Source organism: Mixophyes fleayi, chromosome 4, assembly GCF_038048845.1.
Source record: "Mixophyes fleayi isolate aMixFle1 chromosome 4, aMixFle1.hap1, whole genome shotgun sequence".
Lineage (NCBI taxonomy): Eukaryota > Metazoa > Chordata > Amphibia > Anura > Limnodynastidae > Mixophyes > Mixophyes fleayi.
Window position 1 is genome coordinate 1,977,519 of NC_134405.1, and position 144,179 is coordinate 2,121,697.

Below are 144,179 nucleotides of genomic sequence, written 5' to 3' on the forward strand. Positions count from 1 at the left end.
ACTAGATGAAATCTAGATCTGATAGTTCACTAGGGCAGAATAAATAGGCAAAAGGCTCTCTATAAAAACACATACATTTTATTAAACCTAAACACTAATATTTAATGTAAAACGAAGCTCCTTTGGATTTCAGTATCATCCCTAAGCGGCTGATACACAGATTTGCCTATCCTCTCCTGATTTCTCACCATCTTTGTTGTTTACTGACGGTCTTTCTGCCATTTAATCTTGGATGTCTTCTCGCCAACTCAAACTCAATCTTTCAAAAACAGAATTAATAATATTCCCACCGAGCAATAGAAGTTTCCTGCCTGACATTTCTATTTCTGTTGACAACATGACCATAAATCCCACCACGCAAGCTCGCTGCCTAGGTGTGATCCTTGACTTGCAACTATCCTTTGTTCTTCACATCAATTCTATATTTACATCATGTTACATACATCTAAAAAACATTTCCAGTATACGTACAAACGTACATATCTCACACAAAACACTGCAAAACTTAATTAATTCACTCATTATTTCCTGCATCGACTATTGTAATTCCCTCCTTACTGGTCTTCCCAAAATCAGACTCGAGCCTCTACAGTCTATTTTGCAAGCAGTGGATAGATTGAGAAATCATTTTTCATCTGCTCAGTTACTCCGTCAGTCTCTGCATTTGTTGCCTGTTTTTCCACAAATCCAATATAAAGTTATTCTATAAAATTATTCTACTAACATACAAAGCAATCAACAAATTTGCACCAACATAAATCTTCTCACTTGTCTCAAAATATCTCCAATCTCAACACCTCCATTCTGCAAGAGATCTGTGTCTCTCTTCCACTCTCATCACTTCTTCCCATTCTCGGCTACAGGACTTTTTTTGGGCTGCACCCACCTTATGGAATTCACTACCTCACACCACAAGACTTCCCTCTAGTCTTCAAACCTTCAAGCTTTCTCTGAAAACCTACCTCATCAGACAAGCTTATAATATTCCTCTACCACCCTCTTAATCTCCCTAGGTTACCCTATTACCACAATACACACAAGACAACAACCCACACACCAATATCGCTGTGTAACTGGATCATATAGCATACAAATCCCTTTTTATACTTTGCAATCTGGCTGGAACAATATGGAGTATTTAGATTTAACCTCCTGTATCTGACTCGTATTGACCCATAGATTGTAAGCTGCGAGCAGGGCCCTCTTACCTCTTTGTCTGTTTTACCCAGTATTGTTTATTACTGCGTTTGTCCCCAATTGTAAAGCGCTACGGAATTTTCTGGCACTCTATAAATGTTGATGATGATGATGATGATCCCTCCAAAGCATAGGGTTGACCCTTAGGTCCCCACAAGAAGAGGCCACTTATGACCATATGCCGGTCCAGACGTCACATACTCAGAAGTGGCTGGTGCTCGGCTCTGCTGAATGCCCCTACCCAAGTATTGCTAAGGTTTAGGTAAGTAAAATCAGAGGGCTGTAGGTTCTTTAAGTAGGAGTCCTGATCACAAATGACATAGCTTTTTGTAATACCCAGAAGGAAGCAGGCTCCTCCTATTGTGACAGGAGGGGCGGATTTGGGATAAAGAAAGGGGGCGGTGGCAAACTAAGCCCAGCTGGTCCCCAGCAACAACAGGGATCAACAGGCTTTCCAGGAGGAGGTCATTATGTCCACAAGCGAAGTATTGGAGCCCGTCCTTGCCCTGAAATCTACGGCTGCCCAGCATGTTCACCCGGGGAAGGTCCCAGTTAGACTGGGTCTGTTCTTCACAGTTGATTCGGAGGTATGGCAATGCTGCCCCTGAGTCCCATTCTGTATGTGTTTGCCATTGACCCCTTCATCCGGAGGCTAGATGGAGCAACTGCAGAGGGGGTGCAACTGGGCCCGGGTTGTCCGTTGAGGGTCATGGCCTACGTCGATGATGTCACTGTTGTCTTGTCGAGTTCCACGGAGGCATTGGAGATGGCAACTCTAGCCGGGCTAGCCAAGAGATCAAATTCTTAGGCATCCGATTCGACCCTGGTGACTATGCCAGAAAAAATTGGAAAGCCAGACTGGTTGAAGCTGCCCTCAAAGTAGAGAGCCGGAAGAGGTGGAAGTTATCTCTGAGGAAAAGGGTAGATCTGATCAAATCCTTCCTTCTGACAGTTTTCTTATACTTTAGCTATGTGTGCTTCTTAACGTAATCTTTATGAGCTAAGGTTTATGCTGTGTTCTTCCAGCTTTTGTGGGGGAACTGGATGAAACCAATTAAGCGAACTTTGACTTATAAAGCGAGGAGGGAGGGTGGCCTGGGGATGGTAAACCCATTGCTCTTCTTTCTAAGCACCTTCCTCAAGTTACCTCTGGGGAGTCTCTTATTAGAGACCCCTCCTCGATGGGGATAGGGGTTTAGAGTCTGGGTGCATCCCTTCTTCAATGTCTGGATAGAGGGAGGTGCGGTAAAAAGTTTCTGGATCTGGCATGGATTACTCCCGGCCTACTTGACTCTTAGCTTGAAAGTGACAAGATGTTGGGGCCTAGAGGTGAGGGAAGTCAAAAACTTCTCTAGAAGAGTGTTGGAGAGAAGAATTTTGCACTCTCACTTCTCGGAACAGCTGTCACTTAAATACTGTCCTGGTAATGTGTGCTCGGAGGGACAAGCTCTAGTCAATTCACAAGGGTTCCTCCGAAGTAGTTGGACATTGCATGGCTCTTTTTCCAAGAGAGAATTTTCGTGAGGGAAAATTTGAAGTTTAGAAATGCCGATGATCGTGGCTGTCCACGGGAGGAAAGTCAGGGGAAGGTAGAGACCATGGACCATTTCTTGCTCGAATGTCCTTTCAACATAGAGGTATATAAGAGGGTTTCCAGAGCCTTGGGCATTCCCTGCGTTTCTGAGCTTAGTTACCCTTAGTGGGTGTATGGAGTGCTCAAGGGTATGTGTTGCAATATTAATTTGACCACCTATTTTCTATTTAGCTTAGCAGTCCAGTATTTTATGTGGAATGCACGGTGTCAAGTGTCCATCCGTCATAAGGTCCTTCCCTTCGAAGTGGTGGAGGGTGACATTCTTCACGAGGTGTGGAAAATTAGGGATATGGAGAGGTCCCGGATGGACAATGCAAGTTGGGTCAGACTGTAGCGGGGTCTGAGGCCTCCACCAGGTGGTCAAAGTCCGGGGGTCTCTCCATCTGCAGCTGTTCTGTCCTGCACCCCCCATATAATTTGTTCAATTAATTTATTTTATATACGGTTTGTGTACACTTAACAAAGCTCAGGTCAGTTTCTCCTTGCATATTGCAAAGATTGTTGTGTGCTGTGAAGGTGTTGTTTGATTTTCTGATCTTGGTGGATATTGAGTTGATGGTGCGGTCACCCTATGATTTTAAGTTTGTATTTTTGATAATTATTGGACTTTATGTTGGACTTTTATTTAGGGATACCACCCCTAATTTCCTCAATTGGTTTTTATCTGGGTATCACATCTTGTTTATGTTTGTTTGTACATTTGCTGCAATTGCTGAATAAAAACATATCCATTACATTCCCATTTTTGCTCACACAATGAACTTGGTGTTTCAGAGCGTTTTGAAAAAAATGACAGGGACATGCAGGAGATGGTGTCTGTGGCCCGAACAATTTTGGGATATTTTTGGTATTCAGCAACAGCTTGTAGGAGATTACAGCAGCTGTAAGAAGAATTTATTTTGTCCTGCCATGAACTGAAGCAAGATGTGGTAACAAGGAGGATTTCCACCCTTTATTGGCTTCAGAGGATGGAAGAACAGCAAAAAGCTATCCACTCTTACTGAACAAGCCATGACTTTGGGAAAGGAGAGCGAATGCACATTAGTCCAGCGCAGTGGAGAATACTTTCCGTGTTGTGAAAGGTGCTGAAACCATTCGACACATTCACGTACGAAGTGAGTTCAGACACTGCTAGTGTGAATCAAATGATTCCCCTAATTAGACTTTTGGAAAAGCAGCTCAAGAAATTGAAAGAGGAGATGAAATAAAGCAATTCCGCTAAGTATGTCAGACTTGTAAATCAAGTACTTTATTCGCTTTACCAGGATCGAAGAGTTATCAAATTTGAGTTGAAATTAAATCGCTATATTTTGGTGACTGTGCTTGATCCTAGGTTTAAGAGCTATGTCTTCTCTTTCTTTCTAACTGACCCAGATCTCAAGAGCTCCTGGTGAGCAAGTTGACAGTTCAAGTGGTACATGACACAACAACGTCTCCTCCTTCAGTTTCTCAGGCAACTGCTGTTAGAAAAAAAACTTAGCTTTCTCGAGAGACCCAGTGGTAATTCAGATGAGTCAGCACAACATTTTGACATCTGGTCTGGTCTAAAAGAATTGCCCAAATATCGTGACACCTCTGTATAATTACACTTGATCCTACTATCAACATCCAAAGAATGATTGAGCATTATTTTAATGACAGCGTACAGACACATCAGACAGTTCCTTTATATACTGGGATGAAAAAAGGCAATTTGGAAACTCTCTTTGCTATACCTAAGCTGCCCACCCTCCAGTGTGTACTCAGAAAGAGTTTTCATCACAGCCGGGAACCATTACAGCAATCGGCATAGGAGGCTACTTCGTAAAAATTTGGAAAAGATGATGCTCATCAAAATGAGTGACAAATTCCATGAGGAAGGCCTTTACTGGCAACTACATCAAAGTACAGAGACTTCTGTAATGGTGGATTCCAGCGGGGATGAATTAATATTGTGTGAGGATGATGTACAAACTGATGAGGATGAGGATGATGGTGAGGATGATGACAGTGTAGATTGCAGGTGGTGGGATCTAGCTGAGAGAAGGGAGCTAGCTGATGCTGGACTGCTTGTTGATATTTTATGTAGAATCAGAATGGCATGCTGGCAACATGTAAACTTTCCCTTAATTAGAAGTGTTTTTTTGTTTACCAATGTAAAGCTTGTTTTCTGGATGTTAGTTTCCCTGACTTAAACCCACTATGCCCTTGAGCATAGGCTTTAGTAGATGACGTAGAAGGACTAGTATCATCATCACTGGTGCCAGCAGCTGGTTGGTGGTCCTGCTCTTCTGTTGACTGTTCATGATCCATATTGATGAACACACACAATTAGTCCAAAAATTAGATATTTCTTTTAACACACCGCATGTCAGTGATTTATGTGTTGTGTACAGTATAGTGAAATTTGAGGGTGGCACTGGAGACTGGAGAGTGACAAGAACAATGCTACCCCTCCTATTTCTGTGTGAGCAATTGTGCCTGATCTCTTGGGGAGGGAGTTACTTATGGAATCCAAAACAGCCAACAGGTCCCAGTAAGCACTGAGAGAAATAAAACTGCCAAAAGAGCAATTGGATGAAGAGGGAAAAGAACAGAGCAGGTGGGAAAAAAAATAACAATGCAGAGAGCCAGGACAGGGCTGTGACATTGAGAAAAAGCATTGACAGAATCATAAATAACGCTCAACGACTCCAAATGAGAGAGTCACGACACAAAATATGCTACAACGTTTGGCAGATGTGGAAGCAACATCCCCTGCGGAAGCCCTTTTTCTGGACTTTGTTTGTGACGAGGGCTAGAATTAGGGACAGATAGAATTAGGGGAAGAGACTGTGCTAATTAAAGAGGACCCAGTTTACCTATATTGCTATCAGGAACCTGGGCTGAGCTACACCTAAGGGATGTTTCAGCTGTCAGTCAATAACATCATAGTATTGGAAAGTACCATAAAGAGTTTATGTGAAAAAAAATTGCACCTCAGAGAAAGCAAATAACGAACCACAGTTAAGACGAAAGTATTTTGGCTAGATATTGCTGAATTGAGCGAGGAGAGTATTGCTAAAGTGGCTGATATTAGTCTTCTGCAAACACCGGCTAATGTGAGTGATGTCATACTGCACAAACTGAACTTTACTACTGGATTTACAGATCAACGAACAAGAAGCTGGTGGCGCTATAACTAGGTGAAGGGCCCTCCATTGTTTAATTTTGCATCACCTAATGTTCGTATGTTGAACTGTTTATACATATATCTGATGTTGAAATGTAAATTGGAGAAGTTTAGATTAGCCAAAACTTTTGCATTGATGCATCTGTAATTGAGGTATTAAGCTAATATATAAGGTAACTGCTTCTTAGAGAGGAGAGACATATTATACGTATACTTCATTTTAATATTACTTTTACTTTTGTAATAAAAGTCAAACTTGACACAAAAAAAAGTTCTGAAGGTCTGCTCTAAACAATAAATGTGCCGGCGTGGATTTCAAAACCTACCATGTATTATTGCTATTGCTTTAATCGTGTGCTTGTGGAATTGAAGTAGGGGCAGGTGTGACAGGTTGGACCGCCTATGCCACCCTGTCTGTTGTTGCTGGGAGCCGGTGGATCTAATTTGCCACCGTCCCCATTCGTTATTCCGAACACGCCCCTCTTGTCGCAGTAGAAGGAACCTGCTGCCACCACTGGACTCCTTTATGGCATCCAGAACCACGTTCCTTCTGGGTAACTGTCTCTGTTAGTGTACTCCTGTACTGGTACACATGGGCTGGTACCTCTGACCACTAACTATGGATCAGGGTGCTGTGGATGGATTCCCCCTGTCCTATCACACTGACCTTAGCTGCTGGGTAGCAGGCAGAGTGCTGGTACTGGAGAGCTGGGTCCAAACTTCAGAACAGCTGGAGGACAGATTAGATTTAGGGTCTAATCTGTAGGTCACAGGACTGAAGCAATATTGAAGAAGTTGTCATGCAGGGTCTTGAAGCAGAGTGATGTTTATTTAGCTCAAGTGTCCTGAAAAGGACAGTTCCACTGATTAAAGGTATCAGTGGTCAGGTCAGATGTAACATCAGAATGATACATTTCAGTGTACAAGAGCTCTCTTTTATACAGTTTTAGAGACTAGTCTTGGCAGGGGGTCAGCCAGTCCCCTAATCAGAGAAGGCTCCGCACAGACTGCAATATTTCATTCAAACCTTAACATCAGGATGTACTCTAATCCTGCATCTAACACAATGTAACTTCCACATCAAACTGATTTCTTCAGATTTCCATCAGATCTCAGAATGTTCTTAGATTTTAAATGCAATTTATACTTAACAAAACTTACACTTCTCTGTGATATCCTTCATCATGTGATGTTTACAATATTCAGACAGGTTCTAACATCCTTAACAAAAGCCACTCAGGAACTTACAGTAACGACCTCCTGTGATGTGTTCAAGTGTTGGTCACTCACATTGAATAGACTTAATTAGCCTTAATGAGGACATCCTCTAGAAACTACGCACAGACTGCCTAAAATAAATGCTTATCAGAAATCAAACATATACCTCAGACATGAGTGCATTTCCTTAGCAATGTTAAAACAAACCAGTTTCTTCCCTGGTCTCCAAAATAAAGACTTCCCTTACCAAAATATACACAATAAGTGCGTTTGCAATTATATAAATAAGCGCCCTGCGCTATGTCTTGTAAATAAATTTATACCATAAGTTACTTATAAGTAATCCAGTCACAGCAGGGTTCCTTGGTCTCCCTCTGGTGTCACTGACAAAGGACATTACCTAATGAAGAGCCTACTAAATTTGCCCAAGGTGGAGGCACTGCACCCACTTGCTTGGGGACGGTGAGAAATAGGGGTTGAGGTTACCATAAGTTAATAAATGAGCAGACTAGATGATCTAATTGGTTCTTATCTACTGTCAAATTGAACGCTTCTATGCTACTAATCGTGCACTGACCACACACATTATTCTGTCACCAATAATGATGAAGTATCTGAGTACAGGGCATTAATAATAGAGTTCCAGAGTTAATGACATTACTGATGATAGTCCTGAGTAAACCGCATTAATGTTAGTGGTACTGAATGGTTGGCTTTAATGATGAAGGTCCTGAGTTGATACTATTAATGATAGAATTCCTGAATGGATGTTATTTGTGATGGAGATTTTAAAGATCCCGTTTCTCAGTTCTTGTTACCTGTAACTTACCTGTCTACCACCTGGTTTATACCTGGTCACTGGATTAATCCTCAGAGTTCAACCTCCAGCTCTCTCACTACTGCATTAACATGTGATGTGGATACATGTATTGACACCTAGACAAGTATATTTAAGGCAGGAAAACCTGGTATTTATTTAGATCAAACAAGATCACACAATAGCTTCAGTTTACACATATTGAACAGAGAGATACAAAGTGAAAAGTTACCCCAAGATCATCAGGGTTGTCTACTGTCTGATGCAGTCTTATTGCAGTAGACTTAACGGTAGTCTTCTACTGCATGCAGGTCAGGGACCGGTCTCCAATGTCACCCGGCTTCTGGTGGGCACTCAAAGCGTTACGATCCAAGGGACAATACTTCGACTTGACACTTTGTAGCAGTCCTCGCAGACCTTAAATGTAGTTACAGACTTTCCTCCATCAGAGGTCAGCCAGTCATTAGTGCAGTGGACCCACTGGGGTGAACGACTCCAACTATTCGGAATGTCGGCTTTTGGTATCAGAGAGAACCGCATTGCTCCTGGCTCTGGTAGATTAAAGTGAATAATGATGATAAGGGGGCTCTCTATATTTTTAACCACTTACATGATTTTGTTGGTCTCAGGAGCTGCAGAGGGCACCTTGCATCTGGTAATTGTTACTGAGTAGTCCAAGTGTTGCACCTCCATTGATCTCCATAGAATTATATCTGACAGTCCATCACCAACAGCATTCAACAATATAATAATAAGTGTACACATGTTTTAGGGGAATCAGGGGAAGTGTCATTGACATTCTTCATGATGAGAACGGAAGTCCCCTGCAGGATAACCTTTATTATAAGGTGCCAAATATCACAAAATCATCACACAGGTCCTGAACGGATGGAATTAAAGATGAAGATCCCGAGGGGATTGCATTAATCATCATCATCATCATCATTAATTTATATAGCGCCAACATATTCCGTAGCACTTTACAATTTGGGACAAACACAGTAAACTAATAAACAAACTGGGTAAAACAGACAAAGAGGTGAGAAGGCCGCTGCTTGCAAGCTTACAATCTATTAATGAAAGTGGTCCTGAGTGAATGGCAATAACAATAGAGTTCCTGAGTGGATGACATTAATAATGAAAGTCCAAAATGATTAGCATTAATGATGAAACTCCTGGGTGAATGGCAGTAATAATGAAGGTCCTACGTGGTTGGCATTAATGATTGAGGTCCTGGGTGAAAGCAACTAATGAGGAAAGTTCTGAGTGGACGGCATTATCGATAGAGGTTGTGAATGAACGGAATTAATGATAGAAGACCTGAGTTGATGGCTTTAATAATGAAGGAATGGAAGGCGTTTATAATGAAGGTCCTACATGGTTGACATTAATGATTTAGGTCCTGGGTGGATATTAATAATGATAGATGTCCTGAGTGGGTGGCATTACTGGTGGAGGTTCTGACCAGATGGAATTAATTATGAATGTATTAAGTGGGTGGCATTAATGATGAAGTTACTTTTTGGATGACAAAAAAGATAAAGGTTCTAAGAGTATGGCATTAAAGATAGAGGGTCTGGATGGATGCATTAAAGATAGAGGGTCTGGATGGATGGCATTAATGACAGAGTCCTGAGCAGATAGCATTAATGATAGAGGGTCTGGATGGACTCATTAAAGATAGAGGGTCTGGATGGATGGCATTAATGATAGAGGTCTGGAGTAGATGACGTTATTTATAGAGGTCCTGATTTAAAGAAATTAATGATGAGATACTAATTAAGGAAATAAAAATCATTAGCATATACGGATGCCAGCAGATCCTGGTTGTCTATGTACTGGTACAAATATAAAGACATTCTTGGCTATAAGAAATTTCACAAACTTTTCTTTTCACATATGTACTGAAATCTCCGAGAACAGTGGTCATCATTCCAAACGTAGCCAAATTTCATGTGAGCACAATCCTCACCTCCCCCAAAGCCATGACCATACCAATCATCCGGCTGGGTGTCCGCCCAGAACCTGTAATAAACAAGAAAGACTTTTTAAATTTCTAAGTTTATGTTCTCGCACTGACAGAACTGATCTGTGGAGAGAGTTGCCCCAAATTTTGCACCTCAACAGAAGTGAAAGCAAAGTAGAGGCAGCAATATGAATTCGACAGCTGAAGGTTCCAAGTAATTTACATTCAGAAACACTATTTTACAGATCTGCGACTCATCTACCTCATACTAACATCTAGTACTACTCCATTATCCTGCGTCATACTACACATTATATAATACTCCATTATCCTGCCTCATACTACACATTCTGTAATACTCCATTATCCTGCCTCATACTACACATTCTATAATACTCCATTATCCTGCCTCATACTACACATTCTATAATACTACATTATCCTGCTTCATACTACACATTCTATAATACTCCATTATCCTGCCTCAAACTACACATTCTCTAATACCCCATTATCCTGCTTCATACTACAAATTCTATAATACTCCATTATCCTGCCTCATACTACACATTCTATAATACTCCATTATCCTGCCTCATACTACACATTCTGTAATACTCCATTATCCTGCCTCATACTACACATTCTATAATACTACATTATCCTGCATCATACTATACATTTTATAATACTCCATTATCCTGCTTCATACTACACATTCTATAATACTCCATTATCCTGCCTCATACTACACATTCTCTAATACCCCATTATCCTGCTTCATACTACACATTCTATAATACTCCATTATCCTGCCTCATACTACACATTCTATAATACTCCATTATCCTGCCTCATACTACACATTCTGTAATACTCCATTATCCTGCCTCATACTACACATTCTATAATACTCCATTATCCTGCCTCATACTACACATTCTATAATACTCCATTATCCTGCCTCATACTACACATTTTATAATACTCCATTATCCTGCTTCATACTACACATTCTATAATACACCATTATCCTGCCTCATACTACACATTCTATAATACTCCATTATCCTGCCTCATACTACACATTCTATAATACTCCATTATCCTGCCTCATACTACACATTCTATAATACTCCATTATCCTGTCTCATATTACACATTCTATAATACTCCATTATCCTGCCTCATACTACACATTCTATAATACTTCATTATCCTGCCTCATATTACACATTCTATAATACTCCATTATCCTGCCTCATACTACACATTCTATAATACTGCATTATCCTGCCTCATACTACACATTCTATAATACCCCATTATCCTGCTTCATACTACACATTCTATAATACTCCATTATCCTGCTTCATACTACACATTCTACAATACTCCATTATCCTGCCTCATACTACACATTCTATAATACTCCATTATGCTGCCCCATACTACACATTCTATAATACTTCATTATCCTGCCTCATATTACACATTCTATAATACTCCATTATCCTGCCTCATACTACACATTCTATAATACTTCATTATCCTGCCTCATACTACACATTCTATAATACTCCATTATCCTGCCTCATAATACACATTCTATAATACTCCATTATCCTGTCTCATACTACACATTCTATAATACTCCATTATCCTGCCTCATACTACACATTCTATAATACTCCATTATCCTGCCTCATACTACACATTCTATAATACTCCATTATCCTGCCTCATACTACACATTCTATAATACCCCATTATCCTGCTTCATACTACACATTCTATAATACTCCATTATCCTGCCTCATACTACACATTCTATAATACTACATTATCCTGCCTCATACTACACATTCTATAATACTCCATTATCCTGCCTCATACTACACATTCTATAATACTCCATTATCCTGCCTCATACTCCACACTCTATAATACTCCATTATCCTGCCTCATACTACACATTCTATAATACCCCATTATCCTGCCTCATACTACACATTCAATAATACTCCATTATCCTGCCTCATACTGCACATTCTATAATACTCCATTATCCTGCCTCATACTACACATTCTATATTACTCCATTATCCTGCCTCATACTTCACATTCTATAATACTCCATTATCCTGCCTCATACTACACATTCAATAATACTCCATTATCCTGCCTCATACTACACATTCTATAATACTCCATTATCCTGCCTCATACTACACATTCTATAATACTCCATTATCCAGCCTCATACTACACATTCTATAATACACCATTATCCTGCCTCATACTCCACATTCTATAATACTCTATTATCCTGTCTCATACTACACATTCTATAATACTCCATTACCCTGCCTCATACTACACATTCTATAATACTCCATTATCCTGCCTCATACTACACATTCTATAATACACCATTATCCTGCCTCATACTACACATTCAATAATACTCCATTATCCTGCCTCATACTACACATTCTATAATACTCCATTATCCTGCCTCATACTACACATTCTATAATACTCCATTATCCAGCCTCATACTACACATTCTATAATACACCATTATCCTGCCTCATACTCCACATTCTATAATACTCTATTATCCTGTCTCATACTACACATTCTATAATACTCCATTACCCTGCCTCATACTACACATTCTATAATACTCCATTATCCTGCCTCATACTACACATTCTATAATACACCATTATCCTGCCTCATACTCCACATTCTATAATACTCTATTATCCTGTCTCATACTACACATTCTATAATACTCCATTACCCTGCCTCATACTACATATTCTATAATACCCCATTATCCTGCCTCATACTACACATTCTATAATACTACATTATCCTGCCTCATACTCCACATTCTATAATACTCTATTATCCTGCCTCATACTACACATTCTATAATACTACATTATCCTGCCTCATACTCCACATTCTATAATACTCCATTATCCTGCCTCATACTACACATTCTATTATACTCCATTATCCTGCCTCATACTACACATTCTATAATACTCCAATATCCTGCCTCATACTACACATTCTATAATACTCCATTATCCTGCCTCATACTACACATTCTATAATACTCCATTATCCTGCCTCATACTACACATTCTATAATACTCCAATATCCTGCCTCATACTACACATTCTATAATACTCCATTATCCTGCCTCATACTACACATTCTATAATACTCCATTATCCTGCCTCTTACTACATATTCTATAATACTCCATTATCCTGCCTCTTACTACATATTCTATAATACTCCATTATCCTGCCTCTTACTACATATTCTATAATACTCCATTATCCTGCCTCTTACTACATATTCTATAATACTCCATTATCCTGCCTCTTACTACATATTCTATAATACTCCATTATCCTGCCTCATACTACACATTCTATAATACTCCATTATCCTGCCTCATACTACACATTCTATAATACTCCATTATCCTGCCTCATACTACACATTCTATAATACTCCAATATCCTGCCTCATACTACACATTCTATAATACTCCATTATCCTGCCTCATACTACACATTCTATAATACTCCATTATCCTGCCTCATACTACACATTCTATAATACTCTATTATCCTGCCTCATACTACACATTCTATAATACTCCATTATCCTGCCTTGTACTACTCATTCTATAATACTCCATTATCCTGCCTCATACTACACATTATATAATACTCTATTATCCTGCCTCATACTACACATTCTATAATACCCCATTATCCTGCTTCATACTACACATTCTATAATACTCCATTACCCTGCCTCATACTACACATTCAATAATACTCCATACACCCTAGAATGCAGCAATGTTCAATTCACTTACTGCAGCTTAGGATTTCTGGGAGGGAATTGGGCAGAGAAGGGCTGTTAGTCACTGTACAGTTAGGTCGTGGAAAACTGGAGCACATGCAGCTACGTCCGATTCAAGCTTTGGGTATCTCATAGTTACTTGATTTACTGCCCTATCTCCTGCTCATGCGACAGGGCCAGTCTACGTCCTGATCAGCAGTGATGACAGTATATTATGCAGCTATAACGTGTTTGACATTATGAGCAACTGTAAATATGTATATTATGTTCAGTAAATATTACATAGTTGCCCTGCTCCCCCGGAATGTCCCGGAGACACACACAATTTTGTAGGTTCTGCAGGATGCCTGGGAGAGCAGGGCAACCTCCCGAATACTGCCCACTTTGTTGGTGAAGTGGGTTGGGGTGGTGCTATTCACTGCATTTTGGCCACACTCCCTGCTGTAATAGACCGAATTTGATTCATTTTAACAGAGAGACGCAGCCTAATGACGCAATTCACGTGGCCACGCCCCTAAGAGTATGGAGATCTCCCCTCCCAGGGGTGAGATCTCCAAAGTTGGTAAGTGTGAGATATTTACAGCATACTGATAAATGTATTTCATGGGAAAAAGGATATAAAAACGCTTCTATTTTTTTTAAAACCTTTTTTTTATCGTTTATTGAATAGGTTTTTTTCTGTATGTTCGTTTGTGAATTTATATTCCACATGGATATTAGACATATCCTGCAGTGACCTGTGTAGAAGAGCACAGCAGACTTACACCTGTACTCATCAGCGCACATATCTTCAGATCTGTACCTTGCAGAATTTGGGAGTACACAGACCCATTTTACGGGCGATTCTGCTCTCTGTATGCATGCCTTGGTGAATCAGGCCCTGTGACCCCGATTGGTCATATCTGTGCCCTTACCATTTGTTCCAGAGCTCCTCACAGTGACAGTGTTTGATCCTGGCTCTGTGTATATGCTATGCCCCTTATTGCATTCTTTACAAGAGCTCCTCACAGTGACAGTGTTAGGATCTGGCAGAGACGCAGGGCTGCATTATAATTCCAAGCTGCCGCAATGCATCTCAGTTGCATCAGCAATGTAACTTCAGATCGCCTCCTTGGTGATCAGGTAATATAATCTCTGGGAGCGGCCATGTTGGAATCAGCTATCTAACATGTTTAATCATTTGATCTGTCGCCCTCCTGGTCTACACCAACTATTTCTTGAACACGTCTCTGCATGGCTCCCTCACTTCTTATCCTCTGACATCCCCACCATCATCATGGGTGATTTCAACATCCCTATTTCTAATGCATTTTCCAATGTTGCTTCCAAATTACTCTCTCTAACCCCCTAACTTACCTCTCCCAGTGGATTGAATCCGCTACTCATCAGGATGGCCACTGTCTTGATCTTATTCTCCTTTCCCCCTCTCGGATTATCACCTTATTAGTAGGGATGTGCACCGGCGACTTTAGGTGTCTCGTGTTTTGTGTTTTGGATTCAGATTTTCGTGATGTTTTGGGTTCGGATTTGTTTTGCAAAACACCTGCCGAAAGGTTTTGGTTCGGATTTAAGGTTTTGGATTCAGATTTTTTTTGAAAAAAGCATAAAAAGTTCAAAAATCAAGTTTTTGGGCTTATTTTCACTCCTACGCTATTATTAACCTCAATAACATTCAATAACAATCATTTCCACTAATTTACCGTGTATTCTAAACACCTCACAATATAGTTATTAGTCCAAAACGTTGCAACGAGGTATCTTTCTGGACTGCGTAGAGGAGTGGTCCCCACAATATAAGAAAACCATCAACTGGTCTTAATCACACCAAAAAATGTACTTGGACTGCGTAGAGGAGTGTTCACCACAATATAAGAAAACCATCAACTGGTCTTAATCACACCAAAAAATGTACTTGGACTGCGTAGAGGAGTGTTCACCACAATATAATTTAAAAACCCTGAACTTGTATGATTCACACTAATAAATGTATCTGGACTGCGTAGAGGAGTGGTCACCACAATATAATCAGAAAACCATCAACTGGTCTTAATCGCACCAATAAATGTATCTGGACTGCGTAGAGGAGTGGATCACCACAATATAATAAGAAAACCATCAACTGGTCTGAATCGCACCGAATAATGTACCTGGACTGCGTAGAGGAGTGGTCACCACAATATATATAATAAGAAAACCATCAACTGGTATGAATCGCACCAAAAAATGTACCTGGACTGCGTAGAGGAGTCGTCACCACAATATAATTAATAAAAAACCCTCCACGGCTCTGAATTTCCCCAAAAAAAATTCTGGACTGTGTAGTGGGGTGGCCCCGGTACTAAATTTGATACCGGGGCCACAATATAATAAATAGTTACACCCTCAACTGGTCAGAATTCCACCAAACAAGTATCTGGACTGCGTAGTGGGGTGGCCCCGGTACTAAATTTGATACCGGGGCCACAATACCTCCTCCAAGTTCCAAGTGTAGTGTTTATAACTTATTAACACTACACTAATTCTAGCACGTCAATACCTCTTGTTTTAAATAATGACAGGGCATTTAACTTTTGATTTAATTTTTTGAATTTGTTGACATTTTCTTTTACTTTTTGAACATGGCAAACGACTGTTGAATGGTCACATAATGCCAAAAAAAGAGTTTCAAGATGGAATTGTCCTTGGGCCCTCACACCCACCCTTATGTTGTTGAAATAGGACATGCACACTTTAACAAACCAATCATTTCAGCGACAGGGCCTACCAAACAACTGTGGCTGAAATGATTGGTTTGTTTGGGCCCCCACACCAATAAAACAATTCATCTCTCCCTGTACAAACTAAACAGGCTCTACTGAGGAAAGATGTCGTCCTCATCCTCAACCTCTGATTCCTCTCCCCCTACAGTGTGTACTTCCTCCTCCTCACACATTATCAATTCATCCCCGCTGGACTCCACAACCACAGGTCCCTCTGTACTATCTGGAGGGCAGTGCTGTACTTCATTGAGGAATTGATTATTCATTTTTATAAACATCATTTTTTCAACGTTGTGAGGAAGCAACCTCCTTCGCCGCTCACTGACCAGGTTCCCCGCTGCACTAAAAACTCTTTCCGAGTACACGCTGGAGGGGGGACAACTCAGGTAAAATAGAGCCAGTTTGTACAGGGGCTTCCAAACTGCCTTTTGGAGTTCTACCACGTCACTACCTCTAGTTAATTTAGATTGCAAGGCTTGTAAATACTTTGAAGATAAAAAAAGCAGGCTGCACAGACTGTGGAGCTAGAAAGTGAAATTAAATGGACCACGTTACTTTGGTGGCTATCTTTGCCCTCCCCCCTCCCCCGCCCTACACTTGTAGTTGAATATAAAAAAAGCAGTTTGCATAGACTGTAGAACTAGAAATTCAAATATACAAAGAAATGGACAAAGGCAGTTTGGTATCTGTCTGCAACAGATCCACTCTCCACTAGGAGTAAAATAGAAAACCATTCAGCCGTTATATAATCTAGAATATAAATAGAAATTGAGAAAGGCAATTTTGTATCTGTCTGCATCATAATTATCAACATCCTCCTCAGCGCCAGCTACCTGATATTCTCCTCCCGGTGTACAACATTCACACGTTCATTAGCCAAATCTGTAACTGGACTGTGGGTGATCCTTTCAGCATATGCAGAGGGCGTGCTGCAAATGCTGGATGGAGTCACCTCTTCCCGTACAGTGATGGGAAGGTCAGGGTTCACAACCAACAACACCCTTGGACTCACCTTGGGGATTTGTGATGTCATCTGTTTAGAAGGCAGAGTTCTTTGCTGTTTTGTTGTTGTTGTTGCTGACAGCATAACTCTCTTAAATTTTTTGTAGGGGGGGAGGAGGAGGGCTTAGATCCTTGGGTGAAGCTGGACCACTAGTCATGAACACGGGCCAGGGCCTAAGCCGTTCCTTGCCACTACGTGTCGTAAATGGCATATTGCCAACTTTACGTTTCTCCTCAGATGATTTTAAGTTTCTCTTTTTGCTATTTTTTGAGAACTTGGGCTTTTTGGATTTTACATGCCCTGTACTAGGAGATTGGGCATCGGGCTTGCCAGACGACGTTGATGGCATTTCATCGTCTATGTCATGACTAGTGGCAGCAGCTTCAGCATTAGGAGGAAGTGGGTCTTGATCTTTCCCTACTTTATTCTCCAAATTTTGGTTTTCCATTTTATGTAGCACAAGACAGCGTACCCCTAAGCCACACACACTCGGCAAAGCCTTTAAAAATTATATGCGGCACAGGAGAGTACCACTGGACTTATACTGCTGAATCAGTGAACTTTGTAATATATCAGTACCACTGGACTTATACACTGCTAAATCAGTGAACTTTGTAATAGCAGTACCACTGGACTTATACTACTGAATCAGTGAACTTTGTAATATATCAGTACCACTGGACTTATACTGCTGAATCTGTGAACTTTGTAATAGCAGTACCACTGGACTTATACTGCTGAATGTGTGAACTTTGTAATATTGCAGTACCAATGGGCTTATACTGCAGGGTTGGTTTTGCAAATTTTGTTGTACTTAAAAACTTTTTTAATTAGTTTTTTGTATTTTTTTTTATAACTTTTTAAAAATTTTTTAAACACTTGGGAATATTGAGGAAATAAGAACTATGCCCTTAGAAGCACAGAGCACAGGACACAGGACCACTGGACCACTGGACTGAACAGGACACAGCACAGGACCCAGCAGCACCACTGAACTCAAAATTGACAGAGCACAGCACACAGCACCACTGGACTGATACTGCAGAACACAGCACAGCACAGCACAGCACAGAACTAAACAGCACACCACAGAACTAAACAGCACAGCACGAGATATAGCAGGACAGAGGACCACCTAACACACCCTCCCTCTGCCCTGATCAATGCCCGAGTGAAGATGGCGGCGACTAGCGGGGAATTTATAGGTTCCGAGTATCGCGAGATCCGACAGCGGGATTATGACTCCGAGCCTCGGTTTCAAGTTTTCATTTGGCGCCAATAACCGGATCTGTCTCGGATCCGACTCGGATCGGCAACGTTCGGGTGGGCTCGGATTCAGGAAATCCGAGTGCGCTCATCTCTACTTATTAGTTACTCGCTCACTCCCATTTCTTTAAACTCCCTGCTGTCAAATTCTTCCAATCCTCCTCACACCCGCAGGGATATTAACTCTCTTGATTTTCAACAGCTTTCCACCTCTTTCCAACACGTTCTGTCCCCAAATTCTTCATTCTCCTCCCATGATACGTCAGTTCCCAATGTTCACCATACCCTAGCAACTGGCCTTGATTAAGTAGCTCCGGCAACGTTACATACTCCGCATAGACTTCGTTGTCACCCTTGGCACACTAAAGTAACACAAAATTGGCTAAAACTTTCTCATAAAGCTGAACGTCACTGGCGTAAAGTTTGTACTTCTAATGATTTCTGTGCATATACTGCTATCTACCACTCCTATCAAACTGCTCTGGATACTGCTCTGGATACTGCTAAACAAACATACTTCCAAACCCTCATCTATGCTCAGGCTTCTAACCCCAAACGCCTTTTTAACACATTTAAATCTCTTCCCAATCCTCCCACCCCAAATCCTCTGACTACCATCAGTGCCCAGGATCTTGCTTCCTATTTGAAGGACAAGATTGATAAGATCAGACTTGAAACAGTATCATCTCCCTCGACTAGCAATCAGCTCAATTCCTTCCCATCATCCTCTCACACTCTCTCTTCATTTGATCTTACAAATAAAGAGAAAGTTTCTACTCTCTTCTTATCTTCCTTCTCTACATCCTGTCCTCTTGATCCTATACCCTCACAAATTAGTATGTACCTGTCTCATGTGCTCATTCCAGTTCTAACTAAAATCTGTAATCTACCTCTCTCTACTGGTATCTTTCCATCACTATTCAAGCATGCAGTGATTACTCCTATTCTAAAAAAACAAAATTCTGACCCAAACTCTCTCTTACATTACCACCCCATCTTTCAGCTTCCATGAGCTGAGAGGTGGGGCGAGTAAAATTGCCTACACTCGCCTCACACATTTCCTTTCTACTGGATTCTCTTCAGACTTTCGATCTCAATACAACACAGAGACTGCGCTGAGCAAGGTTGTCAATGATCTGATCACAACTAAAACTAAAGGTGATTACTCTCTTCTGATTCTCCTGGATCCCTCTGCTGCATTCAACACTGTTGACCACTCTGTCCTAATAAAGACATTAAATCCCTAGTTCTACAAGACACTGTCCTATCCTGGTTCTCATCCAACCTATCTAATCGCTCTTTCAGTGTTAATTTCTCTGGATCCTCCTGTGCTCAGCTTCCTTTATCAGTTGGAGACCACAAGGCTCAGTCCTATGTTCTCTGCTGTTCTCTATCTACACCACTTCTCTTGGAAAACTAATAAGTTCCTTTGGATTTCAGTATCATCTCTATGCGGATGATACACAAATTTATCTATCCTCTCCTGATCTTTCACCATCTGTGTTGTCTCGCGTTACTGACTGTCTTTCTGCCATTTCATCTTGGATGTCTTCTCGCCAACTCAAACTCAATCTTTCAAAAACAGAATTAATAATATTGCCACCCAACAATAGAAGCTTCCTGCCTGATATTTCTATTTCTGTGGCCATAATTTCCACCCTGCAAGCTCACTGCCTAGATGTAATCCTTGACTCGCAACTATCCTTTGTTCCCCACATCAACTCTATATTTACATCATGCTGAATACATCTAAAAAACATTTCCAGAATACATACATATCTGACACAAGACACCGGAAAACTTTAATTCATGCACTCATCATCTAACATAGTAACATAGTAACATAGTTGATGAGGTTGAAAAAAGACACCAGTCCATCAAGTTCAACCTATTTGGATCTCCTGCGATCCTGCACTTATATTTGAAATTCATCCAATCGCCAATCTGTTTCAATTGTGAAAATCCCCTAGACCCAATATTGCAGTCCTATTTTTACCCTATATCCACTACTATCCTTCATTTTGATTAACAGTCCTATCCCTGGATACATTTTTCCGCTAAAGATTTGTCTAACCCTTTCTTAAACATATCTATTGAATCTGCCATCACAACCTTTCCTGGCAGTGAATTCCATATCTTGACTGCCCTTACTGTAAAGAACCCCTTCCTCTGCTGGTTGTGAAATTTCCTCTCCTCTAATCGTAGGGGGTGACCGCGTGTCCTGTATATAGTCCTTGGGGCAAAAAGTTCCCATGATAGTTCTCTGTATTGACCCCTAATGTATTTCTACATAGTAATCATATCTCCCCTTAGAAGCCTCTTTTCTAAAGTAAACATGCCTAAACTGGCTAACCTTTCCTCATAACTTAATGACTCCATACCCTTTATCAATGTTGTCGCTCTTCTCTCAACCCTTTCTAGTTCCAAATTATCTTTTTTATAGAGTGGTGCCCAGAACTGTACTTTGTATTCAAGATGAGGTCTTACCAGCAATTTATACAGTGGCAAAATTACACTGTCTTCCCTTGCATCTATGCCCCTTTGTATGCATGCCAATACTTTGTTTGCCCTTGCAGTTGTTGCTTGACATTGAGCACTATTGCTAAGTCTATTGTCTACGAGCACTCTCAAATCCTTTTCCAATATAGATTCTCCTAAATTAATTCCATTTTATATATAGATTACGTTCTTGTTTTTGATCCCTAAATGCATAACCTTACACAACAGCCCCCTCCTCATTCAGGTGCAATCCATCTTGACAATAAAGATGACAGCTGACCAAGAAATCAGCCCAGTACTCTAAGAATCCAAAACCCTCCTTCATACACCAATCTTTTAGCCATGCATTAACCTCCCTAATCTCCCGCTGCCTCCCCGGACTAGCGCGTGGCACTGGTGTTATTTCCGAAAATACTAACTTTGATGTCATTGCCTTAAGTTTGAGACCTATGTCCCTGAAATCATTCTTTAGGACACCCCTTCTTCCTCTAACTCGGTCATTGGTGCCAACATGCACAAAAACCGCCGGGTCATTCCCAGCCCAACAATCTGTCCACCCGATCCGCAATATGCTGAGCCTGAGCACCCGGGAGACAACACACTGTTCGGCATGCACGGTCCCGGTAATAGATTGCCCTATCTACCTTCCAAATAATTGTATCCCCTACCACCACAATCTGCCTGGGTCCCTGAGTGACTTTGGTCCACTCTATGGTGGAGAGACCATTCCCCTGGTTGCTAGAGGAAGCAGTCTCACCCGAGTCTACCAATTCTGAACTGCCTTCCACAGTATCTTCATCCAAATTGGCAAATCTGCTGGGATTGCTAAGCTCAGAACTGGCCTGCCTCGTCAGCCCTCTGCTACCCCTAGTAACTGTTACCCAGCTGTCTACCTGTGCATCCTCCTCTGTCTCTGCTCCACGCTGCTCAGCTAACGCATCAACGGTGAGCTGCAAACTCTGCTCCAGGTTGGCAATCTCTCTCAATGTTGCAATGGTCTGCTTTAGATCAGTTACCTGGGCTTCCAAAGAGACCAATTGCTCACATTTCTCACAGAGGTATAAACTTTGGAACAATTGCTCCAAGTGTGCATAAATATGACAAGATATGCATTGAGTGAGATCATCAAGCCTGCTACCACTCATCTTATTATGGCTAACCTAACTTCTTATAGCCTACAGTGAACTTGAGAGTACTAACCTTTGCTAGTTCCATACCAGATTAAACCCCTTCCTGGATTCAACTCCTTACTGGATCTAACTCCACACTTTAAACAAACAGCACTTGAAATCAAATAGCAGTGGAAATCAAAAGCTCAGTGAAATCACTTACCACATCCTCTTCACCGACTTGTGTAATTCCCTCCTTACTGGTCTTCCCAAAATCAGACTAAAGGCCCTACAGTCTACTTTGCACGCAGCGGCAAGATTGATTTTCCTTGCAAATCGTTTTTTGTCTGCTCAGTCACTCTGTCAGTCTCTACATTGGTTGCTTTTTTTTCAAAGAATCCAATATTAAATACTTCTACTAACAGGCCATCAACGAAATTGCACCAACATACATCTCCTCACTTGTCTCAAAATATCACCCAACTCGACACTTCCGTTCTGCACAAGATCTGCGTCTCTCTTCCACTCTCATCACTTCCTCCCATTCTCGGTTGCAGGACTTTTTTCGGAATGCACCCACTTTATAGAAATCCATCCCTCGCACAATAAGATTTTTCTCTAGTCTTCAAACCTTCAAGCGTTCTCTGAAAACCCACCTCCTCAGACAATCTTATAATATTCCTTAACCACGCTCTTAATCTCTCTAGGTTACAATATTACCACCCTCTACACAGCTAACACAAGACAACAACCCTATGACCAACATAGTAGTATGACTGAGCATACAGCCACTAGATACTCTGTAACCTTTGTATTCTAGCTGTACAAATATTCAATAAGATGTAGCACTTACCCATGTGTATCAAACCATTGTCCCATAGATTGTAAGCTTGCGAGCAGGGTCCTCTTACCTCTCTGTATGTATGGATTAAGCAGTATTGTTTGATCCCAATTATAAAGAGTTACAGAATCTGCTGGCGCTATATAAATAAATGATGATGATGATGATAATGATGAATCATTGTACCTTAGACACAGCTGTCAATCATTCCTTTAGGCTGCTGCTGTTGGATACATGTTCATTGAAATTCTTCCTTTTCCTGCTTCCTGTGCTAGTTGTGACTTATCTCTAGTAGTGTGTACTTGTGTCTATTGTTCTCTGAATATTTTGTCTTTCGAACTCGGCTTGGATTTGTACTCATACTCTGTCTGCCCCGACCTCTGGACTGTATTTTGGACTTTGCTAGAACTCAGCCTGCCCTGACTTTCATTTTAGATTTGAATTCTCTTGTACACCATTGTTTCTGGGCTTTTGTTGGACACTGGTGTCTTCTTGGTCCTCTGTGTCATGACCTAACCTCCACGATACTTATCAACCTAAGCCTGCATTACTTAGAGCTTAAGACTTGAGGGCACCCGAGTGTTGGTGGGCCACTCACACTCTATAAGAATTGTGGCTGTTACAGATGTTAGAGTGTACCAGGTGCTAGTGGACATAAAGTCATACAAAGAGCAATCCACTTCTTGACACCCCTGGAACTCACCCGATCCGGTGTGTTGTCCTGCGCGGCTGTCCAGGAATCACACCTCACGTCTGATCAACCGAGCGCGACTGCAGTTGCTGGAGCCTGGTCTTTGGTTCCTACAGGGGAAAGACATTAAAAAGAGACAAGTGGCATGCAAAACAACAAACTGTTTGGCATGTTACCTGCCAGTGACCACCTCACAAATGGCCACCCACTACATCTACTCTGGGAGTGGACCGATCTTGCTGATGGTCACCTGTCCTGGGCCACCTGTATCTGCAGAGACTTAGCTACTTAACAGGCCCCCACCAGCCAACTGAACCCCGATTGTTAAGCCCGCCTGTCTTGGCATTTGGGACTTTAAGTGCCCCTACGGATAGCTACAGGAGCCTTGTTATCCACTCTCAACAACTTAACCTACTTACTTAGGGGCTTCACGTCTTTCTACACTAATCAGAGCTTTGTGCCTTTTTTTCCCACTATAAGGACCTACTGCCCCGCTTTCAACAGGGACCTAATGTCCCCCTAAACACTAGGACCTAATGTCCTTCTACTCTATTAGGGCCTAGCGCCCTCTCAACTACCAGGGCCTTGGGCCCCCTCTAACTAACAGGCCTGACACCCAATTACAACTCTTTAGCCTTCTGCCGAGCCTAATTTAAGGCCTAGTTTCCACTTTAGCTGGCCTTTTGCCCAACCTAACAATCAGGGCCTTGTGTCAATTCACTACCTAGGGGCCTTTTCTCCCAAATCCCTAGCTATCGGGTCTTGTGCCCTGGAATACCTAAGTGCCTTATGCCCTTCTAACGATGGGCTTCTTGCCCAACTAAAAGGCCTCTTGTCTAACTAACTAATGGGCTTCTGCCCAATCTACCTAATGGGCCTTGTGCCCATGTTACCTAGTGAGCCTTGTGCCCAAAGACTACTACTGGAACCTTCTTCCCTAACTACACTAAAGGGCCTTAGTGCCCCAACTTACTTATGTGGCCCTGTGCCCCAGGTAAAGGGCCCTGCTGCCTTACTAAGCTACTGGGCTTTGGGCCCACCTAAACCAAAGGGGCCAGTGTTCACCAAAGCTACTTATGGTACTAGATCCCAACTAGCTATGTATGGGCTAGTGCCCATCTACCCTAACTGGGCCGGGGCCTTATGCCCCACTTTCTTGCCAACAGGTCTAGTGCCTGACTTGAGCCCACGGGCTGTGTGCCAGACCTACAGGTATAATTATATTCAAATTGCCCCTTGCTTCTTCGGGTCTTCCAGAACCTCCAGCTAGTGGCGCCTCTTCTTTGCTTCGGCGCACCTTCCCCTGGTGTCTTCTTCTCTACAAGGGCTCTCCACCGACGATGTCTTCTTCTCAAATCCTGTCTTCCTTTCTTGATGCTCCGCCTCCTCATGGCAGTATAGCTCCTAGCCCTTACAAGGGCTCCCTGTCACTTCTCTTGTCTTCCTGTGTTGACCGGGCACCTCCAGACGTTCCATGACGTTCGTTTTCTTTCACTGCCGCCAACTTCCAAAAGAAAATCTCGGCTCCCAGCGCCTTATATGTTGATTAGTTCTCTGTTTTGCCAAAGTTTGAAATGGCCGAGGTATGCCAGGATTGGCTCACCATCATCATCATCACTATTTATTTATATAGTGCCACTGATTCCGCATGGCTGTACAGAGAACTTATTCACATCAGTCCCTACCCCATTGGAGCTTACAGTCTAAATTCCCTAACATATACACACAGACAGAGAGAGAGACTAGGGTCAATTTTGATAGCAGCCAATTGACCTACTAGTATGTTTTTGGAGTGTGGGAGGAAACTGGAGCACCAGAAGGAAACCCACGCAAACACGGGGTGAACATACAAACTCCACACAGACAAGGCCATGGTCGGGAATTGAACTCATGACCCCAGTGCTGTGAGGCAGAGTGCTAACCACTTAGCCACCATGCTGCCCATTCTGACCACCGAATGGCCAAAAGGGGAGAGTGAGTACTGACTGGCTCATCTGCCTACTGCTGCTGGAACCTGCAAGAAAGGAAGAGGAGTACTCCTGGTGAGTAGTTTTCCATCTACTCTATTTCACAAATCGGGGTCTTAGCCTTGTTTATACCACTCAGTGGTACCATATCACTGTGCATTTCCCTCCTGGTCGTATGCAGCATTCTATTCTGGGACAAGCGTGACTTCTGTCTGCAGTACTGGAGGCTGTCATCTTGGTTGAGACATTTGCTAAACATCCTGCTGAGCCTGAACATCTGGGGGTAAATGTATTTATGTCCTTCGGCGATTAAATTTAAAGCGGCGCTGCATTGTGAAGGGAAGTTTCCCCCCTGATCTCATTCACCAATTGGCTTTGTCTGCAGACTATAAGAGTCTCCTCCTACACTCAGCAAATTGCCAGTGAAACACTTTGCTAGTTGCTGGTTCCAGATCTCCACAGTTGCTGTTCTATTGCTGCTTCTATCTTCCTGCTGTATACAGATTTCAAGCCTCCATGTGAATTTAGCTTCTTCCTGGTTGCTTCTTCAATCCTTCTGCTGTATACAGACCTCCACCATTTATCCTCTGAGGGAATGCAGCTGTGTTTAGGACTTCTCTGTGTGAGTTGAACTTCATCTAGTTACTGTTATATGAACTGCAAACCAGTAACCCTTGGTGTAAATTCAACTTCATCGTGTTGCTATTACATGAACTGCAAACCATTAACCATTTGTGTGAACTCAACCTCATCTATTGCTGTTATATGTATTGCAAACCAATAACCATCTGTGTGAATTCACCTTCATTGCACCTGCTTGTATACTGATTCCAGCGGTTGTATTTCTGTATGGTTCCTACTACTAACATCCTGTATACAGGACTAGAGGAGTAAATTTGTTCCTGGAAAAACCATGTTACAGTGCAAGGGGTGCAAATTAGGATCTAGAACATGCCCTACCCGAACTATAATTCTGACCCTACATTTTACATTTACATCCCCCTCCAATGCTTGGATTGGTTGCCTTATTTTATCAGGTCAATTGACTGTTGGAATAGGTATTTATTTATGTGTATTACATTTATCTCCTCATTTACTTCTGTAGCAGAGCTCCTCACAGTGACATCGGTGGAAGCAGTTCTAAGTTTAGGACATTATATCGAAGTAGCAGCAATTATTTACTATGTTGCTGTCTTTCTTAATAAAGGTATATTGTATAAAGATCCCATCCATGTACACTGTTATTTTATTATTTATAGTATTAGTATTTATTTATATAGCGCCAGCAAATTTTGTAGCGTTTTACAATTGGGAACAAACACATTAATAAAACAATAGTGGGAAATACAGACAGACAGAGGAGTAAGAGGGCCCTTCTCACAAGCTTATCATGGGAATCTGATCATACTCACCAACTTTTCACTCTTTGCTCCAGGAGATCTCGGAGGGGAAGTGATATGTGAGGATGCAAGGGGGCGGGGCGTAGTGAATTGTGACATTTTGGCTTAGCTCCCCTCCCCCATGAAATCTACATGGAAGATGGAAGTCTCTGGGACATTCTGGGAGAGTTGTCAAGTATTACTTTGATGCCCCAAATCCTCCAACTAACATCACTGCACAGGATCTTGCTTCCTATTTCAAGGACAAAATAGATAAGATCAGGCTTGAAATGGTATCTCCCTTGACAAGCAATCTGCTCAATTCCTTTGTAGCACCCTCTGACACTCTCTCTTCATTTGATCCCACAAATGAACAGGAAGTTTCTACTCTCTTCTCATCTTCCTACTCTACCTCCTGTCCTCTTGATCCCATTCCCTCACAAATTGGTATGTCCCTGTCTCCTGTGCTCATTCCCCCTCTAACTAAAATCTGTAATCTATCTCTTTCCACTGGTATTTTTCCATCTATATTCAAGCATGCAGTGATTACTCCCATTTTAAAAAAACAGAATTCTGACCCTAACTCTCTCATAAATTACCGCCCCATCTCCCAGCTTCCATGCCCCTCCAAGCTTCTCGAGAGAATTGCCTACACACGCCTCACACACTTTCTTACAGCAAACAACCTATTGGATCCTCTTCAGTCAGGCTTTCGCTCTCAACACTCCACAGAGACTGCGCTGACAATAGTTGTCAATGATTTGATCACAGCAAAAAATAATAACCAATACTCTCTTCTAATTCTCCTGGATCTCTCTGCTGCATTTGACACTGTTGACCACTCTATCCTCATACAAACGCTGCAATCCCTAGGCACTGTCCTATCCTGGTTCTCATCCTACCTATCTAATCGCTCTTTCAGTGTTAATTTCTCTGGATCCACCTCTGCTCCGTTTCCTTTATCAGTTGGAGTTCCACAAGGCTCAGTCCTTGGTCCTCTGCTATTCTCTATCTACACCACTTCTCTTGGAAAACTAATAAACTCCTTTGGATTTCAGTATCATCTCTATGCGGATCATACACAAATTTATCTATCCTCTCCTGATCTTTCACCATCTGTGTTGTCTCGCGTTACTGACTGTCTTTCTGCCATTTCATCGACTATTGCAATTCCCTCCTTACTGGTCTTCCCAAAGTCAGACTTGAACCCCTACAATCTATTTTGCACGCAGCGGCTAGACTGATTTTCCTTACTAACCGTTATTCCTCTACTGAACCACTTTGTCAGTCTCTACATTGGCTGCCTGTATTTCAACGAATCCAATATAAAATTCTTCTACTAACATACAAGGCCATCAACAAAATTGCACCGACATACATTTCCTCACTTGACTTGAAATATCTCCCTACTCGACACCTCCATTCTGCACAAGATCTACGTCTCTCCTCCACTCTCATCACATCCTCCCATTCTCGGTTACAGGATTTTTTCCGGGCTGCACCCACTTTGTGGAATTCCCTCCCACGCACAGTAAGACTTTCCTCTAGTCTTCAAACCTTAGAGCGTTCACTGAAAACCCACCTCTTCAGACAAGGTTATGATATTCCTCAACCATCATCTTAATTTCCCTAGATTACCCTATTGCCATCCTCTACACTGCTAACGCAAGACAACAACCTTCTGACCAACATTGCAACACACACAGCCCACTCAGTACTTTTACCTTTGCAGTCTAGCTGGTCCATTGTGCAATATGATGTAGCACATGCCCTTGTGTTTCTAACTCCCATTGTCCTATAGATTGTAAGCTTTCGAGCAGGGTTCTCTTACCTCTCTGTCTGTATGTATTACCCAGTATTGTCTTACTAATGTTTGTTCCCAATTGTAAAGCGCTACGGAATCTGCTGGCGCTATATAAATAAATGTTGATGATGATGATACATGAGGGTGCATGTTACATGTTGCATACTGGCCCAGCCAGATTGCAAAGGTAAAAAGTGCTTAGTATGCTATATTATCCAGTCACAGAGCATTGCTGTTCAGAGGGTCAGGGGGTCAGAGGGTTGTAGTCTTGTGTCAACTGGTATAGAGGGTGGTATAAGGGTAACCTAGGGAGATTAAGAGGGTGGTTGAGGAATATTATAAGCTTGTCTGAATAGGTGGCTTGAAGATTTGAAGACTAGAGGAAAGACTTATTGCGCAAGGGGTTTAATTCCACAAAGTGGATGCAGCTGAATACAGTCCTGTAACCGTAACTTGGAGCATGTGATGAGAGCGGATGAGAGACGCAGATCTTCTGCAGAACGGTGGTGTTGAGTTGGGAGATATTTTGAGACAAGGGAGGAGATACATGTTGGTGGAGTTTTGCTGATGACCTTGTATGTTAGTAGAAGAATTTTATATTGGATTTGGTAAAAAAAAACAGGCAAACAGTATAGAGACTGACAGAGTGACTCAGCAGAGGAAGAACAATTTTCAGGGAAATTCAATTTGGCCGCTGGGTGCAAAATAGATTGCTGAGGGGAGAGTCTGATTGGGGAAGACCAGCAAGGAGGAAATTGCAATAGTCAATGTGGGAGATGATGAGGGCATGAATTAAAGATTTTGCAGATTATTGTGTGACATATGTGCGTATTCTGGAAATGTTTTATCAATGTAAGTAACATGATTTATATATAAATTGGATTTGTGGAACTAAGCATAGTTCAAGGGATAGTTCTGAGTCCAGGATCACACCTAGGCAACGAGCTGGGAGGTGGGATTTATTGTCATATTGTCAACAGAAATAGAAATGTCATGTACGTAACTTCTCTTAGTGGGTGGGAATATTATTAGTTTTGCTTTCGAAAGATTGAGTTTGAGTTGGCGAGAAGACATCCAAGATGAAATGGCAGAAACACAGTCAGTAACGCGAGACAACACAGATGGTGAAAGATCAGAAGAGGATAGATAAATTTGTGTATCATCCGCATAGAGATGATATTGAAATCCAAAGGAGCTTATTAGTTTTTCAAGAGAAGTGGTGCAGATAAAGAATAGCAGAGGACCTAGGACTGAGCCTTGTGGTACTCCAACTGAGAGAGGAAGCAGAGAGTCAGTGGATTCAGAGAAACAAACAATGAAAGAGTGATCAGATAGGTAGGATGAGAACCAGTATAGAATAGTGTCCTAAGACCAAGCAATTGTATTGTTTCCATGAGAAGAAACTGGTCAACAGTGGGGAATGCAACAGAGAGATCCAGGAGAACTGGAAGCAAGTAATGGCTTTTAAATTTATCTGTGATCAAATCATTGATAATCTTATTCAGTGCTGTCTCTCTGGAGTGTTGAGAATAAAAGCCCTACTGAAGAGTAACCAATAGGAAGTGTGTGAGGCGCGTGTAGGCAAGTCTCTGAAGAAGCTTGGAGGGGCATGGGAGCTGAGAGATGGGGCAGTAAATTGAGAGAGAGTTTGGGGTAGAATTGTTTTTTCAGAATAGGAGTAAAAACTGTGTCCTTGAATTATGACTGACAGATACCAGAGAATACAGATTTTAGTTAAGGTTGGGATGAGCACAGGATATAGGCATCTACTGATTTGTGAGGGACAGAGAAGAGTAGAAAGGTAATAGGAGAGTAAAAACATCATCTTCATTTGTAGGATCAAATGAAGAAAGAGTGTCAGAGGGTGCTGGGAAAGAATTGAGCTGGTTGAAGATTCCATTTTCAATGTTATCAATCTTGTCCTTGAAATAGGAAGCAAGATCTTGGGCACTGATGTCAGTCGGAGGGTTTGGGATGGGAGGGTTGTGAATAGTCTTAAATGTGCTAAAAATTTGTTCAGAGTTAGAAGCCTGAGCAGAGTTGAGAGATTGGAAGTATGTTTGTTTAGCAGTGTCCAGAGCATTTCAATAGAATTGGTAGATAGCCGTATATGTGAGGAAATCATTAGAGGTAAGAGATTTACACCACTGATGTTCTGCTTTGAGAGAATGCTTTTGAAGTTTTCTTGTTACTTTAGTGTTGCACGGCTGACGTTGAAGTCGACGTGACGTATGAAGAGTAGCTGGATCCACTTGGTCAAGGGCTGTCGCTAGGGTTTGATGAAAGCACAGAACTGCTTTATTAGGAGAGGAGTAGGTAGAAATTGGGGAGAAAAGGTGTTGGAGAGAGGTGGTGAAGAATTAAGATTTCTGCTGGTATTGGGAGGCTTGGAAGAGTTTGACAGCAGAGAGGTTAAAGTACTTGGTAAGAATGTGTAGCTCACTAGGTGATGATCCAAGAGGGGGACAGGATTGATAGGGAAATCAGAAAGTGAGAATAGTTTAGAGAAAACAAGATCAAGGCAGTGGTCATCCTGATGAGTAGAGGATTCAACCCACTGAGAGAGGCTGAGGAGGTTACAGAGAGTAATTTTAAAGCACAAGTGGAATGCGGATTATCATTGGGAATATTTAGATCACCCATGATGATGGTGGGGATGTCACAGGATAAGAAATGAGGGAGCCAAGCAAAGAAATGTTCAAGGGGAGTTAGAGATCACAGAAACACACATAGAGAATGGGTTATAAATCCTAAAAGCATGTACTTCTAAAGATGTGACCAGGAGTGATAGGACATTTGGGAGAACTGTAAATGTGCAGTGTCGGGAGAGAAGTAGTCCAACCCCACCGCCTTGTCTGCCTCCAGGTCTGGAGGTGTGGGTGAGATGGAGGCCACCATGTTAAAGGGCTGCAGGTGAGGCAGTGTCTGATTGCGTGAGCCATGTTTCTGTCATTGCCAGAAGGTTGAGGTTGTTTGAGAGGAAGAGGTCATGTATGGAGGCAGGGGCGGTCTGGCCCGGGGGGCAGGGGGGCAACGGCCACCCGGGCCACTGGGTCAGACGGCTATTAGGGCCGGGGGGTAGCCCAACCGGCCGCCCCCCCGGATGCAAAAAACATAGTTTTCCCCCCGCGGCCGCATCTGATGACATCAAATGCGGCCGTGTCAGCGCACAGGCGGCCCCATCACATGACAGGGGATGCAGCCGCATCCCCTGTCATATGATGCGGCCGCCTGTGTGCCCCCCGTCCATCCCTCTCCGAGCCCGCGCCTGTATGGAGGAAAGTTTGTTACAAGCAAGCGTGCATTTCAAAGGGCACATTTAAAGGACTTTGGAAGAGGGGAGACAGTTGTGTTTGAGGTTTGCTGTATTTCTGTAGTGTCCTGAATACGTTTATTGGGGGATGTGGAATATGTGGGGTGGATTGGATTTGGTAATATATTGCCAGCTAAAAGAAACAGTGAGAAAGATAGGGAATATGATTATAATATATGTGACCTTTTATGTCCTTGTGACAGGTTGAGAATGTTACAGTTAAGTGTTAATTAGAGGGGAGTGGAGTAGTGAGGGGGCAATGTGGGCAGAGGTGTGTGTTGCAGGAAGGGTGAAGGGTGATATAGTCCTAAAGATAATGTCTTGAACGGTTGGTAAGAAAATCGATTTGTTAAACATTGGGATTTAAGAACACATGGAAAGAGCAAATAAACCAAGGAAATGCAGAGAGAAAATGAGAAGTAATACCTGGAGGAAATGTCCAGTGCAACTTATTTCTGGATATCTTTAGATGTTGTTCAGTGTTGGTTCCACTTTGTTGTATAACTGGGCATTTCCTAACACTTTGTGAGAAAACCCCAACACGTCACAACCCAAACACATTTCTCCTTAGATTGAATGCTAAGATATAGTGAGGCTGACTTTAGAACAAGTTACATCTGTGCTCATTGGTCATCTGATTAAAAGGAACTGAAGTGCTCTGTGTCAGGCTAGATAAGAAATAGGCCAACATGGTTGTGGGTGGATGACATAGAAATAATTTATTGTAGAAATGTAATTCAATTAGTGGTGCAAGCGCCAATTTACATCACTGCAAATGTACTTATAATTTATATATATATTGATATGTTTTATATGGAAATGTATTGATTTCGTAGACAGTATGTCATTTTTGGGTTTTGTAACTTTTCTGTAGGAAATCCCAAGTAAGCATCTGAGTGGAGGAGATGTGTTTTGTACAACTCTCTGAGGACAAATAATCTCATGTTAATTAGACCATTTCATTGCTGAATGACCAACACGTCTGTTGAGCCTGAAAACACAGGAGGTGCAATTAGACTTACTGGTAGACTTCCTATGTGTGTAAGACTCAAGATGGAAGTGATTACAGAATAATTTGAATTTTGCAAGTTTAATTACATTAAAATCAAGATTAGAGGAAATGTTATATCCTGATGGTAAACATTCAGTATAAAACCTCAGACATAGTGGTGCTGCTAGCAGCAATGTAAAACCTCTCCATGCTGATTTATGTGCAGGCTGTATGAAGCACCTGGATTGGTTAGAAGAGCAGGAGGCTGGATTACCCCCTGCCAGGGTATCTGTGTAAATCTGTATAAAAAGCGGACAGTTTGACCATGTAATGTATCATCATACCATCTGTAACTTCTGGAAAGATTGCTAGCTCCACTGACTGGCGTGTATATGTCCTTATTAGGACTACATGAGCTAATAAAACATCATTTTATCAGCTGTAATTTCTGTGACCTACAGATTAGACCAATGTAATCCATTATCTGGCTGTTCTGAGGTTGGAACCCAGCATCCAGTACCAACGCTCTGCCCACTACCCTACAGCTCTGGCCAGTGTGATCGGCCAGAGGGAACCATCCACAGCAAACCTGATCTGAATGCAAAAGGTCAGATGTACCGGCAGGGGTACACTAGCAGCGAGAGGTACCCAGAAGGACGCGGTCCTAAGTGCCACTGAAGGAGTCTAGTGGTGGCAGCAGCAAAAGCCCCTCCTAATGAGGTTAGAGGGCTGAGATTAGCATTTGGGATAAAGAAAAGGGGATGGTGGCAAGGCAAACCCAGATGGTCCCCAGCAACACAAGAACAGGGTAGCATAGGAGGTCCATCCTGTCACAATGGTGTTATAACATATGCCTCACTGATTAAAACACTACCACATGTAATAAATACTAACAGAATGATGTTATATACTCTAAAAAGCACAAAATGAGCCGAGATGAGTCACTGATAGTAATGAGATGAAATGAGCTTCAGATAATGGAGAGCATTAGAGTTCAGTATTTCCTGATGTTATGTATTTAAAAAAGTACAAAACACTTCTATTTGTAGAGTAGAAAGTGAGACACGTCCATTTTGTGCTGAATGCTTATGAAATAGAATGAGAGGCGATGAGGAAAGTGTTTGGAAAGGAAGAGATCATATTATATAAATTCTCTTTGGTATCAATGTGAGTGTATCATTTGTGCTGAACATTACACATGTGCTGTAATTAGATCAACATCTTACTTTGGTGTAGTCTCATAGGACGTCCCATCCACCCATCTCCAGCTGCCGTCCACATCTGTCAGACCGATCCATGTGGTGATCCCCTGGGTCAGCTTACTTACATAATCCTTCACCAAAGCAGAAATACAGATCATTACACTGATCAATACACATCTAACTGCTGTCTATATACTTGTCCAGTCGGACACACAAGTTGTTCTCCTAACTGTGACTACAGTGCCCACATATATACTTATACACCCATCTCTGGGCTATGTACACCCACATTTACTTATACACCCATCTCTGGGCTCTGTACACCCACATTTACTTATACACCCATCTCTGGGCTATGTGTACCCACATTTACTTATACACCCATCTCTGGGCTATGTGCACCCACATTTACTTATACACCCATCTCTAAACTATGTGTACCCACATTCACTTATACACCCATCTCTGGTCTATGTGCACCCACATTTACTTATACACCCATCACTGGGCTCTGTGTACCCACATTTATTTATACACCCATCTCTGGACTATGTGTACCCACATTTACTTATACACCCATCTCTGGGATCTGTGTACCCACATTTACTTATACACCCATCTCTGGTCTATGTACACCCACATTTACTTATACACCCATCTCTGGGCTCTGTGTACCCACATTTATTTATACACCCATCTCTGGGCTCTGTGTACCCACATTTATTTATACACCCATCTCTGGGCTCTGTGTACCCACATTTATTTATACAGCCATCTCTGGACTATGTGTACCCACATTTACATATACACCCATCTCTGGTCTATGTGTACCCACATTTACTTATACACCCATCTCTGGGATCTGTGTACCCACATTTACTTATACACCCATCTCTGTACTATGTGCACCCACATTTACATATACACCCATCTCTGGTCTATGTGCACCCACATTTACTTATACACCCATCTCTGGGCTCTGTGTACCCACATTTATTTATACACCCATCTCTGGACTATGTGTACCCACATTTACTTATACACCCATCTCTGGGATCTGTGTACCCACATTTACTTATACACCCATCTCTGGTCTATGTACACCCACATTTACTTATACACCCATCTCTGGGCTCTGTGTACCCACATTTACTTATACACCCATCTCTGGGCTCTGTGTACCCACAGTTACTTATACACCCATCTCTGTACTATGTGCACCCACATTTACTTATACACCCATCTCTAGGATCTGTGTACCCACATTTACTTATATACCCATCTCTGTACTATATGCACCCACATTTACTTATACACCCATCTCTGGGCTCTGTGTACACACATTTACTTATATACCCATCTCTGTACTATGTGCACCCACATTTACTAATACACCCAACTCTAGGATCTGTGTACCCACATTTACTTATACACCCATCTCTGTACTATGTGCACCCACATTTACTTATACACCCATCTCTGGGATCTGTGTACCCACATTTACTTATACACCCATTACTGGATTATGTGCACCCACTTTTACTTATACACCCATCTCTGGTCTATGTGCACCCATATTTACTTATACACCCATCTCTGGTCTATGTGTACCCACATTTAATTATACACCCGTTTTTGCACTATGTGCACCCACATTTACTTATACACCCATCTCTGGGCTATGTGCACCCACATTTACTTATACACCCATCTCTGGAAAATGTGTACCCACATTTACTTATACACCCATGTCTGGACTATGTGTACCCACATTTACTTATACACCCATCTCTGGACTATGTACACCCACAATTACTTATACACCCATCTCTGGACTATGTGTACCCACATTTACTTATACACCCACCTCTGGACTATGTACACCCACAATTACTTATACACCCATCTCTGGACTATGTGTACCCACATTTACTTATACATCCATCTCTGGACTATGTGTACCCACATTTACTTATACACCCATCTCTGGACTATGTGTACCCACATTTACTTATACACCTATCTCTGGGCTATGTGTACCCACATTTACTTATACACCCATGTCTGGACTATGTGTACCCACATTTACTTATACACCCATGTCTGGACTATGTGTGCCCACATTTACTTATACACCCATCTCTGTACTATGTACACCCACATTTACTTATACACCCATCTCTGGACTATGTGTACCCACATTTACTTATACACCTATCTCTGGGCTATGTGTACCCACATTTACTTATACACCCATCTCTGTACTATGTACACCCACATTTACTTATACACCTATCTCTGGACAATGTGCACTCACATTTACTTATACACCCATCTCTGGACTATGTGCACCCACATTTACTTATACACCTATCTCTGGACAATGTGCACTCACATTTACTTATACACCCATCTCTGGTCTATGTGTACCCATATTTACTTATACACCCATCTCTGTACTATGTGCACCCACATTTACTTATACACCCATCTCTGGACTATGTGTACCCACATTCACTTATACACCCATCTCTGTACTATGTACACCCACATTTACTTATACACCCATCTCTGTACTATGTACACCCACATTTACTTATACACCCATCTCTGGACTATGTGTACCCACATTTACTTATACACCCATCTCTGTATTATGTGTACCCACATTTACTTATACACCCATCTCTGGGCTATGTGTACCCACATTCACTTATACACCCATCTTTGGACTATGTGCACCCACATTCACTTATACACCCATCTCTGGACTATGTGCACCCACATTCACTTATACACCCATCTTTGGACTATGTACACCCACATTTACTTATACATCCATCTCTGGACTATGTACACCCACATTTACTTATACACCCATCTCTGGACTATGTGCACCCACATGTACTTATTCAGCCACATTTAGTTACACTCGCACACTATACTAGATTAGTGATGTACACAACATTTCTCCCCCATATCTAGGGATGATCCAGTAATCTCCTGGTGCCCCTCACTCTCCCCCATACCTAGATATCTATAGATCTCCTAGGATGATCCATCCTTACTCACCTGCTCCTCAGCATTGTTTATTACGACCAGATGAGACATCTTATCTTCACAGTCTTTCTTGGCATCAGACCATGGAATGGATTTTTGGGACACATAGTAGCAGCTCAATGCGTAATATCTCCAGTCAAGGCTGCAGAGAGGGTCCTGAGTACCTGCAGGAGATGATGATGGTTTAGGACGTGTTCTAGAAAATGGTCGGTGGTTAGATCGAGAACCTTTCGTGACATGTTACAATCATCCACATAGAACATGTGGCTGCAGTTACAGGAAGTAGATGAAACTGATGTCAGGTCTCTTTCAGATTAATTATAATTATTACCACTTTGCACTTCTATAACAATCCTACAGGAAGGAAGAGAGTCCAATATAATTCTCCTGCCTCCTTCCCTTTCTACTTGTGGGGCAGGCAGGAGAAGTTATACTGTGCAGTTGTCTATACACACAATGTAAGAAGAGATACTGAGAACTACGCCCATCATACAGCACAAGAGGAGTAACACTGTGCAGTTGCCATTACATACAGAATAAGAGCAGATACTGAGAATACACCCAGAATACAGAATAGAGAAAAAGAACTGTGCATCTCATCATTACAAAGAGATAAGCAGTGACGTTCCCAGATGGTTAGGACTGGGATTGTTATAAGGAATCAGGGACATTGGTCACCTATTAGGTGATATCATGTGATGGGGATAAGAAATGAGGACACTAGAGGTGTCTGGAGACAATGGTTGGATCTGGATGTTTGGGTTCTGTTGGGAAATAGGTTTGGTGGGTAAGTGCTCTGGTGGGTGGACTAGTATGAACTAAGTGATGTAATGCGCTCAATTGTCTTAGTACTAGGTGTTTTTGTATTTATTTTTATTTTATATTTGTATTTGTTTTTATTTTTATTGTTTTTATGGATATATCTATTAATTTATTTCTGTCAATTAGCACAATTACTATTACTATTTGATCATTTCTTTTTTCGATCCCCTTTATGTACTTTATAACATTTATCTCTTACCCTCTAATTCCATGTTATAAAATTTGAATTTTAATACTATAATGGTACATATATAATGCTGGTCTTTTTAACTCATTTTTTATGCCTTATGTTGAACATGATACCGATTAGGTTTATCAGTCATCATAGTTTTCTCTCATATGCATAAAAATTTCGCCAATCTTGACTCCACGCCATTCCATTTATCCCACTTAGGGTTCATGAGTACATGTTCCGGACAAATTTAGATTCCTATGATGGCTAGAGATATTTCTAATAAGCAATAGATACTACGTTATAATCCTTGTTGTATTTTTAATCTGTTATTCTTAGTAATGCAATATCCTGCTTGCATCTACTCGGACAACAAGTGGAATGATGGATATCACTAAAGCTATATGAACCAGTACCGTTAGCCAATTCAGAACAAATAGCAGATAAACCCTTGGTATATATTTTTATTCTGCATTTTCATACAACAATGTATATCCATTAGTAACCAATGTCTGCCTATAAGTGTCTTTTTCAAGTCACAAGACCGCCATGCCTATTGGCTAATCAACTGAAGCAGCTATATAAATACTCACAGATAGACTGTTACCCATTCACCCCTGAAGAAATTCGCCAAAGCGAATGAAACGCGTTGGGGCACGCCCCCACACCTCTGATGTTAACCGGAAGTCACGTACGTTCCACTGTGGAACGCACGCCATCTCCTCCTATTTTCACTACCTCTGTAAGCGCGATCAACGCTGTACAACAAAACAGGGATCCCTGCATCGCAAGTTGAACTAAGCACACCGGTGGACTCCATTCTTACTGCCGGATTGACTGAGGTTGATAATTAGATTGCCTATTAAACCCCGCTGTACCACAAGTTAGACCAAGCACGCAGGTGGACTCCATTCATAATGCTGGATTAACTAAGTCTGGGATGTTAGACTGCTTAATGAACCCCGCTGCCCCGCTATTCGCATGGGTTTTAGGATAGACCTCTCCAACAATCTTTATTGCTCCGTGATATTGGAACTTTGGACATTTTGTGTTTTGTGTTTTGTGTTTTGTGCGTGTGGAATATCTATAGGCTGGTTTTATTCATAAAGTGATTTTATTTCATTCAATTTCATTTTGACCCATTTGTTTCAATCCGCATATTGGAAGTACAATTGTCTTTTAACCCTTGTATGTATTATTAAATGTTGTTATAACTTATCATTTGCAACATCCTTCATGGTAGGAATATCTACACCTAGTACTAAGACAATTGAGCGCATTACATCACTTAACTTTTGTTTAGACCTTTAGAGGGACAGGATATTCCCTTTTGGTAATAGCTGCTCTTGTCTTTATTGGAGTTGAGCGCCATCATTATTTATTAAGACTAGTATGAACTCACTGTTTTCATTTCGGATCTCTTCTCTCAATCTTCCAACAGCATTTAATATCCTCTGAACATCGCTCTGAAGTGAGCCTGTGATATGAAGAATACTGGTTACTTACAGTCCCCAGCAGGTACCTATCTGACCCCTCATAGTAACTCCAGATAACCAAACAATCTCTATATCTGTGTGTTGCCCCCATTCTCTCCCCCACCCCATCTCCATAAGATTCAGCAATCACTATCTCAGATCTAGCAGTGCCACATTAATACCTCATATTACCCATGTCCCAGTCACCAGGCTATGGGACAGGGGTGATTTATAGGGGCTCAGGGACCTGGGACCACTTTACAAAATCTTTAAAACATCAATAAATATGATTTAATAAATTATTACTTATAAGAGACCCAAAAACATTTCACACCAGAAATCCACTGATCACCATCACCATCACCATCACCAGGTGTCTGTGTATGTGGGTGTATGGATGTCTTTAGTCAGCCAGAGCACATGAAACTGGTGCATAAGGCAGTGAGGTGTTATTATTTTGGTCTAGGTAAAACTGAAAATCTCAAGTGATAACTGAGAAGACAAATAGCTCCTAAACATTCCCCCTTGATTGTCCTGCTAACAGGGCATTAGGAAAGTGGTTTCTCTATGAGACATATTCCACACATGGGTCCTCGCGATGAAAGAAAAACAAGTATCTGTGTGTGGTAATTTATACTTTATGGTTCTTTCGATGAAGCTCCTCTTGGTCCCCGAGCAAGAGGCCGACTCCAACTGAGAGAGTGACGTGAAACCCATATCAGAGAGAAGTGAAGCTCCGCCCTCAATAAAGACAGCTTCACCAGAAAAATGTTTTAACAAGGGATAACAATAATGAGTTATAAGAGGGGGTAATTACATTTTGCAATTATACACATACATCAATTAAAAAGTTTTGTTCAATTCACGACATAACCTTCTTCATTTTTAATGAAGTCTAATTTTTTACTCCTCATATGTGTATCAGATCAGATGAATTTGCACATTCTCAAAAGACAGAATCCAGATAGTGAAGATAAACGTGAGCTTCAAGCCATACTCTCTCCTGGGACTTGCAGTGCACCAAGCTGCGCACTGAAGCAATTTGGCACTAAGACTGTGTCACTTTGATAAAGATCAGATTAAGGCTTTAGGCCCAAATCAACATTTTTTTCCTTCACAATCTAGTTGGAGTTATTTGGATTTATTTTCAGAGCTGGTAACAAAAAAACAATATTGAGGCGCATGAGAAGAATAAATTAAATCTAAAACAGTGATCTCACATTCCATGAAAATTTGGCGCTTGAAAAAATTACATTGAGGCACAAACAGGCGGATAAAGGGGGTGGGACAGAAGTTATGAACAGGGACAAATATATTGAAGAATCATTAAGATTACTGGGGATAACGACTCCTATGATGTTTTGGAAACGGATTCTACACTGAGTTCTGTTGCTGAACTAAGGACTCTTGGGAAAAGGGAAAGGAACAAGCTGCTTAACACTAACAGAATATCACTTGTGTAACACAACCGCTAAGATTGCTGACTTATAACACACCCAAAGACCTAGAAGAGACTAGGAAGTCCTCTAAGATGTCCCATCGTCTTTGACTAGTAGAGTGTCAGAGTACGAGGACATATTTAAAAAAAATATGTCCTGACTTTGGATTTATATGTACTCTATTCAACACATATTTTACAAAGCTGAAATAATATGCAGTGGAATAATCTCTTTAAAAGACATACTCTAGAAGTGACTTCCTTTTATGATTCTATCCCACATGAAGGGGGAGTTTTTAATAAATCCAGTATATTAAATTTGTTCTTAACATAATAATATTACTTTTATAGATCGATTTTATACACAAACATGAGGGACAGTTATGGGAACTATTTTCACGCCCAGTAATGTCAATCTGTATATGGGGCGCTGGGACAGCAAGAAGATTTTCACAATTTTATACAGGAAACAATTTCTAACTTGACATTTATGTCTAATTTTAGGGAAGATGAGATAAATTTTCTAATAAGATCGATACATATCCTTTTTTACGTAGATAGTAACAGTTACCTGGAATATTCAAGTTATCCTTTAGAAAGCTAGAAGAGAAATATACCATTCCCTAAATTGGCAAGAAACTGCACAAAAAAGGAAGCCTATCAAATACCTATCTAAATCGATTTCTAGAAAGAGATTATCATTTAGAAATACAATAAAAAAGCTCAGTTAATTACGAATGACAATTATCTAGAAAATAAAATTAAGAAATTACTTTATGATCACTGACACATCCTGAGAATTTATCCTATCTGTTCAAAATATCTTCCGGAAAAAATTTTTTTTGAGGCTCGTACTCTGAAACCTTATCTTTCCCCTAGTTGTTTGGAGGTCGTGAATCCAACTGGTGCGACCATATTTTTGAGTTCTATAAGAGGGTCTTTTTTCCATGCAATGCATGTAAAGTGTGTAAATAGTGTAGTAAGGGAGCACAATTCATTTTAGATTCTGAAAATTCAAACACAAGAGAGATCCCTCAATCCCCTTCTCCATTCGTTCTCTTCCAAATTTAGTTGCCATTTACCTAATATTTCATCAGACAGAATCCTCTTCACCGATCTGTCGATCTCTGTCATTTTGTTCATCATTGTGGTATCTGTAGATACAGAGGTTTTATGGGTAAATTCACCTTCTTTCCCTGGAGTTTTACTCACCTTTCATTCCTGCCTGGATCACTTATGTGCGTATACTTTTTCGGTATGCACAGAGCTCTTTCATGCAAGATATGCTGGCATATGTCCCATTCTGCATGACCCAAAATATATGTAGATATGTGATAACACAGTTATATGAAAATAATTATTTAAAATTAGGGTAAGTACTGTACAAGTGAAGAATCTCTAGTCTAGATGTAAAATGCCTTAATCCCAGATCCATGTCTTGCCCCTCACTCTCCCCCAGCCACATAATGGTGTGATATTTATTACCCACAGATCCATCTCTTGTCCCTCGCTCTCCCCCATTGTAGATCTTCATCTCTCACCTTTTGAAGTCTTTTTTATTAACAGCTCAATCTCCTTTAGTGGATTGACAGACCCCAGTGTGCCCAGTCCAATCACCATTGGACACTCACCATTCTGAGTCAGATACTCCACTTTTGAGTTTAGGCTCGCGTTCAGTTTTCCGAGTTGTGAGTTGAGGCTTCTTTCTGTCTTGATTACTCCATTATCTAGAGTACAAGTAAAGTCGACACTTATTCTCTTCTCTCCTCCACAATGAGTGTGACCATGATGTAATGAGGGTGTAAATGTAGTGTAAGTGTGAATACAGTGTTAATGTGGATATCACATGAGTGTAGCTTGAATGTGAATAGTTATTGCTGAACATGAAAAGTTAGGAGGTGTGTAGACATTGTGAGACTGGCAGTAGCAGTGAAGTGAGTCATTAACATAGAATAGGAGTGTGAGGATACCGGGGTTAGAACCAAAGCTCACTAGATACCCTGTCCTCTAGGCTCACAGGTCACACAGGTAAGGAGACAGGAAAGAAATAATAATCCCTTTTATTAAACAAAGTGTACACACTTAGTAAAATACAACAGTGCTCCCCAAGGAGAAACTTGTTCCCCCACCAAATATATCAAGTGTCAGAAAATCACCAGTGCAAGTAAAAACTCCCCAACAAAGTCCCCAGCAGGTTACCTCCAAGCACAGAGTCCTAGCAGGTCCAAACTCCTGGTAATAAAATCCACAGCTGACAATCCAAGTGGGCCACGGTTTCTGATCCTTAAGGTGGGTCTGTGTATCTTGCTGATCCCAGCTGTACATATGCCTTCAGGAGGTGTTTCAGCGTTCCATTGAAACGCTCACATAACCCATTGGTCTGGGGATGGTACGGAGTGGTTCGCAGGGGCTTAATGCCCCACTTTTCCCATAGGGTCTGGACTAGGTCCCCTTGGAATTGGGTCCCCTGGTCAGTAACCACTTCCCTGGGATATCCTACCCGGCTGAAAATGTCCACCAGAACCTGGGCCACATGCTCTGCGTCTATGGACGACAGGGCTACTGCCTCTGGGTATCTGGTGGCAAAGTCCACCAGGGTGAGGATGAATCTTTTTCCGGTGTAACTGGGGATGGCTAATGGACCTACGATATCTATAGCCACCCGTGCAAAGGGCTCCTCAATTATAGGCAGGGATTATAGTGGGACTTTCTTAGGGGCTCTCCCTATTCTCTGGCAGGTGTCACAGGAGGCTTTGTACTGTTTCACATCCTGGGTGACTTGAGGCCAGAAAAAAGTCCGCAAACACCCGGGCCAACGTTTTTCTGGTGCCAAAGTGCCCCGCTGCTGGAATGTCATGGGCCAGCGCTAATAAATGGGTCCGGTAAGCCCAGGGTACTACCAACTGCTTCACTTCTGTCCCTGGGTCTTGATCTAGGGTGGGGGTGACTACCCTATATAACAGCCCTTTGTCCCACACTACTTTACTGCCTGCCACTTCCCCTCCCCCAGCGTCTGCTGCACTCCTCAGTTTGGCTAGGGATGGGTCAGTCTGTTGGGCCTTCCTAAATTCCCTTCTGTCCTCCTCCCCCAAATCAATTTCTGGTACAACATCAGATCTTTTAGGGTTACTCACCAACGGTGCTGCCTCTGGCTCCTTGGTTCTGGTTTCTGGGGTTAGTCTTGGTGGTCTCCTTGGCGTTGCGGCTTCTTGTGCAGCTGTGGCTTGCACTCGGCTCTGGCTGCGGGTCACAGCTTGCACAAAGTGAGTGACCAATCCCTGGCCCAAATCATTCCCCAAAATCACTTTTGCTGGTAGTCCATCCAGGATGCCCACCTCCACCATTCCAAATCCCGCCCCCCAATCCAAATGTACCCGGGCCACTTGAATATCTGCAAGATGGCCCCCCACCGTGGAAATCCGGACCTGCTGTCCCTCCATAACTTGGGATCTTTTAATTATATCAGGCTCCACCAGGGTCAGGGATGCTCCTGAGTCTCTCAACCCCTGGACCTTGCAGTCCCCCACCCACACGTCCTGTAGATGACCCTGCATATTCCTAGGGCTCTGCCTCCCCTCCCCCAAAATCAGGTTCACCACATACACCCTGTCCCTTGCCTCTGGCACATCAGGACAGGGTGGCTCGGCCTCAATGCCGATTTCAAAATCTCCTGGGGCATACTGTACAGCGGCCCCTGGTGCAGCTCTGGCTCCTGGCATCGGACCTTTGGTACGGGGACAATCTCTCTGGAAGTGCCCCACCTGGTTGCACCGATAGCACCTCTTTGGATTCAGGTCCCAGGGTCTGGATCGGACTGGTTCATCTCTTGGATTCCGGGCAGAGTTCTCTCTAATAAAGGGGCCTCCAGGTGTCACTAGACTTGCTGGAATTGGTCGGCTCCCCCTCCCTGCAGCTGCTTGACTAGGCATACTAGGGGCTCTCAACCTGGGTCGACTCACCACATACTCATCAGCTAGCCCTGCTGCCTCCTCCAGGGTCTCAGGTTTTCTATCCGCCAGCCATTCCCGGATCTCTGGGGCCATTTTTAGAGTCAGCTGCTCCAGCATAATGAGCTCTTTAATTTGCTTAGCGGAGCAAGCCACTTTCCCTTCCAACCATTTCTCACAGGCCCTCTGTAGCTGGCTGGCAAATTCCTGGTGCGACTGTGACCCTCCTTTATTTAAAGTCCTGAACTTGTATCTGTAGGTCTCTGCATTTAACTGGAATTTTGCCATCAGCGACTTTTTCACCGTACCATAATCCCCACATTCTTGAGGGCTTAGAGCCTGGTAAGCTTCCAGCGCTCTCCCAGTCAGGCTGGGTCCCAGATATTTGGACCACTCTTCCTCCTCAATCCCATGGACTCCCATCAAGTTTTCAAAAACCTGGAGATGGGTATCAATGTCTGCATCTGCCTCTTTAAAAATTGGGACTCCACTATATCCCAGCTGAGGTCTCAACCGGGCCTCTCCCCGACCTTCTTTTCTCTGCATCTGGGGTACCTCAATTGCTACCCCCAACATTGCTTGGAGTACGGCTGCCCTTTCATGCAGGGTTGCCCTTTCCCCCAGTGCTGTCAGCCAATCTTGAAGCACTGCTGGAGTGCCGGACGGTGGTCTGGGTTGTGTCCCACTGGGGGGTCTCTGTGGCTGGCCTTTGGCCTCCTCCTCCTCCACCTCTGACTCTTCCATCTCCTCAGGGTGAGCCCTTTCCCATTCCATTAGTTTGGCCACCAGAACTTCACGCACGTCTGTGTCATCAAAGTCCACCCCTTTGGTTCTGCAGAACCCCTGCAAGTGTTGTTTCCTTGCTTTCTTATAGAATCTCTCTGTGGCTTTTAAACTGATCTGCTCTGCTTCTGTGGCCATTCCTGCTGACTTCCCAGCCAGGTTCTTTTTTTACTAACACTGGTGCTGACAGACTGTTGCCTTGTGTCCTTACAGAGCCTGACCGTATCTGGATACGAGTCCCTGCGCTCTACCCAAACGTTGGGACTGTGTGATCCCACTGCTGCCACCAAAAATTGTGAGGACACCGGGGTTAGAACCAAAGCTCACTAGATACCCTGTCCTCTAGGCTCACAGGTCACACAGGTAAGGAGACAGGAAAGAAATAATAATCCCTTTTATTAAACAAAGTGTACACACTTAGTAAAATACAACAGTGCTCCCCAAGGAGAAACTTGTTCCCCCACCAAATATATCAAGTGTCAGAAAATCACCAGTGCAAGTAAAAACTCCCCAACAAAGTCCCCAGCAGGTTACCTCCAAGCACAGAGTCCTAGCAGGCCCAAACTCCTGGTAATAAAATCCACAGCTGACAATCCAAGTGGGCCACGGTTTCTGATCCTTAAGGTGGGTCTGTGTATCTTGCTGATCCCAGCCGCTCGGCCAACTCTCCACCAGCTTGGTGGGACCCTGGGTATAGTCTCCCTACCGATGTAGGCTCACCAATTCCCCAGAATCTGCGAGTGTCTCCCGATGGAGTGGTAACAGAATCAGTCCTAGAGGTACACTGTCCGATCTCTGTCAAGAAGCTCCTGCCTTAAGCATTCCTTTAAGGCCCTGCGAGAATACTGTTACTCTCCAACAGTCCAAGTTCTCCCTGTCTCAAGATTCTCCAACAACTCCCCCCCCTCCCCCAGACAGCTCCCCTTTTGTCCCTTCCACAACCCCCCACTCATTGTCCTCTTCTGATTGGTGGTGTGGAGAGTTTGGGTGGTAACAGGGGTGGAAATAGTGCATGACATCAGTGGTCTCCCCCCTGCGGTGATGGTGCCATTCGGACTGTGTTGCAGACTTGCTAGAACAATAGTTAGCAAACAGGGAGAGACCCCCTCCTGATTTTAGATAAGGTCCTGACCCTCCTCTTTTTAACCCGTTCCACTACTTTTTGATGTCACAGGGTCCACAGCTGATTCCCACTTCCTGTGAGCTGCCTCTCCCCTCCCTCTCTGGACACCACAGCAATAAGAGATCTGGCCACCGGGCGGCATTTAATAACAGAGTGGGCCATGGTTGTTCAGTTGGCCCACTGAGGACAGACCGGGTTGGCAGGATATTCTCAATATAAGGCCCGGGTCTGTCACAAGGAGGACAAGTGAAAATCGGGGATTTGAGTGGTCAGTAACATAACATAGGGTCAAACCAAAATGTGTGCTGCATCAGTCGTCGTTCACTAAGGGGGTTTCCTGTTGTAGTGTTTTATTCCAGATTGGCCTCATGCATTATATGTGTATATACTGTGTGAGTGTAGGTGTAGTGTGGGGATTAGTGTGAGTTTTGTAGTACAACGAGTGTAGATGTGTTGTGAGCATTATTACAGTGTATTGTCTGAGTTTTGGGATGGAGTTTTAGGATATAAAGTGGGGATAATGTAATGTAAATGTAGGGATGTTCCACACTCACTTGTGATGGTCACAACGAGGATGATGATGATGAAGAGGAGAGCAGCATAGAGAGATGATAAAGCACAGATCACAAGGGGGGGCTGTAGGACCCCTCTGTTCATTGTGAAACCTGTGGAGGACAGAATCAATTCACAAATATGTTACTGCTGGATTCAATAAAATATTATTTGAAAAGTATAGAAAGTAAGAGAGTTGGGATGGAGAGATCTCTCTAATACAATATGTAGCCTGGGACTCCTCAAGTAAGAGAATATGATACAATCACTCTGTGCTATTGGTCGTGGGGGGCAAAAGAGAGAGAGGAGTAAAGGGTCACAACCAGGCAGCGGAGTTGGGTGACAGAGGAGACAGTTGTGTTATTAACAATGATGGAGAGGTCATAGTGGGAGGGGAGTCTGGAGGGAGGAAAGCCAATTAGTTCAGTTTTACAGATATTAATTTTGAGAAAGCGCGAGGACATCCAGGAGGAGATAGCAGAGAGACAGTCAGATACACGAGAGAGGAGGGTGGAAGAGAGATCAGGAGAAGAGATGTAGAGTTGAATGTCATCAGCATAAAGGTGATACTGAAGACCGAAGGAGGAGATGAGACTGAGGGAGGGAGTATAGAGCAAAAATAGTAGGGGTAGAGAACAGAGCCCTGAGGGACTCCTACCGGGATAGGGGAGGGGTGGAGGAAGAGCCAGACGCGGAGACAGAGAAGGAGCGGTTGGCGAGGTATGAGCAGAACCAGGCGTGGACTGAAATGGAGAGGCCGAGAGAGAGAAGAGTTTGCAGAAGGAGTGATGTGGTCCGCGGTGTCAAAGGCCATGGTGAGGTCAAGGAGGATGAGTAAGGAGAAATGACCCCTGGATTTGGCTGATAGGAGGTCATTAGTAACTTTGGCAAGGGCAGTTTCAGTGGAGTGGAGGGGGCGATAACCGAATTGGAGAGGGTCGAGGAGGGAATTGTCCGAGAGGTATCTGGTGAGGCGACTGCAGACAAACTGCTCAAGTAATTTGGAGGCGTAGAGGAGAAGTGAGATAGGGAAATAATTGGCGAGAAAGGTGGGGTCGATATTTGTTTTTTTGAGGATGGGAGAGATAACAGTGTGTTTAAATGAGGAGGGCACTACACCAGAGGAGAGTGATAGGTCGAAAAGGTGTGCGAGGTAGGAGCAGGCAGTAGGAGAGAGAGAGCGAAGGAGGTGAGAGGGAATGGGATCAAGAGGACAGGTAGAGGGTGGATAGCAAAGAATAAGGAGGCGAACTTCGCCCGATGTAGGGCAGAGGGAGCACCAGAGTTATTTGTTGGAGGAGGGTGAAGCGATAAGGACGGCGGGAGAAGGATGGGCGGATGAGATGTTCAGTCTGATGGCCTCAATTTTGGAAGAGAAAAAAGTGGCGAAGTCAGCAGCGCAGAGGGAAAGTGGGACAGGGGGGGGGGCAGAGAGGAGGGAGTTGAAGGTGGCAAAGAGGCTGCGGGGATTAGAAGATTGAGAAGAAATGAGGGACTTAAAGAAGATTTGTTTAGTGAGTGAGAGGGCAGTGCAGAATGAGGAGAGGATAAATTTAAAGTGAAGGAAGTCAGCCAGGGAACGAGATTTCCTCCAGAGGCGTTCAGCAGTGCGAGAAAACCTTTGGAGGAAGCGGGTGAGTTTGAAGTGCCAGGGTTGGGGAACAAGGTGACGTCAGCAGATAGAAGAGGCGGGGTGACAGCCTCCAGGACAGTAGTTAGGGAGTGGTTGTAGAGAGAGGATGCCTGGTCAGGAAAGGCAAGGGAAGTAAGGGGTGAACGGAGAGTATCAAGAGAGGAGGAGAAATAGGTACGGTCGTTAGCTTCAAGGTTGCGTCTATTGCATATTAGTCCAGCTAGATTACAATGGGAATAAGATTTCAGTGGGTGATATGATCCACTCACACAACAAAGTTAGTCAAGGGGCTTGAGGGTTGTTTGAGCATAGAAAGAACATATTTAAGTTGAGTGTGGATGGTGTAGAGGTTGGAAATTGGGTAGAATAGCCTAGGGAGGATAAGATATCTGTTGAGAACATTTTTCAGAGAATCCTTGAAGGTTTGGAGGCAGAGGAAAGTATTGTTGTATGAAGGATGAAACTCCACAGAGAAAAGTCCTTTAAATGAGTATGGAAGCAGGAAATAAGAGTTACAGTGGAATATTTGCAAGCAGTATCAGTATAGCCGCACTGTGCAAAATAGATTTTAGGGGTGAGTGTCTGCTTTGGGTAGATGAGTAAGGATGATATTGCAATAGTCAATACGGGAGAAAGTGAGTGCATGAATTGGAGTTTTTGCAGTGTCTTATTATATATGTGCGTATTCTGGAATGTGACTTAGATGTATGTGACAGGATTAAGACACAGAATGGATGTGGGGGACAAAGAATGGTCGTGAGTCAAGGATCACACCAGGGTAGTGAGCTTTGGGAGTATAATTTATTGCATGTTGTCAACAGAAATAGATATGTCAGGTAGGTAACTTCTGTTGTCTGGTGGGATAATTATTAGCTTTGTTTTTGAAAGATTGAGTTTGAAGTGGAGAGAGGACATCCAAGATAAAATGGCAGAAAGACAGTCAGTAACGCAAGACAACACAGATGGTGAGAGATCAGGAGAGGATAGATAGATTTGTGTATCATCCGCATAGAGATGATACTGAAATCCAAAGGAGCTTATTAGTTTTCCAAGAGAAGGGGTGTAGATAGAGAATAACAGAGGACCTAGGACTGAGCCTTGTAGAACTCCAACTGATAAAGGAAGTGTAGGGTCAGTGGATCCAGAGAAAGCAACACTGTCGTTAAGACCTAAGGATCGCAGCGTTTGTATGAAAAGAGAGTGGTTAACGGTGACAAATGCATCAGATATATCTTTCCATTCGTTTTCTAAATTCTATCTACTAAAACTAGGCTAGATATAACGTTCCATGAGTTTTATAGATTGATTCTGCAATGAGGTAGCCAGGCATGTCACTACATACATGTTCTACAACGAGGGAGCCAGGCATGTCACTACATACATGTTCTACAACGAGGGAGCCAGGCATGTCACTACATACATGCTCTACAACGAGGGAGCCAGGCATGTCACTACATACATGTTACATACATGTTCTACAACAAGGGAGCCAGGCATGTCACTACATACATGTTCTACAACCAGGGAGCCAGGCATGTCACTACATACATGTTCTACAACGAGGGAGCCAGGCATGTCACTACATACATGTTCTACAACCAGGGAGCCAGGCATGTCACTACATACATGTTCTACAACCAGGGAGCCAGGCATGTCACTACATACATGTTCTACAACGAGGGAGCCAGGCATGTCACTACATACATGTTCTACAACGAGGGAGCCAGGCATGTCACTACATGCATGTTCTAGATTCTAAACAGTTCTTTATACAGACTCAATGAAGTCTGGATGTTAGAAAACTCATCAGGATAACAAATATATTAAACAGCTCATTCTCCTACTCAATTGAATGTTAATGTCATGATTCATACATATATTCTGTTGGTTTATCTATAGGAAGAAGAACTATTTATTATCAGCAGACTGGTGTCCATGTGGTAACTGCTGGGAGGGCAGGAAAATCCTGCTCTGTAATTACTGATGGTTCTGATTAGCTGCTCTTCTCAGCTGTAGGACAATCTCTCAGTATCACCAATAACTCAGGGGGTTCAATGGAAATGAGCAAATGTTCCTGTAGTCAGTGGGATAAAGGATGGAATGTGGAATGGCAGGTATGTAAGTAGGTTGGAACACTGTATACTAGTCATCATTTGTATAAGGTCATATATCTATAATACCCACTATTAAAGATGGAGCTGCAATATAGCAGTCATCAGTAAAGTGGGGTCTTTATTACATACTTACCACCAGAAATATGTTTTCTTTTTGTGTATGTTGAACACCAGGAATGTGGGTCATCTTTCTATAATAGCCATAAAATGGGGGGTCTTTTTTATTTACTTACCACCGGAAATTTCGGATCTGTTGTTATACTTAACACAAGTAATTTGGGGACTGTATTGTGTACTAGCCATTGGTGAAGCCAGGATCTGTCTTTAATAGAATTGCCACCAGAAATAAGATAAGGAGGGTGTATATTGTATATTTGCCACCATGAATGTCGGGTCAGCTTTGCATGCTTCCCATTAAAAATAAGGCCACCATTGTTACCACTCCTACATGTAATAACTGACATTTACCATCGTCCCATATGATTGTTACCTTGTTTTTTCCACCTATTGTTTCCTGAGCTATTGTTTGGTGTTGCGTCCTCATTAAGGCTTTGAAAATCTTGATAGTCCGTTGACATTTTCTGAGAAAAAAAAGCTGCATTAGTACTTATTAGACTTTGCTCATTATTCTTATTACCATGTGGGTATAATCTTGTGCCACCTGAATCTACCTCCTTACAAGCATCCATTATGGGGTCACATAAAGCAGTCAATATGGAGGAGTGGAAATAGGCTGCTCTTTCCTCAATAGAGAGAGGAGAGATAACCAGGATAGGAGGGGAGGATCAGAAAGGGGGAAGAGGAGAGAGTAGCAGAGAGGGAGAGATCCTGAAGAAGGAAGAAGAAATATGGTGAGTACCAGAGAGGGGAAGAGGAGAGAGAACCATATGGGGGGATATAGAACCACAAGGGTGGGAGAGACGCCAGAGAATCAAAGGTGGGAGAGAAGGAAGAACTAGTTGTAGACAAAACAAGAGAATGTAGAGGAGAAAGAACTGGTGAAGGGCAGCGAGACGAAAGAACCACAGAGGAGGAGAACGAGACGAAAGTGAGAGAATCAGAGGAGGGGAAATAAAGAAAAACAGAATGAAGAGTGCGGACAGAGAACAGGATTGTGGGAGAAAGAAGAGGGAATCAGAAGAGGGGGAAAGGGAAGAGAGCCATAGAGGGGATAGAAGGAAGTACTGAAGCAAAAACAGGAAGAGGAGAGAGAATTGGAAAAGTACAAAGAGGAGAGAGAACTAGAGCGGGGCTAGCATCGGAGTAAAGAGGAACAAATGGAAAGTATGGGTGAAAATCACAGAGGGGGAGAGACAAAGGAAACTAAAAATGGAATAGAGTAGAGTGTGAGAGGAAAGAGAAACAATTGGAGAGAGAACCAGAAAGGGTGAGAGGAGAAAGAACTGGAGAGTGACGATTGAGAACAGGATTCAGGTGAAAGGAAAGAGAACCAGAAAATACAATAGAAGGGCAGAGAAGAGAGAGAACCAGAGAGGGGAGACTGAAGTTGACTAGATTGAGGGAGAGGAGACAAAGCTGAAAAGTGAAGGAGAGAAACAGACAGGGGAGAGAGAAAGAAAACAAGAAATGAGGGATAATAGAGAGTACAGAAGAGGTGGACAGAAAAGAAAGGACCAATGAGAGGGAAGAGAAGAGAGAACCAGTTAGTGGATAAGGAGGTAGAATAAGAGGGTGAGAGAGAAGAGAGAATCACATGGGGTAATGAAAAAACCAGAAGGGGAGAGAAATAAGCACATTTGGAGGTATAGAAAACAAGAAAGGGGAGAGGAGAGAAAAGAGAACCAGAGAAAAAGTGAGAACCAGAGCAGGTTAGAAAACAGAAAACTGTAAAGTGGGGAGAAAATCAGAGAGGGTGATAATAAAGAAGATCAGAAATGAGAGTTATGAGAACAATAGGAATTGGGGTGAGAGAATAGAGAACCAGGGGTGGGGGAGAAAAGATAATCAGAGAGCTGATAGTAGAGAAAACCTGAAGAAGAGAAAAAGTGGAGATTAGTGAGAACCAGAGGGAGACAGAATAAAAGTGGGAGAGGTGAGGGAATGGGAGAGAGAGAGGGAGAGAGAGAGAGAGGAGAGAGAACTGGAAGGAGAGAACACCAGAGAAATGGAGAGTAGTGAGTACCAGAGGGAGACAGAATAAAAGTGGGGGAAATGAGGGAATGAGAGAGGGAAGGAGAGAGAGAGAGAGAGAGGGGAGAGAGCTGGAAGGAGAGAAGACCAGAGAAATGGAGAGTAGCGAGATTCAAAGGGAGATAGAATAAGAGTGGGAGAGGTGAGGGAATGGGAGAGGGAGAGAGAGAGAGAGAGAGAGAGAGTGGAGAGAGAACTGGAAGGAGAGAAGACAAGAGAAATGGAGAGTAGTGAGAACCAGTGGGAGAAATAATAAAACTGGGAGAGGTGAGGGAATGGGAGAGGGAGAGGGAGGGAGAGAGAGGAGAGAGAATTGGAAGGAGAGAACACCAGAGAAGTGGAGAGGAGTAAAAACCAGAGGGAGACAGAATAAGAGAGGGAGAGGTGAGGGAATGGGAGAGGGTCAGAAAAGAGCCAGAGGGGGAGACATAAAAGAGCTAATGAAATGATAGAAGAGAGATCTGGAAGTAAAGAAAAGAAGAGAGGGGGAGAGGAGTGTGAGCCATGGAGGGGCAAAAAGGAGAGGGAACCAGAGGTAGAGTGGGGGAGAATAGAGACAACTGGTAAGCGATGGAGAGAAACAAAGAGGGGAGACAAAGTAAACCACAGGCGAGAGAGTAGATAGTAAAGGAGACTGAATGAAACAGTGGGGGTAGAAGAGAGAACTGGGCAGGGCCAGCGGAACGCAGTAAGCAAGGTAAGCAAGTTGGGGGGCGTCAATACTGATGGGCACTCACCACAGCCTACCATCCCTGCTTGTCCGCTGGCACAAAAAAATATTAGAAAAGACCCGGAGGTGCACAGCGCCCTTCTCCCCTTCCCCTCTGCTCCCTTCTAACTAACAGTGTTGGGAGTGAGGTAGAGGAGAGGGGGCAGCGTGTGTTGGAGGAGAGAGGGGCAGCATGTGGTGGAGGAGAGGGGGCAGCGAGTGATGGACGAGAGGGGGCAGCGTGTGGTGGAGGAGAGGGGGCAGCATGTGGTGGAAGAGTGGGAGCAACATGTGGTGGAGGAGAGGGGGCAGCGTGTGCTGGAGGAGAGGGGGGCAGTGTGTGGTGGAGGAGAGAGGGGCAATGTGTGGTGGAGGAGAGGGGGCAGCGTGTGGTGGAGGAGAGGGGGCAACGTGTGGTGGAGGAGAGGGGGCAGCGTCTGGTGGAGGAGAGGGGGCAGCGTGTGATTGACGTATGGGGGCAGCCTGTGGTGCAGGAGAGGGGAGGCAGCGTGTGATGGAAGAGTGGGGGCAGCGTGTGGTGGAGGACAGGGGGCAGCATGTGGTGGAAGAGAAAGGAGCAGTGTGTGGTGGAGGAGAGGGGTCAGCATGTGATTGACGAGAGAGGGTAGCATGTGGTGGAGGAGAGGGGGGCAGTGTGTGATGGACGAGTGGGGGCAGCCTGTGGTGGAGGAGTGGGGGGGCAGCATGTGATGAAAGAGTGGGGGCAGCTTGTGGTGGGGGACAGGGGGCAGCGTGTGATGGAAGAGTGGGGGCAGCTTGTGGTGGAGGACAGGGGGCAGTGTGTGGTGAAGGAGAGGTGAGCAGTGTGTGAAAACGAGGTGCACCATGTGATAATTGGGTGCACAGTGTGATGAAGGAGAGGGCACAGCCAGACTAATTTTCCAAAAATTGTAAATCTTATTTCAAAGAACAAATATTTTTCATTTATATTATTCATAAAGCTGTTTGCTGTTTATTGTATTTAATTGCATTACTCTCTTTATTAAAGTGTATTATATGATTTGTTTTAAAAGATAAAGTATTAATGAATAAACAAATAATTTATAAGGGCGCAAATTTATTTTTTCCGGGAGGGGGAGCTAGCACCGGCCATGAAGGGAGGGGGTAGGGGACAGAGAACCAGAGTTGGTCAGAGAAAGGAGTGACAATCAAAAGGCAGAAGAGAAGAAAGAAAACAGAGGGAGAAAGAACTATGCAGGGGTATAAAAGAGAGAGTCCCAGAGAGAGTGGGGGTAGGGGGAGAGTACCAGCATGTGGGTGAACCAGAGAGAGGGAGAGAGAGAAACAGATTTAAATTAATTAAAAAATATTTTCCATTTTCCTCCTACAACATTGCTGGCTTTAGCCTCATGTATTGTCTGTACTGATCATGAGAGTGAGGGGACATCCAGAAGGTCTCTACTACAAGGGACACTTGTGGGATACTTGTGTGCTTTGGTGGAAATCTTACTGCATTTGTACAAATCAAATCACACAGCGTCTACAAAGGAGGTTTTGCTCTCTACCTCATAAATGAGACCTTCTAGATAACAATAGCAACAACAACATTTGGAAAGAACAGTTACTAACAAGAAGTAAAGCCCTAAACATAAAGAAGAGATACATCTATACATCTATACATCTGTTCTGTGGTATATTCACACGGGATTCAGCAATGTGGGAAATAGTCGCCCCTCCCTGTGTACAGGAAACATAACAGTACAGTGACCCCTGTAATGTATATATACTTATAGTAAGAATCCCCTCTTTATTAGAGCATATCTTATATAAACATAGAGATAGCAATTATGGTAAATGAGGAACATATTACACATTAATGGTCGTCACACAAGAGATAATCCTGTGGTTCCCCAAACTTCCCCCAATTGTAATATATAAAGACTAAACAAATATAACCTATGTTGTTAACAAACCATACTATAGTAATACAAATATATTATTACCTTTCTCATGCTGATGAGGAATTACATATTACAATAATTATTATTCAGTTAAACATGTCTAGTGCAATGGTCACAGGTTGCTATTAAAATTATCCTTATCTGTTTTTTCTTTCCTCACCTGATATCAGCTCTGCTCCTTCTCTCTCGGTGCTTGAGGTCTTCTGTTAGGAGACCAGAGAGTTTATTATATATATATATATTTTTTTTTCCTTTCCTCTCACATGTGTGTCCCTGACATCACCAATGTACTAACTTCCCATCATCCTCACTACACTCAGATTTCTTCTGAATTCGTAAACTAATCAGATTTATTAGTTCCTTAGTTTCGCCTATTTCTCCACCCAACTTCCACAGAAATACAAATATGTGTATTACATGCCGATTCAGCATAATATAACTTTTTTCAATTGTTCTCTTAATTTTTTGGCAGAGTTCCAGACTGTTGATAATAAAGATTAAACGCTTCTGGCATCCAGTCATGACAATATGTTTATTAGGCACCGGTGTATTTTGTATCAAGATCATGAAAAGAGCTACTGTCACCTGGACACTTTAGGGATCATAGCTAACCGGTATCACAAGACTGGCGCTGATCCCCAGCACTTCATCTTGTGGAACATTAGACCACTCTTTACCCATCAGTTTTGCCCAAAAGACTGTAAAAGAGGTGTCTCCATACTCCCTGATATCAGTGATCATGCTCCTTTGTATGGAGAAGTGGGATACTATTGTTTAACACAGATTCCAACCAGAGATTCTGGAGCCAAATACTATAGGGGCTTTTGCCTACGTGATGGACAAGTAATGACAGTGCCAACCCCTCCAATAAGAAGGTACCAGTCCTGCCAGTGTAGTTATCTATCACTCTCCTCACTACATCTCCATGGGAATCTGACAGGGCCTTACCATGGCTGGTCAGGAATAACAGTCAAGATACCTGGAACTGGTGTAAGGTCTCCATGGTTTCTGTCTCTGTGTTTCACATCGGACTTGGTCCCAGTCTGGCTCGGAGGGAAGTGAAGGATCGGAGGATTGACTCTGCCAAACAGCTCTCTGGGACTGGTGATTATAGCTCTTCCTGAGATAGGACTGTGGGTGTTGGTAGAGATTTCACCTAATCTAAATTATACCTGGGCACACTGTGGTTATTTAGCCAATCTAGTATCCAACTGATCAATCAGACTTTAGTAAGAACATCACAGTTATATATATATATCAGTATTTTCCTTGCCTGTAAACAACTTGAATTAATTTATACTACCGTATTGTGACATGGTTTGTCCAGGTTCATATTTACACCTATAGCTGGATTTGTCCCTAACTCTAAATGAGACTCTTTGGCAAATGCCTCAGTTACCAGATCACCAGTCCGGGCCAGTATTAGGTGTATGTGTGTAGTACTCAATGCAGAAGCGACATTACCATATTTTCACTCTCCCTAATGATCACACAATTATGTTGTGTACAAATAGGAGAATGAGGTCAGATACACAAGAGAGAATAATGTATTACTAATAAAACAAAAATCACATTGACAATATTAAAAAAAAATAAAAATACAATAACTACAGCCGTTACTTATCCCTTTATAAAGTAAACTGGGATCATCTTTCCGACCCATGTCTATACAGAATTGAAAAGCAATGAGAACAAATGGCTGCTAATTAATTTAATTAATTTAATTAATTAATAGATCTAATATACACATAATGTTAATGGCTGAAGTACTCTCAGCTGGAGCAGTCAGAAGTGGCTAGATAGTCATCATCATCTTCTCTGCTCCTGCATGCACGACTGATCGAGTCGCGGTTACGTAAATACGCCCTTACTGTCCTCGGTCTACACTTGTCGCCACCTTCCCTCTCACGACATAAGAAGAAGCAAGTCAACATTATCAAAAAACTATATACGGAAGTATGCAAACACATGTTTGGTGCATAGGAGCAGTAGGAAAGGTGTATAATGTCCAAAACACCCAGCAGTATATAACTCTAAAATGAGGCCCATAATATATAAGACATTTCCTATATTTGTTATACACAGTACACAATACAGTGGTCTGCACAGTTTCTGTAGGACAGAAGTAGAAGCCAACTGATATATTCAGTGTAACTATCCTGTTTCCTCTCTGTCACATATAAAGTGCTGAGCTGAGCAATCTCTGCTCTGTTTACAAGTCACCATCAGCTGACAGGTTATCCGGGTGTCTGTAGAAACTCCTCTTCCAGTCAGCAGAGGGGCGATCATACATTTTATTATTTATAGGACATTGGTTGGATTCGGCCACAATATTATTAGCCCATCTGCTTGGGTGAATACTCCCAGTTCACTCATCATCAGTAAGAGGGAGGGGTGGTCAGAGAAACCTTCTGGAGACAGATGAGATTGTTTCTGAATAAATGTTTTCTGAATTTTGTATTACAATATGGAATAGCTTTGCTGGAAATGTCTGGTCATCAGGCAACCCATGTATCTGGCAATACTTGACCATCAGGCAATCTGTGTATCTGGCAATACCTGGTCATCAGGCAATGGGCCTGAGTCATTAAGGAGAGCAAAACAAAAACAAAGGGGTAACTTTGCACCTTTGCAAAACCATGTTGGATTGGAGGGGGTGATAAACTTAAGAAAACCTACCAAAACATACTGGTAGGTTAATTGGCTGCTATCAAAAAATTGACCCTAGTCTCTCCCTCTCTGTCTAACTCCGTCTCTGTCTGTCTGTGAGTGTGCGTCTATATTAGGGAATTTAGATTGTAAGCTCCAATGGGGCAGGGACTGATGTGAATGAGTTCTCTGTACAGCGCTGCGGAATTAGTGGCGCTATATAAATAAATAATGATGATGTGGGGACAGAACTATAGTTGGAGTAGTGTATCAAGTATTTGTGTGCTTCATGACAAACAGCCAGTATTTTCTTTATGTGCACAGTAATAAACTAATTTGCACCCGTTACATTGTAACATGGTTTGTGCAGGATCAAATTTTATTGATCATTTGATTATTTGCTGTCCGTAATGACTCAGGCCCAATGATGTCTTCTGGGTTTCAATGTTACCAGTCTGTGAAGTTTTCATCCAAATTCATCCAGTAGAAAGCTCAGAGCAGACTCCTCGGGTCAAAGTTCTGCCCAGTGAACACCAACAGGTGGTCCAGCTGGGACCCAAACCCCCTTAATACCTGCCCAGAATCCAACTGGAACACCTCATGTTGGGTTCATCCCAATTGGTGCAGGGGTTTCTGAATGCAAACAAACCAAATCCATCCAGTGGAGAGTTCAGAGCAGGAAACCAAGGTCAAAGTTCTGGCCCGTGTACAACAACGGGAAGGTCCCACTGGGACCTTAACCCCCTAATATGTCTTCTGGGATCCAATTTTACAAGTCTGTGAAGTCATTGTTCAAATCCATCTGGTGGAAGACTCAGAACAGGCTCCATGGGTCAAAGTTCTGCCAAGCATACACCAAAGGGAGGTCCAACCGGGACCCTAACACCCTTAAAAAATGGACATCATCTAACTGGACCACCTCGCATTGGATTCATCCAAATTGGTGCAAGGGTGTCCGAATGCATAACCGGACAGACAAATAAACTAAATCCATCCAGTGGAAGGTCCAGCACAGACTTCCCAAGTCAAAGTTCTGCCCAGTGTATACCAACGGGAGGTCTGACTGGGACCTCAACCTCCTGGTATGACTTCTGGAATATAATGGTACTAGTCTGTGAATCTTTCATCCAAATCCATCCAGTGGAAGGCTTAGAACAAGCTCTCTTGTGAAAGTTCTGCCCAGTATATAACGGGAGGTCCGACCGGGACCCTCACACCCTTAAAACCTGCCCAGCATCCACCTGGACTACCTCGCACTGATTTCATTGAAATCGGTGCAAGAGTTTCCTAATGCAAACAGTCCAAATTTCATTTAGTGGAAGGCCCAGAACAGGGACCCCAAGTCAAAGTTCTGGCCAGCGTCCATCAACGGGAGGTACGACTAAGACCTACAACCCCAAATATGTCTTCTGGGATACAATGTTACTAGTCTTTTGAAATATATATGCAAATCCATCTGGTGGAAGGTTTAGAACAGGTTCCATGGGTCAAAGTTCTGGCCAATGTACACCAACGGGAGGACTGGACCACTTTGCATTTGTTTCATCCGAATCGATGCAAGGGTTTGAAGATTTTCGCCTTACAAACAAACAAAACTTCTTCTTTTATATATATAGATGATGTTTTAAGGTTAATATTAAGGGTTTATAGTCAAGTTATCAAACACCAAGCATTTTATTAGTATTGAGGTTTGAGTACTTAACTTGTTGGACATCACTAAGGGTTAACAAAGCAGGGAAGGTGTGGTGCATTTCTGTTTGGTCAGTGCAGTAATAGTAGAGAGATACAGGACAGGATGGAGGTGTAGTGAGAGAGCTGTGTGTGTGAGGTCAGTACAGGAATAGCAGAGAGATACATGACAGGATGGAGGTGTAGTGACAGAGCTGTGTGTGTGAGGTCAGTGCAGTAATAGTAGAGAGATACAGGACAGGATGGAGGTGTAGTGACAGAGCTGTGTATGTGTGTGAGGTCAGTACAGGAATAGTAGAGAGATACAGGACAGGATGGAGGTGTAGTGACAGAGCTGTGTATGTGGCGTCAGTACAGGAATAGTAGAGAGATACAGGAGAGGATGGAGGTGTAGTGACAGAGCTGTGTGTGTGTGAGGTCAGTACAGGAATAGTAGAGAGATACAGGACAGGATGGAGGTGTAGTGAGAGAGCTGTGTGTGTGAGGTCAGTACAGGAATAGCAGAGAGATACATGACAGGGTGGAGGTGTAGTGACAGAGCTGTGTGTGTGTGTGAGGTCAGTACAGGAATAGTAGAGAGATACAGGACAGGATGGAGGTGTAGTGACTGAGCTGTGTGTGTGAGAGGTCAGTACAGGAATAGTAGAGAGATACAGGACAGGATGGAGGTGTAGTGACAGAGCTGTGTGTGTGAGGTCAGTACAGGAATAGTAGAGAGATACAGGACAGGATGGAGGTGTAGTGACAGAGCTGTGTATGTGGGGTCAGTACAGGAATAGTAGAGAGATACAGGACAGGATGGAGGTGTAGTGACAGAGCTGTGTGTGTGTGAGGTCAGTACAGGAATAGTAGAGAGATACAGGACAGGATGGAGGTGTAGTGACAGAGCTGTGGGAGTGTGTGGGGTCAGTACAGGAATAGTAGAGATACAGGACAGGATGGAGGTGTAGTGACAGAGCTGTGTATGTGGGGTCAGTACAGGAATAGTAGAGAGATACAGGACAGGATGGAGGTGTAGTGACAGAGCTGTGTGTGTGAGGTCAGTACAGGAATAATAGAGAGATACAGGACAGGATGGAGGTGTAGTGACAGAGCTGTGTGTGTGTGAGGTCAGTACAGGAATAGTAGAGAGATACAGGACAGGATGGAGGTGTAGTGACAGAGTTGTGTGTGTGAGGTCAGTACAGGAATAGTAGAGAGATACAGGACAGGATGGAGGTGTAGTGACAGAGCTGTGTGTGTGAGGTCAGTGCAGTAATAGTAGAGAGATACAGGACAGGATGGAGGTGTAGTGAGAGAGCTGTGTGTGTGTGTGTGTGTGAGGTCAGTACAGGAATAGTAGAGAGATCAGTAAAGTTATAGTATGTGGTGCAGAGAAGGGCTTCTCTCCTATTCTATGATGCAGTTATTATCTCTGGGTCGGTTCCTCTTCTGACTTGAGTGTCACGAGCCGCGGCTTTACTACGAGCCGCAGCGGCTCGCTTCTTCTTACTGCCTATCGTCGCGCCCGTTGCCATGACGACTGGGACGTCACTTTCGCCTTTACTCGGCTGTTGCCAGGGCAACAGTTGGACTCTTCTCCAGCCCCTCACACATCTCGGCAGGCAAACATAGCCTGGAATTCGCAAGTAATTAATGAAGTTAGCACCGCGACTCGGCAAACTGTTGGTCGGACGCATGCGCAATTCAGACATACCACAGCTGTGGCTCATTCTCTGTTTATGAAGCTTACTCCTGATTGGTCATTTTCAGTATTTTTGGCAGGGATAGCTTAGCCTCACTGCCGGTTATAGCGTTCAGTTTTCTTGCTGCTGACCAGCTGTTGTTCTGTGTTCCTGTACTCCTGTACCTCTGGATTAACCTTTCTGCGCATGACCTTTGGCTTGTTTATTGGATTGTGATTCTCTGCTGGTGACCCTGACTTCTGCCTGTGACTCTGATATTCTGTTTTTCTGCCGGACCTAACCCTTTGCCTGGACCTCACTTCGCTGCCTGCTTGTGCCCTTTGACCTTGGCTTGTCCCCGACTTCCTTTACCTCGTGCTGTCAATTCCTTGTCACACTACAGTTTAAACCATAAGCTTGTACTATGCAGAGCATAAGACCTGGGGGGCATGTGAGTACCTGTGAGCACATCAAGCTCTACGGGAAAGTCGGCTGCTATAGGCAAAGACCTCTACCACCTGTTGTACAAGCTTATAATTATAACCGGTAGTCGTGACATTGAGTCCTTTGCTTTAAGTCCATTTTGCATTATTCTCCTTGTACAATACATAATTGTTGTTGCATTCTTGATGGACAATGTCATGTGCAAGCTAATTTCTGGTCATATTAAACTGCAAAAATGTGTTTGTGAATTAATTCCTAGTAATAGCTTGATATGGCTTAGGGGTTAAAACTTTCAAACTGAAGATAAATCATTGTGTCCCTTTGGTTATGTTAAACACCTCTGTCCTATGGATGAGCACCTTGTATCAATTTATGTCAGGTCGCAAAAGTGGAACCCTTTGAAAATATCTCTTTTAGGACAGTGATGGGCACCAAACTCAGACATCTTAACTGCTGAGCCTGGCAGCTGTGTTATATGTTAATTTACTATGGACACAGGAAAATATCATATCATATTTTCTACAATATCATATTTAAAAAAGGCATGTGTGGTATGCAGATGAAGGGGAACTTATGACCTGTTGTGTGGAGGTAAAATAAGGTTTGTAAGCCATACTGGTGAGAAGTTAGGACAGATTAACTAAAACCTGACTTAGAAGGAGTTGTCAACAGGAGTCATAAAACCCTCATTTGCATTTAAACAGACCTTTCAGTTCTGACATCACAGGAAGGGGGCTGTGGGCCCTGACGCATGTTTTAAAACTGTCCTGTAACTCTGAACCTGTGCCTGTGACCTTGACCATTTTGCCTGTACCTGACATACTCTCTGGTGCTCTGTCCAGTCCACTAATCTCTGACCTGCCGCTACTCCGTGTGCTACCTCCTGTACTTGTGCACTGCCGTGTTAGCATAAACTCAAACTACTCTGAGCATAAGACCTGGGGGCATCCGAGTACCTGTGAGCATAAGCAGTCTCTACGGGAAAGGCGGCTGCTAAGGGGGAAGACCTCTTCTACCTGTTCTATGAGTTTATGCTGCACCGGTGGCCATAACAGGGACATCATTTGTCCATTTAGTTTGTTACTTCACAATATTTTGTGATGTGTACTATCATAATGGAGATAAATAATGACATTACACTTTGGGGTAAATGTATCAAGCTGAGAGTTTTCTGTCGGGTTTGAAAAGTGGAGATATTGCCTATAGCAACCAATCAGATTCTAGCTATCATTTTGTAGAATGTACTAAATAAATGATAGCTAGAATCTGGTTTTTCAAACCCGCCGGATAACTCTCAGCTTCATAAATTTACCCCCTTGTGTAGAAATATGAAGGTCCAAGAAATCCATGGGGGCCTCACGATACCTGTGTACAAATTTCAAATTCTTTTCATTATCATTCGATACAGTGACAAATGAGCGTGCTCTTATTTCTCCAGCACCCCAAATAACAAATAAATCGTCAATGAAATGGCCATAGAGAACCGAGTCAACATCAAACCTGTTGCCTCACATATGGGTTTCTTCAGAGTCGTTGGTGTAACTCATAGCCGTACCCATCACCTGTAAATAACATTCGTGATCAAACATAAAAAAGTTATGTAATAAAAATAAGTTGTATACACCTAACAATGAAATCACACTCAGTCTCAGACAGGAGAAGGTCTTTGGATAATATTTCCTCAATCACCCGAACTACTTTTTTATGTGGTACATTACTAGATAAAGATTGTACATCTAGAGGCTTAATGATCATTCCATTATATTCTGTTTAATAAATTCAAAAGCTCATTTGAATCAGGAATATTAGATTTTAATTTCACCACACGTGGCTGCCAACATGTGTCACTATAAAAAGAAGTGATGATGTGATAGATCCAATACCCGGTAATATAGGTCTACCTGGGGTGTAACTGGACACTAATTTTGGAAGGTGGCAGTAAATTGCTGTTACTGGATGTGAATTAAACCTTTTTATTTCCTTATGGTGACTGCTTTAAAAAAACATCCTCGTTTCTCCTGTCTTTGTTGATTGGAAAGTCTCTCCCATTTCTAAGGTCTAGCTCCTAATCTTTTACCCAGTATGGACTCATCATAAGCTCTGATATGGGTGTAAATAGTCTTTTAATTGTCCTGTCTTTCTGGGGGTGTTCCTCTAGGTCTGATTCTCTTATTGACAGTGAATCTCTTTTAATGGTGGAATGGGGTATTTTGTCTTTGATCTCTAGAGAAGGATTTTCACTTGTGCACTGTCCCAGCATCCTACATATAGGGAAGATCTCAGAGTGTGCACTGTCCAAGCATCCTACAAATGGGGAAGATCTCAGAGTGTGCACTGTCCCAGCATCCTACATATGGGGAAGATCTCAGAGTGTGCACTGTCCCAGCATCCTACATATGGGGAAGATCTCAGAGTGTGCACTGTCCCAGCATCCTACATATGGGGAATATCTCAGAGTGTGCACTGTCCCAGCATCCTACATATGGGGAAGATCTCAGAGTGTGCACTGTCCCAGCATCCTACATATGGGGAAGATCTCAGAGTGTGCACTGTCCCAGCATCCTACATATGGGGAAGATCTCAGAGTGTGCACTGTCCCAGCATCCCATATATAGGGAAGATCTCAGAGTGTGCACTGTCCCAGCATCATACATATGGGGAATATCTCAGAATTTGTACTGTCCCAGCATCCTACATATGGGGAAGATCTCAGAGTGTGCACTGTACCAGCATCCTACATATGGGGAAGATCTCAGAGTGTGCACTGTCCCAGCATCCTACATATGGGGAAGATCTCAGAGTGAGCACTGTCCCAGCACCCTACATATGAGGAAGATCTCAGAGTGTGCACTGTCTCAGCATCCTACATATAGGGAAGATCTCAGAGTGTGCACTGTCCCAGCATCCTACATTTGGTGAAGATCTCAGAGTGTGCACTGTCCCAGCATCCTACATATGGTGAAGATCTCAGAGTGTGCACTGTCCCAGCATCCTACATATGGGGAAGATCTCAGAGTGAGCACTGTCCCAGCACCCTACATATGAGGAAGATCTCAGAGTGTGCACTGTCTCAGCATCCTACATATGAGGAAGATCTCAGAGTGTGCACTGTCCCAGCATCCTACATTTGGTGAAGATCTCAGAGTGTGCACTGTCCCAGCATCCTACATATGGTGAAGATCTCAGAGTGTGCACTGTCCCAGCATCCTACATATGGGGAAGATCTCAGAGTGTGCACTGTCCCAGCATCCTACATATGGGGAAGATCTCAGAGTGAGCACTGTCCCAGCACCCTACATATGAGGAAGAACTCAGAGTGTGCACTGTCCCAGCATCCAACATATGGGGAAGATCTCAGAGTGTGCACTGTCCCAGCATCCTACATATGGGGAAGATCTCAGAGTGAGCACTGTCCCAGCACCCTACATATGAGGAAGATCTCAGAGTGTGCACTGTCTCAGCATCCTACATATGGGGAAGATCTCAGAGTGTGCACTGTCCCAGCATCCTACATATGGTGAAGATCTCAGAGTGTGCACTGTCCCAGCATCCTACATATGGGGAAGATCTCAGGGTGCGCACTGTCCCAGCATCCTACATATGGTGAAGATCTCAGAGTGTGCACTGTCCCAGCATCCTACATATAGGGAAGATCTCAGAGTGTGCACTGTCCCAGCATCCTACATCTGGTGAAGATCTCAGAGTGTGCACTGTCCCAGCATCCTACATATGGGGAAGATCTCAGAGTGCGCACTTTCCCAGCATCCTACATATGGGGAAGATCTCAGAGTGTGCACTGTCCCATCATCCAAGATATGTAGAAGATCTCAGAGTGTGCCTGTACCAGCCTCCTACATATGGGGAAGATCTCAGAGTGTGCACTGACCCAGCATCCTACATATGGGGAAGATCTCAGAGTGTGCACTGTACCAGCATCCTACGTATGGGGAAGACCTCAGAGTGTGCACTGTACCAGCATCTTACATATGGGGAAGATCTCAGAGTGTGCACTGTACCAGCATCCTACATATGGGGAAGATCTCAGAGTGTGCACTGTCCCAGCATCCTACATATGGGGAAGATCTCAGAGTGTGCACTGTCCCTGCATCCTACATATGGGAAAGATCTCAGAATGTGCACTGTACCAGCATCCTATATATAGGGAAGATCTCAGAGTGTGCACTGTCCCAGCATCATACATATGGGGAATATCTCAGAATTTGTACTGTCCCAGCATCCTACATATGGGGAAGATCTCAGAGTGTGCACTGTACCAGCATCCTTCATATGGGGAAGATCTCAGAGTGTGCACTGTCCCAGCATGCTACATATGGGGAAGATCTCAGAGTGAGCACTGTCACAGCACCCTACATATGAGGAAGATCTCAGAGTGTGCACTGTCTCAGCATCCTACATATGGGGAAGATCTCAGAGTGTGCACTGTCCCAGCATCCTACATATGGTGAAGATCTCAGAGTGTGCACTGTCCCAGCATCCTACATATAGGGAAGATCTCAGAGTGTGCACTGTCCCAGCATCCTACATTTGGTGAAGATCTCAGAGTGTGCACTGTACCAGCATCCTATATATAGGGAAGATCTCAGAGTGAGCACTGTCCCAGCATCCTACATTTGGGGAAGATCTCAGAGTGTGCTCTGTACCAGCATCCTATATATAGGGAAGATCTCAGAGTGTGCACTGTCCCAGCATCCTACATATGGGGAAGATCTCAGAGTGTGCACTGTCTCAGCATCCTACATATGGGGAAGATCTCAGAGTGTGCACTGTCCCAGCATCCTACATATGGTGAAGATCTCAGAGTGTGCACTGTCCCAGCATCCTACATATAGGGAAGATCTCAGAGTGTGCACTGTACCAGCATCCTACATATGGGGAAGATCTCAGAGTGAGCACTGTCACAGCACCCTACATATGAGGAAGATCTCAGAGTGTGCACTGTCTCAGCATCCTACATATGGGGAAGATCTCAGAGTGTGCACTGTCCCAGCATCCTACATATGGTGAAGATCTCAGAGTGTGCACTGTCCCAGCATCCTACATATAGGGAAGATCTCAGAGTGTGCACTGTCCCAGCATCCTACATTTGGTGAAGATCTCAGAGTGTGCACTGTCCCAGCATCCTACATATGGTGAAGATCTCAGAGTGTGCACTGTCCCAGCATCCTACATATAGGGAAGATCTCAGAGTGTGCACTGTCCCAGCATCCTACATTTGGTGAAGATCTCAGAGTGTGCACTGTCCCAGCATCCTACATATGGTGAAGATCTCAGAGTGTGCACTGTCCCAGCATCCTACATATGGGGAAGATCTCAGAGTGTGCACTGTCCCAGCATCCTACATATGGGGAAGATCTCAGAGTGAGCACTGTCCCAGCACCCTACATATGAGGAAGATCTCAGAGTGTGCACTGTCCCAGCATCCAACATATGGGGAAGATCTCAGAGTGTGCACAGTCCCAGCACATTACATATGAGGAAGATCTCAGAGTGTGCACTGTCTCAGCATCCTACATATGGGGAAGATCTCAGAGTGTGCACTGTCCCAGCATCCTACATATGGTGAAGATCTCAGAGTGTGCACTGTCCCAGCATCCTACATATGGGGAAGATCTCAGAGTGTGCACTGTCCCAGCATCCTACATATGGGGAAGATCTCAGAGTGTGCACTGTCCCAGCACCCTACATATGAGGAAGATCTCAGAGTGTGCACTGTCTCAGCATCCTACATATGGGGAAGATCTCAGAGTGTGCACTGTCCCAGCATCCTACATTTGGTGAAGATCTCAGAGTGTGCACTGTCCCAGCATCCTACATATGGGGAAGATCTCAGAGTGTGCACTTTCCCAGCATCCGACATATGGGGAAGATCTCAGAGTGTGCCCTGTATCAGCACCCTACATATGAGGAAGATCTCAGAGTGTGCACTGTCTCAGCATCCTACATATGGGGATGATCTCAGAGTGTGCACTGTCCCAGCATCCTACATATGGTGAAGATCTCAGAGTGTGCACTGTCTCAGCATCCTACATATGGGGAAGATCTCAGAGTGTGCACTGTCCCAGCATCCTCCATATGGGGAAGATCTCAGAGTGTGCACTGCACCAGCATCCTATATATAGGGAAGATCTCAGAGTGTGCACTGTCCCAGCATCTTACATATGGGGAAGATCTCAGAGTGTGCACTGTACCAGCATCCTATATATAGGGAAGATCTCAGAGTGAGCACTGTCCCAGCATCCTACATTTGGGGAAGATCTCAGAGTGTGCACTGTACCAGCATCCTATATATAGGGAAGATCTCAGAGTGTGCCCTGTCCCAGCATCCTACATATGGGGAAGATCTCAGAGTGTGCACTGTCTCAGCATCCTACATATGGGGAAGATCTCAGAGTGTGCACTGTCCCAGCATCCTACATATGGTGAAGATCTCAGAGTGTGCACTGTCCCAGCATCCTACATATAGGGAAGATCTCAGAGTGTGCACTGTACCAGCATCCTACGTATGGGGAAGATCTCAGAGTGTGTACTGTCCCAGCATCCTACATATGGGGAAGATCTCAGAGTGTGCACTGTCCCAGCATCCTACATATGGGGAAGATCTCAGAGTGTGCACTGTCCCAGCATCCTACATATGGGGAAGATCTCAGAGTGTGCACTGTCCCAGCATCCTACATATGGGGAAGATCTCAGAGTGTGCACTGTCCCAGCATCCTACATATGGGGAAGATCTCAGAGTGTGCACTGTCCCAGCATCTAGTGAATATCTGGGAGAGTTGGAGTGCTGATGGAATTTCTTGTAAGGCCATGTTGTGGACCTCCTCTTTAAAGCATTGGGAGTTACACTATCACTACTAATGATGAAGTATCTGAGTACATGGCATTAATAATAGAGTTGCAGAGTGAATGACATTACTGATGATAGTCCTGAGTAAACCTCATTAATGTTAGTGATACTAAATTGTTGGCTTTAATGATGAAGTTCTTGAGTTGATAATATTAATTATAGAATTTCATAATGGATGTCATTTGTGATGGAGATTTTAAAGATCCCGTTTCTCAGTTCTTGTTACCTGTAACTTACCTGTCTACCACCTGGTTTATACCTGGTCACTGAATTAATCCTCAGAGTTCAACCTCTAGCTCTCTCACTACTGCATTAACATGTGATATGGATACATTTATTGACACCTAGACAAGTATATTTAGGGCAGGAAAACCTGGTATTTATTTAGATCAAACAAGATCACAAAATAGCTGCAGTTTACACAATTCTACACATCATAACACATATATTGAACAGAGAGATACAAAGTAGCAAGTTACCCAATGATCATCATGGCTGCCTACTACCTGATGCAGTCTTATTGCAGTACTCTTACCGTTAGTCTCCTACTCCCTGCAGGACTACAATGTAATCCTGCATTCTGGCGGACACACAAAGTATTACGCTCCAAAGGGCTATAGTTTCACTTTTACTTTTTATTGCAGTCCTCACAGACCTTCAACTTAGGTACAGACTTTCCTCGATCAGTTCATGCAGAACTGTAACCACGGCCAGTACTGTAAGATCCTCACCATCTTAAGTCCCTTTATATTGACTTTTTAAATTCATTCTAATTCCTACACTTTCATATCCACAAGGAGAGGGAAGGAAGATACCTAAACCAAAGAGGTGGATTGTAGCCATCCAGGGTAGGACAGTCCTTAGGGGAAAGCCCAGACAATAGTTTAGTGGACCCCCTGTGGTGAATGGCTCCAACTAGTCGGAATGTTGTCTTTTGGTATCAGAGATAATGCCAAGGGTAGATGAATTTGAATAATGATGATTAAGGGGGCACTCTATGTTTTTTACCCCTTACGTAATTGTTGGTAGTCTCAGGAGCTGTCGAGGGCTCCTTCCTTGCGGTAATTGTTACTGAGTAGTCCAAGTGTTGCACCTCCATTCATCCCCATAAAGTAATAACTGACAAAACTTCTCTGACAACATTCAACAAAATAATATTAAGTGTACATATGTCATGGAAAGTGCCTCTGGCATTCTTCCTGGTGAGAAGGGAAGTCCCCAGTAGAAAAACCTTTATTGCAAGGTGCAAGGTATCACTGTCTCATCACACAGTTCCAGGACACATGCAAATAAAAATGAAGGTCCTGTGTGGATGGCATTAATAAAATTGCCCCTGAGTGGATCTAACTAATATTAAAGAAATTGAGTGGATGACATTAATAATTCAATACCAAAGTGGGTAGCATTAATGATGAAAGTCCTGAGTGGATGGGATCAATAATGAAGGTCGTACATGGTTGGCATTTGAGGTCCTGGGTGGAGACCAGTAATGATAAAAGACCTGAGTGGGTAGAGATTCTGAAGAAATTTAAATTAATGAAGAATGTTTTAAATGGTTGGCATTAGGGATGAAGGTCCTGGATGTATGACATTATTGTGAGAAGTTCTGAGTGAATGACATTAATTATAAAGGTTCTATGAGAATGGCATTAATGATAGAGGTTCTAAATGTATGACATTATTATTAGAGGTCCTGTGTGGATGGAATTAATCATGGAGATACTAACCAAGGATATAATAATCATGAGAACATACGGCTGCCAGCAGATTATAGATCCTGGTTGTCTATATGCTGGTACAAATATAAAACATTATTGGTGTTGAGAAGTTTCATAAAATCTTCTTTTCACAAATGTACTGATTCCTTTGAGGGCAATAGCCTTCACTCCAATCGTCACCATTTACAATGCGAGCACAGACATCACTTCGAGGAACGAGATAAAGATACCATAAATTTGTGTCGATGTGTCCCCAGAACCTGTAATAAACAACAAAGACTGGAAACATTTTCATACTTATATTCTCACACTGACAGACATAGATGCCCCATGTTCTGCATCTCACTGGCAGGAAAGGCCAAGTGGAGACAGTAAAATGAATTCAAATGTTGGAGCTTCTAAGTCATTTCTAATCACAAACATCTGTTAACACATATCTTACTAACCAACTTATAGACTTAATAGTAAAAATGTAGTACTAGTCCATTATCCTGCCTCCTACTACACATACTATAATACTCCATTATCCTGCCTCCTACTACACATACTATAATACTCCATTATCCTGCCTCCTACTACACATTCTATAATACCCTATTATCCTGCCTCATACTACACATTCTATAATACTCCATTATCCTGCCTCCTACTACACATTCTATAATACCCTATTATCCTGTCTCATACTACACATTCTATAATACTCCATTATCCTGCCTCCTACTACACATTCTATAATACCCCATTATCCTGTCTCATACTACCCATTCTATAATACACCATTATCCTTCCTCATATTACACATTCTATAATTCTCTATTATCCTGTCTCATACTACACATTCTATAATACTCCATTATCCTGTCTCATACTACACATTCTATAATACTCCATTATCCAGCCTCATACTACACATTCTATAATACTCCATTATCCTGCCTATTAAAAGTAATTCTATCATTTTCAAATAAGCATTGCATAGGCGATTGTATTGTGTTTCCGAAGCACAAAGTAATTTATTTTTAGCAGATATAAAATGTAACAATTCAATACATGATTGTAATACAGTACAGCCAATACCAAAAGATACATATATACCGTGCTCTCTGCGCTCCCACTGGCACCAGCAGACAGTTTTTCACTCCAGAATACTGTGGTCAGAAGAGACTGAGGCCAGTGCCAGTGAGAGCTGTTATTATATACACTCAGTGTTACAGTGAGAACAATGCAGATGGTGTGGCTTGCTTCTATTGGTCCAGGTATCAGGAAGGTTCAGATTGCTGCAGGTCATAGGCCAGTTCAAACCAAAATACCCAAAGGTGGGGGTCATCTCTCCAGGGATTGTGCTCTGACTTTTCCAGCCAATTTTCCAGTTTCAACTAGTCTATTAGCATTTTATAGTCAGCATCACTTTAAGTATTTATTCCCTAACATCACTAACTAGTGTATGCAAAGTGCGATCTCTTCGGCGAATGAACCTGACAACTGCTGATGAATCGGGGATTAATATGATACCAGACATGACACCTTTCCTATAACCTGAACCTTAAATAACACTAAAGTGTATATACAATCATAATATATAAACTAATCGTAAACTAAATACTATCTGCTCATAAATCACTGTATAACGGAACCAATATAAATATAAAATATATAAATAACTAAATGTTGTAGTGCGAGTGTGTGCGTGCGTATTTTACCGTGCGATTGCAGTATGCCACGTGTAGCATACTGAGTGCAATCGCACACCAAACCAATATTAACCAATATAATTTCGTTCATCCAATTGTACAACTTCGACATCGACTTTATCCAGCCTCATACTTAACATTCTAAAGTACTACATTATACTGCCTCATTCTACACATTCTATAATACTCCATTATACTGCCTCATACTACACATTCTATAATACTCCATTATCCTGACTCATACTACACATTCTATAATACTCCATTATCCTGCCTCATACTACACATTCTATAATACTCCATCATCCTGCCTCATACTACACATTCTATAATACTCCATTATCCTGCCTCATACTACACATTCTATAATACTCCACTATCCTGCCTCATACTACACATTCTATAATACTCCATTATCCTGCCTCATACTACACATTCTATAATACTCCATCATCCTGCCTCATACTACACATTCTATAATACTCCATTATCCTGCCTCTTACTACACATTCTATAATACTCCACTATCCTGCCTCATTCTACACATTCTATAATACTCCATTATCCTGCCTCATACTACACATTCTATAATACTCCATTATTCTGCCTCATACTACACATTCTATATTACTCCATTATCCTGCCTCATACTACACATTCTATAATACTCCATTATCCTGCCTCTTACTACACATTCTATAATACTCCATTATCCTGCCTCATACTACACATTCTATAATACTCCATTATCCTGCCTCATACTACACATTCTATAATACTCCATTATCCTGCCTCATACTACACATTCTATAATACTCCATTATCCTGCCTCATACTACACATTCTATAATACTCCACTATCCTGCCTCATACTACACATTCTATAATATTCCATTATCCTGCCTCATACTACACATTCTATAATACTCCATCATCCTGCCTCATACTACACATTCTATAATACTCCATTATCCTGCCTCTTACTACACATTCTATAATACTCCACTATCCTGCCTCATTCTACACATTATATAATACTCCATTATCCTGCCTCATACTACACATTCTATAATACTCCATTATTCTGCCTCATACTACACATTCTATATTACTCCATTATCCTGCCTCATACTACACATTCTATAATACTCCATCATCCTGCCTCATACTACACATTCTATAATACTCCATTATCCTGCCTCTTACTACACATTCTATAATACTCCATTATCCTGCCTCATACTACACATTCTATAATACACCATTATCCTGCCTCTTACTACACATTCTATAATACTCCATTATCCTGCCCCATACTACACATTCTATATTACTCCATTATCCTGACTCATACTACACATTCTATAATACTCCATTATCCAGCCTCATACTACACATTCTATATTACTCCATTTTCCTGCCTCATACTACACATTCTATAATACTCCATCATCCTGCCTCATACTACACATTCTATAATACTCCATTATCCTGCCTCTTACTACACATTCTATAATACTCCATTATCCTGCCTCTTACTACACATTCTATAATACTCCATTATCCTGCCTCAAACTACACATTCTATAATACTCCATTATCCTGCCTCATACTACACATATTATATAGTACTCCATTATCCTGCCTCATACTACACATTCTATAATACTCCATTATCCTGCCTCATACTACACATTCCATAATACTCCATTATCCTGCCTCATACTACACATTCTATAATACTCCAATATCCTGCCTCATACTACACATTCTATATTACTCCATTATCCTGCCTCTTACTACACATTCTATAATACTCCATTATCCTGCCTCATACTACACATTCTATAATACCCCATTATCCTGCCTCATACTACACATTCTATAATACTCCATTATCCTCCCTCATACTACACAATCTTCATTACTACTTTATCCAGCCTCATACTTAACATTCTATAGTACTACATTAATAAGCCTCATACTACACATTCTATAATACTCCAATATCCTGCCTCATACTACACATTCTATAATACTCCATTATCCTGCCTCATACTACACATTCCATAATACTCCATTATCCTGCCTCATACTACACATTCTATAATACTTTAATATCCTGCCTCATACTACACATTCTATATTACTCCATTATCCTGCCTCTTACTACACATTTTATATTACTCCATTATCCTGCCTCATACTACACATTCTATAATACTCCAATATCCTGCCTCATACTACACATTCTATAATACCCCATTATCCTGCCTCATACTACACATTCTATAATACTCCATTATCCTCCCTCATACTACACAATCTTCATTACTACTTTATCCAGCCTCATACTACACATTCTATAATACTCCATTATCCTGCCTCATACTACACATTCTATAATACTCTATTATCCTGCCCCATACTACACATTCTATAATACTCCATTATCCTGCCTCATGCTACACATTCTATAATACTCTATTATCCTGCCCCATACTACACATTCTATAATACTCCATTATCCTGCCCCATACTACACATTCTATTATACACCATTATCCTGCCTCATACTACACATTCTATAATACTCCATTATCCTGTCTCATACTACATATTCTATAATACTCCATTACCCTGCCTCATACTACACATTCTATAATACTCCATTATCCTGCCCCATACTACACATTCTATAATACACCATTATCCTGCCTCATACTACACATTCTATAATACTCCATTAATCTGTCTCATACTACACATTCTATAATACTCCATTATCCTGCCTCATACTACACATTCTATAATACTCCATTATCCTGCCTCATACTACACATTCTATAATACTCCATTATCCTGCCTCATATTACACATTCTATAATACTCCATTATCCTGCCTCATACTACACATTATATAATACTCCATTATCTTGCCTCATACTACACATTCTATAATACTCAATTATCCTGCCTCATACTACACATTCTATAATACTCCATTATCCTGCCTCATACTACACATTCTATAATACTCCATTATCCTGCCTCATACTACACATTCAATAATACTCCTTTATCCTGCCTCATACTACACATTCTATAATACTCAATTATCCTGCCTCATACTACACATTCTATAATACTCCATTATCCTGCCTCATACTACACATTCTATAATACTCCATTATCCTGCCTCATACTACACATTCTATAATACTCCATTATCCTGCCTCATACTACACATTCTATAATACTCCATTATCCTGCCTCATACTACACATTCTATAATACTCCATTATCCTGCCTCATACTACACATTCTATAATACTCCATTATCCTGCCTCATACTACACATTCTATGATACTCCATTATCCTGTCTCATACTACACATTATATAATACCCCATTATCCTGCTTCATACTGCACATTCTATTATACTCCATTATCCTGCCTCATACTACACATTCTATTATACTCCATTATCCTGCCTCATACTACACATTCTATAATACTCCATTATCCTGCCTCATATTGCACATTCTATAACACTCCATTATCCTGCCTCATACTACACATTCTATAATACTCCATTATTTTGCCTCATACTACACATTCTATAATACTCCATTATCCTGCCTCATATTACACATTCTATTATACTCCATTATCCTGCCTCATACTGCACATTCTATTATACTCCATTATCCTGCCTCATACTACACATTCTATTATACTCCATTATCCTGCCTAATACTACACATTCTATAATACTCCATTATCCTGCCTCATACTGCACATTCTATAACACTCCATTATCCTGCCTCATACTACACATTCTATAATACTCCATTATCCTGCCTCATACTACACATTCTATAATACTCCACTATCCTGCCTCATACTACACATTCTATAATACTCCATTATCCTGCCTCATACTACACATTCTATAATACTCCATCACCCTGCCTCATACTACACATTCTATAATACTCCATTATCCTGCCTCTTACTACACATTCTATAATACTCCACTATCCTGCCTCATTCTACACATTCTATAATACTCCATTATCCTGCCTCATACTACACATTCTATAATACTCCATTATTCTGCCTCATACTACACATTCTATATTACTCCATTATCCTGCCTCATACTACACATTCTATAATACTCCATCATCCTGCCTCATACTACACATTCTATAATACTCCATTATCCTGCCTCTTACTACACATTCTATAATACTCCATTATCCTGCCTCATACTACACATTCTATAATACTCCATTATCCTGCCTCATACTACACATTCTATAATACTCCATTATCCTGCCTCATACTACACATTCTATAATACTCCACTATCCTGCCTCATACTACACATTCTATAATACTCCATTATCCTGCCTCATACTACACATTCTATAATACTCCATCATCCTGCCTCATACTACACATTCTATAATACTCCATTATCCTGCCTCTTACTACACATTCTATAATACTCCACTATCCTGCCTCATTCTACACATTCTATAATACTCCATTATCCTGCCTCATACTACACATTCTATAAAACTCCATTATTCTGCCTCATACTACACATTCTATATTACTCCATTATCCTGCCTCATACTACACATTCTATAATACTCCATCATCCTGCCTCATACTACACATTCTATAATACTCCATTATCCTGCCTCTTACTACACATTCTATAATACTCCATTATCCTGCCTCATACTACACATTCTATAACACTCCATTATCCTGCCTCATACTACAAATTCTATAATACTCCATTATCCTGCCTCTTACTACACATTCTATAATACTCCATTATCCTGCCCCATACTACACATTCTATATTACTCCATTATCCTGACTCATACTACACATTCTATAATACTCCATTATCCAGCCTCATACTACACATTCTATATTACTCCATTATCCTGCCTCATACTACACATTCTATAATAATCCATCATCCTGCCTCATACTACACATTCTATAATACTCCATTATCCTGCCTCTTACTACACATTCTATAATACTCCATTATCCTGACTCTTACTACACATTCTATAATACTCCATTATCCTGCCTCAAACTACACATTCTATAATACTCCATTATCCTGCCTCATACTACACATATTATATAGTACTCCATTATCCTGCCTCATACTACACATTCTATAATACTCCATTATCCTGCCTCATACTACACATTCCATAATACTCCATTATCCTGCCTCATACTACACATTCTATAATACTCCAATATCCTGCCTCATACTACACATTCTATATTACTCCATTATCCTGCCTCTTACTACACATTCTATAATACTCCATTATCCTGCCTCATACTACACATTCTATAATACCTCATTATCCTGCCTCATACTACACATTCTATAATACTCCATTATCCTCCCTCATACTACACAATCTTCATTACTACTTTATCCAGCCTCATACTTAACATTCTATAGTACTACATTAATAAGCCTCATACTACACATTCTATAATACTCCATTATCCTGCCTCATACTACACATATTATATAGTACTCCATTATCCTGCCTCATACTACACATTCTATAATACTCCATTATCCTGCCTCATACTACACATTCCATAATACTCCATTATCCTGCCTCATACTACACATTCTATAATACTCCAATATCCTGCCTCATACTACACATTCTATATTACTCCATTATCCTGCCTCTTACTACACATTCTATAATACTCCATTATCCTGCCTCATACTACACATTCTATAATACCTCATTATCCTGCCTCATACTACACATTCTATAATACTCCATTATCCTCCCTCATACTACACAATCTTCATTACTACTTTATCCAGCCTCATACTTAACATTCTATAGTACTACATTAATAAGCCTCATACTACACATTCTATAATACTCCATTATCCTGCCTCATACTACACATTCCATAATACTCCATTATCCTGCCTCATATTACACATTCTATAATACTTTAATATCCTGCCTCATACTACACATTCTATATTACTCCATTATCCTGCCTCTTACTACACATTTTATATTACTCCATTATCCTGCCTCATACTACACATTCTATAATACTCCAATATCCTGCCTCATACTACACATTCTATAATACCCCATTATCCTGCCTCATACTACACATTCTATAATACTCCATTATCCTCCCTCATACTACACAATCTTCATTACTACTTTATCCAGCCTCATACTACACATTCTATAATACTCCATTATCCTGCCTCATACTACACATTCTATAATACTCTATTATCCTGCCCCATACTACACATTCTATAATACTCCATTATCCTGCCTCATGCTACACATTCTATAATACTCTATTATCCTGCCCCATACTACACATTCTATAATACTCCATTATCCTGCCCCATACTACACATTCTATAATACACCATTATCCTGCCTCATACTACACATTCTATAATACTCCATTATCCTGTCTCATACTACATATTCTATAATACTCCATTATCCTGCCTCATACTACACATTCTATAATACTCCATTATCCTGCCCCATACTACACATTCTATAATACACCATTATCCTGCCTCATACTACACATTCTATAATACTCCATTATCCTGTCTCATACTACCCATTCTATAATACTCCATTATCCTGCCTCATACTACACATTCTATAATACTCCATTATCCTGCCTCATACTACACATTCTATAATACTCCATTATCCTGCCTCATATTACACATTCTATAATACTCCATTATCCTGCCTCATACTACACATTATATAATACTCCATTATCCTGCCTCATACTACACATTCTATAATACTCCATTATCCTGCCCCATACTACACATTCTATAATACACCATTATCCTGCCTCATACTACACATTCTATAATACTCCATTATCCTGTCTCATACTACACATTCTATAATACTCCATTATCCTGCCTCATACTACACATTCTATAATACTCCATTATCCTGCCTCATACTACACATTCCATAATACTCCATTATCCTGCCTCATACTACACATTCTATAATACTCCAATATCCTGCCTCATACTACACATTCTATATTACTCCATTATCCTGCCTCTTACTACACATTCTATAATACTCCATTATCCTGCCTCATACTACACATTCTATAATACCTCATTATCCTGCCTCATACTACACATTCTATAATACTCCATTATCCTCCCTCATACTACACAATCTTCATTACTACTTTATCCAGCCTCATACTTAACATTCTATAGTACTACATTAATAAGCCTCATACTACACATTCTATAATACTCCATTATCCTGCCTCATACTACACATTCCATAATACTCCATTATCCTGCCTCATATTACACATTCTATAATACTTTAATATCCTGCCTCATACTACACATTCTATATTACTCCATTATCCTGCCTCTTACTACACATTTTATATTACTCCATTATCCTGCCTCATACTACACATTCTATAATACTCCAATATCCTGCCTCATACTACACATTCTATAATACCCCATTATCCTGCCTCATACTACACATTCTATAATACTCCATTATCCTCCCTCATACTACACAATCTTCATTACTACTTTATCCAGCCTCATACTACACATTCTATAATACTCCATTATCCTGCCTCATACTACACATTCTATAATACTCTATTATCCTGCCCCATACTACACATTCTATAATACTCCATTATCCTGCCTCATGCTACACATTCTATAATACTCTATTATCCTGCCCCATACTACACATTCTATAATACTCCATTATCCTGCCCCATACTACACATTCTATAATACACCATTATCCTGCCTCATACTACACATTCTATAATACTCCATTATCCTGTCTCATACTACATATTCTATAATACTCCATTATCCTGCCTCATACTACACATTCTATAATACTCCATTATCCTGCCCCATACTACACATTCTATAATACACCATTATCCTGCCTCATACTACACATTCTATAATACTCCATTATCCTGTCTCATACTACCCATTCTATAATACTCCATTATCCTGCCTCATACTACACATTCTATAATACTCCATTATCCTGCCCCATACTACACATTCTATAATACACCATTATCCTGCCTCATACTACACATTCTATAATACTCCATTATCCTGTCTCATACTACCCATTCTATAATACTCCATTATCCTGCCTCATATTACACATTCTATAATACTCCATTATCCTGCCTCATACTACACATTATATAATACTCCATTATCCTGCCTCATACTACACATTCTATAATACTCCATTATCCTGCCCCATACTACACATTCTATAATACACCATTATCCTGCCTCATACTACACATTCTATAATACTCCATTATCCTGTCTCATACTACACATTCTATAATACTCCATTATCCTGCCTCATACTACACATTCTATAATACTCCATTATCCTGCCTCATACTACACATTCCATAATACTCCATTATCCTGCCTCATACTACACATTCTATAATACTCCAATATCCTGCCTCATACTACACATTCTATATTACTCCATTATCCTGCCTCTTACTACACATTCTATAATACTCCATTATCCTGCCTCATACTACACATTCTATAATACCTCATTATCCTGCCTCATACTACACATTCTATAATACTCCATTATCCTCCCTCATACTACACAATCTTCATTACTACTTTATCCAGCCTCATACTTAACATTCTATAGTACTACATTAATAAGCCTCATACTACACATTCTATAATACTCCATTATCCTGCCTCATACTACACATTCCATAATACTCCATTATCCTGCCTCATATTACACATTCTATAATACTTTAATATCCTGCCTCATACTACACATTCTATATTACTCCATTATCCTGCCTCTTACTACACATTTTATATTACTCCATTATCCTGCCTCATACTACACATTCTATAATACTCCAATATCCTGCCTCATACTACACATTCTATAATACCCCATTATCCTGCCTCATACTACACATTCTATAATACTCCATTATCCTCCCTCATACTACACAATCTTCATTACTACTTTATCCAGCCTCATACTACACATTCTATAATACTCCATTATCCTGCCTCATACTACACATTCTATAATACTCTATTATCCTGCCCCATACTACACATTCTATAATACTCCATTATCCTGCCTCATGCTACACATTCTATAATACTCTATTATCCTGCCCCATACTACACATTCTATAATACTCCATTATCCTGCCCCATACTACACATTCTATAATACACCATTATCCTGCCTCATACTACACATTCTATAATACTCCATTATCCTGTCTCATACTACATATTCTATAATACTCCATTATCCTGCCTCATACTACACATTCTATAATACTCCATTATCCTGCCCCATACTACACATTCTATAATACACCATTATCCTGCCTCATACTACACATTCTATAATACTCCATTATCCTGTCTCATACTACCCATTCTATAATACTCCATTATCCTGCCTCATACTACACATTCTATAATACTCCATTATCCTGCCTCATACTACACATTCTATAATACTCCATTATCCTGCCTCATATTACACATTCTATAATACTCCATTATCCTGCCTCATACTACACATTATATAATACTCCATTATCCTGCCTCATACTACACATTCTATAATACTCCATTATCCTGCCCCATACTACACATTCTATAATACACCATTATCCTGCCTCATACTACACATTCTATAATACTCCATTATCCTGTCTCATACTACACATTCTATAATACTCCATTATCCTGCCTCATACTACACATTCTATAATACTCCATTATCCTGCCTCATACTACACATTCTATAATACTCCATTATCCTGCCTTATATTACACATTCTATAATACTCCATTATCCTGCCTCATACTACACATTATATAATACTCCATTATCCTGCCTCATACTACACATTCTATAATACTACATTATCCTGCCTCATACTACACATTCTATAATACTCAATTATCCTGCCTCATACTACACATTCTATAATACTCCATTATCCTGCCTCATACTACACATTCTATAATACTCCATTATCCTGCCTCATACTACACATTCTATAATACTCCATTATCCTGCCTCATACTACACATTCTATAATACTCAATTATCCTGCCTCATACTACACATTCTATAATACTCCATTATCCTGCCTCATACTACACATTCTATAATACTCCATTATCCTGCCTCATACTACACATTCTATAATACTCCATTATCCTGCCTCATACTACACATTCTATAATACTCCATTATCCTGTCTCATACTACACATTCTATAATACTCCATTATCCTGCCTCATACTACACATTCTATAATACTACATTATCCTGCCTCATACTACACATTCTATAATACTCAATTATCCTGCCTCATACTACACATTCTATAATACTCCATTATCCTGCCTCATACTACACATTCTATAATACTCCATTATCCTGCCTCATACTACACATTCTATAATACTCCATTATCCTGCCTCATACTACACATTCTATAATACTCAATTATCCTGCCTCATACTACACATTCTATAATACTCCATTATCCTGCCTCATACTACACATTCTATAATACTCCATTATCCTGCCTCATACTACACATTCTATAATACTCCATTATCCTGCCTCATACTACACATTCTATAATACTCCATTATCCTGCCTCATACTACACATTCTATAATACTCCATTATCCTGCCTCATACTACACATTCTATAATACTCCATTATCCTGCCTCATACTACACATTCTATGATACTCCATTATCCTGTCTCATACTACACATTATATAATACCACATTATCCTGCTTCATACTGCACATTCTATTATACTCCATTATCCTGCCTCATACTACACATTCTATTATACTCCATTATCCTGCCTCATACTACACATTCTATAATACTCCATTATCCTGCCTCATATTGCACATTCTATAACACTCCATTATCCTGCCTCATACTACACATTCTATAATACTCCATTATCCTGCCTCATACTACACATTCTATAATACTCCATTATCCTGCCTCATATTACACATTCTATTATACTCCATTATCCTGCCTCATACTGCACATTCTATTATACTCCATTATCCTGCCTCATACTACACATTCTATTATACTCCATTATCCTGCCTCATACTACACATTCTATAATACTCCATTATCCTGCCTCATACTGCACATTCTATAACACTCCATTATCCTGCCTCATACTACACATTCTATAATACTCCATTATCCTGCCTCATACTACACATTCTATAATACTCCATTATCCTGCCTCATATTACACATTCTATTATACTCCATTATCCTGCCTCATACTACACATTCTATTATACTCCATTATCCTGCCTCATACTACACATTCTATTATACTCCATTATCCTGCCTCATACTACACATTCTATAATACTCCATTATCCTGCCTCATACTGCACATTCTATAACACTCCATTATCCTGCCTCATACTACACATTCTATAATACTCCATTATCCTGCCTCATACTACACATTCTATAATACTCCATTATCCTGCCTCATACTACACATTCTGTAATACTCCATTATCCTGCCTCATACTACACATTCTATAATACTCCATTATCCTGCCTCATATTACACATTCTATAATACTCCATTATCCTGCCTCATTCTACACATTCTATAATACTCCATTATCCTGCCTCATACTACACATTCTATAATACTCCATTATCCTGCCTCATACTACATATTCTAAAGTGGATTAGCAATAGGGATGTTGAAATCACCCATGAGGATGGTGGGGATATCAATAGATAAGACGTGAAGGAGCCAATGCAGAGAAATGTTCAAGAAGTTGTTGGTGTGGACCAGGGGGGTGATAGATGACAGCAATGCGGATAGAGAATTGGTTAAAATTCCTCACAGTATATACTTCAAAAGATGTGAACATGAGGTATGGGACATTTGGTAGAACTGTGAATGTGCACTGTGGGGAGAGAATTAGTCCAACCCCCCCCCCCCCCTCCTTGTCTGCCTCCAGGTCTGAGTGTGTCTGTGTGTGAGTGTGTCTATATTAGGAAATTTAGGCTGTAAGCTCCAATGGGGCAGGGACTGATGTGAATGAGTTCTCTGTACAGCACTGCGGAATTAGTGGCGCTATATAAATAAATAATGATGATGATGATGATGAGGTTGTGGGTGAAATGGAGACCACCATGTGAAAGGGCTGCAGGTGAGGCAGTGTCTGAATGCATGTGCCATGTTTCTGTTATTGCCAGAAGGTTGAGGTATTTTGAGGGGTAAGAGATTGTGTTCGGAGGTAAGTTTGTTACAAACAGAACGTGCATTCCAAAGGGCACATCTAAAGGACTTTTAAAGAGAGGGGAGACAGGTGATGTGTTTGAGGTTTGCTGGATTTCTGTAGTGTTCAGATATATGTGTGTGGGAGATGTGAGGGGGACCTGGATTGGGTGATATATCACCAGCTAATAGAATGAAAGGTAGGAAAGATGATTGTAAGATGTGTGTCCTTTTAGTTTCTTGGGACCTTTAGTTTATTTGGATCTGATACCATTAGGGTATCAGAATACCAGGTCTTACTGCCCCCAGCTTTCCATTGTATATCCTGCATTGCTTCTGTTACTGACCTGGCTTGCTGTTTGATCATTCTCATGAATTGTGATTCTGCTTGTTCACCTGGTTCTGACTTCAGCTATTCTGTCCTCTCTTTCTGGATCTCCCTCAGTACCGCGCTTCCAGTTTGGCCTGTCCCAAATTGTTTGACTATTCTCACCTCTGCTACACTGGTAACTGTCCTGAAGAACCGCAATCTGTGCACCTCTTGCAGCCAAGCCCAAACCACCTTGGGGTTGTCCTTCTTGAAAACCAGGGGTGCTTTAGACTCCGCAACTCCTTGCTCAGTAGCGTTAATACAAGTTAGTGGCTCCATCCTATTCATGCTCCTGACATATCCTTTGTTCTCCACATCCAATCTATACATAAATTGTGTTACATACATCGAAAAAACCTTTCCAGAATACGTACTTATCTCACACAAGACACTGCAAAAACCTTAATTCATGCACTCATCATCTCCCGCACCTACTATTGCAATTCCCTCCTTACTGGTCTTCCCCTAAACAGAATCTCACCCCTACAATCTAATTTGCACGCAGTGGCTAGATTGATTTTCTTAGAAAATAGTTCTTCCTCTGCTGAGCTACTCTGAGTCTTTACTGTGGCTGCCTGTTTTTCACTGAATCCAATATAAAATTATTCAACTAACATACAAGGCCATCAACAAAATTGGACCAGCATACATCTCCTCACTTGTCTCAAAATAGACACCTCCGTACTGCACAAGATCTGCATCTCTCCTCCGCTGTCATTACTTCCTCCCATTCTCGGTTACAGGACTTTTTTCAGGCTGCACCCACTTTGTGGAATTCCCTCCCTTGCACCACAAGACTTTCCTCTAGCCTTCAAACCTTCAAGCGTTCTCTGAAAACCCACCTCCTCAGACAAGTTTATAATATTCCTCTACCACCCTCCTAATCTCCCTATCTTACCATATTCCCACGCTCTGCACAGCTAACGCAAAACAAAAACCCTCTGAACAAAACAAAGTTGTATGACTAAGCATATAGCCCACTAAATACTTTGTAACCTTTGCATTCTAGCTGGACAAATATTCAATATGATGTAACACATGCCCTTGTGTATCAAGCTCCTAGTGTCCTATAGATTGTAAGCTTGTGAGCAGGGTTCTCTTACCTCTCTGTATGTATGTATTACCCAGTATTGTTTTATTACTGTTTGTTCCCAATTGTAAAGCATTACGGAATCTGCTGGTGCCATGTAAATAAATGTTGATGATGATGATGACAGAGGTGTGTGTTGCAGGAAGGTTAAAGGGTGATATAGTCCTAAAGATAATGCCTTATAAGGTTAGTAAGAAAAGCAATTTGTTAAACATTGGAATTTAAGAAAAAATGGCAAAATGCTAATAAAGCAAAGAAATACAGAGAGAAAAAGAAAAGTAATATCTAGCTGAAATGTCCAGTGCAGATGGAGAAGACGTGCAGTCAAGTTGTGGTAGATATAACTTATTTCTGGATGTCTTCAGATGTTGTTCAATGTGTGTTTCACTGTGTTCTATAACTGGGCATTTCCTAACACTTTGTGAGAACCCCACGTACTATAGGAACCCCCAAGAGCCACACCCAAAACACGTTTCACCTTAGATTGAATGTTAAGATATAGTGAGGCTGATTTCAGAACAAGTTACGTCTTTGATCACCGGTCAGCTGAGCGATAGGAATTCAAGTGCCCTGTGTCAGGCTAGATAAGAAGTAGACCAACATGGTGTTGTAACATTATCTTCAATGATCATATCTCTACCACATGTAATAAATACTAACAGAATGATGTTATATACTCTAAAAGGCACAAAATGAGCCGAGATGAGTCACTGATAGTAATGAGATGAAATGAGCTTCAGATAATGGAGAGCATTAGAGTTCAGTATTTCCGGATGTTATGTATTTTTTGAAAAAGTAAAAAACACTTCTATTTGTAGAGTAGAAAGTGAGACACGTCCATTTTGTGCTGAATGCTTATGAAACAGAATGAGAGGCGATGAGGAAAGTGTTTGGAAAGGAAGAGATCATATTATATAAATTCTCTTTGGTATCCATGTGAGTGTATCATTTGCGCTGAACATTACACATGTGCTGTAATTAGATCAACATCTTACTTTGGTGTAGTCACATAGGACGTCCCATCCACCCATCTCCAGCTGCCGTCCACATCTGTCAGACCGATCCATGTGGTGATCCCCTGGGTCAGCTTACTTACATAATCCTTCACCAAAGCAGAAATACAGATCATTACACTGATCAATACACATCTAACTGCTGTCTATATACTTGTCCAGTCGGACACACAAGTTGTTCTCCTAACTGTGACTACAGTGCCCACATATATACTTATACACCCATCTCTGGGCTATGTACACCCACATTTACTTATACACCCATCTCTGGGCTCTGTACACCCACATTTACTTATACACCCATCTCTGGGCTCTGTACACCCTCATTTACTTATACACCCATCTCTGGTCTATGTGCGCCCACATTCACTTATACACCCATCTCTGGGCTATGTGTACCCACTTATATACTTATACACATATCTTTGGACTCTGTACACCCACATTTCCTTATACACCCACCTATGGACTATGTACACCCACATTTACTTATACATCCATCTCTGGACTATGTACACCCACATTTACTTATACACCCATCTCTGGGCTCTGTACACCCACATTTACTTATACACCCATCTCTGTACTATGTACACCCACATTTACTTATACACCCATCTCTGTACTATGTGTACCCACATTTACTTATACACCCATCTCTGTACTCTGTGTACCCACATTTACTTATACACCCATCTCTGTACTATGTACACCCACATTTACTTATACACCCATCTCTGTACTATGTGCACCCACATTTACTTATACACCCATCTCTGTACTATGTACACCCACATTTACTTATACACCCATCTCTGGGCCATGTGTACCCACATTTACTTATACACCCATCTCTGGACTATGTGCACCCACATTTACTTATACACCCATCTCTGGACTATGTGCACCCACATTTACTTATACACCCATCTCTGGACTATGTGCGCCCACATTTACTGTACACCCATCTCTGTACTATGTACACCCACATTTACTTATACACCCATCTTTGGACTATGTGCACCCACATGTACTTATACAGCTACATTTAGTTACACTCGCACACTATACTAGATTAGTGATGTACACAACATTTCTCCCCCATATCTAGGGATGATCCAGTAATCTCCTGGTGCCCCTCACTCTCCCCCATACCTAGATATCTATAGATCTCCTAGGATGATCCATCCTTACTCACCTGCTCCTCAGCATTGTTTATTACGACCAGATGAGACTTTCTACCTTCACAGTCTTTCTTGGCTGTAGACCATGGGCGCATATATTTGGAGACAGAATAACAGCTGAAACCGTAATATCTCCAGCCAGAGCTGCAGAGAGGGTCCTGAGTACCTGCAGGAGATGATGATGGTTTAGGATGAATTCTAGAAAATGGTCGGTGGTTAGATCGAGAACCTTTCGTGACATGTTACAACCATCCACATAGAACATGTGGCTGCAGTTACAGGAAGTAGATGAAACTGATGTCAGGTCTCTTTCAGATTAATTATAATTATTACCACTTTTGACTTCTATAACAATCCTACAGGAAGGAAGAGAGTCCAATATAATTCTCCTGCCTCCTTCCCTTTCTACTTGTGGGGCAGGCAGGAGAAGTTATACTGTACGGTTGTCTATACACACAATGTAAGAAGAGATACTGAGAACTACGCCCACCATACAGCACAAGAGGAGTAACACTGTGCTGTTGCCATTACATACAGAATAAGAGCAGATACTGAGAATACACCCAGAATACAGAATAGAGAAGAAGAACTGTGCATCTCATCATTACAAAGAGTTAAGCAGTGACGTTCCCAGATGGTTAGGACTGGGATTGTTTTAAGGAATCAGGGACATTGATCACATATTAGGTGATATCATGTGATGGGGATAAGAAATGAGGACACTAGAGGTGACTGGAGACAATGGTTGGATCTGGATGTTTGGGTGTTGTTGGGAAATAGGTTTGGTGGGTAAGTGCTCTGGTGGGTGGCTTAGTATGAACTCACCATTTTCTTTTCGGATCTCTTCTCTCAATTTTCCAATAGCATTTAATATCCTCTGAACATCGCTCTGAAGTGACCCTGTGATATGGAGAATACCGGTTACTTACAGTCCCAGCAGATATTTATCTGACCCCTCATAGTAATTCCAGATAACCAAACAATCTCTATATCTGTGAGTTGTCCCCTATTCTCTCCCCCACCCCATCTCCATAAGACTCAGCAATCACTATCTCAGATCTAGCAGTGCCACATTAATACCTCATATTACCCATGTCCCGGTCACCAGGCTATGGGACAGGGGTGATTTATAGGGGCTCAGGGACCACTTTACAAAAATCATTTATAATGCTAATTAATATGATTTTTTAGAAAATTACTAATTGCATCTCACATCGGAAGTCTACCCCACCCGCATTTACTATAACTAGTAGATACACAGAATTATAAATATATATATATATATATATACTATATACACACACAATGGATTGCAAAAGGATTCAATCCGCTAAAGCGTCAACAGATTTGTCTGTATTTCAAAAGGAACTTACACAGAATGCTCCAAAAAGTAATTTTATTGGGAACCAGTAGGCTATTAAAGTGAATTTTAAACATTTTTTATTTGTCTACAGATTTTAAAAAAATAAGGACTGAAAAATGTGTTTGCTAAAGTAATAAAACCAGTGGTGGGAATCAAATATATTAAACAACCAGTTCTCTGCCCTAATGACCATTAAAAGTATAAAAAAATATATACTGAAATGTATTCTAATATGTCATGCATTTAATAGTCAAATAAGAACAATAAAAGAGATACACAAAACTACATTGTTATAACAAATAGTTTTAAAATGTTAAAATAATATTAAAGAATAACTTACCTGACAAAAATCTGTTATTTAATATTATATTCATATAATGCCACAATAATGCCCCCAGTTCATATTATGCCACAGTAATGCCCCCAGTTCATATTATGCCACAGTGATGCCCCCAGTTCATATAATGCCACAGTAATGCCCCCAGTTCATATTATGCCACAGTGATGCCCCCAGTTCATATTATGCCACAGTAATGGCTCACTTGATCACACTCTGTCATGCTGCCTTCCTTTGCTCCCCTTTCACACTCTGCCATGATGCCTTCCTTGTGCTCCCCTTTCACAGTCTGTCATGCTGCCTTCCTTGTGCTCCCCTTTCACACTCTGCCATGCTGCCTTCCTATGCTCCCCTTTCACACTCTGCCATGCTGCCTTCCTTGTGCTCCCCTTTCACACTCTGCCATGCTGCCTTTCTTTGCTCCCCTTTCATACTCTGCCATGATGCCTTCCTTTGCTCCCCTTTCACAGTCTGTCATGCTGCCTTCCTTGTGCTCCCCTTTCACACTCTGCCATGCTGCCTTTCTTTGCTCCCCTTTCACACTCTGCCATGCTGCCTTCCTTTGCTCTGCCATGCTGCCTTCCTTTGCTCCCCTTTCACTGTCTGCCATGATGCCTTCCTTTGCTCCCCTTTCACAGTCTGTCATGCTGCCTTCCTTGTGCTCCCCTTTCACACTCTGCCATGCTGCCTTTCTTTGCTCCCCTTTCACACTCTGCCATGCTGCCTTCCTTTGCTCTGCCATGCTGCCTTCCTTTGCTCCCCTTTCACTGTCTGCCATGCTGCCTTTCTTTGCTCCCCTTTCACACTCTGCCATGCTGCCTTCCTTTGCTCTGCCATGCTGCCTTCCTTTGCTCCCCTTTCACTGTCTGCCATGCTGCCTTCCTTTGCTCCCCTTTCACACTCTGCCATGCTGCCTTCTTTTGCTCACCTTTCACAGTCTGTCATGCTGCCTTCCTTTGCTCCCCTTTCACACTCTGCCATGCTGCCTTCCTTCTGCTCCCCTTTCACACTCTGCCATGCTGCCTTTCTTTGCTCCCCTTTCACACTCTGCCATGATGCCTTCCTTCTGCTCCCCTTTCACACTCTGCCATGCTGCCTTTCTTTGCTCCCCTTTCACACTCTGCCATGCTGCCTTCCTTGTGCTCCCCTTTCACACTCTGCCATGCTGCCTTCCTTTGCTCCACTTTCACACTCTGCCATGCTGCCTTCCTTTGCTCCCCTTTCACACTCTGCCATGCTGCCTTCCTTGTGCTTCCCTTTCACACTCTGCCATGCTGCCTTTCTTTGCTCCCCTTTCACACTCTGCCATGCTGCCTTCCTTGTGTTCCCCTTTCACAGTCTGTCATGCTGCCTTCCTTGTGCTCCCCTTTCACACTCTGCCATGCTGCCTTTCTTTGCTCCCCTTTCACACTCTGCCATGCTGCCTTCCTATGCTCCCCTTTCACACTCTGCCATGATGCCTTCCTCGTGCTCCCCTTTCACACTCTGCCATGCTGCCTTCCTTGTGCTCCCCTTTCACACTCTGCCATGCTGCCTTCCTTTGCTCCCCTTTCACACTCTGCCATGCTGCCTTCCTTTGCTTCCCTTTCACACTCTGCCATGCTGCCTTCCTTTGCTCCCCTTTCACACTCTGCCATGCTGCCTTCCTTTGCTCCCCTTTCACACTCTGCCATGCTGCCTTCCTTTGCTTCCCTTTCACACTCTGCCATGCTGCCTTTCTTTGCTTCCCTTTCACACTCTGCCATGCTGCCTTCCTTGTGCTCCCCTTTCACACTCTGCCATGCTGCCTTCCTTTCCTTCCCTTTCACACTCTGCCATGCTGCCTTCCTTTCCTTCCCTTTCACACTCTGCCATGCTGCCTTCCTTTGCTCCCCTTTCACACTCTGCCATGCTGCCTTCCTTTGCTTCCCTTTCACACTCTGCCATGCTGCCTTCCTTTGCTCCACTTTCACACTCTGCCATGCTGCCTTCCTATGCTCCCCTTTCACACTCTGCCATGCTGCCTTCCTTTGCTCCCCTTTCACACTCTGCCATGCTGCCTTCCTTTGCTTCCCTTTCACACTCTGCCATGCTGCCTTCCTTTGCTCCCCTTTCACACTCTGCCATGCTGCCTTCCTTTGCTCCCCTTTCACACTCTGCCATGCTGCCTTCCTTTGCTCCCCTTTCACACTCTGCCATGCTGCCTTCCTTGTGCTCCCCTTTCACACTCTGCCATGCTGCCTTCCTTTGCTTCCCTTTCACACTCTGCCATGCTGCCTTTCTTTGCTTCCCTTTCACACTCTGCCATGCTGCCTTCCTTGTGCTCCCCTTTCACACTCTGCCATGCTGCCTTCCTTTCCTTCCCTTTCACACTCTGCCATGCTGCCTTCCTCATGCTCCACTTTCACTGTCTGCCATGCTGCCTTCCTTTGCTTCCCTTTCACACTCTGCCATGCTGCCTTCCTCATGCTCCACTTTCACTGTCTGCCATGCTGCCTTTCTTTGCTCCCTTTTCACACTCTGCCATGCTGCCTTCCTTTGCTCCTCTTTGCTCCGTTCCTTCACTTACCTTTTCTATTGGCTTCTTTCTTCTCTTTTATTCTCTTCTTGTCATCTGTCGTCTTCCTTACTTGCTTGCCGCCGACTCCTCTCTGCACATTTCCTTACTGAATGTCGGGCGTGACTTGATGACGTCATGCCCAGCATTCAGTGCAGACGGAGCAGGGAGGAGGAGGTGCTGAAAACGTAGAGAGGTGAGTTTTTTTTCAAGGAGCCTGCTCCCCCCAATAGCACAATGGGAGGACTCAGCCTGTAGTCACTGGTCCGCCGAACCGACCCTAAAATTATATATTGGTTCTGGCGAACCGGTGAGAACCGGCTGAATCCCACCACTGGTTTAATCCCTGCAGACTAGTATATCCACATTTTGACCAATAACATCTGTAAGTCATTTGGGGTAAGTTTCTACCAGGTTTGCACACTGTTTAGGAGTGATATTTGCCTGGTCTTCCTTTAAGATTTGCTCCAGGTTGTTCAGTTTGGTTGGATGACGGTTGTGAACTGTAATTTTCAGATTTTCAATTGTACTGATATCTGGATTTTGACTTGCCCATTGTAGAACATTGATTTTGTTGTTCATCCACTCCAGTGTTGATTGTGCTTGGTGTCATTGTCCCGATGAAAGCTGAATTTTCTCCTAAGCTTTCTAGCAGATTGAAGCAGGTCATCTTGCATTACCTCCCTGGATCTCGCACCATCCATCCGTCCTTTAATCTTACCAAGATGCCCAGTCCCCGATGAGGAATCCCCACAAAATGATGCTGCATTCTTCACTGTTGGGATGGTGTTTGCTGAGGAATGGGCAGTGTTAGGTTTGCACCAGACGTAACATTTTTAACTAGGGCCAAAAAGCTACATTTTTGCCTCATCTGACCACAAAACCTTAGCCCACATTTTAACCGGGTCAATATGATATTTTCTGGCAAACTCAAGCTGTTCATTGATGTGATTTTTCTCCAGTAGTTGCTTCTTTCAGCCACCTCACACACAGACCAGCTGTATGCAGAGACCTTGATATGGGTGACTGGTCACCTTACCTCCTGTGTCAGTCACTGATCTCTGTAGCTCCTTTACAGTGATAGATGTCCTCTCTGTGGCTTCCCTCACAAGTCCCCTTCTTGCTCTGATCCTGAGGTTTGAGGGACGGCTTGGTCTAGGCACTGCCTGGCGTCACGTCTTTTCACTAGAAATATCACTGACTGGTATTGACGCTACTAAGCTGGGAGGCGCAGAGTCTAACGCACCACCGGTGTTCACCAGGGACCCCCACAAGGAGATATGAGCTTTGCTGCGTGTGATGCGCAGGTCGCGGTTCTCCCAGATAGTCACCAGTGCAATGAATGGAGAGTAGTCAGACAGGTCGAGTCGAAACCAGAGAAGCGCAGTACCACGGAGGGAAGACAAAAGAGTAATCAGGAACGGTCCAAGGGTCATTACCAGCGCAGGCAGCGAAGTACAAGGGGAGATCCGGGAGAGTAGTCAGAGAAGCCAAGGAATAGGTACACAGGAGACAAACTGGAACAATGATAATGCTGGAGCTGGATCGAACAAATACTCTGGCACCCTAATGGTGCCAGAGTGGGATTTAAATAGAGGGCAGCAGGAAATTGAGGGAGAGAGGATTTCCGGCAATCAGTCTCTGCTGATCGCTGGGCAGCGTCAGTGTTACCTATCAACAAGAGCGAATGCCGCGATCATGTGACCACATCCCATTGCTAGGCAACGTGACGAGAACTGCGGGCAGAGGGCGTCCATCTCCGGCACCCAACGGAGGTGCGGAGACGGCACCTGACAGTATCCTCTCCCTCTTTCTTGTGAGTAGCATAGGAATCCTGCAAGAATTTTGCCAACAGACGTGGGTCATGAATATCCTCCTCAAAGTCCCAAGACCTTTCTTCTGGGCCGTAGCCCCTCCAGTGAATTAGAAATTGTCGTCTTCCTCTAGAGATTTGAGTTTCTAAGATACATTCCACCAGAAATTCTTCACCCCTTATGGTCTTAAATGGGTCAAGAAAAGGAGATGTGTTGGAGAATTCGTTGAGAATGAGTGGTTTTAACAGAGATATATGGAATGTGTTATATATCCGAAGAGAAGCTGGTAGATGCAGTCTGTAGGTGACGGGATTAAACACATGGAAGATGGAAAAAGGCCCAATATAGCATGGAGCCAATTTCATAGTGGGACCCTTGAGTTTAAGGTTGCGTGTAGCTAACCACACTTTATCTCCTACCAGAAGTACTGGAAAATTCCTTCTGTGCCGATTCGAAAAGCGTTTGGAACGATCCGAAGACTGTAGTAACCTGGAACGTACTTGGGACCAAATTTGGGAAAAGTTGCGAATCATACTCTGTGCGGCAGGTACTGAGGAATCAGAAAGATTAGAAAAGGTGGGGAGAATAGGATGTCTCCAATAGATGGTAAAGAAGGGATAGTTACACGTAGACTCATGCTGATGGTTATTAGGAGTAAACTCTGCCCAGGGTAAAAGTTCACTCCAAGAAGATTGCTGATCCAAACAGTAGCACCTATGGAATGCCTCCAAGTCCTGATTGGTCCGTTCAGTCTGCCCATTAGTTTGCGGGTGTTACCCGGAGGAGAATTTTAGACTGATACCAAGCTGTTTGCAGAAGGACCTCCAGAATTGGAAGACAAATTGGACTCCACGATCAGAAATTATGTCCCTCGGGCAGCCATGGAGGCGAAAAATCTCTCGGAGGACCAGAAGTGCCAACTGGGAAGCGGAGGGTAGTCCTTTGAAAGGAATGAAGTGGGCTAATTTCAAAATGCGATCCAACACTACCCAGATAGTATTAAAACCGTGACTAGCAGGAGGGTCTGTGATAAAGTCCATGCTAATACTAAGCCATGGAATGTCTGCAATAGGAAGAGGATGGAGAAGACCGGCAGGATGAACAAATATATTTCTGGACATCGGAGGGCAATGAGGGCAACCAATATAGACAAGATAGGAGGGCAACCGTTTTCTTAACCCCAGCATGACCAGCGAATCTGGCGTTATGAGCCCATCTCAGGAGTTTAATGCGTAGATGTTCTTGCACAAAAGAGCGACCATGAGGAGGAGTCTTGAAAGAAGAATTGGTCAAGGCTAGAATCGTGGAAGGGTTGAGGATAGGTTTGGCAACCATGGGTGATGAGGCATCAGAGGAATCAAATGATCTGGACAGTGTGTCAGCACGAAGATTCTTGGTACCGGGCCGGAAGGTTAATATCAGCTGGAATCTGTTAAAGAATAGCAACCAGCGGGCTTGACGGGGGTTCAGGCATTGTGCAGACTGCAAGTATGTGAGATTTTTATGATCAGTAAACACTGTGATGGGAAAGCGTGCCCCCTCCAACAGGTAGCGTCATTCCTCTAAGGCGGTCTTGATGGCGAGAAGTTCTTTGTCACCGATCCCATAGTTGGCCTCACTAGCAGAGAACTTTTTGGAAAGGAAACCACAAGGAATGGGAAGACCTGCAGAATTCTTTTGAGACAGCACCGCTCCAATCCCAACAGAGGATGCGTCGACTTCCAAAAAGAACAGTTTATTCTGGTCGGGTTGAGATAAAACGGGTGCAAGCGTAAAGGCCTCCTTAATGGCTAGAAATGCTTGTACTGCCTCTAGAGACCAGGATTTTGATTGACCACCCTTCCGGGTAAGAAGAGTAATGGGAGATATTAGTGTGAAAAATCCCTTGCTGAATTGGCGATAATAATTCGCAAAGCCAATAAAACGTTGGGTAGCTTTGAGGTCGGAAGGCTGAGGCCAATTACGAATAGCCTCCAATTTGCTGGGATCCAGCCGAAGGTCAGAACCCGAAACTATATACCCCAAGAAGGGTACTTGGGAGCAATTGAAGAGACACTTCTCTAATTTGCAGAACAGCTGATTAGAGCGTAAACGAGAAAGCACCTCTTTGACATGCAGAAGATGAGTAGACAGGTCTTGTGAAAAAATTAGAATGACATCCAAATATATAACCACCGATTTATAGAGTAAATCCCTGAATATTTCATGAACAAAGTCCTGAAAGACAGATGTTGGGTTACAGAGCCCAAAAGGAATCACCAGGTATTCATAGTGGCCGGCTCTGGAATTAAATGCAATGAAATGTGCAACCACATTTCTGAGTTCTACAAAGGGGTCTTGTTTCCATGCAATGCATGTAACGTGTGTGACTAGTGTAATAAGGGAGCACTGTTCATTTTAGATTCTGAAAATTCAAACACAAGAGAGATGAAATCCCCTAATCCCCTTCTCCATTAGTTCTCTTCCAAATTTGTTGCCATTTACCTGATATTTCATCAGACAGAATCCTCTTCACCAATCTGTCGATCTCTGTCAGTTTGTTCATCATTGTGGTATCTGTAGATACAGAGGTTTTATGGGTAAATTCATCTCCTTTCCCTGGATTCATTCCTGCCTGGATCACTTGTGTCCCCCCATTTTCTGGGCTTGCACAGAGCACTTTCATGAAACATACTCTACAGAATCTGGCATATGTCTCATTCTGCCTGACCCCCAATATATGTAGGTATGTATAACAGTTATATTGCCTTCATTGTTTTAAATCATGGAAAGTGTTGTAAATATGAAGAAGAATCTCCAGTACATATGTGTTAGATTTCTGAGCCACAGATCCATCCCTTGTCCCTCACTCTCCCCCCAGCCACATGTGTGATATTTATTACCCCCAGTTCCATCTCTTGTCCCTCACTCTCCCTCAGCCACATAAATGTGTGATATTTATTACCCCCAGTTCCATCCCTTGTCCCTCACTCTCCCCCAGCCACATAAATGTGTGATTTTTATTACCCCCAGTTCCATCCCTTGTCCCTCACTCTCCCCCAGCCACATAGATGTGTGATATTTATTACTCCCAGTTCCATCCCTTGTCCCTTACTCTCCCCCAGCCACATAAATATGTGCTATTTATTACCCCCAGTTCCATCCCTTGTCCCTCACTCTCCCCCCAGCCACATAGATGTGTGATATTTATTACCCCAGTTCCATCCCTTGTCCCTCACTCTCCCCCAGCCACATAGATGTGTGATATTTATTACCCCCAGTTCCATCCCTTGTCCCTCACTCTCCCCAGCCACATAAATGTGTGATATTTATTACTCCCAGTTCCATCCCTTGTCCCTTACTCTCCCCCAGCCACATAAATATGTGCTATTTATTACCCCCAGTTCCATCCCTTGTCCCTTACTCTCCCCCAGCCACATAAATATGTGCTATTTATTACCCCCAGTTCCATCCCTTGTCCCTCACTCTCCCCCCAGCCACATAGATGTGTGATATTTATTACCCCAGTTCCATCCCTTGTCCCTCACTCTCCCCCAGCCACATAGATGTGTGATATTTATTACCCCCAGTTCCATCCCTTGTCCCTCACTCTCCCCAGCCACATAAATGTGTGATATTTATTACTCCCAGTTCCATCCCTTGTCCCTTACTCTCCCCCAGCCACATAAATATGTGCTATTTATTACCCCCAGTTCCATCCCTTGTCCCTCACTCTCCCCCCAGCCACATAGATGTGTGATATTTATTACCCCAGTTCCATCCCTTGTCCCTCACTCTCCCCCAGCCACATAGATGTGTGATATTTATTACCCCCAGTTCCATCCCTTGTCCCTCGCTCTCCTCTGTTGTAGATCTCCATCTCTCACCTTTTAAAGTCTTTTTAATAAACAGCTCAATCTCCTTTAGTTTCTCCATCATTCCGGCACCTGAGAGCAATAAATATTAACAGGGTAAGAAGACCGAGACCCCAGTCTGCCCAAACCAATCACTGTGGGGACACTCACCGTCCTGAGCCAGAGACTCCACTTTTGTGTTTAGACTCGTATTCAGGTTTCTGAGCTTGGACTTCAGGTTCTTTTCTGTCTGGTTTACTCCATTGTCTAATGTATAAATAATGTCAATATTTATTATCTGTCCTCCTTCTCAATAAGTGTGACCCTGATGCATTGAGTGTGTAAATGTAGTGTAAGTGTGAATACAGCGTTAATGTGAATATCACATAAGTGTGAGTGTAGCTTGAATGTGACTAGTTCATGGACCTGCAAAGTTAGTAAGTGTGCAGACATTGTGACACTGGTAGTAGCAGTGAAATGAGCCATTATCAGTGAATAGTAGGACAAGGTGAGGTCGGGGGTCTGAGCGGTCAGTTATATAACTTAGAGTCAAACAAAAACGTGTGCTACATCTGTCAGCGTACTCTAAGGGGGTTTTATTCCAGTTTGGTATTATGCATTAAAATACAGCAAGGTGCGGTATTACCTGGCGCAAAGGAGTCAAATACAATACAGTAAAAACAGAGATTTAATACAAATTAATACATAGTGAGTGGTCCGGACCAGAACTACAGGCCAAGAAAAACAAAAACTGTTATAATCCAAACAACATGTAGAATACAAAAAGCAGAGGATGGTATATGCACGAAGGGAGGTTATCTGGTGCATATACCATCCTCTGCTTTTCATATTCTACATGTTGTTTGGATTATAACAGTTTTTGTTTTTCTTGGCCTGTAGTTCTGGTCCGGACCACTCACTATGTATTAATTTGTATTAAATCTCTGTTTTTACTGTATTGTATTTGACTCCTTTGCGCCAGGTAATACCGCACCTTGCTGTATTTTATTGACTTATTTAATACAAGTTATTGTCGTAAGGCAGCATTCTCACATAGTATATAAATTTCAGGAAGCGCGGTGTATCCCATGCTTCTCTGTTTACTGGTCTTATGCATTATATGTGTATATACTGTGTGAGTGTAGGTGTAGCATGGGAATATAATGTGAGTTTTGGGGTGCAGTGAGTGTTTATGTGTCGTGAGCGTTATTATAATGTATTATCTGAGTTTTGGGGTAGGCTTGGAGGATATAAAGTCAGGATAATATAATTTGAATGTAGGAATATTCCGCACTCACTTGTCATGGCCACAACGAGGATGATGATGATGAAAATAAGACCAGTATAGAGCAATGATAAACCACAGACCACATGGGGGGACTGCAGGACCTCTCTGCTCATTGTGTATTCTGTGGAGGACAGAATCAATTCACAAATATTTTACTACCGGATTCAACAAAATATCGTTTACAAAGTATGAAAAGTAGGGAGTTGGGATGGAGAAATATCTCTAATACAATATGTAGTCTGAAACTCCTCAAGTGAGAGAATATAATACAACCACTCTGTGCTATTATTAATTTTATATAGGCACAGAGGATCATCATCATCACCATTTATTGATATAGCGCCACTGATTCCGGAGCGCTGTACAGAGAACTCATTCACATCAGTCCCTGCCCCATTGGAGCTTACAGTCTAAATTGCCTAACATACACACACACAAACAGACAGACAGAGAGAAACTAGGGTCAATTTTTATAGCAGCCAATTAACCTACCAGTATGTTTTTGGAGTGTGGGAGGAAACCGGAGCACCCGAAGGAAACCCACGTAAACACGGGGAGAACATACAAACTCTACACAGATAAGGCCATGGCCGGGAATTGAACTCATGACCCCAGCGCTGTGAGGCAGAAGTGCTAACCACTGAGCCACTGTGCCCAGTAGAGCTTACAATTTAGTTGGGATTTCCTACTGGCCTCCATTGTTGTTGTTGGGGTGGCCAGTAACACTGAGATCTGCAAAACTGCCAAACTATTTACAGCCAACCAAATCTGACCCTGTATTTTCTAATGGTGCTCAAGAACTATGGTCAGTAAGGAGTCATTTTCATGCTGCCTCTGTGATACTTACCCTAAGTGGCAAGGGTTACTATTTCCGGGTCAGTCTTTGCAGACATACACATTATCTCTCATTTTCTCCTACATCTGGTATTTATTACGTGACAATAACAATGTAATCTTCACTGTCTTTGATCATTAACCTTTTAATTCATTGAGTTCCCAACACTCTGCTCTGGAAACCACCCCAGACCCAGAACAGATAGAAAGATCCAACCACTCTAGAATCCTCCACAGCAGGTGGACATAAGGCATCTAACTAACGAATAGCAAGAAGCCTCAATTGTACCCAGAGCTCCATTTAGGTCTCACTTTTTGGACCTCACAGTATCTTGGGTCTCTACTATGCTCCCCTAACCTAAATTAACTAGCCAGATGGCAGACTACTTTCTCTTCCACCATGGCTATGCATATGTGTTACATATTGCATAATGTTCCACCTACATTACAATGGGAATAAGAGTTTAGTGGACAATAATATCTTATCACACATCAATGTTGGTCAGGGGGTTAGAGAAATGTTTAAGTATAGAAATAACACATATGAGTCTCATGTGGACTCTGTAGTAATAGGGTAGAATAGCCCAGAGAGGGTAGGAGGATGGTTCAGGAATTTGATAAGCTGTCTCAAGGGATAAGATTTCATAGAATGCATGAACGTTTGGAGACAAGTCTTGTTGACAAGAGAAATAGAAATGTCAGGCGGGTAACTTCTGTTGGCGGGTGGGAATATTATTATCTCTGTTTTGAAATATTGAGTTTGAGGTGGAGAGAAGACATCCAAGACAAAGTGATAGAAAGACATTAAGTAACGTGCCCAACACTGATGGTGAGAGATCTGGGGGTAAATGTATCAAGCTGAGAGTTTTCCGGCGGGTTTGAAAAGTGGAGATGTTGCCTGTAGCAACCAATCAGATTCTAGCTGTCATTTTGAAGAATGTACTAAATAAATGATAGCTAAAATCTGATTGGTTTTTCAAACCCGCCAAAGAACTCTCAGCTTGGTACATTTATCCCCTGCAGTAGATCGGTAAATGACTGAGTCTTGTGATACTCCAACTGACAAAGGAAGCAGAGTGGAGGTGGATCCAGAGAAACCCAAAAGAGTGATTAGATAGGTAGAATGGGAACAAGGATAGTAGGTTGGATCTTACTAGTCATCAGTTGTATAGGGTCATAATCCTAAAGAATCCATGAGGAAATTTGTGTCAGTCATTAGTTAACTGGAGTCTTTATTATATATTTCCACCAGAAATATGTGTCAGCTTTCTATACTAACCATAAAAATGTTTTTTCTTTTATTACATACTTACCATCAAAAATGTTGGATCTGTTTTTCTTCTTACCACAAGGAATGGGAGGTCTGCCTAGTATACTAGTCATTGGCGAAGTGGGGTCAGCTTTTTATACTAGCTATAAGGAGTGTGGGATCTTCATTATACACTTAACACCAAAAATGTGGGTCTTCTTTGTCTTCTAAATGTGGGTCTGCATTGTATTGAAGTCATTGGTGGAACCAGGATCTGCCTTTAAAAGAAGCCATTACCACCAGAAATAAGATAATTGGGTTGTACCGTGTATACTTGCCACTACAAATGAAGAGCCACCATTGAAACCACACATTCATTTTATAGCTGACATTTATCATCGTCCCATATGATTTTTACCTTGTTTTTTCCACCACTTGATTCCAGAGCTATTGCTTGGTGTTATGTCCTCATCAAAGTTGTGGATTTCTAGATTGTCATTTGACATGTTCTAAGAAAAAAAGCATAATTAATACTTACTAGACATTGCTAGTTATTCTTATGACCATGCGTGCACATTCTCGTCCACCTGAATCCACCTCCTCAGAAGCCACCAGTATGGAGGAATGGAAATAGGCTGCTTTTTCTCAATAGAGAGAGGACAGATAACCAGAGTGGGCGGCAAGAATTAGAAAGGGGGAAGAGGAGAGAGTAGCAGAGAGGAAGAGAGAACTTGAAGAAGGAAGAAGAAATATGGTGAGTTCCAGAGAGGGGAAGAGGAGAGATAACCATATGGAGGGATATAGAACTACAAGGGTGGGAGGGACAACAGAGAATCAGAGGTGGGAGAGAAGAAAGAACTAGTGGTAGACAAAACAAGAAAATGTTTTGAAGGGTTGGAGGGCAACGAGATGAAGGAACCACAGAGGAGGAGAACCAGAGGGTGGTGAGAGAAGAGAGATCAACAATAAAGTGGAGAGAATCAGAGGAGGCGGAAAATAAAGAAAAACAGAAACGGGAGTGCAGACAGAGAACAGGATTGGGAAGATAGAAGAGAGAATCAGAAGATTGGAAAAGGGGAGAGCACCATAGAGGCGATTGAAGAAAGGAATGAAGAAATAGATAACAAAAAAGGGTAGAGAATAGAGAATTGGAAAAGGACAAAGAGGAGAGAGAATAGAGATGGGATAGCATCAGGGTAAAGAGAGACAACTGAAAAGTGTGAGTGGGAAACAGAGAGGGGAGAGACAGAGGAAACACAGAAAGGGAGAGAGGAGAAAGAATTGGAAAGTGAGGGAGAGAAGTAGAGTGGGGGGAAAACAAGTAAGACCATAAAGGGGAGTAAGGATAGAGAACAGGATTCGCGAGAGAGGAAAAAGAACCAGAAAGAAGGAGAGGAGAGAGAATAAGAGGGGGCAATCTTAAACAGAGTGTATATCGCACGGGTAGACTCTATTCCTCCTTATTTATTGATTATCAGGTTATTCATTTGTTATATTGACTATACCATTCATAAACATCAGAGGAGGGGTGCACCCACACATACAAATCAATAGACTGAAATTGGAAAGAATAAAGGGGGCAAGATGTGTTTTTAGGGCACTCACAGTCCAAACATTAATACTTCTAAATTTTATTCATATGCTATAAAATATTATAGTTATTTTCAAAATTGCATTATCCTTAAATAAACAAAAATTTAATTTATTAGTGAAATATTTAAAAAAGGGAAATAATAAGTATATTGATGAAGGTATAAACAACTGTTAAAAATGGCAGTTCAACACTGCCAGTGCCCGTTACTCTACTCTTAATATGAGACAATATGTCTTCCTATAAAGATGAATACTCTAATATAGATCTCTGCCAACTTGATATCATAGAAGGTATTTTTTTATATATGATTATACTTTGTATATATGTCAGGATTCCTTACCTGTCTGTGGCGATCGCTCCGGCTCCATACTTCCGGGTAGCGCTGTCGCGGTCATGTGATCTTAGAGGTGGGGAATTCAAACCTCGCTGCTACTTATGCCTCACTCTGACTCTCTCCTGTGTCAGAGAAACCAGTGATCTTAGCGTTCTAGATGTTTCTGATCCCTGTGCTTCCCTCGTTCTTCTTTCCTTGTGAATTCCTGCTGATCTACTGTGCACCGACCCAGCTTGTCTGATTAACCATTCAACACTCCACAGAGACTGCGCTGACCAAGCAAACGCTACAATCCCTAGGTCTTGAAGGCACTGTCCTATCCTCTCATCCTACCTAACTAATCGCCCCTTCAGTGTTAATTTCTCTGGATCCACCTCTGCTCCGCTTCCTTTATCAGTTGGAGACCACAAGGCTCAGTCCTAGGTCCTCTGCTATTCTCTATCTACACCACTTCTCTTGGAAATCTAATAAGCTCCTTTGGATTTCAGTATCATCTCTATGTGGATGATACACAAATTTATCTGTCCTCCCCTGATCTCTCACCATCTGTGTTGTCTCGCGTTACTGACTGTCTTTCTGCCATTTCATCTTGGATGTCTTCTCGCCAACTCAAACTCAATCTTTCAAAAACTGAATTAATAATATTCCCACCCAAAAACAGAAACTTCCTGCCTGACATTTCTATTTCTGTTGATAACATGACCATAAATCCCACCCCGCAAGCTTGTTGCTTAGGTGTATTCCTTGATTCACAACTGTCATTTATCCCCCACATCAACTCTATATCTAAATCCTGTTACATACACCTAAAGAACATTTCCAGAATATGCACATATCTGACACAAGACACCGCAAAAACATTAATTCATGCACTCATCATCTCCCCCATCGACTATTGCAATTCCCTCCTTACTGGTCTTCCCAAAGTCAGACTTGAACCCCTACAATCTATTTTGCACGCAGCGGCTAGATTGATTTTCCTTGCAAACCGTTGTTCCTCTGCTGAGCCACTCTGTCAGTCTCTACATTGGCTGCCTGTATTTCAATGAATCCAATATAAAATTCTTCTACTAACATATAAGGCCATCAACAAAATTGCACTGACATACATTTCCTCACTTGTCTCGAAATTTTCGATATTCGACACCTCCGTTCTGCACATGATCTACGTCTCTCCTCCACTCTCATCACATCCTCCCATTCTCGGTTACAGGATTTTTTCCGGGCTGCACCCACTTTGTGGAATTCCCTCCCACGCACAATAAGACCTCTAGTCTTCAAACCTTCAAGCGTTCACTGAAAACCCACCTCTTCAGACAAGGTTATAATATTCCTCAACCACCATCTTAATTTCCCTAGATTACCCTATTACCATCCTCTACACAGCTAACGCAAGACAACAACCCTCTGACCAACATTGCCACACACACAGCACACTCAATACTTTTACCTTTGCATTCTAGCTGGTCCATTGTGCAATATGATGTAGCACATGCCCTTGTGTTTCAAACTCCCATTGTCCTATAGATTGTAAGCTTGCGAGCAGGGTTCTCTTACCTCTCTGTCTGTATGTATTACCCGGTATTGTCTTATCAATGTTTGTTCCCAATTGTAAAGCACTACGGAATTTGCTGGCGCTATATAAAAAAATGTTGATGATGATGATGTTGATGAACCATTCTCCCGCTGAATCCCTGGCTATACGCACCGGCTGATCTACTGTGTACCGACCCGGTTTGTCTGATTAACCATTCTCCCACTGAATCCCTGTCTATACGTACCGGCTGATCTACTGTGTTCCGACCCGGCTACAGCTCCTGACTCTTCTTGTGAAAGTCTCCTTGTGCCTCTGTTCTGGAGCAGCAAGGTACGTCTGGCTCTCATATGTGCTGTCAGTCTCTGCTAATTACCTAGCTTGACGTGGCCTTAAACCCTGTTCTCAGAACCATTCACCCTCAAACTATCTAGTTATCACGTCAGTGGGCTAACCTAGGGACCGTGACCTGCAAGCATCCGCAGCAAAATCCATCCACATTCTTGGAGTAGACCGGGGGTCCGTTAGACTCCGCGCCCTGGTAAAGCCAGTGCCAATACCGACTGGTAGTTGTCTCCCGTGAGATGTAACAATATAGAGAGAGATTCAATCTATAGGATGTATTATAGACTTTATTAAGCTTCACAATTCCAATAGGAGTTTTTCTGGCTGTATACAAAATACTCCCTTTCTATTCACAGGTCACACTTTTACCCTATATAGTAAACCACTTAAGATGGGAGATTTTTTGATGTAATAGCAATTTATCCTTGTAATTATAGCCAGTAAAACTGGTCCTCGTAATGTATCATATATCATATTATTAGTTGTACACATAGCGATCAGCGCCTGGTAATCTCGTCAAAGCTATTAGTCGGGATAATTCTCTAGCGCAAGATAAAGAATGGCAAATCACTTATTTGTAGGTAGACGGTGCAGTATATTGCCGTATAATAGACTTCTTTAAGCTTCACATTCCAATAGAAGTTTTATTATATCTGATTCCCAGCCTATTACCAAGACATACACACACCCTATATAGTGATCCACTAAAGGAGGAAGAGTCCAGAAATAACTCCTATTGTTCATTTATATTCACAGTCCGTGGACTTGACCATAGTGATACATTAAATGGCTAGTAGCATATTTAGGGAACAACTCCTATTAATCTAGTCTCTCTAAATAAATAGTACACAATACTATTTTATTATCTATAAATCGCGAATCTTTAGCGTCCTAATTTGTCATTCACCAACAATACATATACTAATGTTTTGGTTTTCACTTAGTTATTGACTGGGGTTTTTCAGATAGGTTTGAATTTTATATAATCATATTAAGGGTTATTGTGTTCACCTTTTATTGTAATTTATTTATATTCGATCACATTTAAGAGACAACTTTTATTTTAGAACTTCGAAAAATGGGCGTAACAATATCACTTTTACACTTACGGACTCGCATATAGTATATAGTATATGTAGTATATAATATATGTTCTTTAACTCCTAATGGAATTGTGCAGCTTAATAAAGCCTATTATACATCCTATAGATTGAATCTCTCTCTATATACACAGTATAATCCCCGATAAAAAAATAACCTTGCCTGATTTTATCAAGTTGGCAGAGAACTATATTAGAGTATTCATCTTTATAGAACGGCATATTGTCTCATAATAAAATTAAGAGTAGAACGTTGTACGACGGCAGTGTCATACCTTCATCAATATACTTATTATTTCCCTTTTTTCAATATTTCGCTAATAAATGTAATTGTTTTTACTTAAGGACGATGCAATTTTGAAAATAACTATAATCTTTTATTTCATATCAATAAAATTTAGAAGTATTAAACTTTAGACTGTGAGTGACCTAAAAACACATTTTCCCCCTTTTTTCCTTCCAATCTCAGACCAAGAGGGGGGACAGAAGAAAGAGCCGGAGAAGGGCAGAGACGAAAGAGAAGCAGAGAGGGGGGGGGGTACTAGATCGGTGAAAAGTGAGGGAGACAAACAGAGAGTGTAAGATAAAGAAAACCAGAAAAGGGAGAGAGCAGAGGAAATGGGAGAGGTGGGGAGAGAGAGAGAACCATTGGGGGAAAAAAGAGAGAACTAGATGGGGAGAGAGGAGAGAGAACCAGAGAGTTGGGAGTAGAAATATTCAGATTAGGGATAGAGGAGAGAGACCCAGAGAGATAGAGAATATAAAAGAGGGGGAGAGGATAGAGAACTAGAGTTGGGTAGATTGCGGAAAAGGACACAGAGTTGGAAAATGATGAAGAGAAACAGGGAGGGGAGAGACAAAGAAAACCAGAAAGGAGAGATAATAGAGAGTACACAATGGTGGGACAGAGGAGAGAAAACCAGTGAGGTTGAGAGGAGAGAGAATCAGTGAGGGGGAGAGGAGCGAGGCCCATAGAGTGGATAAGGAGAGAAAACAAGAGAGAACAGGAGAGTGAGAGTAGGAAGAAAGAGATGAGGGGAAAGACAGAATCAGTTGGGTGGATGATAGAATAAGAAGGGGGAGAGAAATGAGAACAACTGGAGGTAGAGGAAACAAGAGAGGGCAGAGGAGAGAGAACCAGGGAAAGGTAAAGAAAATATAGAACCAGAGGGGGTGAGGTGGGAACCATATTAGGGGAAAAAATAGAAACCTGTAAATTGAGGAGAAAATTGGAGAGGAGGATAACAAAGAAAAACAGAAATGGAAGTTAGGACATAGAATGGATTTGGGGGAGAGAGAATAGAGAACAAGAGGATCAGACAGAACAGATAATCAGAGAGCTGATAGAAGAGACAATCATAAGCAGAGATAAAGGGGAAGTGGATAGGAGTGAGAACCAAAGGGAGTCAGAATAAGAGTATAAGAGGTGAGAGAATGGGTTTGGGGGAGAGAGAGTACCAGAGGGGTAGACAGAAGAGAGAAAGAAAAGGGATAGAAGAGAGAACCAGAGGGAGAGAAAACAAGAGCGGTGGAGAGGATAGTGAGCCCTGGAAGAGGAGAGGGAACCAAAGGAGGGTAGAGTGAGGTAAAGGAGAGACAACTTTAAAGAGATGGAGAGAAACAAAGCATGGGTTAAAGAAAACCAGAAGAGGGGAGAAAGAGCAGAGAGTACGTGAGAGGGGGACAGAGGAGAGAGAACCAGAGTGGGTGAATGGAGAGAGAAATTAAGGGAGAGAGAACCAGAGAGAAGAGAGAAGAGAAAAAGGGAGATAGGAAAAAGGAGAGAAAACTGTAAAGTAAGGTAGTGAAAAAGAGAGGGGGAAAAACAAGGAAAACTAGAAAGAGGAGGAGAGGAAAGGGAACAGGAGAGGGGGGAGAAGAGACAGAACCAGAGGTGGTGGAAGAAAAAAGTGACAATCAAAAGGCGGAAGAGAAGAGAAAATCAGCGGAAGAAAGAACTAGACAACGTTATAAAAGAGAGTGACCCAGAGAGAATGAATGTAAGGGGAGAGAACCAGCATGAGGGTGAATCAGAGAGAGGGGGAGAGAAGCAGTTTAACACTGCTGGCTTTAGCCTCATGTATTGCCAGTATTGATCATGAGAGTGAGGGGACATCCAGACGTTCTCTAATTACATGGGACAATTGTTCTCTCTACTTACATGGGACAATTGTTCTCTCTACTTACATGGGACAATTGTAAGAAGCATTTTATTACATTGCACAGATTGTGTCTGCAAACATTGAGGCTCAGAATGGAACTCATTAAAGTATAGGACAAGATCCGACATCCACAGACTCTGAGATGGTGTAAAGTCCTATTGCTGAGTGGAAATGTCTATGACCTCTATATCACTAAAAATGTGACCTCAGTCCTCTTTATCACATTCCAATAATCACACTCCACAACTTCTCTGCCCTGCAGATGTTATCATATCCTGCTCCGTAAACTGATGTGCTTTGGTGGAAATCTTGGTGCATTTGTACAAATCAAAGTGCACGACACTTACAAAGTAGGTTTTGCTCTCTACCTCATAAATGAGACCTTATAGATGTGATCACAACAACAGCATTTGGAGCTGGAAAGAACAATTACTAACAAGGAGTAAAGCCCTAAAGATGGAGAAGAGCTACATCTATACATCTATACATCTGTTCTGTGGTATCTTATATAAACATAGAAATAGTAAACGAGGAATATATTACACATTAATGGTCGCACACAAGAGATAATCCTGTGGATTCCCCCAATATATTGTAATATAATGGAGACTAAAAAATATAACCTATGTTGTTAACAAAGCCATACTATAATAATAAATACATATTATTAACTCCCTCATGCTGATGTGGAATTGCATAATACTGTAATTATCATTCAGTAAAACATGCCTAGTGCAATGGTCACAGTTTGCTTTAAAAATTATCCTTTTCTTTTATTTCCTTCCTCACCTGGTACTAGCTCTGCTCCCTCTTATCTGATATCAGCTCTGCTGTCTCTCTCTTTCCTCACCTGGTACTAGCTCTGCTCCCTCTTATCTGATATCAGCTCTGCTGTCTCTCTCTTTCCTCACCTGGTACTAGCTCTGCTCCCTCTTAACTGATATCATCTCTGCTGTCTCTCTCTATCCTCACCTGGTACTAGCTCTGCTCCCTCTTATCTGATATCAGCTCTGCTCTCTCTCTTTCCTCATCTGGTACTAGCTCTGCTCCCTCTTATCTGATATCAGCTCTGCTGTCTCTCTCTTTCCTCACCTGGTACTAGCTCTGCTCCCTCTTATCTGATATCAGCTCTGCTCTCTCTCTTTCCTCATCTGGTACTAGCTCTGCTCCCTCTTATCTGATTTCAGCTCTGCTCTCTCTCTCATTCCTCATCTGGTACTAGCTCTGCTCCCTCTTATCTGATATCAGCTCTGCTGTATCTCTCTTTCCTCATCTGGTACTAGCTCTGCTCCCTCTTATCTGATATCAGCTCTGCTCTCTCTCTCTCTTTCCTCACCTGGTACTAGCTCTGCTCCCTCTAATCTGATATCAGCTCTGCTCTCTCTCTCTTTCCTCACCTGGTACTAGCTCTGCTCCCTCTTATCTGATATCAGCTCTGCTCTCTCTCTCTCTCTTTCTTCATCTGGTACTAGCTCTGCTCCCTCTTATCTGATATCAGCTCTCTCTCTCTCTCTCTCTCATTCCTCATCTGGTACTAGCTCTGCTCCCTCTTATCTGATATCAGCTCTGCTGTCTCTCTCTTTCCTCACCTGGTACTAGCTCTGCTCCCTCTTATCTGATATCAGCTCTGCTGTCTCTCTCTTTCCTCACCTGGTACTAGCTCTGCTCCCTCTTATCTGATATCAGCTCTGCTCTCTCTCTCTCTCTCTCTTTCCTCATCTGGTACTAGCTCTGCTCCTTCTTTCCTTATTTGATATCATCTATGCTCTCTCTCTTTCCTCATCTGGTACTAGCTCTGCTCTTTCTTTCCATACCTGATATCATCTATGCTCTCTCTCTTTCCTCATCTGGTACTAGCTCTGCTCCCTCTTATCTGATATCAGCTCTGCTGTCTCTCTCTTTCCTCACCTGGTACTAGCTCTGCTCCCTCTTATCTGATATCAGCTCTGCTCTCTCTCTCTCTCTCTCTCTTTCCTCATCTGGTACTAGCTCTGCTCCTTCTTTCCTTATTTGATATCATCTATGCTCTCTCTCTTTCCTCATCTGGTACTAGCTCTGCTCTTTCTTTCCATACCTGATATCATCTATGCTCTCTCTCTTTCCTCATCTGGTACTAGCTCTGCTCCCTCTTTTTCCTAAGCTAGTAATAGCTCTCTCTCCTGGTATCAGCATGGCTCTGCCTCTTTCCTCACCTGATATCAGCTCTGCTCCTTCTCTCAGTGCTTGAGGTCTTTGCTTAGGAGACCAGAGAGTTTATTATATAGTGGGTGTATTTTCCTTTCCACTCACATGTCTGTCCCTGACATCACCAATGTACTAACTTCCCATCATCCTCGCTACACTCAAATTTCTTCTGAATTAGTAAATTCATCAGATTTTTTATTTCTTTAATTGTGGTCTATTTCTCCACCCATCTTCCACAGAAATACAAATATGTGTATTAAATGCCAGTTCAGCTTAATATAAGGTTTTTCAATTGTTATCTTTAATATTTTGGTTGTGGAGCTAGAGCAGGTTCCCGGCTGTTGAAAGTAAAGGTTGATCCCTCTTGTCTTTCAATCTTGACAATATGTATCATGTGTTTAATGTTTGCTGTGACGCGGTGGGTCTGACAGCCATCAGTTGCCCCATCTATCATTTTAAACACTCAGGATGAAAAGTTGCTTGTGTTTAGTTGAACATTGGGTTGTTTTAATTTATTAACCTTATTTGTTACATAATCTAAGTGTAGATAAAAAACATACTATTCTTAAATAAAGCCAGGTGGGTTACATGTATTTATCTGAACATCGTATCGAGTTACAACATTTTGGATGTACTATTTCCTGATCAAGGTATCACCCCCTCTTACAGACAGGAAGATGGGAGCAGCTGGAGTCCCTCTGGAATCACAAAACCTGGAAGGGGTTAAAACATGGAGACCCTCTTTCTTAACCAGAATCAGCAACTGTTTGGAGCAGCTATTGTTCTCCAAAAAAACAGTGTCAGACTCCTAGGGGTAAATGTATCAAGCTGCGAGTTTCTGGTGGGTTTGAAAAGTGGAGATGTTGAATATAGAGCTATCAGATTCTAATGACCATTAATTTAGTACATTCTTTCCCATAGATTGTGAGCTTGCGAGCAGGGTCTTCTCACCTGTCTGTTTTACCCAGTTTGTCTATTAGTTTGCTGTGTTTGTCCCCAATTGCAAAGCGCTATGGAATATGTTGGCGCTATATAAATTAAAGATGAGCGGGCATGGATTTCGGTAATCCAAGCCCACCCGAACAGTGCAGATCCGACGGGATCCGAGCACTGTTCGGGAACTTCCGGGCGGCAAATGAAGCCAAACCGAGGCTATGACATCCAAGTCTCGCGTCGGATCTCGCGAGACTCGAATATCATAAATTCACCGCTCGCGGCCGCCATCTTCATTCTGGCTGCGATCACTCGTGAGGGAGGTTGTAGTTCGGGAGCTCCTGTCCTGCTTTTCAGTTTAGTGGTTCTTTGTGCTTTGTCCAATGCTCTGTCCTGCTGAGTCTATTGGTGCTTTTGTCCTGTGCTCTGTCCTGCTGAGTCCAGTGGTGCTGCCTGTGTCCTGTGCTCTGTTCTTCTAAGGGCATTGTTATTTTCAAAATTATCCAAAAGTTCAAAAAAATGTTAAAAAATATATAAAAAACTTATAAAAAAAAAAAAATAATATAAAAAAATTATAAAAAAATTATCCAAAAATAATTGAAAAAAAATATTAAAAAATTAGTTAAAAAATACTAGGTACTGCTATTTAAAAGTCAAACGACGTTCACTGTTGCTGCTGTACCAAAAAATACTAGGTACTGCTATTTAAAAGTCAAACTACGTTCACTGTTGCTGCTGTACCCAAAAATACTAGGTACTGCTATTTAAAAGTCAAACTACGTTCACTGTTGCTGCTGTACCAAAAAATTGGTACTGCTGTATAACTACAGTCCAGTGGTACTCTCCTGTGCCGCAGATAATTTGTAAAGGCTTTGCCGAGTGTGTGTGGTTTAGAAGTACGCTCTCTTGTGCTGCATATAATGGAGTACAACAATTTGGAGGATAAAGTAGGGAAAGATCAAGTCCCACTTCCTCCTAATGCTGAAGCTGCTGCCACTAGTCATGACATAGACGATGAAATGCCATCAACGTCGTCTGCCAAGGGCGATGCCCAATCTTCAACACCTGTGGCTGCGAGGAAAAAGCTCAGTTTTCCTAAAAGCCCCGCTGGCGGGGATGCTGAGAACATCTGGTCTGGACTGAAGGACCTACCAACCATTGCAGACATGTCTACTGCAGCTGCATTGGATGCTGTCACAATTGAAAAAATGATGGAGGATTACTTTGCTGACACCATCCAAATAGACATGTCAGACAGTCCATATTCTTACTGGCAGGAAAAAAAGGCAGTTTGGAAGCCCCTGTACAAACTGGCTCTATTTTACCTGAGTTGTCCCCCCTCCAGTGTATACTCCGAAAGAGTTTTTAGTGCAGCGGAGAACCTGGTCAGTGAGCGGCGAAGGAGGTTGCTTCTGCAAAATGTAGAAAAAATGATGTTCATAAAAATGAATTATCAATTCCTCAATCAAGTACAGCACTGCCCTCCAGATACTACAGAGGGACCTGTGGTTGTGGAGTCCAGCGGGGACGAATTGATAATGTGTGAGGATGAGGAAGTACACACTGTAGGGGGAGAGGAATCAGAGGTTGAGGATGAGGACGACATCTTGCCTCAGTAGAGCCAGTTTAGATTGTACAGGGAGAGATGAATAGCTTTTTTTGTGTGGGGGCCCAAACAAACCAATCATTTCAGCCACAGTAGTTTGGTAGGCCCTTTAGCTGAAATGATTGGTTTGTTAAAGTGCGCATGTCCTATTTCAGCAACATCAGGGTGGGTGGGAGGGCCCAAGGACAATTCCATCTTGCAACTCTTTTTTTGGCATTATGTGCCCGGCACAGCTATGTTGGTGTTAGACATGCGTCTGGTGTTCGCGATCTGTGCAGTGAAATTCAGACCAGTTGGAGGAGGTATTGTGGCCCCGGTACCAAATTGGGTACCGGAGCTACTCCACTACGCAGTCCAGATAGCTGTGTATCAGATATTAAACTACGTTCAGTGTTGCTGCCAAATCCAAAAATAATTAAAATGCCCTGTCATCATCGAAAACAAGAGGTAATGACGCGCTAGAACTCCTCTATATGCTGCAGAGGATGGAGGAGCAGAAAAAGGCCATTCAAGCCTACACAGCCACCTACGATGGGCCACGTGTTTGTGCCGCCCACTTGTGTCGCTTAGCTTAGACATCCAGCTACCTCGGTGCAACGTTTTGGACTAAAAACAATATTGTGAGGTGTGAGGTGTCCTGAATAGACTGGAAATTAGTGGAAATGATTGTTATTGAATGTTATTGAGGTTAATAATAGCGTAGGAGTGAAAAAAAACAAAAAACAAACTGGATTTTAGCACTTTTTATGCTTTTTTGAAAATAAACCAGAACCCAAAACCCTAAATCAGAACCAAAACCTTTCGTCAGGTGTTTGGCAAAACAAATCAAAACCCAAAACCCAAAACCCATAACACCAAAAGTGGCCAGTGCTCACCCTTAATATAAATAAATGATGACGATTCTACAAAATGATGGCCAGAATCTGATTGGTTGGTATAGTTAACATCTCCACTTTTCAAACCCACTGTAAACTCACAGCTTGATAAAGTTATACTCTATTCTTCAAAACAGAAAACCATGAGGGGATGACAGCTCTCCGCTCTCATCTCCATCCCACTAATACCTCCCAGCCAATCCCAGCATCCCTGACCTGTGGATAACCCTGCAGGAAGGGATTCCCAGCCTGGGAAATTTTGTCTCATTAAAAAGACCTGCAGGAGAGACTTCTGGATGTGCGCATCATTGCTTCTAAAAGCTACTGGCGTTGGAGTGGCGGCTTCTGCCAGTGTGCGAAGGTTTTTGTCTCAGAGTATTGTGGCCACTGAACTGCAAGATCTTTTTGGATTTGCAAATTTGTTTGATCATCATTCATAGACATCATAATTTGCTGGGTGATGGTTGAAGTTTGGTGAACTTTGGATGTTATTTAAAGTATTGTTTGATATATAAATAAATGCTATTGTTTTCAGTTAGTTGTCATAAAGATACCATGGTATCCACACCTTTTCTGTGCCTGCGTGATCCTGAACCAGGGCTGTCAAGAGGAATTCAGGGCCCCGGTACAGCAACTTCATGTGGCCCCCCTTATTGTTGAGCATGGCAAAAAATTTGCAGCAAACCTTGAAGTGTGTGTGGTCATACAATTTAGGCGTGGCTATGCATCATTGGGGCGTGGCTATGCATCATTGGGATGTGGCTAGCAGGTGAAAAGCGCTAGGCCACCCTCTTACAGAAAAAAAAACTGCATTGTTGTGTACACCATTGACACAAGGGTGCAGTGCCCGCTCGCCAGAGCATGACACATGTCCCAACACTCCTGGCTTTCAGGACATCTAACACCATAGTGTGTTATATAAAGAATGTAGTGTGTGCATAATGAGTACACAGTCTTGACCTGCCCCTTACCACTCACCAAAATCACACTGTGCCCCCCCTCCTTTCTTCATCACACCGTGCCTCTCTCTCCCCCCTTCTTCATCGGACTGTGCCTCTCTCCCCCCTTCTTCATCACACTGTGCCTCTCTCCCCCTTCTTCATCACACCGTGCCTCTCTCTCCCCCCTTCTTCATCACACTGTGCCTCTCTCCCCCCTTCTTCATCACAGTGTGCCTCTCTCCCCCCTTCTTCATCACACAGTGCCTCTCTCTCCCCCCTTCTTCATCACACCGTGCCTCTATCTCCCCCCTTCTTCATCACACTGTGCCTCTCTCTCCCCCCTTTTTCATCACACTGTGCCTTTCTCTCCCCCTTTTTCATCACACTGTGCCTCTCTCTCCCTCCTTCTTCATCACACTGTGCCTCTCTCCCCCCCTTCTTCATCACACCGTGCCTCTCTCCCCCCCTTCTTCATCAAACCGTGCCTCTCTCTCCCCCCTTCTTCATCACACTGTGCCTCTCTCCCCCCTTCTTCATCACACTGTGCCTCTCTCCCCTCTTTCTTCATCACACTGTGCCTCTCTCCCCCCTTCTTCATCACACTGTGCCTCTCTCTCCCCCCTTCTTCATCACACTGTGCCTCTCTCCCCCCTTTCTTCATCACATTCTTGCTTGGTCCTCTTTATGCCGCTCCTCACTGAATGTCAGGCGTGACTTGATGACGTCACGCCCTACATTCAGTGTGAATGGAGCAGAGAGGAAGAAAGAGGGACGCTGGGCGCCGCAATCATGTGAGTATTTTTTTTTAACTACCCTGCTTGCCAAAACCAACAAACAGGGCTTTTGCCTACATGAGGGACAAGGAGAGACAGTGTTAGCCCCTCCAATAAGAAGGTACCAGTCCTGCCAGTGTAGTTATCTATCACTCTCCTCACTACAAGCCCCATCTCCATGGGAATCTGACAGAACCTTACCATGGCTGGTCATTAATAACAGTTAGGATACCTGGACCTGGTGTAAGGTCTCCATGGTTTCTGTCTCTGTGTGTGACATTGGACTTGGTCCCTGTCTGGCTCGCAGGGGAGTGAAGAATTGGAGGATTGACTCTGCCAAACATCTCTTTGGGACTGGTGATTACAGCTCTTCCTGAGATAGGGTTGTGTGTGTTGGTAGAGATTTTACCTAGTCTAAACCAGAGTGTGTAAGTATTGGTATCATGATAACTGGGCAATCTGTGGATATTTTGCCCTAACCAACCAGCATGTATGAGGGGCGCTGCCTATGATGCCCTCCTTAGGATATAGCTCAAAAAGCTGCCTTGTGCCTCTTACCTAACCACTGTGGCTGAATCACTTACAAATAACATGTTGTATAAATGTATTTAAATTAATAGCGAAGTGTACCAATTTATATCATTACAAATGAACAGATTTTTGCATTTTATCATCATCATCACCACCATTTATTTATATAGCGCCACTGATTCCGCAACACTGTACAGAGAACTCATTCACATTAGTCCCTGCCCCATTGGAGCTTACAGTCTAAATTCCCTAACATACACACACACGCACACACACACACTAGGGTCAATTTTGATAGCAGTCAATTAACCTACTAGTATGTTTTTGGAGCGTGGGAAGAAACCGGAGCACCCAGAGGAAACCCACGCAAACACGGGGAGAACATACAAACTCCTCACAGATAAGGCCATGATCGGGAATTGAACTCATGACCCCAGTGCTGTGAGGCAGAAGTGCTAACCACTGAGCCACCGTGCTGCCGTGAAATGTATTGATTTCTGAGACAGAATGTCATGATTTGGTTTTGTAACTTTTCTAGAGGAAGGTAAGTAAGTATATGTGTGGAGGAAGTGTGTTTTTGTAACTCTTTTTACCTCTTTTTCAATATACATTGTCTCTGAGGAAATCGTCTATGACGATGAAACGCGTTAGGAGGTGTACTTGATTAAAATATACCACAATCGTCTGTGTGCTGTAGCTGAAAGCTGCTTCTTTATCACTGCTGAGAAATCCAGTGAGTCGATCAATGTGTGAAGTAAAACGGAGCACTTGTGATTTATAATTTTGTAGGCTTCGATATCGGAAGGCTCTCCTGACACGCTAGCAGTCTATGTCCATCTAACCTGTGGCATTTATTGGTGAGCCGCGGCTCTTAACATTGCATTGGATGGACCCTTTATAATACATCCGCTGATTGTATACATTGAATACTTGGAGTGCTCATTTGTACCACTCAAGAAATTATATAGTTTGGATTAGCTCAGGTTTACTCTCAGACTTTATTTTGACCTTTTGCATTTCACTCTATTTGCTAAATCGATTTATCTATCAGATGGGCTTTATATTGGATGATTAAATCTAGTATATCCTGTGGAAGGCTAAAGTAGCCAAAACCGAGATTCTTCTAGTAAGATCTAATAATGAATAATCAGAATTCATTTTTCAGCTTTATATTGGTGGAACTTTGCTATCTACATGCATTGTGGAGGTGGAATTAGGTTCTAATTAAGGATATTTTATTTACATTATAATTAGGCTCACCGAATATTTTCAGTTTGTCATTTAATAGCTATATTTGTGACTCTACCCCAGTGCTTCTACTGTTTGCAGATGGTTTTATCCAATAGAGACATTGAGTATATATATTTTTATATGTTTTTATATATTTTATATATTTACCACAGATCACATATGCATATATGTTTATTTGTGTTATTGTTTTTTTTTCTTTTCATTAAATATTTAGTTTGTATCATTCATGAACTCATTTATATTACATAGCTCTACTGTTTCCAGCACTGCTATTGGTGTTTAGTGTTTTTGGCCTGTCTGAAGGCAGGTAATCTCATGCTAATTAGACATTTCCATGTCAGTGACTAACATGTCTTTTTAACCTGAAAACACACATGAGGGTAATTAGACTTGTTGTTTAGACTTCCAATCTCTGTAAGACTGAATGTTGCTAAAACTTAAAACTGCATTAACTCCAAATCTGGAGAATATATCAAATCCTGATGATAAATTATCACATGTAACCTCAGATGTTTTGGTGCCAGGGAAGATCAGGGGGCTGGATTACCCACTGTCAGCTATGTGTCCAAAACTGTTTGACCAAGTAATCTATTATTCTATCTGTAACTTCTGGAAAGATCGCTAGTACCTTAAACTGGCTTGCAACAGTCCTTATTAGGACTACTTGAGCTAATAAAACATGACTGCTTCAAGATCCTGCTTTGATGCCTACTTACCTGCTGTAATTGCTGTGACCTACAAATTACATCAATCTAATACATTATCCGGCTGTTTTGAGGTTGGGACCCAGCATCCAGTACCAATGCAGCTCTGGCCACTGTGAAAGGGCAGGGAGAACCATCCACAGCAACCCTGATCTAAAGAAAGAGGACAGGGGTACCAGCCCAGTTGCCCAGCAATGGGGTACACTGGCACTGAGAGTTACCCAGAAGGAATCAGTTCTAGCTGCTGGTGAAGGAGCCTAGTGGTGGCAGCATTCCCCTCCTACTGACTGCATTTAGAGGGGCACAATTTGGGATAAAGAAAGGGGGACGGTGGCAAGGCGAGCCTAGCCGGTCCCCAGCAACCAAGGACAGGGTGGCATAGAAGGTCCATCCTGTCACAACCACTAATTTCGTGGCCATTGGAACACTCTTTACACTCGGGCAAATATACATTAAATATAATAAATTAGTATATTAATGAAAAGGGATTAAAAACGGGTATTAACTGTGGAATAGTTAATATAGTCAAGTATAACACTGTACCAGTCCATCAGTGGGCAGACCATGGTATCTGAACCAGGCTTGTAGCAATGCTATGGAGGAGGCTCTTCCCCAACCTGCTTCACTGTCACACCACTGCTATAGGCACAAGACCCGTAGAGATGAAGGTGATCACCGAAGAGGTGGTGCCTAGGGTGGCTACAGCTAATTTGCAGACTGGGTGCCAGCGGCAACACAAAATATGGGTAAAACATACATCAATTATAAAGCATTCAATACACATTAGTAAAAATTCATTTGTTAACATGTACTAGGGATATTTAGGGGAAGGGGATTACTTGTGGATAAAAATCCTTATTTTTGACCAAATCTATAGGGGCACACTAGGATACTCAGTGGGGACACCTGGCAACATTTAAGAATTCTGAATTCATAGTACTTGGGAACAGACATTGCAAATTAAACACTTCCACACATGTATCTTCAAGGGGGTGAGAGGGTATGTCTAGCAGACTAACCCTGCATTTTAATTGTGCCTGATACCTTGCTCTCGTCAAACCAGGGACTACTAGAAGTGGATCTTCCAATGATTTGGTGCACACTCTATTAGTGTTACTAGCTGTGAAGGGCTAAAATGCTATGGAAAGGGAATGGGCCTGTGTTGTGAATCTATACTGAAGGTTTACTTCTGGTCGGCTTCCAAACTTTCCATCACCAGGAGTGTGACAGTGAGAGGCCAGGACCCTGACTGGGATATTATGCCTATATTTAATGAGGCAATCATGGACATTGGCGCACATCTGCAAGTGTTTGAGTCCATGGTGGAGATATACGTCATCGAGGAAGAAGAATAGCCGGAGTATCTGGACCTAGATCAATCAGGTAGGCACTTGAGGGGCAAACTCCAGCGCAGGAGGCAACCATGACAGATGATTATTAGGCTAACTGGTCAAGATGGAGAGGATCCATAGTGCTTGGCAATGGGTGAATGTGGTGGTTCACCAAAGAACCAGAGATGCCCCCTTCTTGAAGTACCTTCAAGAACCATCAGTATCAGACCCAACTACCTTCAACACCTCTCCAAGAACCAGGAACCAATAGCTTTAAAATCATCACAAGTGCCAACAACCAGGACACCAACAGCACAACTGAGTTGCTGAGAATCATTTCCAGGACGGACTGATGTGAGTGAGTTCTCTGTACAGCGCTGCTCAAATTGTTGTGCTATATAAATAAATGGTGATGATGATGATATACCAAGTTGAAAGGGTGGGCTACCATTAAAAATAGGTGCCAGTGCCATTTAGAGCCAGTGAGGGTGAGAAACCTGAAGGTGCAGGGGCTTGGGGACTCTGATAAGAACTGGATTCATTCCTAGGTATTGAGTTCTTCAAAATTGCAATGACTGAAGGAACATCCCAAGGCACGGGTATCCATGGACTGATGACTTTGGTTCAAAGGAAGGGGGATTGATTGAGTTACTGATTTGGGACAAGGACTGGCCACTTTGTGCAGGTGATAAACCACAGTGAGACCTGAGTTTGTCCAATGCTACAGTCAACAGTCCACAACCTGCACCAGCCAAAGATCCTATCTAATCTATTGAACAAAAGCTAGTGAGAAGAGTACCAGTTGATGTGACTGATGTGGGGGTAGACCTGGGAGAGGTGCACTAGGCGGAATTTAGGCAGGCCCACCTTCCCTGCATAGGGCAGCAAATCAGAAAGCCCCACCAGTGGTGAGGGGTTTATTCAGGAGGACATTCTTTAGTATAGGTTCAATAAAATTAGGGTCCGCGTGAGCTCTAGTTGGCAACCAAGCAGATACAAAACAAAAAAAAACATAGAAAGAGAGATAAATTTAGAAGATAGGAATAGAAGATGCACACACAAAATTCTTAGAGCTATGTGAGCTAATGCTAGAAGCTTAGGAAATAAAATTCCAGAATGAATTGCTTTAATGACAAGGGATGATCTAGATATTGTGGCTATTACAGAGTCATGGTGCAATGAAAATCATGACTGGAACAGATCTATACCGGGATATACTTTATTTAGGAAGAACAGAATGGGAGGAATCAGGGGAGGGGTAGCGATGTATGTGAAAAAAAGCATAAAGACTACTTTAATACAAAGTATTGAAGAAAAAACTGAGGCTCTTTGGGTGATCATAGAAACGGGGGACAAGGCTGTTCTTTGTACTGGGGTGATCTATAGACCACCAGGTCAGGTTGAAGAACTGGACAAGAACTTACTGCAGGACATCAATAAAATGGTTTTAAAAGGAGAGGTAATACTCATGGGAGACTTTAATCTACCTGATGTGAACTGGGAGGAGTCCTCTGCAATTTCCACTAGAAGTAGGGACATTCTGAATTCCATGCAAGGAGCATCTCTCAAGCAAATAGTGAGGGAGGCCACTCGTAAAGACGCAATATTAGAAATAATTTTTACAAATGGTGACAGAATATCTGATGTAAATGTTGGTGAGAGCCTAGGATCCAGTGATCATCAAGCAGTATGGTTTAGTATAAAGACACAGGCTGACTTCCACCACACAAAAACAAGGTGTTAGATTTTAGGAAGGCTGACTTTGTAGAGATGGGAAAATGTGTAAGTAACTCTTTGGTAGAGTGGAAGAGCTGGACAGGAGTGCATGAGATGTGGGAAAAATTAAAAAGTGCAATACTTAAAGCAACGGACCTTTGTGTCAAAATGGTTAAGAAAAGTACAAGGAAAAGGAAACCAGTGTGGTTTGCAAAAGAAGTAGCAAGTATTGTGAAAGAAAAAAAGATGGCCTTTAGGAAATATAAGCAGACTCAGAATAATGAAGACAATGAGGTGGATTTTGTTTTATAGAAGGAGGCTAAGAAGGTGATCAGATGTGTAAAGGCACAAGCTGAAGAGAATATGACCCAGTCATTAGCTAAAGGGGGCACAACTTTTTTTCGGTATATAAGTGAAAGAAGAAAAACAAAGGAGGAATAATAAGACTAAAGACAGAGAATGAGAATCTTGTTGAGGGAGACAAGGTAATAACAGATCATCTTAATAATTATTTTTGCTCTGTGTTCACTGCAGAAAGAGTGAGGAACGGGCCACAGTTAAGATACAAGTATAGTCATAAAAATGAGGTAGATACAAGTACATTTACAGAGGAGAAGGTCCTAACAGAGCTCTCAGAACTGCGAGTGGATAAATCAATGAGGCCAGATGGGATCTATCCAAGGATACTAAAAGAGTTAAAGAGGTGTCAGTAATACCAATAACTGAATTATTCAATCAGTTACTAGTAAAGGAGTAATTCCAGAGGACTGGAAAAGAGCGAATGTAGTCCCACTAAACAAAAGTGGAAGCAAGGAAGAGGCAGCTACAGACCAGTGAGCCTTACATCAGTAGTAGGAGATTGGTGGAAACACTCTTAAAAGAAAGAGTTGTAGAATACCTCAAATCCAGTAACTTACAGGATCCCAAGAAGCATGGATTTACTGGGGAAGATCATGTCAAACAAATCTTATTGAGTTTTGGATTGAGTGACTAAAGTATTAGATCAAGCAGAGGCAATAGACATTGCTTATCTAGATGTTAGTAAGGCTTTTGACACTGTCCCACATTGCAGACTGTTAAATAAACCTGAAAGCTTGGGATTGGATTCATAGATGGTTGAATGGATAATATCTTGGATGCAGGATAGAAAACAGAGAGTTATAGTATATGGAGGACATTCACAGGAGGGAAAGGTTACCAGTGGAGGACCCCAAGGATCTGTACTTGGACCAGTGCTTTTTAATATCTTTATTGCAGACATTGCAAATGGTATTGAAGGGATAGTATGTGTTACTGAAGATGACACAAAGATATGTAACAGGGTAGACACCAGGAGGGGTAAAACAAATGATTGATGATCTAGGTAGACTAGAGGAATGGCCAGGGGAGTGGCAAATACAGTTTAATGCCAAAAATGCTAAATCATGCACTTGGCTCCCAAAAACCCAAAGGCTAAATATAGTATTAATGGCATTATAATGGAAACTACTGAGGAGGAAAGGGATCTAGGAGTCACTATTTCAGGTGACATAAAGACAGGTAAGTAATGTAACAAAGCAATGAGGAAGGTAAGTCAGATGCTTGGCTGTATAGGGAGAGGAATCAGTAGCAGAAAGAAAGAAGTAATAATACCACTGTATAGGTCATTGGTACGGCCTCATCTAGAATACTGTGTTCAGTTCTGGAGGCCATATCTCCAGAAGGATATAAATACATTACAGACTGCACAAAGAAGGGCAACTAAAATGGTGCATGGGCTACAGCACAAAACTTACCTGGAAAGACTAAAAGATCATAATATGTATAGTTTGGAGCAGAGAAGGGAACGGGGGGACATGATAGAAACTTTCACATATATCAGGGTTATAACAAGGTGCAGGAGGGAAACATTCTATAAAGGAAGAGAAGTATTAGGACACAAGGACATGTACTGACACTGGGGGGAAGAGAAGTATTAGAACACGAGGACATGTACTGACACTGGGGGGAAGAGAAGTATTAGGACACAAGGACATGTACTGACACTGGGGGGAAGGAGGTTCAGTGGAAATGTGAGGAAAAATTACTTCACAGAGGTGGAAGAGGCTAATACATTAGAACAGTTTAAACATGCTTGGGATAAACATAAGAATATCCTTATAAAGAGTAAGGGATCAAATAAGGTTTAAGGTTACCATAGGTTATTAAAACAAAGGGCAGAGTAGATGGGCCGAGCAGTTCTTTTCTGCTGTCAAATTCTATGTTTCTATTTTTCTATACTTGTCTCATGTTGGTACTGGACGCAGCTGTTAACATTCTCCCATAACATCCATGAGGCTGAGCTTTTAGGCATCTGCAGATCCCATATTCTTTTGCATTGTAGCTTTTTCTGGCCTTTACATAAAATGTGATAGAGCATTATGTCATTTGTGCCAGCACCTTGAGGGTTCATCATGCCTGGTCCCACTACAGCCATTTCATCATGAAGCTAAGCCCAGTCATACAGGACAAAGAATTATCCTTTTCCTGGTATATTTTGCTGCTAGTTATCCTGCGGCCATGGCTCTAGTATCCACTGATGCTGAGCATGTACTGCAGGATACATGGTAAGATTCCCACAGAAGTAGTTAGTGATCAGTGATCCTATTTACAAGAAGAACTGATGCAGACCCTCTGCACACAACTCCATACCATCCCCAAACCAATGATGAAAAGTTAAATGGAGCCCTCAAGCAATTCATATGGGTGAATGCTCATTCAGAATTGGGGGAATGGGAGATCTCTGCTGCATCTTCTGTTTTCTTATTGGGAAGGGAGGCAAGAATCCACCACATTCTCCCATTTGAATTGCTGTTTGGCTGGAAGGTACACAGTCCACTGAAATTAGTCTGGGAAAGTAGGGAATAGCATTTCACGGTACCTGAAGCTACCTATCATATAACATGTGGAGCACTTGTGCAAAAAATTGTGGTGTCTGATGAAGCTCACCCACTTCAGCTGCAAGGGACAGAGAATACACAATAGAGAATATATGATAGAGTTGGAAATTTGGCTGGAAATGTGTTGGTACTGGTTCCTGCTCATAAAAACAGATTGAAGGCCACTTGAGCTGGGTCATACACAATGGTATAGAGACATGAAGCAGCTGATCATACTGTGCAATTAGACTTCGAAGGAAATCAATTTAGGACTTACCATATTAACCAAGTGAAAGCATGCCTTGGATCTTAGTAAGGGCAATTGAGAGATAACTCTTACCAGGTAGGCACATGAGTGGCCTGCTTTCATCAGTTCATTTGTTTTTTTTTTGCTTACTGCTAGCCCCTCCAATAAGCAAGAACCATTTCTTGCAGGGATAGTTATCTATCACCTCTCCTACTGAAAGCCACATCATCATGGGCGGTGGTAGTCATATTATCCCCACTGACTATGTCGACAACATTTTCAAGGACTTAAAAATAGCGATGAGTTTCTCAGCGAGGAGGTGAAAATGTGGACTTACCATATTACTGACAGCCACTGTATAATGTAATCCAGACATTGAGTCCGCCTATTGCCGCTTTAAAAGTGTAGTTTTCAGTAGGGCCATTACCAGTGACGTCATTTCTTACTGTACATGTTTGAGAAACTCACATTTTGGCTGTGGTATAGTAAATCTAGATTTTCACCTCATCACTGTTACACTCATCGCTATTTTTTGGTCGTTGAAAACGTTGTCGGCATAGTCAGTGGAGATATATCCTACAACACCCATCATGGGAGTCTGCCCCATATAAAGTGACCCAGTCCCGGTCTTGAGAGATTTTACATTGACAGAACTGACGAGCAGTTGACAGAGTCCACAAACCTACACGTACATTTCGGAGGGATTGTTCTCCAATGGACCAATATAATAATAATAATAATAATTTCAATAAAAAATAAACATCCTTGTTAAATTATCCAGTAATCTCAAGGCATAAGGTGACGTTGTCACTGGTCTCCTCATGTGGAGGGCAATTCTGTGGATCTTGACCGCTGATCCTGGACACCAATAAGGGCTGAACGCAGACCATGCAACATCTGGATAACGAGATCTGGGATCTTGATTGATGCTGAGCAGAAAAGACTTGGAGCCCAGATCATTCCATTATTACACTCTGGTACATATGCCCTTTGCAGATGCCTCAGTTAGACTGCCAGATTACCAGTCCGTGCAAACGTTAGGTATCAGTCTAGTACTCAATGCAGAAGTTGCATATATTATAATATATATATATATATATATATATATACTTGGTTGTGTCTGTATATTGTGAAAGTCAAATAATTGGATGAAGTAAACTACATTGATTAATATTGTTTTACTGTGCAATTGCAATTAGTACCCCATGTGTAATGATGCAATCGCACGGATTAATAACACACATATTTACATCCGCACTTACACTTGTAAATAGCACATATTTATTAAGGTTCCAATCCACATTTATTAGTAAAATGTATTAGAGATTATTTATACATAAATGTATCGTGTTTAGTGTCATTTTGATCTGCACATTACCATCAGGAATCTGCTACTATCGGCAAAGCGATCACAGGTAGTTACGGAAGACAAAGGATTAATGCTCAAAATGATATTGTGTTTGGAATGTAAATAGGTTGATTTAAACTGGATTAGGTCAGTTCCCTTAGGCACAACATGTGCTCAGCTGTTGGAGTGAGCTGGATTTCTTATCAGAGATATCCTTTGAACTGACCTAGGATTTGCATTATTATGGACTAACCTGACCCCTGGAGCAATGAAGAAAGACCTTAGTTTCCCTTTGTGTACATTGTGACATCATCACTATTTCTTTGTTAACTAAAACTGCATACAAGCAAACTCCTGGGCCAGTGTAAAAATCTTTATCTTCCTGACTATAAACTACATGGGCCTGGGCCCAGGACGCACTAGCAAAACTGTATCTAATGTTTTCGGTTCTTTTACTTTCCTGTTTATTGTTATATCATTTACTCTCCAGCATGGCTTGCTGTAAATACTGCTACATTTTGCAATTAAATCTCATTGTGCGTTGGAACCACAATAATCGCATTGGACAATTTTTATTGGAAGCGACATAACGAAAATAACAATATATATATATATATATATATATATATATATATATATATATATATATATATATACATATATATATATATTTTTACACACAACCAAATGTACGCACATTTATGTTGGTACAGAAGAGAAGTCGTATTATTAAAAGTGAAAGTGAAATTTACTCTATTACAAACATGAAAACAACACCACTTACATCCATTACTTAACCCTTGCAGCAATCTGTACAAACCAGAAAAGTAATGTGAAATGGCGGCTGCTAGTTTACTGATCTTATTGATCTAATATAGACATGATGTTAATGATTGAAGTACTCTCAGCTGGAGGAGTCAGTCCACAAACAGCCAATCAGAAGCAGTTAGATAGCGCAGTTGATGGTAATCACGTATATTTGCACCAGTCCTCCAGCACCTAAAGGAGATGCAGCACCCGGCAGGTGTATCTGCGCTTTTGTCCCCGTCTGATTTAGTCGAAGCTAGGTGAAAATACTGCACTTGGTCTACACTCGCCTACACCTTTTCGTCTATGTCATAAGAAGACACAAAATAACTATACAGGGACGTATGCGTAAGTATTTTTGGTGCACATGAGCTGCAGGGAAATGCGTATTTTGTTAAAAAAAAAACAGAAGTATATTCAACTCTAAAATGAGGCCCATAATGTATAAGACACTTCCTATATTTGTTATACACAGTACACAAAACAGTGATCTGCACTGTTTCTGTAGGACAGAAGTAGAAGCCATCTGATATATTCAGTGTAACTATCCTGTTTCCTCTCTGTCACATATAAAGTGCTGAGCTGAGCAATCTGTGCTGTTTACAAGTCACCATCAGCTGACAGGTTATCCGGGTGTCTGTAGAAACTCCTCTTCCAGTCAGTAGAGGGGGCGATCATACATTTTATTATTTATAGGATATTGGTTAGATACTGCTTGAGTGACTCATCCCAGTTTACTTCTTATGAGGAAGGAGTTTCTCATAAAGCAGAATGCACTGGCGTAAATCTTGTACCTCTAATGATTTCATCACATATACTGATAATTACCACGCCTATAGAAATTCTCTGGATACTGCAAGACAAACATACTTCCAATCTCTCATCTATGCTCAGGCTTCTAACCCCAAATGCCCTTTTAGCACATTTAAATTAGAGATGAGCGGGCTCGGATTTCGCAAATCCGAGCCCACCCGAACAGTGCGGATCCGACGGGCAGTCCAGAAAGCTACCGCGGTGCAACGTTTTGGACTAAAAAGAATATTGTGAGGTGTGAGGTGTTCAGAATAGACTGGAAATTAGTGGAAATGAAATAATCAGAACCCAAAACCCGAAATCAGAACCAAAACCTTTTGTCAGGTGTTTTGGCAAAACAAATCAGAACCCAAAACCTCAAGCTAATCAGAACCCAAATCCCAAAACCCCAAAAGTGGCCGGTGCACACCCTTAATTTAAATCTCTTCTCAATCCTCACACCCTAAACCCTCTGACTACCAACAGTGGCCAGGATATTGCTTTCTATTTCAAGGACAAAATAGATAAGATCAGACTTGAAATGGTATAATTTCCCTCTACAAACAATCAGCTCAATTCCTTTGTAGCACCCTCTGACACTCTCTCTTCATTTGATCCCACAAATGAAGAGGAAGTTTCTACTCTTTTGTTATCTTCCTACTCTACCACCTGTACCATACCCTCACAAATTGGTAGGTCCCTGTCTTCTGTGCACATTCCACCTCTAACTAAAATCTGTAATCTCTCACTCTCTACTAGTATTTTGTCATCACTATTCAAGCATGTAGTGATTACTCCCATTTTGAAAAAATAAATTCTGACCTAAACTCTCTCTCAAATTACCACCCCATCTCCCAGCTCCTGTGCCCCTCCAAGCTTCTTGAGAGAATTGCCTACACACGCCTCACACACTTTCTTACAGCAAACAACCTATTGGATCCTCTTCAGTCAGGCTTTCGCTCTCAACACTCCACAGAGACTGCGCTGACCAAGGTTGTCAATGATTTGATCACAGCAAAAACTGAAGGCCATTACTCTCTTCTAATTCTCCAGGATCTCTCTGCTGCAGTTGACACTGTTGACCACTGTCTTCTCATAAAAGCGCTGCAATCCCTAAGTCTTGAAGGTACTGTCATATCCTCTCATCCTACCTAACTAATCCTCTTTCAGTGTTAATTTCTCTGGATCCACCTCTGCTCCGCTTCCTTTATCAGTTGGAGTACCACAAGGCTCAGTCCTAGGTCCTCTGCTATTCTCTATCTACACCACTTCTCTTGAAAACCTAATAAGCTCCTTTGGATCATCTCTATGTAGATGATACACAAATCTATCTATCCTCTCCTGATCTCTAGCCATCTGTATTGTTTTGTGTTACTGACTGTCTTTCTGCCATTTTATCCTGGGTGTCCTCTCGCCAACTCAAACTCAATCTTTCAAAAACTGAATTAATAATATTCCCACCCAAGAACAGAAGCTTTCTGCCTGACATTTCTATTTCTGTCGATAACATGACCATAAATCCCACCCCGCAAGCTCGTTGCCTAGGTGTAATCCTTGATTCACAACTGTCGTTTATTTCCCATATTGACTCTATATCTAAATCATGTTACGTACATCTAAAGAACATTTCCAGAATACGCACATATCTGACACAAGACACTGCAAAAACCTTAATTCATGCACTCATCATCTCCCGCACCGACTATTGCAATTCCCTCCTTACTGGTCATCTCAAAATCAGACCTGAACTCCTACAATCTATTTTGCATGCCGCGGCTAGATTGATTTTTCTTGCAAACCGCTCTTCCTCTGCTGAGCCACTCTGTCAGTCTCTATATTGGTTGCCTGCTTTTCAACGAATCCAATATAAAATACTTCTACTAACATACAAGGCCATTAACAAAATTGCTCCTACATACATCTCCTCACTTGTCTCACAATATCCCCCAACTCGACACCTCCGTTCTGCACAAGATCTGCATTTCTTTTCAACACTCATCACATACAGGACTGTTTTCGGGCTGCACCCACTTTGTAGAATTCCCTCTAGTCTTCAAACCTTCAAGCTTATGATTTTCTTCAACCAGCATCTTAATCTCCCTAGGTTACCCTATTACCACCCACTACCCAGCTAACACAAGACAACAACCCTCTGACCAACATTGCTGTGTGACTGATCACACAGCCACTCAATATTTTATACCTTTGCAATCTAGCTGGTCAAATGTGCAATATGATGTAGCACATGCCCTTCTGTTTCAAACTCCCATTGTCCCATAAATTGTAAGCTTGCAAGCAGGGCCCTATTACCACTCTGTATGTATTACCCAGCATTGTTTAATTACTGTTTGTTCCCAATTGTAAATCTGTTGGCGCTAAATAAATAAATATTGATGATGATGATGATGATATTATAGTAATGTACAGTCATGGCCAAAAGTTTTGAGAATTACACAAATATTATGCTGCCTCCGTTATTGTAATGGCAATTTGTTTATACTCTAGAATGTCATGAAGATTGATCAGATGAATTCCAATTAATTTCAAAGTCCTTTTGTGTCATGACAATGAAATTTATTCCAAAAACGACATTTTCACTGCATTTCAGCCCTGCCACAAAAGAACAAGCTGACTTCAGGTCAGTGATTCTCTCATTAACACAGGTGAGAGTTTTGACGAGGACAAGGCTGGAGATCACTCTGCTATGCTGATTGAGTTAGAATAACAGACTGGAAGCTTTAAAAGCAGGGTGGTTCTTGCAATCATTGATTTTCCTCTGTTATCCATGGATACCTGCAAGGAAACACGTGCAGTCATCATTACTTTGCACAAAAAGGGCTTCCCAGGCAAGGATATTGCTGCTAGTAAGATTGCACCTAAATCAACCATTTGTCTGATCTTCAAGAACTTTAATGAGACAGGTTCATTAATTGTGAAGAAGGTTTCCGGGTGCCCAAGTACGATCATCAAGCACCAGGATCATCTCCTAAAGTTGATTCAGCTGCGGGATCAGGGCACCACCAATGCAGAGCTTGCTCAGGAATGGCAGAAGGCAGGTGTAAGTGCATCTGCACACACAGTGAAGACCTTTGGAGGATGGCCTGGTGTCAAGAAGGCCAGAAAAAGCCACTTCTCTCCAGGAAAAACATCAGGGACAGACTGATATTTTGCAAAATTTACAGGGATTGGACTGCTAAGGACTGGGGTAAAGTAATTTTCTCTGATGAATTCCTTTTCAGATTGTTTGTGGCATCTGGAAATGCTTGTCTGGAGAAGGAAAGGTGAGCGCTTCCATCAGTCCTGTGTCATGCCAACAGTAAAGGATCCTGAGACTATTCATGTGTGGGGTTGCTTCTCAGCCAAGGGAGTGGGCTCACTCACAATTTTGCCTAAGAATACAGCCATGAATAAAGAATGGTACCAAACCATCCACTAAGAGCAACTTCTCCCAACCATCCAAGAACAGTTTGGTGATGAACAATGCCTTTTCCAGCATGATGGACTATATTGTCATTAATCAAAAGTGATAACTAAGTGGCTTGGGGATCAAAATATCGAAATTTTGGGTCCATGGCCAGGAAACTCCCCAGACCTTAATCCCATTATGAACTTGTGGTCAATCCTCAAGAGGCAGGTGGACAAGCAAAAACCCACAAATTCTGACAAATTCCTAGCATTGATTAGATAAGAATGGGCAGCCATCAGTCAGTATGTGGCCCAGAAGTTGATTGACAGCATGCCCGGGTCAATTGCAGAGGTCTTCAAAAAAAAAGGGTCAACACTGCAAATATTGACTCTTTCTATAAACGTAATGTAATTGTCAATAAAAGCCTTTGACACTCATGAAATGCTTGTAATGTTACTTCAGTATGCCATAGCAACATCTGACAAAAAGGTCTAAAAACACTGAAGCAGCAAAACCAATACTTTTGTCATTCTCAAAAGTTTTGGGAATGACTGTACTCTGCTCTGTGTTTGATTATTTGTTGGTGAATATCTTTGACACCTCTTCACCGATTGGGATGATACCAACGCGAGGTAGTCCAGTTGGATCCTGGCCAGGATTTCTTGTGGGTTTAGGGACCCTGTCCGACCTCCTGTTGGTGTACCCTGGGCTGAACTTTGACCCAGGCAGCCTGTTCCAATTGATAGATTTGGATGACATTTTATATAAAAACAAAAACGACACTGCTAGGACATCTAATGGGTGTGTTGGAAGAGCTGCTAAGCTGCTAATTATTTTTAAAATGTTGATAGTTAGATCTAACTCAATGATAACTTAATAACTTGAAGATTTAAATCCAGGCAACACCAATCAGTTTTATTATAAATCAGTACAAACTAAAAACTAGAACTAGAGGTAAATTGATTGACACTGGCTGGGAATACGGGGAGGTATTAGTTACACATATTGCCAGACAGGGAGAACATTTTCTATACTTCTACAGATATTCTGAATGGCTTAAGAGCTGTTACTCTCCTGTATAACATCAAACGAGGGGAGCATCTATAACATTCTGGTATTTTGGGTCCAGCATGATCCACATTAATACCACTTAGTATAATTTATAGGAAAATCTTAAACAATTCCTATTTCCTAAAACTTATTCAAAGAATGTATCAGAGACGAAAATACCATATGAATATCACTTGTCATTATAAAGAATATAAATAAGTTTGGTTATATATCCAGCAACAATTATGAAATGTTTAAACTACTGTACAAATCCTACTCTAATATCTACATAAATGAGAATATCCAAATAAAGTATGTGGGATTGAATAAACCAAAAGAGGAGATACACAACCAAAATTATAAGGACAGCTGCATATCAAATGAACTGATTCTATCTGAATCTTCTAATACATATAAAGAATCTTCCTTTATATCCCTTTGGATATTAACCCCAAACACTCACAGGCATAGTTCAAAGAAATATTGGGGATTTTTTGATTTTCATTATCACTTAGTCGCTGTAACTTATAAATATTTGTTAATAATCTGCAAGAAAGCATTTCATTTAAATCTGATGCTTCTTTCAAACCTCCCGGATTAGCGAGGTTAATTGGCGTATCTAGCTAACATCCGGTCTACATAGTTTTTTATATCTGTCACCTCTTCTTACTGTATTTTTGATGAGCTCTACACCACAAACTGATAGACTTCTAACATTTGCTCCATGATGTACATTGAAGTGACGGGGACCAATATGATTTTCTTTCTTATTTAAGATATTGCATCTGTGTCCTAAAAACCTGGATTTTAAAGGTCTTGTTGTCGTACCCACATATAGCAAATTGCAACTACATTTTAGAACATAGATTACATAACATGTGTTGCAATTAATAAACTCTGTGAATTTATTACTTATATGGGTACATCTGAAACTCCCACATTTGAAAGAGCCATCAGGTATCCTTGGAAGTCTATCAGACAACTTACCCTGTTGTGAATTATCTACTTGACTGCACTTCAACCAACTTGGAGCTAGAGATTTTTTTAAATAATCCCTTTCTTAAAATCAACCATTGTGTAGAAAGTTTCTCAATGTTAAATTGTGTTGGAGAATGGGATAATGTTTCGTTATCACCTTCTTAATCTTCCATGACATTTTGTTGTTTTTAGAAATAAATGCTATGTTTAAAAAATCGAATTTGTCCTCCCATGTTGTACCTGAATCTGCCCTAACTGTCACCCTTAAAATTCTACTCTTATCCATCTTGGATACTTTCATACAGGCACCATCAAGTATTTCTTTCGGGTATCCCCTTTTTGAAAGTTATTTAATGTTTTGCTTGTGAGCTAAACACATCCTCATAGGTACAATTATTTTTAAGGTACATAAGTTGCCCTTTCTGTATGTTATTTCTCCATATTTTGTGATGTGCACTTTCATAGCGGAGATAAATAGTTGAGGTTTGCGTAACTCGTACGATCTGGGTCCCCATGGCCGTTCCCATTACTAATAATAATAATACTCGAGATGAAAAATAAAATAGTTATATGATAAAGTAAATTGCATAGGCTTAACAATGAAATCACAATGAGTCTCAAACAGGAAAGGGATTTTGGATAATATGTTCTCTATCACAACCCTTTTTATGTGGTATATTACTATCAAAAGATGCTGTATCTAACGGCGTAAGGATCCTTTTATTATATTTTGTTTAATAAATTCAAAAGATAATTTGAGTCAGGAATATAAGATTTTAATTTCACCACATGTGGCTGTAAAATGTGTTAACATACAAAAGAAGCGAGGATGTGAAATTCATTTTGTTCAGTTGTCTATAGGCTTTTTTTTTATAATAAATAAGATCTTGGACAACAATGTCACTCTCTTGTCTGCTGCCCTGATAACTAATGAGGAATCTAATTTCTATCTCTTTAGGGCTCTACATTCAGAGATGGTTAGTTTAGAATATTTATTTTGTGTTTTCTGCATACAGTTTCTTAAAGCTCTCCATTGTAAGTTGAAATAAACAATCTATGTATTTACCTTTTACTGATGTAGGAAAAATCAGTTTTAATTTTGATTTTCTTATCTACTGTTGTATCTACTTTGGAATTGAACTATCGAAAATGAATACTTCTTCTTCTTCTCCCATTAGGCAAATTTCTTTGCTAACATCTTCCAAAATATTTAAAGTATATACAGTATATCCTCAATAGCTAACACATTGGGGAAGAGTTCCTCATTGATCTTTCTAAGGAATTTTTTGGCAAAACTCTTTTTATGATACAAAGTTCCAGTACACTGATTTAATTCCACTGAAAGTTCAGATAAATTGGGTTCCGCTGTCGGTGCAAAATGCAGATTATTTTTGCTAAATGTGAGAAATGAGAATGGTCAAAAGTTTTAGAGGACAGATTGAAAATACCTCTGACATTTACGACACTTTTATGTTTCTGACCTGATTAATGCCCCCCTATTATTCCTCTAACATGTCTTGTGTTCTTTTGTTGTCCCTACTGATTGAGTGTTTGATAGGGGTTTGGGTGAAAAAATAATTTTGTTTCCTGGTGGTGACTCTGCTCTAAATAAAAATCCTTATTTCTCCTTTGTTGATTGGAAAATTTCTAAAGTTTTTTTGACTTGCTCCTAATATTGTATCCAGTATAAACTCATCATAACCTTTAATATAGGGAGTAAAAACTTTAAATGTACTCATTTCTGGGGGCGTTCCTCTAGATCTGATCCACTTATTGTCAGTGAATCTGTTTTTCTTGGCGGAATGGGGGATTTTTACTTTGATCTCTAGATGAGGATTTTCCTCTCTTAAACCGGAGAATTGTTCTTACTGTATCTAATATATAATCCTTTTGATCTCTGTTTATTTTTTTTATTTTTTGATTGAAATAACTTCATTTTCATATTCCTCCAGCCTTTAATTAATAATCCTATTTTATAAATCAAATAATTCATTGTATTTAAAAGGTTCCAGTTCTACTTTTGGCTTATCAATTTCATTTTCAGAGTGTGCACTGTCCCAGCATCCCATATATGGAGAAGATCTCAGAGTGTGCACTGTCCCAGCATCCAAGATATGTAGAAGATCTCAGAGTGCGCTCTGTTCCAGCATCCCAGATATGTAGAAGATCTCAGAGTGTGCACTGTTCCAGCATCTCAGATATGTAGAAGATTACAGAGTGTGCACTGTCCCAGCATCCTACATATGGGGAAGATCTCAGAGTGTGCACTGTACCAGCATCGTACATATGGGGAAGATCTCAGAGTGTGCGCTGTACCAACATCCTACATATGGGGAAGATCTCAGAGTGTGCACTGTCCCAGCATCTTACATATGGGGAAGATCTCAGAGTGTGCACTGTCCCAGAATCCTTCATTTGGGGATTTATTCAGAGTGTGCACTGTACCAGCATCCTAGATATAGGGAAGATTTCAGAGTGTGCACTGTCCCAGCATCCTACATATGGGGAAGATCTCAGAGTGTGCACTGTCCCAGCATCCTACATATAAGGAAGATCTCAGAGTCTGCGCTGTCCCAGCATCCTACATATGGGGAAGATCTCAGAGTGTGCACTGTACCAGCATCCTACATATGGGGAAGATCTCAGTGTGTGCACTGTCCCAGCATCCTACATATGGGGAAGATCTCAGAGTGTGCACTGTCCCAGCATCCTACATATGGGGAAGATCTCAGAGTGTGCACTGTCCCAGCATCCTACATATAAGGAAGATCTCAGAGTGTGCACTGTCCCAGCATCCTACATATGGGGAAGATCTCAGAGTGTGCACTGTACCAGCATCCTACATATGGGGAAGATCTCAGTGTGTGCACTGTCCCAGCATCCTACATATGGGGAAGATCTCAGAGTGTGCACTGTCCCAGCATCCTACATATGGGGAAGATCTCAGAGTGTGCACTGTCCAAGCATCTTACATATGGGAAAGATCTCAGAGTGTGCACTGTCCCAGCATCCTACATATGGGGAAGATCTCAGAGTGTGCACTATCCCAGCATCCTACATATGGGGAAGATCTCAGAGTGTGCACTGTCCCAGCATCCTACATATGGGGAAGATCTCAGAGTGTGCACTGTCCCAGCATCCTACATATGGGGAAGATCTCAGAGTGTGCACTGTACCAACATCCTACATAAGGGGACGATCTCAGAGTGTGCACTGTACCAACATCCTACATATAGGGAAGATCTCAGAGTGTGCATTTCCCAGCATCCTACATAAGGGGAAGATCTCAGATTGTGCACTGCACCAGCATCACAGATATGGATTAGTCCTACTAGAGATTGTACATTATTTCTTAAAATGTCAATGCAGGTAAGTGGGACCAGTCATAATGAGCATCCAAGACAGAGTACCATATTGCATTGAAAGCATTTGTTACCACACTACATCTGTCTGTTTAGCTGAGAATGGTACACAGAGAGAAGTGGAGTTGAAATCCCAACTCTTGCAGAAGGCCATCCATGAACTGGAGCTTTCAGTCCAAGATGATCTCAAAATAAAGTCTGTACAACCAGAAGACCTCTTTCCCTACAGTCACAAGATGTCTTTAGTGAATATCTGAGAGAGTTGGAATGCTCATGTAATTTTTTTGAAGGCCATCAGCTATATGCTATATGCTCTATATTGCACAGGGATCTGGGGAGTTACACTGTCACTAATAATGATGAAGATCCTGAGTGGATGGCATTTATAATAGAATTCCAGAGTGACCAACATTACTTATGAATGTCCTGACTGGACCGCATTAATATTAGAGGTCCCGAGTGGATGGCCTTAAAGAAAGCAGTCCTGAATGGATGGCATCTGTGATGGCAATTTTAAAGATCCCGTTTCTCAGTTCTTGTCACCTGTAACTTAGCTGTCTACCACCTGGTTTATACCTGGTCACTGGATTAGTCCTCAGAGTTCAACCTCCAGCCTCCCCTCTACTGCAGTTACATATGATGTGGATACTTGTATTGACACCAAGATAAGTATATATAAGTCAGGAAAACCTGGCATTCATTTAAATCAAACAAGATCACACAATAATGAGGCATAAGATGAACAAACACAACAGGCGCTCAGTCAGATGCAGCTAGACCCCACCCTTCAAGCAATACACCCAAATGCTAATACGACTTAAAAGTAATTCAAAAATAGGGTGATATCAAAACGCTTCTGGTTCCACTATAAATAGGTCATGAATAAACTATAATATCATAGTTCAATCAAGTGCTCGGGAACCAGGCGCTGTGAGAGCGTCACAAGAGGCAGCTACACAGGAGGCCGGCGCCCCTCCCTGTGTAGAAGAGAAAACACAGAGACAGCACCTGAAAGGAACATTGCGATTATACGAGATTGTGGAATTATGTTGTGTTCATGTTTTTGCATTCAATTTAAATGCCTGTCATGCCCTGTGAGGATTGGATAGCATTTATGATTCTATGGTTTTAAGACTTTGCTTGAACTATAATATTATAGTTTATTCTGTCGAAGTCAGCAAATTGGATAAAGTCATTTCAATTAAAGTCTAGCAAACTTGGTTGTCTTTGTCTGAAAAGATGCGTACGGTACGCTACGACGTACAAGGGCACGCTACGGCGTGAAAGGGCATACGCATCCACTACACGTGGCAACAACAGTAATTGGTCTTTTACCATACATTCGCACAAACACGCATACTTATAAAATAGTACACATTAATGGTAGTTGCAACACATAGTCAGTTATGTCGAAATATAGTAGTATTTATATGTTATATCAGAGTTACATGCATATTAGTGAAATACACGGAACGGGTTAAAGGAATAACATCATGAGTGGTATCATAATGAACCTTATTACATATCCTACTGTTTGGTTCACTCTGCGAGGGAATCGCAGAGTGCATACACAAGTTATGAATGATAGGGAATTATGAACTACTTAAGACTAAGGAATCCTGGCGGGAAGAGCCGAGCATACCCCCTGGAGAGATGACCCCCTCCTTTGGATTCCTTAGGATGAACCAGCCAATGATTGACAACCCCTTGGGCCTTCCTGAGACCTGGACCAATAGATGCAAGCTATACCATCTTCATTGTATTACTGTATTTGATTGTGTATATAAGCAGCAGCTTGTGATCCAGGGTGCAGACATCTTGTCCCCAGACTTCAGGATTGAATGACTGCACTGGATCCAGAGCGCCTGCGATAAGTAACGGCTGTATTTACTATTACTTCGCTTGAGCATATTATTCCACTTATTGCGAATAAATATTTGTGCTTTGGAAACACAAATCGAGGTTCGACAATCGTTATTGGTTAGCGACAATACGCACATAACAATTCCTGACCAATTTATAGTGGAACCAGAAGCACGTTGATATCATCCTATTTTTGAATTACTTTTAAGATCACAATTCTGCACATTATAACACATATATTGAACAGAGGGATACAAGGTGGCAAGTTACCCCATGACCGTCGGGGTTGTCTACTCCCTGATGCAGTCCTATTGCAGTAGACTTACTGCTAGTCTCCTACTGCGTATAGAGCTACACTGTCATCCCATCTTCTGGCGGGCACACAAAGGATTACGATCCAAGGGGCTACAGTTTAACTTGACTCTTTGTAGCAGACCTCCCAGACCTTCAATTTAGGTACAGACTTTCCTCGATCAGTTCATGTAGAACTGTAACACAGACAGTACTGTTAGATCCTCACCACTTTGGTCCCTGTATATTGACTTTTTAAATCCATTGTAATTCCTACACTGTCATATCCAGAAGGAGAGCGAAGGAAGATACCTAAACCAAAGAGGTTGATTGTACCCATCAAGAGTGGAACAGCCCTTATAGGTAAGCCCAGTCAAAGATGCAGTTGACACCCCTCCCCCCTGTGTTGAATGGCTCCAACTAGTTGAAATGTAGACTTTTGGGGGTAAATTTATCAAGCTGCGGGTTTGAAAAAGTGGAGATGTTGCCTATAGCAACCAATCAGTTTCTAGTTATCATTTATTTAGTACACTCTACAAAATGACAACTAGAATCTGATTGGTTGCTATAGGCAAAATCTCCACTTTTTCAAACCTGCAGCTTGATACATTTACCCCTTGGTATCAGAGAGTACTGCGTTGCTTTAGTGGGTGTACATGAATGAGAATAATGATGTTCAAGGGGGCACTCTATGATTTTACCCCTTACGTGACTTTTGGTAGTCTCAGGAGCTGCAGAGGGCCCCTTTTTTCTGGTAATTGTGACTGGTTAGTTCAAGTGTTGCACCCCCATTCATCCCCATAGAATTAACTGACAGTTCTTCGTCAACAACATTCAACAAAATAAGATTATGTGTAGACATAACAGTGTTTAAGTAACTCAAAGGAAGTGTCACTGACGTTCTTCCTGAAGAGAACAGAAGTTAAAAGCAGGATAACCTTTATTGCAGTATGCCAGGTATCACGGTCTCATCACAGGTCTTGAACAGATGGAATTATCATCATCATCATCATTTATTTATATAGCGCCAACATATTCCGTAGCGTTTTACAATTGGGAATTATTTATAAAGGTCCTGAGTGGATGTCACTAATAATAAAATTATTGAGTGGATGACATTATGATAAAAGTCCAAAGTGGGTAGCAATGATTCTGAAAATATTGATTTGATGGCATTAATAATGAAGGTCCTACGTGGTTGGCATCAATGATGTAGTTCCTGAGTGAAATCAACTATTGATGAAAGTCCTGAGTGGACGGCATTATAAATACAGGTTGTGAATGGATGGAACTAATGATAGAAGACTTGAGCTGATAGCACTAAGGATAGAGGTCCTGAGTGGATCAAGCTCCCAAATGGATGGAGTTAATAACAAAGGTACTATATTTGACATTCACAATTGTGGTCACATTGTGGATGGCATTACCGGTAGAGGTTCTGAACAAATGGATTTAATGATGAATGTATTACGTGGTTGTCATTGATGATGAAGGTCCTGGGCAGATTACATTAATGATAGAGGTCCTGGGAGGTTGGCATTGATGATGAAGGTCCTGGGCAGATTACATTAATGATAGAGGTCCTGGGAGGTTGGCATTGATGATGAAGGTCCTGGGCAGATTACATTAATGATAGAGGTCCTGGGAGGTTGGCATTGATGATGAAGGTCCTGGGCAGATTACATTAATGATAGAGGTCCTGGGAGGTTGGCATTGATGATGAAGGTCCAGAAAGAATATAATTAATAATGAAGATACTGAGACAATGGAATGAATGATAGATGTTATGGATGTATGAGATTATTAATAGAGGTCCTGAGTGGGATGAATTAATCATGGAGTTAATAACTAAAGAAATAAAACTCATGAGCAAACATGGCTGCTGGCAGATTATAGATCCTGGTTGTCTATGTGCTGGTACAAATATAAAGACATTGTTGGCACTGTGAAGTTTCATGAAATCTTCTTTTCACAAATGTACTGAAACCTTCGAGAGCAGCGGTCATCATTCCACCCGTCATTTTTTATCTGAGCACAGTCCTCAATTTCTGTAATGTAATAACTGAACCAGTTATCTGGCTGATTCTCAAGCCAGAACCTGTAATAAACAACAAAGACTTGTTATGTTTCTCACACTGACAGACATAGATGCCCCATGTTCCGAATCTCACTGGCTGGAAAGGCCAAGTGGAGGCAGCAAAATAAATTAAAATGCTGGAGCTTCTAAATCATTCCCAATAACACACATCTGTTATTACCAAATTTATCTGCCTAGTACTAGTCCATTATCCTGCCTCATACAACACATTCTATAATACTCCATTATCCTGCCTCATACGACACATTCTATAATACTCCATTATCCTGCCTCATACGACACATTCTATAATACTCCATTATCCTGCCTCATACGACACATTCTATAATACTCCATTATCCTGCCTCATACGACACATTCTATAATACTCCATTATCCTGCCTCATACGACACATTCTATAATACTCCATTATCCTGCCTCATACGACACATTCTATAATACTCCATTATCCTGCCTCATACGACACATTCTATAATACTCCATTATCCTGCCTCATACGACACATTCTATAATACTCCATTATCCTGCCTCATACGACACATTCTATAATACTCCATTATCCTGCCTCATACGACACATTCTATAATACTCCATTATCCTGCCTCATACGACACATTCTATAATACTCCATTATCCTGCCTCATACGACACATTCTATAATACTCCATTATCCTGCCTCATACTACACATTCTATAATACTCCATTATCCTGCCTCATACTACACATTCTATAATACTCCATTATCCTGCCTCATACTACACATTCTATAATACTCCATTATCCTGCCTCATACTACACATTCTATAATACTCCATTATCCTGCCTCATACTACACATTCTATAATACTCCATTATCCTGCCTCATACTACACATTCTATAATACTCCATTATCCTGCCTCATACTACACATTCTATAATACTGCATTATCCTGCCTCATACTACACATTCTATAATACTGCATTATCCTGCCTCATACTACACATTCCATAATACTGCATTATCCTGCCTCATACTACACATTCTATAATACTCCATTATTCTACCTCATACTACACATTCTATAATACCCCATTATCCTGCCTCATACTACACATTCTATAATACTCCATTATCCTGCGTCATACTACACATTCTATAATAATCCATTATCCTGCCTCATACTACACATTCTATAATACTCCATTATCCTGCCTCATACTACACATTCTATAATATTATATTATCCTCCCTGATACTACACATTCTATAATACTCCATTATCCTGCCTCATACTACACTTTCTATAATATTATATTATCCTCCCTGATAGTACATATTCTATAATTCTGCATTATGCTGCCTCATACAACATATTCTATAATACTCTATTATTCTGCAGGGAGATTAAGAGGGTGGTTGACTAATATTCTAATCTTCCATGAAGTGGTGGGTTTTCAGAGGGCGCTTGAAGGTTTTAAGACTAGAGGAAGTCACATTGTGTGAGGACAAGTGTAGACAAGTGAGGAGATGTATTTTGGTGCAGTTTTGATAATGGCCTTGTATATTAGTAGATATGGTTTATATTATTTTTGGTAAAAATAGGCAACAAATGTAGAGACTGACAGACCATATCAACAGTGGAAGATCTTTATGCAAGGAAAATCAATCTAGCGCCTGCTTACAAAATAGATTGCTGGAGTGAGAGTCTGATTTTGAGAAGACCAGTAAGAAGGGAATTGCAACAGTCGATGAGGGAGATGATGAGTGCATGAATTAAAGTTTTTGCAGTGTCTTTTGTGAGATATGTACGTATACTGGAAATGTTTATTTGATGTGCGGAATAGGATATATATATATATATATATATATATATATATATATATATATATATATATATATATATATATTTTGGTGGTATTTATTGTCATATTGTCAGCAGAAACAGAAGTGTCAGGTAGTCAACTTCTGTTAAATGGTGGGAATATTATTAACTCTGTTTTTAAAAAAATTGAGTTTGAGGTTGTGATAAGACATTCAAATTGAAATGACAGAAAGACAATCAGTAAAGCGGGACAACACAGATGGTGTGAGATCGGGAGAGGATAGAAAATTAGGGTAACATCTGCATAGAGATTATATTAAAACCTTAGAAGCAGATTAGCTTTCCAGGAGAAGTGATATAGAGAAAAACAGAGAACCTAGGACTGAGTCTTGAGGTACTCCAACTGACAGAGAAAGCAGACAGTTGGTGGATTCAGAGAAACAAACAATGAATGAGTGATTAGATAGATAGGATGAGATGAAATAATACAGTTCAGGGTAAAACAGGTCTCTTTTTATACAGATTTGGACACTAACTTGGCAGCAGGTGATCTGGCCTTCTGCCCCTTTAACCAATCCAGAATGGTTCCTGCAGTCTGCATGTAAATCAGTCTGAAAGGGTTTACAACTTGTAACATTGAAGCTAGTAGCAGGGGG

At 41.7% G+C, this 144,179-nt stretch overlaps 3 protein-coding genes across 4 annotated transcripts in view; all 3 read right to left on the minus strand.

Annotated features, from left to right (window-relative positions):
* Window positions 1–9,440: 9,440 nt before the first annotated feature.
* LOC142150930 (C-type lectin domain family 10 member A-like) lies at window positions 9,441–56,920 on the minus strand. 2 transcript variants are annotated; one of them, XM_075206128.1, is made up of 9 exons: window positions 56,730–56,917; window positions 52,278–52,368; window positions 48,043–48,153; window positions 43,267–43,362; window positions 42,718–42,789; window positions 40,125–40,199; window positions 37,741–37,892; window positions 34,693–34,799; window positions 9,441–10,002 (listed from the first exon to the last, which is right to left on the minus strand). In XM_075206128.1, exons 2-9 carry the CDS (start codon window positions 52,363–52,365, stop codon window positions 9,855–9,857), a joined length of 849 nt encoding a protein of 282 aa, XP_075062229.1. In that variant the 5' UTR covers window positions 52,366–52,368; window positions 56,730–56,917; the 3' UTR covers window positions 9,441–9,854. The 2 variants fall into 2 exon arrangements, with proteins under 2 accessions (XP_075062229.1, XP_075062230.1); XM_075206129.1 differs by lacking the exon at window positions 48,043–48,153 and having other exon boundaries at window positions 56,730–56,920.
* Window positions 56,921–70,296: 13,376 nt separating this feature from the next.
* LOC142149612 (asialoglycoprotein receptor 1-like) lies at window positions 70,297–103,171 on the minus strand. The gene is made up of 9 exons (XM_075204936.1): window positions 103,084–103,171; window positions 100,593–100,703; window positions 99,466–99,561; window positions 99,328–99,387; window positions 97,946–98,017; window positions 90,237–90,311; window positions 89,426–89,577; window positions 88,210–88,316; window positions 70,297–71,858 (listed from the first exon to the last, which is right to left on the minus strand). Exons 1-9 carry the CDS (start codon window positions 103,169–103,171, stop codon window positions 71,711–71,713), a joined length of 909 nt encoding a protein of 302 aa, XP_075061037.1. The 3' UTR covers window positions 70,297–71,710.
* A 37,407-nt stretch (window positions 103,172–140,578) lies between these two features.
* The window catches only part of LOC142149664 (C-type lectin domain family 10 member A-like), a 22,509-nt gene continuing 18,908 nt past the window's right edge, over window positions 140,579–144,179 (minus strand). Inside the window, exon 9 of the mRNA XM_075204978.1 lies at window positions 140,579–141,718. Within this exon, the coding sequence (XP_075061079.1) occupies window positions 141,574–141,718 (145 nt within the window). The 3' untranslated portion in view covers window positions 140,579–141,573. The remainder of the gene's footprint in view (window positions 141,719–144,179) is intronic.

Coding starts and splice junctions, on each gene's coding strand:
- LOC142150930 (XM_075206128.1), bottom strand. CDS start 52,365: ATGTCAACGGACTATCAAGATTTTCAAAGCCTTAATGAGGACGCAACA. Junction 42,790..43,266: donor GGAGTATCTGACTCAGAATG/GTGAGTGTCCAA, acceptor CTGTATCTACAG/ATACCACAATGATGAACAAA. Junction 37,893..40,124: donor AGAGATCCGAAATGAAAACA/GTGAGTTCATAC, acceptor CATCTCCTGCAG/GTACTCAGGACCCTCTCTGC.
- LOC142149612 (XM_075204936.1), bottom strand. CDS start 103,171: ATGTCAAATGACAATCTAGAAATCCACAACTTTGATGAGGACATAACA. Junction 99,388..99,465: donor GGAGTCTCTGGCTCAGGACG/GTGAGTGTCCCC, acceptor TATTGCTCTCAG/GTGCCGGAATGATGGAGAAA. Junction 98,018..99,327: donor TATTAAAAAGACTTTAAAAG/GTGAGAGATGGA, acceptor CTGTATCTACAG/ATACCACAATGATGAACAAA.